Here is a 109,956-nt window from a genome sequence, read left to right as displayed (position 1 = left end):
TATTCTCTCGCTAATTAATTGTATGTATTTACACAATTTTAAAAGTAATTTTTCATTTTTGGTTGCAAATAGATTATGAAATTTTATAACATTAGGTCTAGTATGAAATATTAGTCATTTAGAATATAAAATAGAAATGAACACTAACTAAATAGTTTATCTTTAATAAATCATTTTATTTTTTATTTTCTCCACATGGAGATTCATTAACATATGAATTATTATAAATACATGGACAAAGAATGGGGAATACAACGAATTATACATGGTGGGGTGAAGAGAATAAAGATATTTTTCATGGACATATTAAACAACAACATATTACAGACGTACAGGTGTAATTACATTACAATACATTTGATACACTTTATAAAGCGAAAGGTCGTAATTAGGCAATGTCAAGGTCATATGTCTCGCATCGAGGAGAATTAAATACAAATAACACCGAGACAGCCCAGATAATTCGACAGGCAGAGAAATATGAAATATCAATTACAGCTTCCCACCAAATGTGACGATATATAGCCTGATATTGAGCAGTCGCCCGGTGGTATATCTAGGAGGATCAGTAATCTGCTATAATATTCTTTAGTCAGTTTGTTTTCTTCCTTTCTTTAATTTTTTATGTCAGGATATGGGGCTCACGGCGGGTGTGACCGGTCAACAGGGGATGCTTACTCCTCCTAGGCACCTGATCCCACCTCTGGTGTTTCCAGGGGTCCGTGTTTGCCCAACTATCTATTTTGTATTGCTTGTAGGAGTTATGAGATTGATCACTGTTCGTTATCTTCACCTTGCATGTCGACATATTGCTGGGATCAATTTTGACTTTGTTTTAGGTATATTGCTCTTTACTTGCATGCCCTCAAGGGCCCCAAATTAGTTTTACTAAATCTATTTTATAACCGTCTCAGCCTCTCAGGGCAAGTAGTGGGCATGTGCGCGAAGACATTCGTCATCTCGTCATCCGTCTCGCACATAATGAGCAGGTTTTCAGTGGTATATCCAGTAAGGTTCATTATTTGACGATAAACTTGTTCAGAATCTCAAACATTATTGCATGGCATATTCCAGATCAACGTTAGCGATTCTCCGGCAGACACGATGTTAAATCGAGCAAAGTCGGGATCAGCACGCATGTGCTTTCATCTGGAATCAAGCTCCGGGGACAAAAGTCTTATCCGAACTCACCTTTTTATAAAGAACGTATAGTGAAAAAAAGTGAGACGTAGATGAAACGTGAGCTTGTTTAAGTGTTATAGCCGCGAGACATGAAAGTTAAGTCACTAACGACAGAACAAGGAGTTTACACATCTTTCCCACTATTGTGATTTTGAAGGGACGTTACTGCGTTTGAGGTAACAAGTTAAAGCAAGATACAAGTATTATTTTGTCTATATAGATACGATGTCCTAGATAAATTCACGATCGTTGACATCAGGATTGCAGAACATGTTCTCGAGTGTGGGATTGGTAGAGAAACCATATGCTGATGATCATGTAAAAAAATGGCCTATCAATGGAAATGATGCATGTCAGACAGTGTACATGTGTTGGGGGAATTACGTATACGACTAAAAATGATGTTTACCGTCAATAAAGTTCAAAAGCAAGTAAACTAATATTTTATACTAGACTCGCAGACTGAATTTTGGATGAGCAATCATTATATAACCATAGACAATTTAATGTCCACGCAGAAATCTTGAAAATACCATCGGTAATCAATCGACAATTTAATAAATAGTTCATTTCTGTGGAAAGACCCCCATCCCTCATCCTGTTTAGAAACCTAACATTTCCAAATATGCGTAATAACTGACACCGTGAAAACATGTATAGTATGTGTTTATAAAGTTATCGCACTTTGTAATTCATTAAAAGTGTATATTATGTGTAAATAAAGTTATCGCACTTTGTAATCCATTACCCATTATCACTTCAACTTCAATACCCACTCATTAAACAACGTACACTGATTTACTGCAAAACAGAAACCAAAAGGACCATGGGCAACAATGCTCACATGAATTACTTTGATTCTGGTGTTTTTCAGGGGTTTTTTGTTGTTGTAAATCTGATTAATTTTCCTAATTTCTATGTCAACAGAAATGTTGACCCCACTCTAGGCTTATAGGCCATGGCTTAGCCCAGCCTGACACACGGTGAGGATGCTTGAATATCAATATTACTAACATGGACTCCCTGTTCTGAAGAAAATTTTCCCTATATTCGGGTATTTTTGTAAATTTTCACCCAGATTCTCGCTTCACGATAACTCCATGGTCTAGCATTTGAAGATCCACACAATTTGTAACTTTTTGTACATTTTTTGATTGTAAAGGGTTTTGGATGGTTTCGGAATCTAGTATAGGTACTGTAACTGGTATCTGTTCCTCCCATAGACCAGATATTAAATGTGTTAAAAATTGAAACATGATTTTGAATTTCTAATGGGAAATTGGAATACCAAAAGTGCAATTAAAATCACGTTCGGTTCAAATAGATTTGTAATAAGGAACTGTACAAACATAGACAATGTTGTTACAACGAAACACGTTACAATGTTGTCAGTTGGAACCAATACATATTTCTTATATAACCTATCTAATTCTTTCATCACTTAAGGTTTAGAAAACACAGAAGAATAATTATATGATATTAATTATTGTTTTGATATCCCACCTCTGGTGTGTCCAGGGGCCCGTGTTTGCCCAACTATCTATTTTGTATTGCTTATAGGAGTTATGAGATTGATCACTGTTCGTTATCTTCCACTTTCATCTGCTACAATATTTGAAAATTCATCTGATAATGTATCCATTTTGACAAATTAGCCCATTGTCTGGCATATTCTTTGACATAATTCATAATAGAGGTGATGCCAATTGAACGATCGGGGCTTTCTGAATTTCCGAAGTGAATTTTGTTTATCAGTTTCATCCATATCGACATCACCAGTAATGACATGTCCAGCTTGACTAAAGTTGAAAGAGAGCGAACAAGGACAAGCGGAAGGATTTTACATGTATATAAGAGGGACTGAATTCAGGAACTGTTTGTAATTAAAAAGTTTGGCTGCAAAAGTAAAAGTACTACACGAAGTACTAGAAGCAGAGGTGAACTTGAAATATGATGGAAAACAAGACACGTTTTATGACTAACAATGTTATTTTTATTGACTTCCGCTGAGTCTGAGTGTCCAATATTAGACGAAATTGTTATTTGAACTTTCATATCAATTCTAACACAGTATTTGACATTTCATACAATTTTCGCAACACGGGGAACATTTTGTTGTCAATATTACTACGGTGAATCGTTTGTTATAGTACATGTGATAATGTATTGACTGGAACATTCTTCTATGTTTTTATTCATTGTACAGTGACATAATACGTTTTGTTGATAAATGCTTTAACTTAGAAATATGATCAACAGTACCCTAACCTCTTTCAACATCTGCTTCTTTGTCTCAAAGTAGTCCAGGAATCTTCCAATCTATTAAATATATTGCAAAATATATACAAATGGTACCCTATAACATTTCAAAATAATAATTCTTTGCATTTTTTAACATCAGCAAGTGAAACCTTATTTCCAAACAAACACTGGATATAGAACTCCAAGCGTGCGGTATGATGTTGCTGTCTAAAACAATATTCAACAAACACTGGTATCTAAACTATGCATGTTGTACTGTACTGTAAACATGTTGTTTTGAAGTCGTGCAATATATATATACTTTCCGTCTACTCGTGAATATATATAACACCACATGCATTTCTACTGGGTCTTCCTGAAAGGTGAAGATAACGAACAGTGATCAATCTCATAACTCCTATAAAGGTGAAGATAACGAGCAGTGATCAATCTCATAACTCCTATAAAGGTGAAGATAGCAAACAGTGATCAATCTCATAACTCCTATAAAGGTGAAGATAGCGAGCAGTGATCAATCTCATAACTCCTATAAAGGTAAAGATAACGAACAGTGATCAATCTCATAACTCATATAAAGGTGAAGATAACGAACAGTGATCAATCTCATAACTCCTATAAAGGTGAAGATAACGAACAGTGATCAATCTCATAATTCCTATAAAGGTGAAGATAACGAATAGTGATCAATCTCATAACTCCTATAAAGGTGAAGATAACGAACAGTGATCAATCTCATAATTCCTATAAAGGTGAAGATAACGAACAGTGATCAATCTCATAACTCCCATAAAGGTGAAGATAACGAATAGTGATCTATCTCATAACTCCTATAAAGGTGAAGATAGCGAACAGTGATCAATCTCATAACTCCTATAAAGGTGAAGATAACGAACAGTGATCAATCTCATAACTCCTATAAAGGTGAAGATAGCGAACAGTGATCAATCTCATAACTCCTATAAAGGTGAAGATAGCGAACAGTGATCAATCTCATAACTCCTATAAAGGTGAAGATAGCGAACAGTGATCAATCTCATAACTCCTATAAAGGTGAATATAGCGAACAGTGATCAATCTCATAACTCCTATAAAAGTGAAGATAACGAACAGTGAACAATCTCATAACTCCTAAAAGCAATACAAAATAGATAGTTGGGCAAACACGGACCCCTGGGTACACCAGAGGTGGGATCAGGTGCGTAGGAGGAGTAAGTATCCCCTGTTGACCGGTCACACCCGCCGTGAGCCCTCTATCCTGTTCAGGTAAACAGACTTATCCGTAGTCAAAATCAGTGTACCAAGAACGGTCTAAGAGTCATTTAAAATATTCGATTGATCAATCAAGATTATATACAAGGCCATCAAGTTACAATGCTGTTGCTCGTTATTTCATTTGATGAGAGATGTACATTTGAGTGGTAAAATTTCAAGAACAAAAATGTTAAATTCTATGTGTATGATTTTAACTATAGTTATAGTGAATGATTGCGGAGGAATTCCTGTGTATCATGTGTATCCGTGCGCCCAAACATTGAAATACAAGGGTTTGAAATGGTGTAACAATTGTGACCTTTTTAAACAATATTTGGAACGTATCGGAAATAGTAACGCACGCTCAATCCCGTGGGGATCCGGGTTAGAATAGGTCCTCATTACCTTTTGCTTGTCGTAAGAGGGGACTATATTGGGCAGTCCGTCGGATGAGACCGCAAAACCGAGGTTCATTGTCACAGCAGGTGTGGTACGATAAAGACCCCTTCCTGATCAAAGGCAGTAAACGCAGTGGTGACGTCTCCATATGAGTGAAAGATTCTCGAGAGGGGTGTTAAATAATATTTAATCAATCAATCAATCTCAATCTTGTTCTTTCTCTTAACGAAAATGGTTTCTGTTAAGAATATATATTCTATACACTAAGATCGATGACTTCCAACTTAAGAAATTAGTTTTGCTATGAAAAGATGAAGACAACAAACAAGTGATCAATGAAAGTTGAAGATAACGAACAGTGATCAATCTCATAACTCCTACAAACACAAAATTGATAGTTGGGGAAACACGGACCCCTGGACACACCAAAGGTGGGATAAGGTGCCTAGAAGGAGTAAGCATCCCCTGTCGACCGGTCACACCCGCCGTGAGCCCTATATCCAGATCAGGTAAACGGACTTATCAATCTCATAAATCCAACAAAGAACACAATATCAAAGAATGGTAAAACGGCTCATTTGAAACAGTATAGATGCCAGCAGGTGCCTAGGAGTAGCAAGCAGCCATATTGACCAGTCGTTCATCCTTCGTGTAGAGCGTGGATGTTGAAATGATAATGAGAACGACCTATAACGTGTGATAACTTCATCAACACATACACTGGCGTTTGACCTCATTTTGAAATATCAATTTTCACAATGGAATGAAGAGCGTAGGATTTCGTAGGAAGCATCAATTAAATATTACCAGCCCTTACGTTCTACTATAACCTTATTAATATTACCAGCCCTTACGTTCTACTATAATCTTATTCAGTTCAGGATATTAGATGTTTGTGAAGTTTCATAAATGTCTAATTTGTAAATAAGTAACGGTGAACATCACTGTTATTTATTGTACGTCAACAGGTACAATGGAAATTTTCAAAATCTGGATATTAAGCAATCAAACATGTTCCTAAACCGTGCGTATCTGTATATCTAGGAAATGAGAGAGGAAATGTATTTTCTTCTCGCTTAAATCCAATATTTGACATAAAAAATTAGAACACTTCATTCAACTTCAAACACAAGATTTGTCATTTACACAAATTATGCAACAAATTTTAAAATCATCTTACCATTAATATTTTTACATATTAGTGACGTTTGCCATAGTGCCACTGTGAACGGAATCAAAAGCATTTCTTAAGTGTATGCAGGCAATTTTGTATTGTGGATAAATATAAATGAAGTGGTATTTCATATATAGAATGTGATCAAAATCATCATACCCTATATCAAAACCTGCAGGTTCTTCAGAGTATTTCAGGATTTCCCAAATAGCTAAATATTCTATTTCTCTTAATAGTGTCTCATAACAGCTCATACCTCTGGATCAATTTTATCTTGAAAGATTGGTCATATGAATCCTTTGGCTAAAATATCTAGCATATGTAACTTTCAGATACAATGTTAAACATTTTAACAAATACCGGAATGAGTTTGTAAACATGGTTTACAGAGTGTCAAATATTTTTGGGCAATGCTTGGATACTGCATCACAATACCAGCGCAGATATTTTTAAAAGCTATCTGTCCTGTTTCATACCAATTGTTAGACCGTTCTACGTACACTGATTTTGACTACGGATAACTCCGTTTACCTGATCAGGATATAGAGATCACGGTGGGTGTGACTGGTTGACAGGGGATGCTCACTCCTCATAGGCACCTGATCACACCTCTGGTGTATCCAGGGGTACATGTTTGCCCAACTCACATCTTTGTATTCCTTACATGTATATGACCTGTGAGATTGATCACTGTTCGTTATCTTCACCTTTCATGTAGATGGTTCACTGCAAATGTGATCAATCATCAGGGTAAGATAATTGCTTAGGCACCTGCTCACACCTCTGGTGTTTCCAACTTTTGGTGTTTGTTCTGATTACTCCTCCTAGACACCTGATTCTACATTTAATGTGTCCAAGGATCAAATATTTTATTTTTACAAGATCTATGAAATTGATAACTTCCTTTATATTCCCCTTTAAATCCATATAACTGTCATCAGAGCATATGTTTTCAAATTACTTTCTTTTTCTGTATTCTATAGACCCTTTATAACAGTGACTGTTGTAATATTTCTTGCCAATGAATTTTAGAGGTTTTTTTTTTACTAAGTCTAAGTTTATTATTTCTTGAGCAGAAATTAAACCTGCTTCATCGGCTATCGCTGTTGTCTCAACACTACAACAATCTTTTGCAAGACTGTTTACCAATTTACTGTTAGTGCAATGAGTTTCAGAAATTCATGTGGACCCGAGCTCCACAACACTCCCTTTCTCTTCAAATGTAAAAAAAATCATTTGATTGCCGTATAATCGTGAAAATGTAACTGTGACATGGCTGATTGACTGATTATATATTTTTCAACGTACCTCTCGAGAACTTTTTTACTCATATGGGCTTCAAATCTAGGCGGCGGTTGTGTTACTGTAACATTGTTTTGCGGTAATACATTAAATTCACCACTGTAATTATGTTTAAGAAATGAAATTAATGTTGCACAAGTTCTTGATATCGGCGTCGCGTTTATCTCAGTACGTTTATCATAAGTCTAGATTCCCATGTTTTCAAGATGATACTTAAAAATGAGGTAAGTGGAGGGTATAGTGTAAGTGTAGGGTATGATGTAAGTGTAGGGTATGGTGTAAGTGGAGGATATGATATAAGTGTAGGGTATGATGTAAGTGGAGGGTATGAGGTAAGTGGATAGTATGATGTAAGTGTAGGGTATGGTGTAAGTGGAGGGTATGATGTAAGTGGATGGTATGATGTAAGTGGAGGATATGAGGTAAGTGTAGGGTATGATGTAAGTGCAGGGTATGATGTAAGTGTAGGGTATGGTGTAAGTGGAGGGTATGATGTAAGTGGAGGGTATGGTGTAAGTGTAGGGTATGGTGTAAATAGAGGGTATGATGTAAGTGTAGGGTATGATGTAAGTGGAGTGTATGATGTAAGTGGAGGGTATGATGTAAGTGGAGTGTATGATGTAAGTGGAGGGTATGATGTAAGTGTAGGGTATGGTGTAAATAGAGGGTATGCTATAAGTGGAGGGTATGATATTAGTGGATAGTATGATGTAAGTGTAGGGTATGATGTAAGTGGAGTGTATGATGTAAGTGGAGGGTATGATGTAAGTGTAGGGTATGATGTAAGTGGAGGGTATGAGGTAAGTGGAGTGTATGATGTAAGTGTAGGGTATGATGTAAGTGTAGGGTATGATGTAAGTGGAGTGTATGATGTAAGTGGAGGGTATGATGTAAGTGGAGGGTATGATGTAAGTGTAGGGTATGATGTAAGTGTAGGGTATGAGGTAAGTGTAGTGTATGATGTAAGTGTAGTGTATGATGTAAGTGGAGGGTATGATGTAAGTGGAGGGTATGATGTAAGTGGAGGGTATGATGTAAGTGGAGGATATGATGTAAGTGGAGGATATGATGTAAGTGGAGGGTATGATGTAAGTGTAGGGTATGATGTAAGTGGAGGGTATGATGTAAGTGGAGGGTATGATGTAAGTGGAGGGTATGAGGTAAGTGGATAGTATGATGTAAGTGTAGTGTATGGTGTAAGTGGAGGGTATGATGTAAGTGGAGGGTATGATGTAAGTGTAGGGTATGATGTAAGTGGAGGGTATGATGTAAGTGTAGTGTATGATGTAAGTGTAGGGTATGAGGTAAGTGTAGTGTATGATGTAAGTGGAGGGTATGGTGTAAGTGTAGGGTATGAGGTAAGTGGATAGTATGATGTAAGTGTAGGGTATGATGTAAGTGGAGTGTATGATGTAAGTGAAGGGTATGGTGTAAGTGTAGGGTATGATGTAAGTGTAGGGTATGATGTAAATAGAGGATATGATATAAGTGGAGGGTATGATGTAAGTGGAGGATATGATATAAGTGTAGGGTATGATGTAAGTGGAGGATATGATGTAAGTGGAGGGTATGATGTAAGTGTAGGGTATGATGTAAGTGGAGGATATGATATAAGTGTAGGGTATGATGTAAATAGAGGATATTATGTAAGTGTAGGGTATGATGTAAGTGTAGGGTATGGTGTAAATAGAGGGTATGCTGTAAGTGGAGGATATGATGTAAGTGTAGGGTATGATGTAAGTGAAGGATATGGTGTAAGTGGAGGGTATGATGTAAGTGGAGGATATGATATAAGTGTAGGGTATGATGTAAGTGGAGGATATGATGTAAGTGGAGGGTATGATGTAAGTGTAGGGTATGATGTAAGTGTAGGGTATGGTGTAAATAGAGGGTATGCTGTAAGTGGAGGATATGATGTAAGTGTAGGGTATGATGTAAGTGAAGGATATGGTGTAAGTGGAGGGTATGATGTAAGTGGAGGATATGGTGTAAGTGGAGGGTATGATGTAAGTGGAGGATATGATGTAAGTGGAGGGTATGATGTAAGTGGAGGGTATGATGTAAGTGGAGTGTATGATGTAAGTGGAGGGTATGATGTAAATAGAGGATATGATATAAGTGGAGGGTATGATGTAAGTGGAGGGTATGGTGTAAGTGTAGGGTATGGTGTAAATAGAGGGTATGATGTAAGTGTAGGGTATGATGTAAGTGGAGGGTATGATGTAAGTGGAGTGTATGATGTAAGTGGAGGGTATGATGTAAGTGGAGGGTATGATGTAAATAGAGGATATGATATAAGTGGAGGGTATGATGTAAGTGGAGGGTATGATGTAAGTGGAGGGTATGATGTAAGTGGAGGGTATGATGTAAGTGGAGGGTATGATGTAAGTGGAGGATATGATGTAAGTGGAGGATATGATGTAAGTGGAGGGTATGATGTAAGTGTAGGGTATGATGTAAGTGGAGGGTATGATGTAAGTGTAGTGTATGATGTAAGTGTAGGGTATGATGTAAGTGGAGGGTATGATGTAAGTGTAGGGTATGAGGTAAGTGGATAGTATGATGTAAGTGTAGGGTATGATGTAAGTGGAGTGTATGATGTAAGTGAAGGGTATGGTGTAAGTGTAGGGTATGATGTAAGTGTAGGGTATGATGTAAATAGAGGATATGATATAAGTGGAGGGTATGATGTAAGTGGAGGATATGATATAAGTGTAGGGTATGATGTAAGTGGAGGATATGATGTAAGTGGAGGGTATGATGTAAGTGTAGGGTATGATGTAAGTGGAGTGTATGATGTAAGTGTAGGGTATGATGTAAGTGTAGGGTATGATGTAAGTGGAGGATATGATGTAAGTGTAGGGTATGAGGTAAGTGTAGGGTATGATGTAAGTGTAGGGTATGGTGTAAATAGAGGGTATGATGTAAGTGGAGGATATGATGTAAGTGTAGGGTATGATGTAAGTGAAGGATATGGTGTAAGTGGAGGGTATGATGTAAGTGGAGGATATGATATAAGTGTAGGGTATGATGTAAGTGGAGGATATGATGTAAGTGGAGGGTATGATGTAAGTGTAGGGTATGATGTAAGTGGAGTGTATGATGTAAGTGGAGGGTATGATGTAAGTGGAGTGTATGATGTAAGTGGAGGGTATGATGTAAGTGGAGGGTATGATGTAAGTGTAGGGTATGATGTAAGTGAAGGATATGGTGTAAGTGGAGTGTATGATGTAAGTGGAGGGTATGATGTAAGTGGAGGGTATGATGTAAATAGAGGATATGATATAAGTGGAGGGTATGATGTAAGTGGAGGGTATAGTGTAAGTGTAGGGTATGGTGTAAATAGAGGGTATGATGTAAGTGTAGGGTATGATGTAAGTGGAGGGTATGATGTAAGTGGAGTGTATGATGTAAGTGGAGGGTATGATGTAAGTGGAGGGTATGATGTAAATAGAGGATATGATATAAGTGGAGGGTATGATGTAAGTGGAGGGTATGATGTAAGTGGAGGGTATGATGTAAGTGGAGGGTATGATGTAAGTGTAGGGTATGATGTAAGTGGAGGGTATGATGTAAGTGGAGGGTATGGTGTAAGTGGAGGGTATGATGTAAGTGGAGGGTATGATGTAAGTGGAGGGTATGATGTAAGTGGAGGGTATGATGTAAGTGGAGGGTATGATGTAAGTGGAGGGTATGATGTAAGTGGAGGGTATGATGTAAGTGGAGGGTATGATGTAAGTGGAGGGTATGATGTAAGTGGAGGGTATGATGTAAGTGGAGGGTATGATGTAAGTGGAGGATATGATGTAAGTGGAGGGTATGGTGTAAGTGGAGGGTATGATGTAAGTGGAGGGTATGATGTAAGTGGAGGGTATGATGTAAGTGGAGGGTATGATGTAAGTGGAGGGTATGATGTAAGTGGAGGGTATGATGTAAGTGGAGGGTATGATGTAAGTGGAGGATATTATGTAAGTGCAGGGTATGATGTAAGTGTAGGGTATGATGTAAGTGGAGGGTATGATGTAAGTGGAGTGTATGATGTAAGTGGAGGGTATGATGTAAGTGGAGGATATTATGTAAGTGGAGGGTATGATGTAAGTGTAGGGTATGATGTAAGTGGAGGGTATGATGTAAGTGGAGGGTATGAGGTAAGTGGATAGTATGATGTAAGTGGAGGGTATGATGTAAGTGGAGGGTATGATGTAAGTGGAGGGTATGATGTAAGTGGAGTGTATGATGTAAGTGGATGGTATGATGTAAATAGAGGATATGATATAAGTGGAGGGTATGATGTAAGTGGAGGGTATGGTGTAAGTGTAGGGTATGGTGTAAATAGAGGGTATGATGTAAGTGTAGGGTATGATGTAAGTGGAGGGTATGATGTAAGTGGAGGGTATGATGTAAGTGGAGGGTATGGTGTAAGTAGAGGGTATGATGTAAGTGGAGGGTATGATGTAAGTGGAGGGTATGATGTAAGTGTAGGGTATGATGTAAGTGGAGGGTATGATGTAAGTGGAGGGTATGAGGTAAGTGAAGGGTATGATGTAAGTGGAGGGTATGATGTAAGTGTAGGGTATGATGTAAGTGGAGGGTATGATGTAAGTGGAGGGTATGAGGTAAGTGAAGGGTATGATGTAAGTGGATGGTATGATGTAAGTGTAGGGTATGATGTAAGTGGAGGGTATGATGTAAGTGGAGGGTATGTTGTAAGTGGAGGGTATGATGTAAGTGTAGTGTATGATGTAAGTGGAGGGTATGATATAAGTGGAGGGTATGATGTAAGTGGGGGGTATGATGTAAGTGGAGGGTATGAGGTAAGTGGAGGGTATGATGTAAGTGGAGGGTATGATGTAAGTGTAGTGTATGATGTAAGTGGAGGGTATGATATAAGTGGAGGGTATGATGTAAGTGGAGGGTATGATGTAAGTGGAGGGTATGATGTAAGTGGAGGGTATGATGTAAGTGGAGGGTATGATATAAGTGTAGTGTATGATGTAAGTGGAGGGTATGATATAAGTGGAGGGTATGATGTAAGTGGAGGGTATGATGTAAGTGGAGGGTATGATGTAAGTGGAGGGTATGATGTAAGTGGGGGGTATGATGTAAGTGGAGGGTATGAGGTAAGTGGATAGTATGATGTAAGTGGAGGGTATGATGTAAGTGGAGGGTATGATGTAAGTGGAGGGTATGGTGTAAGTGGAGAGTATGATGTAAGTGGAGGGTATGGTACACAGATCGTGAACAAACACAGTGACGCAATTTATATTTTAAACTTATAAAAATGAGAGGATTGTTGGCACAAAAAATATCCAGTCTCTTCTTTTGTATTATACGTCGATGATTTTCTCATGGCGTTGTATCATATACTAGCGTAAAAAAGAAACTGTGCATTATTTAAAATATGGGGAAAAAATAAAATAAATAACAATGAACAAATTTTATTTTTTGTAATACTGTTAACAAATGTATTCGTTACAACATTTCATAATCCATTAATGTTAGCGTCGAATAACGTCAATTTCAGTACACTCGAAAGACACTGGTATTCGAACTTGAATTAACAAAGTTAATAACGCGTGTGACCACCATTTGCATTCATGCATGCTTGACAACGGCGCCTCATTAATGCCACTAAAGTGTTCAGAAATGCTTGAGGGATGTTGTTCCAGATGTTGGTTAAAGCCTGGCCTAAATCAGCCAATGTCACCGGCTGATTTGGTAAACTGGGTAGACGTCGTTCCATTTTATCCCAGAGTCCCAGACGTGCTCGATCGGCGATAAATCGGGGGGAACAGCTGACCAAGGCAAGACATCGACTTTCTGTTGAACAAAAAAGTATCTGACTACACGTGCAACATGTGGCCTTGCGTTGTCTTGCTGCAGAGTGATGTGATTTTGCCGTCTCTGTATGAAGGATATGACATGGCGCTGAATAATTTCGTCTCGATAGCGTCCGCCGGTGAGATTTCCATTGAGAATTTGTGAAGGGGTCCTTCCACGTGCTATTATTCCACCCCCACACCATAACGCTACCTCCACCGAATTGTCGACGTTGCACAACGCAAGCGTCCTGGTACCGCTCCCCAACGCGACGATGCACTCTACAACGGCCGTCACTGCTATCCAAATGAAATCTGGATTCATCAGGGAACAGAATATAGGCCCAGTCGCAGATGTCGTCTGCACCACGCTAGTCTAGCGATACGATGACGTTGAAGCAGTATTGGACTCACCGCTGGCCGTCTTGGTCTGATGTTGTGCTTGCGCAGACGATTACTCACATTTCTTGGATTGATTGGTCGAAGTCCAGGAATGCTACGAGCAGTCAAACTTGCTGTCTGGAAACGATTTCTCAGGTGCACAAGTCTAATGTGGTTGTCCTGTCGACGCGACGTCACACGAGGACGCCCAGAACTTGGTCGATCCCGAGTGTTACCAGATTGTTGGAAACATCTCCATAATGACTGGATGGTGTTCCGATGAACGATATTTTGTGCCATGTCAGCTTAAAGCATCCCAACATCACGATTACGTTGATTTTCGCTGAGTCGTGGCATGACAGAAGGGTAAATTGTGTGAAAACTAAAGTGCTTTCTTAACGAATAGTGTCCAAACAAACCTTTTACACTTCTTACTCCAAACAGTATTAGCCATTAAAATCCACCTATGACGTCATTCTTTTGTTCGAACACTCCATTATTTTTCAAGAATGGAGTGTTCGGAAAGTAGGTCAAAATTTATAAAAGTAAATATAAATGCATGCAACAAAAGAATGAAAAACGTAAGACGTGATTAAAATGCACAAAGTTTAGCTTTTATTAAGGTGGATTTTAAGTGGGTCAATGTACTCGTATCACTCCATTCCTTAAAAGCAATGGACCTCGGCCCCTTCGGGGCCTCGGTCCATTACTTTTAAGGAATGGAGCGATACTCGTACATTACCCCTTACGTAAAACTCGTGTGTACGAACACTTCAATAAAATACATGTGTTCACTAACCATGAAAAAGTCCGTGCATCTGAGTCGGGTACTATCCGATATTGTTAAAAAACACATCACCTTTATCGATTGTTTAGATTTTATAAATATAAACAATAAATATAGAAAAATTATACTAAATTTTATAATGCACAGTTTCTTTTTTCCGCTAGTATATTTTAATTCAAGGATAGAAAGGAAATATTGAAAATATTAATGTAGGAAAGTGTTATATAGTCGTCACCATTCCACCAAAGGATACGAGTATCATCCCAACAGTGTTTTCGCACCATCGCCATTGTATTTAATATCGTAAATTCGATCCATAGCGTAATATTACTTCAAATTTCATTCTGATGATAAAGCTTGGGAATCAACTTTCCTTGGCAATGTTTTTCCCCCTTTTTTTATTTACTAGCAGCTAACCATTGACCTTTTTTAACCTTAGGAGATACAGACGGTTGTACATGTATAAAAATACAGAAAAAAGCGGCTTCAAGGATCATTATGATTCTCGAATTCAAGAATAAAATGCGAAAGAAAACCTGTTAATTTAAGTTTTATTGCATGTCTCTCACAATGAATTCTGAATTAAAGATGATTATTCAACACAGTCATAACAGCATCATAATAATAGTTCTTATCACAGAAAAATATACATTGCTGTATTTCTTTAACAAAATAACAAACATACACCAATTACAAATTCTAACAAAGTGCACACTCATCGATCTTTACATATCTCTACCGACACTTGTGTTTCTGGGTCTCGAGAACATTCATTGTTACTGTTTTCATCTACAGCAGGTTTGTATTCGAACACGCTACAATCAAAATCCCACAGTACGGCCTGACCTTCGTCTGCTGCCTCGTTCTGAAATATGCAGCCATTCTCCAGAGTTTCACCGCCAAATATTTCTTCCAGGAGTTCGTCGTTGATTCCGTCTGAATTCAGATACGTCAACTGATCTGTCAAAAAAAAATGAATAAAAAAGATTAAGGGTGGAATAAAAATATGAAGCTATAACCGTTTCTTTTTCTGTAAATATATATTTAAGAAAAATATTGCTCAATAGTGGAGAAACAAAGAAAAACACTATGGTTTAGAAATATCAACCTGTTTCCAAGTTTTTGATTTATTGAACAATCAAGAAAATTCTCTAATTACCTTTGTTCGAATAATGACTGAACGACTGACTTTCCTCCACGTTGGATTGTAGCTCGGTCTTCAACACTTGAAATAGAGCCTCGATATCGCTAGAGTCGCTCGTTCGCCGCAGTATCCCCTCCAACTCCGCCATGATGGCCTCATCAGTCTCAATGTCCTGATTCGTTAGTTGTATATCTGCACTGTTGTTCATCATGTTTAAGAGAATATATGGAGCTCAATTCTACACGGTATCTTTTACATATAAAGTCTAGCGCACCCTCTGTAAACTTAAATATGTTATTCTTTTAAATGTCACAGATGACGTAGGAACACAATATTAATGCAGAACCAATCAGAGTTCCCTGGTATTAACGTCACTAGTTTAGGTGTGATGTTGCACCTGTAGCTGTGAATCGAATCTCTTTACTTTATTCTTCCAGGAACGTTCATGTTATCTTACTCAATGGCTTCTGTGATTTAATGTTAATGATACTTGCTGTTATAAAATTTAGAAATTCATTTCAAAATTAAGGATTATCTCCCTCATGCATAGCTCTTATCCTTGGACGAATTTGGCTCCACTTTTTCGGCACGCTGTTTTTGGCTCTATTTAGCTCTAAAACTTCATAGTTATTTCGGATTTCAAACATTTCGGTTGATCATCACTGAAGAGACATTATTTGTCGAAATGCGCATCTGGTGCATCAAAATTGGTACCGTATAAGTTTTACGCAACTGTATTTTGACTGTTTAATTATGGATTTAAAAAACAGCAACAACAACAACAACAACAAAACCAAAACAAAAAACAAAAAAAACAAAAAAACAACAACAAAAAAACCCCGCCGTTTTGATGATATATAATCAATATGATTGGAAACAAATTCCTACAATCTTTCTTCCAATATAACAAATAATTGTCTAGCAAAGACATCATTACAAAAAGTAATATTGGAGACCTGTTGTGCTGGAGATAATTCTGATATAAAATGTCTGAATATACATGATCTTTATGAATTTTTATACAGCAGCAAAAATGTTTAATGTATAAATCTCAATGCCCCAATGAAAAAGTCATGAATGAAAAAATGAAGATAACGAACACCAATCGATCTGATAAGCCTTGTGAAGAATATAAAACCGAGAGTGTGACACGTACGGAGCCCTGGAAATACCAGTATTGGGATCAGGTGCTCAGGAGGAGTACATCCCCTACTGACCTGTCACATCCGCCGTAATCCATATATCTTAATCAGGTCAACGGAGTAATCCGTAGTCAAAATCAGTATGTAAAGAACGGCCTAAGAATTGGTATGAAATACACCAGACAACAGTCGACCTAATAACAGGTTTAAATAGCAGCTCGTTAATCCATAATGTTTGAATGAAGTCTATAGATAGACGGTTGACAAGATATTCGAGCATTGGAGTACTTTTCATATACAACAAAGGAATGATATGCATCTTTATGTATTCCGCAAAAATAAATAGGATTGTAAGTAACATTCCTTCTTACATCATAATCAGGACCTCCATCAGGAATGAATTTTATTGATAAAAAAGGGAAGGTAAGGAAATGTGATCAAACGCATTAATCCTATAAAGAAGATAACACCGAGAGTAGAGCAAGCACGGCCTCTGGAAACTAGCGTTTTCCAAATGCAAAATTAGATGTTGGTTTTAAAAAATGAAATTACGAACAGATATAATTCTCATAATCCAAAGAAAAATACACAATTTAAAAATAAGACAAACACGAACTGCTGAAAGCATCGGGGTGTTATCAGGTGCCTGGGAGGGGTAAACATCCCCTATCGACCTGTCACACCCGACGTAAGCCCTATATCTTGAACAGGTCAATGGAGTAATCTGTGATGACAATCATTATGGATAGAACTGCCCAAACCAAGAATCGGTATGAAACACGTCAGACAGCATTCGATCTACTATCGCTACCACTACAGGGTGCATTGGTGGATCCTTTTATTTCTAGGTTGAATAAATTCCGTTATATGACCTACATGTGTCTGTTTATCTTTCTTACGAACATTCGAGTTAGAAATGCATTATCACTTCATCTGAATTAATTCTTTCTGTTATCTAATACTGATTTTCCCCTCATTTTACAAAAATACATCATCTAAACATACATACATACATACATATTTGTAGATACATACATACATACACACTCACATATGTGACCTGTGGGGATCCGGGTTATTATAGGTCACCAGCATCCTTTGCTTGTAAGAGGCGACTAAATGAGGCCGCAAAAACCGAAGCCCCGTGTCATAGCAGGTGTGGCGCGATAAAGATCCCTCCTTGCTCAAAGGCTGTAAAAGCCGATCAAAGTCCTATACTTTGCCGCCCTTGAGTTACTATAAACATGAGTCATTAGCTATCATACAAATGTACTTCTCTATACAACAGAAAACAAATATCACGTTGCTGACCATTATATCTGCCAGTAGTACAAATCTACACACTTTACGAGCAGAAATGTGATTTGAAATAGATCTGGCATCATTTGCATAATGGAAACTTCGAAAAGGATCCGGATTAGAATAGATCCTCAGTAACCCTTGCTTGTCATAAGATGTGACTAGTACAGGAGATGAGACCACAGAAACCGAGGTCCAGTGTCACAGCAGGTGTGGCACGATAAAGAACCATCACTACTCGAAGGCCGTAAGCGCCGAGCATAGGCTTAAATTTTGCAGCCCCTCACCGACAATGGTGACGTCTCCATATGAGTGAAATATTCTCGAGTGGGACGTTAAACAATATTCAATCAATCAATCGAAAAGGAAATACAATTAACTCAAAATGATTACTGATAAGTAATGTACATGATTATAATAGCAGATGGAAAAGTCTATACTCACTTTAAATCTGCAATCCAAAGCCGAGTCTGGAGTCCACCGTGCTTTATATACTGAATCCTCTTTATCATAAAGATAGTGGGAACGATCCCCATAAAACACACACTGTTCGCTAGTATCATGATGTATCTCAGATTCATTCTATTAGGAACAGGATAAAGATATTTTAAGATTTATATCTGGAGTATTTTTTGTCTTCTATCAGTTTAGCCAAATACTACACTCGCGAACTTTCCAGTTCAAAATCAAAGTCTTCATGGGGAGGATCTAGGAATTTTTTAAGGGGAGGGGTTCTACCGTTAATTTTGGTTTACAAAGGGGGAAATCCACCCTCAAAATGAGTTATTTTTATCTGTTTAAGCAACATTTCCTTACAAAAGTGGGGAGATCCGACCCTCGGAACCCCCTCCCCCCTTCCCCTCTCAGGATCCGCCACTGGTCCAGAATAAGACTTTGTGTAACTATACAGATATGTCTCTCTGAGGTTGCATTCTTAAATGCTGGTTCTTTTGTCATAAAACCTCCTTGAATAACAATGTCCCCAAATTCCCAATTATTTATACATTGACTTCAAGGATTGAAGAAATGAACTCGCCCCAAGACGTGGAACAACTTACCCCCACCCCCACCCCTCCCCTCAAGACAACTTGTCCCTCATTAAATAGGCAACCTCATTGCAAAGTTTAATATTATTGGTGTAGATCTTGATTTTGTTAAGGTTGATCGATCCTCATGTGATGCCATAGGTTTTTGCAAAAATCTTAATATATTTAAACTTTGCACATGATAGAAATATATCTTTCTAAGGAATGTTATTCACTGGATATAATAAAATATCTGGTAAACTAATAATACTGAAAAAGTTTATATTTTCCATAGATAATCAATTATTTATGATTTAAAAAATGTTGTCAAGGGCAATATCTCCTATGCTGAAATTTCCTCTTCTGGATGTCTACTATACATTGGTTTCCCTAATATCCACAATTAATCTGTACATATTTATAACTTAGCAGTTTTTTAAAACTGTTGATATTTAAATTTTGTCATTTCAACAAGTTTTTATCTATTTTTATTATTCTGTTTAAGGAAAATGTGTGATTTTCTGATGTTGATGTATACTTCTGTTTTTGTTTGTCCGACATCTTTAAAAAGGTGGTGACATATAAATTTTCTTTGGTTATTAATTGAATTAAACAACACTGAGTGGAAATTAATAAAGTTTTTTCCACTTTTAACCATTAATATTGATAAGTCACATGAGGATGGAGCTACCTTAAATGGCGTTTCCAGTAAACAAATAAGTTATCACTGTAAATAACAGACTTCTAAATAGGGGTAAGCAGAGAGTTTACTTTCAATACGTCACGGAACATCCTGTTTTGAAAGATATATTCCGTTTGCATGTAGGAGAGTGCTTATAACATAGACTAAATAATTATCTGATTCAGTGATAATTTCTATCATTGACCATTCATTTTTCGTTGATCCTATCAATGAATTTCACAAACAAGAACGCCTCCGGCCTGATGGCAGAAACCTATCCCCACGCCCTGTTTTTCTTTTTGTTTGTAACTTTTCTATAATGTATCTTGTGAATAAATAATTAACATTTATTTATGATTTCATTCCCAAATTCTTTTAAAATATTATCATTGCTTTTTAGTCCAAGAACCTATCCTCTTTTGAAAAGCTGTAATTTCAAACCCACAAACATAGAGCGAGATCGAAACCTTAACCTCCTGGGAAAGGGGGGGGGGGGGGTTTACAGATTGATTCATTCTCGCAAAAGTGTTTTGTTTTTTAATGTACCAGGCATATGTCCATCATTTGAACATGTGCCAAACATGTAGTTCATGAACATTTCAAGAAATTCTGACTATTTGTATGAGCCTATACCACATAGATAAATCGGAAATGGGGCGATACATGGAAAGCCCCCCCCCCCCCCCCCCCCCCCCCCCAATCAAACAAAACCAGCTAACCAAAAACAAAAACAAACAGATGACCAATACCATAACCCCAATCGCCGATTTCTGTGGGGGTGGTGGTGGTGGTGGTGGTGGTGGTAGTGGTGGTGGTAGTGGTGGTGGTGGTGGTGGTGGTGGTGGTGGTGGTAGTGTTTGTGGTAAGTAGCTATTGCGACCCCCCCCCCCAACGAGGATATCATAAGTTTAATTTCTAAGTAAGGATCTAGTTGGAGGCTTGGTAGGATATATTTATGACAGTGCAGATAATAAATCGCAATTATTAATAGCAAAATCATAACACTCTGATTCTCATTACCTTTTTTATTGAATACCTTATAACTTATAACAAATTTAAATTCCGCACCACACCACACCTCTAAACACTGGCAGATTTTGGGAGTAGGGGGTGGGGGATGTGGGGGTGCACCCCTTCTCCTTCCAAATTTTCAAAGATAAGTCACACCACAATCATGTTTGGTTCAGTCCTTAATTGAATTAATTGTACATTTTCACAGGGAATTATGACTAATCTTAGTGTCTGCTTTCATATTTATGAATGCAACGTGTGTCTTGTACTTTCATTTTAAGGAGGGAGCACGCACCCTTTCGACATATTACATGTATCTTACTAACTCAAGCAAATTCAATACATGGGATATATTAGTTTAACCATTTTTATCGTCAGTGCACAGAGGTACCAAACTAAGGTCTCATTCTATGCTATAATTGCAAGACCGTGGAAGTTTCGCACCCTGGGCCGCTCCAACAGTCTTGGACTCACTGGAGCCTAAATGATCGAGACTCTCAGACCCTTTGCCTCTGAAGATTGGCCCCGGCCCCCTTAAACAGACCTGTATCCGCCCCTGACCTGTTTCACACTTTTATTTCAGTTCATGATGCAAAAACAATAACATACATGTATCGAGAAGATATCATTCAATATTACGTAACATCGAGTGAGGATTATAAGACTCTCTTATGAGTCGTATGAAATATAAGGTGATTCCACCCGAGGGTTGCAAAAAAGCAGTGAAACCCGAGGCTTTGCCGAGGGTTTTACCGCTTTTTTGCAACCCCGAGGGTGGAATCACCTTAATATTTCATGACAACCCATAAGAGAGTATTTTTCTCTCATATTTCTAGAGTTTTCCGTTTTCCTTGTGCCAAACGACGTCATTTTGAGAATTTTCCAATTAGTTAATTTTTCGCTGTACATTAAAAATAACACCAGAATCGAATTCTACGACCTTCTTTTAGGCAACTACGTTGCCGACAAAAAATCGGCCGACTAGTGTATAAGTGAATTGTATTAGAGTTATTTTTCTTTGAATAAATCAATAATCAGGGTGATGCGTGACGTAACTCGACAGTCCATCAGCGCGAAACATTTTGACAGGCCTAATCAGAATATGAATCCACAACTGCACGGGTTTTTTTTCCTTAGAGGAGCATTGATATTGATATTAATTGAGCAGTTATTTAATGACGAATGTGTGAAGAGAGATTCCAAGTGGTTTTTGTTGGTGAATATGGGCATGGCTAGACTTTCGTTTTCCACACGCGCAAGGAATGGAGTCTCGTGGACATTGAAGGCACTTATTTCACCTGAGACACGGACAGTAGACGTTGACAGAGTGAATGTGGAGGTAGGCCTAGAAGTAATAGACCGTGTGGACTGGGTTTCTGTGAACTGACATAATGCACCGGATGACATAGGTGTATACATGAGGAATTTGTGACTGTTGTTGAGTGTGCAGTAATTGTTCAAGGAATGTGTATTTTTGTGTCCGGTCACATACACCTGGAAATAATCAGGGACATTACAATCTGTCATTTTTTGTAAAAGAGCTTTGCAGACGCTAGTGTTCGTCAATCGAGGCGAGGTAAGTTGCAAGCTAGTTGTGTATTAATTATGACGTCACGAGATATGTAAGATAAACGTCACGTGATATGAAAGATAGAAATATCTTACATACCTTTCTTTCATAGAATATCTGTATCTTACATACGTAGATATGAGAGAAATCGTTTTTCTCTACATGGCGTCAAACTCCGTCTATTTGTTATGACGTCACAATGAAATGAAAAATAATCGGAGTGGATAAAATTGTGACGTCACCACCGATATTCAGATATATAGTGAACGTCATAGTATCCTTTGCATCACAATTACTTTAAAAATCTGTGGCATGGAGATATAGTTTGTTTATGAAAATGCCATTCGGGAGTCGGCTAACAAGGTGGGTTAGTCGACCATTCCAGGACTGTTTTGGATCGTCGAGAGAAAAAAGTGTTGACATTGTGAAATACGCCGATCTTGTAAGTCCATTATTGCCATTTTATCTTTCTGAGCCAGCGATTTAGGCTACTAGGTGAAAGTATGGATGTATATGTAATAGAATGCGACGTGGTCTGTTTCTTAAAGTAAAGGAAAAACGTTCCTTGGTAATATTTCCGGACCCCTTTTAAATAATTATAGCATGTTAAAAATAAGTCCGCAAGCTAAGGTTTAAGGTTTGCCCCCCCCCCCCCCCCCCCCCCCCCCCCCCCCCCTTGGCCATTCCTCACTGAGTTTCAACATCTACTTGTCGAATGTAAGCCCTGAACTTGTTTTTCTCACTACACGCGCCTGTTTTGCTTCAAACGCGTGGAAGTTTATAGATCCACCACTCCATGTCAAATATCGCCCCGCATGGCATGCGGAAGGACGCTTGGCATTTGGTGTGAATGTCATGGGTCCTCGGAGATAACTTTATAAACGGATGTCGCAGTTGGTGTGGCACGCTAAAGAACCCTCACTGCTCAAAGGCCGTAAGCGCCGAACAAAGGCCTAAATTTGAAGCCCGTCACCGGTCTTGGTAACGTCTCCATATGAGTGAAAAATTCTCGAGAGAGACGTTAAGAAAGATACAATCAATCAATCAAATATTTAGTAATGATATATCACATGATTAAATACTTTCCACGATCCTTCGTATATCACTTCACGAGACAGAATTCGGGTCACGGGGAAAATATTCCGGTAGTTAGAACGATTTATTGAAGAATCTAGACAATCAGCTTCAAGATTAAAATAAAGGTTTTGTATTTATCATTCCGTCAACAACGGCTAAAATATAGTGTTGTTTATGAGTCTTACTTCGATGTGAAAACTATCTTAGTATCAACAGCCTTTTATTGAGAAAATTAAAAAAAAAAATCAAACTATTTTTTATAAGACACCCTTATACAGACCATTTTCGATTTAACACATCACAGTGCCTATGATACTCCACCCATTAAATCAAATCGCTATCCAGAAGACTACATGTACATATCTTTTGCTCCACACAGTGCTAAATTAAAACCCAATGTTTTTTCTCTTTTTTTCTCATTCCTTCTTTGATCACCCAGTCGCCGGAAGTCGTGGTGGGAAGAGGTGTGCCGGTTGGGTCTAAGACCCAGGGGGCGCTACGTTAGCTGGGTTGCTCAGCTTACTACAGATAGACTGTACCTAGGTCAGGTCAATGCACACTTGTAATTTCATCTTGCTGCATCTCTATCTGCTAAAGTCACTATACCATGTAGACAGTCTTAACGTTATTCCATGTACACAGTCTTAACGTTGATTTCTATTTTATTCATACTTTTACGTATCCAACATGTTGCCCCTTTGTATAGAGGCCCACACTATAAATGTATAGAGGCCCACACTATAAATGTATAGAGGTCCACACTTTCACTTTTGGTTTAAATCACTTTCTTTCCATTATGGTTGTACTTTAATACCAAACTTTCTAAAATCTTTTTTTTTTTAACCTTTTAATTCAGGTTATAGTCATCTAAGCTTTATAATTGCAGGAAGATCTTTAAAATGGTACTCCTGGAATTTTACTTAATATTCCTTTTTTGATACACCAGTACATCCATATTCACGTTTGTTTTGGTGTTGTTGGTTTGTTGTTTGTTTTTTGTTTTTTTTGGGGGGGGGGGGGTAATAAAACGGCACTCCAAGAAGTGGAGGAATCTCTCATCAACTAACCAACCCAATCGGAACTCCTCGAATGTCTCGCGCACTCGACATAGATCTCGGATGTAATACGGTGGCATCCATGAGTGAATTTGATGCATTGCCAATTGGCAATGCATCAAATTCACTCATGGATGCCACCGTATTACATCCGGGATCTATGTCGAGTGCGCGAGACATTCGAGGAGTTCCGATTGCTAACCAACCATGCACGTGAAGTCGAACTTCTCCATTTAGTTCATTTTGTAAAATTATTCTGCTTTTCACTGATGTAATTGCTTTTTTACGTGGGCTTTTCTGTTTTCTAAAAACAAAATAAAGGAAACGAACGACCGAAACCAATTTACACGAAATTTTGTTAACTATGTTGAAGTATTATAGCCAGTGATAAGGGGTTTGACGGGGTGTTATATATATCATTTAAACCGGAATGCATTGTGTCACCAGATAGGCTATATAGTTTTAAAGAATCATATGTTTATAGAAAAATTTGAGCCACTTTCTTACCCCTTCTCACGGACATCTCCACTGTTCACAGTAAACTGCCCTAGGGGTTGGGTAGTCTGCGTTAAAAGCTCGATTATATTCTGCGTATGAATTGTTGTATCCAAATTACGTTTGGCTACAGTGAAACCCCATCAGAGTATCATTCAAGACGATTTAGACACTGTGCACAATCAAGAACTCTGTATGCTCTTCTTAAAAAGCTACTTTTCGCCCAAGACTATCCACCGTCCCTCTTAGCTACAGCCGTTTTGCTGGACCATGTAGACTTTCATCTAAATTTCTTCAGCAACTGACTGTGTCTTAGTTTCGTATTTGCTGAGAATCGTGGTGGCACCTATATGTTGAATGTAATTTTGTTTTCTTTAAGCAGTCGGATACACTTGAAATACATTCTAAAAGTATTTTACACATGTAATATCACTTCAAATATGGAGTGTTTTTACTTTTAAGAAAGTTGACCGGGGCCTAAAGTGCGAAACTATCCCTTGCTATATTGGGGAGCTAGGGAACCAGGTTATAGCCGTCCGAGGTACTAAATATGTTTCGTCTCGACGAATTCTGCGAAATGCATTTCTTAAGTGCCGAATTTCTTTAGCGCACAATCGTTATATGTTAATTATTTGACACATATTTTATATAATTATATTTCATATTTATATTTTACAAATGTGTGCAGACAACTTTTCAAACCACACATTCTAATAATGCTAAACAAATAGGCGAAACACAATGCAACTGAAAATCCTTTAATTCGATTTAATGTGATGGAATTGAATGATAACAATTCATTAGAAAATACTCACAGAAGTCATGTAAAAAGATATGTAAAATAATCAAATGACACCAGTTTATAAAAGTTTTAATAATGTACACGGACTATAGAACTGTTATGCGTACAGGGATCCCGGGGAAAGTTTCCACATATCATGTGATTCACAAATTTCGATTCCATATGGCTTGTAAAACACTCTGATTTAAGGAAAATTATTTTAGCATTAAAAGCCCTGTTGTAAGACATTGCCTCCTAAATTCGTACTCTAACGTTCAACTTTTAAAATCTGAAGGTGAAAAAAATGTCTCAATGACTGTGAATTAGATCGTCTTAATGGATGACATTTTTTGCTGCACTGGTCTACGCTGGTTTATGCAGTGCTGGGTTAGTGTAGGGAGTGGTGAACGGGGATTTCATACACACACATACACACCCTTTCGTTGAAACAAATTTAAACGATGACAACTGTATGCGTGCGTGCGGCTTTGTGTTTGCATGTATATACAGTCATGTGTAAGATTTACACTGTAAGAAACCGAGTAGCTTGTCAATGATGCTATCATGTTTGTAATGAATGCCATACATTTATGATCTTAAAATATTTTTCAGAGAAACAATGATATGTTATTGCCAGTTGAGAACGGACACGGTAGAAAAGGCGTACTTATTTTCAGACAAAAAATCAATAGCGGCGGAACTAGTTTCATCTATGCTGGTGTTACATGTATCTCAAACATTCGATACCCAGTAGCTTTCAAGGTCGTCAAGGAGAAACATCGCGATCTGCTACTAAAAGAATACATGATAATGCGTTCTGTTTGGCACGAAAATATCCTTCGAGTTTGGGGAATATATTTCAGCGTCAGAGGAAGTGTCGTCATCATGCGGATGAATCTTGCGTATCACCGTGATTTGTACTCGTATATAAGCACTATGGAGGGTTATGCGACAGAATATCTGTTAGACAAATGGATGAGAGAACTTGTTTCTGCAATTAGTCACGTGCATATCAGTGGGTATATTCATGGTAATCTTAATTACGAAAACGTTTTGCTGACCAAAGATTTGTCAATCAAAGTCGCCGATTTCGGATCTGCTGATAAAAAAGATACGTTCAGACTAACCCGATATGATCCAACGTTTGTTCCTCCGGAACTCAAATTCCGGTTATCAGAATCCATTCCACACGACTACAATCCCTGCCTCATTGATATTTGGGGTGTTGGGGTCGTGTTGTTTTTCGCTCTGACCAAACATCTCCCATTCACGGAAGTTGTATCTATGTCCGCCACTGACGTTCACGGAAATTGCCCTGGAGATACTTTGCTTTATCAAAACGACCGGAAACAATGCAGCGCCTCCTACGTCAAAGTTGTGAGTAAACTTATGGATTATAACGCTGGACGACGCCCACAGCTTTTTTTGGTCATTTGCCAGAATTATTTTGATGAACCACAAAACGAGGAGGAACCGCTTGATCTTGAGCAGTTTTCGTAGAAGAAATGCGTACACGACTACCTCATATTTGCTATTTAGAGTCAGTTTCTCCTATCCTGTCATTACACAGATGTAATTAATATTCAAGGATATCCCTTTAGCCAATAAATTTCATATTTATTCCTAATTCGTCTTTTTTATGATTTTTTTTTCGTAATCTTGTTCCTATTGTACAGAATTGGTAGAAACCAAAATGGACGACGCACTGTTTCTTCCTAACTTGACAATACCCAAATGCTTCAGATTTTGATTGCACAGTCCAATATAATGGACGTATGATTATCTGAGTTCAACAAATTAAATGCTTCCTGAGAGAAAGTATGAAAAATGTGTGTGGATGAATTGCAAAAATGTTGTAAATCAAATTTGATAACACGATATGCGTAAAATTTAAAATAAAAAACTCAAAATAACCATCAGTAGCCATATTGTTTATACATGTATCACTTGAGAAAAAATGTGGTTGAAGAAATAGTGAAAATTTTCTCCATTATTTTTTATAGAAGGCATTTTACAACGATGTATAGATACAAACCTCATCAATGATTTGATTTGACAAAATATTTTATAAAAAAGGATAAAAACTGTTGAAATATATGACTACATTCTGCATGTTAAACATCGTACAACCACGACAGCCTTAATCATATATAAAATACACTGAGTCCTTGATATTAAAACAACCTGAAATGCATATTCTCAATAAAACATGATATAAAAAAGGAACCTCTGGTCATAAAGACTACATGAAGCCCCCACCCCCCACCCCCCTTCCTCTTACCCCCAGCAAACCACGAAAGTTTATCTCACAAAAAAGATAAAAATGACTCAAAACTAAAATTGTGTCACTTTTTCAACAAGGCACTGGTAAATTACGATGCAAAAGCATTGAGTAACTGCAACAGCAATCTTACAATTCGCATAGTAGTTATCGATCACTCTCATAAAATGATAATAAATGTAAATGTAGGCATACACAACACAATCACATATCTAAATCATTTTGTTAAGGGTTTCACAATGCAATGTAAAGGTTTCTTCTCAACTACATATAGAACCCTTCTGTTAAACTTTATGTATATAAATAATTACACTTTCTACACAACATGGCCACACACCGGCTGATACCACACAAATATAGTCTCACAGCCGTCACATACTATTTCTACATAACATGGCCACACAACACCGGCTGATACCACACAGATATAGTCTCACAGCCGTCACATACTATTTCTACACAACATGGCCACACAACACCGGCTGATACCACACAGATACAGTCTCACAGCCGTCACATACTATTTCAATGATACGTGCATGTTAAAACAAATACAATAAAACTTAAAATTATCAACATAAATTCACCGTAGATAAGATTCTTTGATACAAAATGAAAGACCACATTTTATTTGAGTGTATTCAAGCTGTATATTCCACCCATGTGTATTTCAATATTTCATCATATAGATTTGATGACGTTTTGCACATCCTCGCAAAATGGATCTCCACTCTGCTCGCTGTCTTCAAGCCTGAAATACACGTTTTCGAATATAGCAAGATATACGCTTTTGGGACATGAATTACCAATCACTAAATTAAATGAAACTATTGGAAATTTATTTTCCTTGTTCAAGCGTTCAACCATATGTATAGTTTCCTCTGTACATGTATACTGAAATACCAATACACGTAACATACACTGTGCTGAAGTTACATTATATATATATATATATATATATATATATATATATATATATATATATAATTTTAGAGTAATAAAAGCTTTTGGAAAGAATAATTGCATGCTTCTTCTTGGGCATACCATCTATTTCTTTGAATGTCCAATTTTTCAGTACCTACCACTTTCTACAGGCAATGATCAGCCATCGCGTTGCATCTCGCATGCCATATTGATCCAATACTTTGATCAATTTCTTTAGGAAATCTTTCTTCAGAGTCGCCTTTTCACGCGCCATGATGAACATCTTTAAAAGTGAACAAAAATTATCTAACTATTTCATAACTAAAACCTGATTTTAAAAAAATCAGAGAAGCAAAATCTAAAGATCTGAAATGAAGAAAGTGTCACGATTACGAAGTGTATCTAACTCTGTGCACCCTGGGCTTTATATATATACACATGTACTGTGCCAGTTTAGGAAAAGAGACCCAAATAAAATTTAAAAGCGTTGACTTAGTGCAACTTTACGTGAGATTACCCTGAGAAATGAACCGAAACCTCGCATGGTTGCTTCATGTCCTAAATAAATATACTGAAATCCGAGATCAAACGTGAGCTCATCACAGTGGTATGGCTCGATACATGATCTCCTAGCCACTTCTACAATCCAACTCGAACACTTGTACAAGTACAAGAAACCCAATGCTAACCTTTAACATCTTCTCGTCCTCCGATTTGTATCTTTTGCTTGCCATTACTTTTTCTATCTCTTTCTGTGTCAGACCTAGTGGCTCTAAAATTTCTATCTGACATCTGGTCATGTCCACAAGTAACACCAGAAACTGGTCGGAGAGTGGGGGTGGATAGTCTAAAGAGAAGGAAAACCCACATTAGTATGTACCAGTAATTAATGTCCTAGTGATTACTTGTATTACGTTTCCTTTCTTTTACGTCATTTCCGGATTTCTGCCATGACATGGCTGTTTTTTCTATTGCATTCATTGTCATTTTCTCTGTCTTTCCAAAAATATTTTATAGATATGTGCCATGCATCCTATGATATACCATTGTAACGTGTGTGTCGTAAGATACAAATCTTGAGCAGTAAAATAATGTGGAATCATTAGAATTCGTGGTGACTCAATTTTTGTGTAATTCGTGGATACCCCTCACACACGAATTTACATCCTCAACAAATATATATATATACATGTATATATATATATATATATATATATATATATATATATATATACAATATATATATATATATTACAAATATATAAATCAACGAAATTACGTCCCCAAGAACCCGTAAATATTCAGCAATCCACGAAAATTGGCCCCCACGAATTTATATGATTCTACAGTATATATCAGTCTTTACATAGAAGACGTACATGTACACATGCGCATTTATGAAAAACTACATTAAATGCTAGGGGACTCTTCACATAATTATGAAAGTTATATCTAAATTCCCGTGCTTTAATGTCGAAACATTTCTAGCTTGTCGCTCAAAAAGCGATATTTTATTTTGTCTTTCAAACACGTTTGACCTTTTACACAAGAAAATGACCAATCTTCGTTTTATTCAGAAAATTTAACAAATTAGTGAGATAAATAAATGCGTTTGATTGTACCTCCGGGATTCATCAAATCGGAGTTATTAAATGCCTTGATCACCCATCGGTAAAATTTTGACTTCTGGTTGTCTTCAACTTTTGCCCTGAAAAGCAAAAAGTAAAAACGTTCCAGTCAGATTGAAAAAAAAAATATGTGATACAGACAGCCACAAAACGCACCAAAATTACTAATATCAGTACTCATTTTATTCAATGTATTCTAATATGTAGTTATAAAATACCAATTTCAATTGTATATATTCCAAAATCAGGAAATATTTATCTTATATCGACATTTACCAATCTCGGAGATCAAGTGTGATTATGGTACATAGATCTTTTCTCCCTCCCTTAGAAAGCGCCGTGACCAGAACAGGCAACCCAAGATCGTCTTTTGTCTTACACATGCTTCTCCAGGATAATAAAAACTGAAAAATATTACAAACCTAACCCGTCAGTAACATAGTGAACATGAGATATGTTACGTGATATGTTATATAATAGTGTATATGAAAAGATGACGATAACGGAGAGTGATCAATATCAAAACTTCCATAAAGAATACAAAATTAAGAGTACAATCTAATTAAAATCAGACTTCTTAGATCCGCGCCGTATACTCTGCGTAAGTAGATCTGACATAACCCGATTAGGGGTCATGTTCAGATGAACTTTATGTCAGCCAATCAGCGCGTTGGCTTTGAAATCGTCGGTGTTCTCAATTCAAGTGAAATGGCTGCGATTGTTTGATTTGAAAAAACCCCACATCGCAGCTAAATGCGACGTCACAATGCACCGTTTACGTTGACTGGCGTTATATTCCTGGCGTTAATTAAGTAAACCATCTTGAAAACTATTCAAATCGTACCCATCCCTATTCATACATAAATCGGAATTCACAATTAGTTTAATTTGAGTGTATTTCATAACGTACGTTTTGTTGTTTGTATGAACGGAATAGATTAGACATTATTGCGAAAGTTTAAAATTCGTTATGCAAGACTATACAGTCTTAGAGTGTAGAATAAACTTCGTGGGGGGAAGATTACAGCAATTTGTTTACGAATTTACAGGGACCGCCTAAATAGCCATCATTGTCTGTATGGCGCAATCTCACTGGCTGATAGTTCTCATGAATATTCCAAACTAAAGGTCATGCGGACATGACCCCTATGGGGTTACGTCAGATCCTATTGTAGCGATGGTGAGCGTATTCTAGGATCTGATTTTAATTAGATTGATTAAGAGTAGCGCAGCAAACACAGACTCCCAGACAAACCAGAGGTGGGAACAGGTGCCTAGGAGGAGTTTATTGGTCGCGAAAGCCTAGTGAGGGAAGGGGGGGGGGGTCCGGGTTTGAAGTCACGTCAAACCTTAGACAGTGACTGTTTCTTCGCCAAGCTTCCGGTATTAGAGGTGAAAGTAAAGGATTTTTCGAATATGACGGGGTCCCCATGTAACGGTAGTTGTTAACACGATAAAGATATCTCACTATGCCTCGGTTTTTGCGGTCTCATCCGAAGGACTGTCCCATTTAGTCGCCTCTTATACGACAAGCAAGGGGTACTGAGGACCTATTCTAACCCGGATCCCCACGGTACACACTCAAATAGAAAATCAGACGAATGCAGAAATATCAAAATTCATTGAGAGGCATGTTCCTCAATAGCCATATATTGGCAAGCTACCTTTCATCATATTCGAAAGCAGAATGTTTTATCGTGGCTTTAACGTGGCTTTAACGTACATGCCAAATGAGTTCCTGTTGTGAAGGGTTGTTCTCCGTGACCATTCTCTCAATGTCGGCGTAGTTCCACCCCATGAGAACCGCCACCTTATACCATTCTTCATCCATTTCCTTGCATATACCCTGAAGGAATTTATCATCCGTGAAACCTGTTGAAAATGGGAAGAAAAATATCATACATACTGCACATGATTTCATGAAAAGTCTCTAGCTCTTTATAGCATGCATGATGAACAAATTTTTCTTTTCACAAATCGGGACATTTCTTTCAACATCAATTTTATGTTTTCGTAAAATGTCCTTACTTTGGCGATATGCTATTGAAATTCTAAAAACAAAACCAATTGGACTAAACACCATCGTTTACATCCACTGCCACTACAAGGCTAAATGATTTGAACATATGTAACATCACAAGGAAGCTTGAACAGATCAAAATGAAATAATCACGAAACCTTTGAAAGAAGGATCCCCCTTTTCACTCAAAGTAAAATCAAAGCTCTTTTCCTTCAAGACAGCGATTGAGGTTCGACTTGTGGGTTCACTCGGACCTTCGTTTGATGACAACAGGTTCCTACTAGGAGTAATAGGCTTAGCAGCCGGCGGTTTTACGAGTTTTGGGGCTTCCACGATCGGAGGAGCCACGGTTTCGATTTCTTTTTCTTCCTCCTCCTCTTCTTCTTCATCTTTGTCCGGTTCCTTAGAAAGTGTAATGAGTATATTGGTGATGCTTTTGGTTTTTCGTTTTGTTTCACTATTCTGGTCTTCGTCAGTGTTAGGAAGAATCTTCATCACTTGGACCTGACCCGACACTTTTTTGACCTGTTGTGAAGTTTCCACGGTAAAACACTGAAAATTTCGCCTTCTTGGGTGGAATTGGAACTTAATGTCTTCCGAATCTCCTAACAATTTCAAATTTTTCACAAATAATACAAACTGTTCCTTTGACTTCACAATGTAAGATTGTGATTTCTTAGGCCGTTGATCTTTAAATCCTTCCTTTACCCAGAATTCTTTGCAGGTATCCACTCTATCTAGTGGAGCACATTCAATAGCCACCTGGAAGGAATCCGATTCGTCTAGTCGTCTGGACATTGCAAGAAACGAAACAGAGTGATCCCTCTTCCGGGCCCTTTGGAAAAGTGAGTGGACTTGAGGGCGAAGTTTTTCAAATGAGACATCTTTTTTTGTTTCAACGGCAACTTTTCTGGAACGCATTAATCTAATTATTAGAATCATAATGACTGATAAAATATTATTTGCTGTTTGAGCATTAAATACAATTGTGACAATCTTTGAGGTAGATTTAGAAAAGAACAACATCAGTTAGTGACGTAATGTTTAAGAATTTTGTGAAATATTTGCTGAACTTTAATCACTACAAGACGCAGGTAATCATTACGTTTAAGAAATTATATCATGTGAGAGTAAAGCACGTCAAAACCTGACACTTCTTTACTAAAAAATGTCAGCACAGAGAATACAAATCATTTTGAACACGCATCTTCACAATTTTTTATTTGACTACCGTATAAAAAAAATTAGAGTCCACACCTGCTAAGGACACGCGATGTTTCTCGAATATACGTATACTGTATGCAAGGTGAAGATAACGAACAGTGATCAAACTCATAACTCCTATAAGCAATACAAGATAGTTGGGCAAACACGGGCCCCTGGACACACCAGGGGTGGGATCAAGTGCCTAGAGGAGGAAGCATCCCCTGTTGACCGGTCACACCCGCCGTGAGCCCTATATCCTGATCAGGTGAACGGAGTTATCCGCAGTCAAAATCAGTGTGCCAGTGTATATGATTTATCGTTATCTTCAAGGTACAACCAATTTGCATCCTATCTATTTTGGCGTATATTACCAAGTCTGTTTTAGAGTTAGCATACACGTAGTTTGATAGGTCTTGGAATTTGCAAGTAAAACTCGCATATTACTGAGGATTATATAATTATATGAGCATTAATAAGTTATTGTAGCAATGACCAGGAGAAAATTCAATGAATCAATTAAAAATCTAACCACGGGCGCTTGCATTATTTGTTCAGAGATCTCGAACTACTAAGCTTATCAGACCTGTATACAAAGTATAGTAATATTACTACAATATAATATTTAAGCATATGAAGGGAACTATACAAAGAGAAAGTAGTTATAGAAAAAAATACAGAAATATCATGTGTGACCTTAGCATCGCATACGTAGTACACGTGAGGAGAAGTTTTATCTTGTATAATATTTCCACGTATTCATAACCCTTCGAAACAAATAATAAACTTACAACGAAAATGACCTGGCATCGAAAGAAATCACATTTTTGGACACAGTACATCTTGTATCCAAGAGAGTCCAGCTGTTTTCACTGATGTCATCTATTTCATACACATTTGAAGTGAACACCTTAATAGATCCGCCAACGCCATATTCTTCCGGAAGAGGGAGCTGAATGTGAGTTTCCTGCTTCGGACCGACATGATTTTCTGTTTGCACAGTCACGAATGGTGTAAGGGAGTAAACGTCTTTCATTTCTGCTGACTCCAATATATCGGGATTGGGTGGATCTGTCACCTTTATAGCAATACAAAACACAAATTCAACAATCACGGGTAGGTAATTTTTAATCCATATTTGCCCTACTCTAAATTGATTTTTGAGATTGTTCACTGTTCATTATCTTTACCCTATAGTTGTTCAACGTCAAGTACAAAAGAATTTTTAACTATATATGTATGGAAATGCAAAGATAACGAACAATGATCAATCCAATAACTCCTACAAATAATACAAAAATAGAGAGCTGGGCAAACACGGACCCCTGGACACACCAGAGGCGGGATCAGACAAACACGGACCCCTGGACACACCAGAGGCAGGATCAGGTATCAACAACTGACCTGAAGCAGTAGTGTAGTGGGCTCCTCAAATGTCCCTTTTGGTAGAATCAATTTGACGTTATCATTGACCTCTGACGTAATTGTGGTGCTGTCTGAGGATACAGTGAAAGACTCCTGCTTCGTGCGGGTTACAAACACGAAGGCGTTCAGTTCGGGTAAATTTGCTGATACGTCACAGTAATATACCTACAAATATATGAAAAAAATTAAATTTATAGTGAAACATACGTAATTTCTTCATCATTTTTTGTCAAATCCAAGATATCTATTCGATAAAATCAGCATATGAAAGATGCAAATCTCGACTTTCTCGTCAAACACTTGCTTGATTATAGAATAGACAATCTACTCAGCCAACATGTATCAGTATTTAGATACTGTACCTGGTGGCTGATTAACAAAAACAAAAAACTACACATATACTATGGTCCATACCTTATCTTTCTCGAACACTTTGGAAACTACTATATTATGCCCTTGGTTAGATTTCATGACCACCTCCTCTGTCTTTAGGGGTTGTCCATAAATCGGTACTGTGAACATACACAGCGTTTTGCGTCCCTTCCGTTGAACACGATAAGTGATTACGTCACTAATAACTTCTTCTGACGCAGTAAATTGGAAGTTAATATCACAAAAATCAATCGGCTGTCGTCTGCACATCATGGAGAATTTGTCCCCGACAGCTCCGGAGGCAAAGTCGATGTGAACATCCAGTCTGTCACAATACGTTTTGGCTCCTCCAATTATTTCCACGGTCTGAAGCATCATCTCTCTATTCAAAGTATTACCGAATACTGCAGTTTATTTCCTCTTAGCATACTCATATACTATAAAATTTACATTAGCAATGGTTTTTGTCTTTGATGTACCTACAAATTGTACTGATAACCATTTCCTCGTGAATACATTGCGGTTGTAAACAATGCGCGTATGAATACACATAAATATAGCACGTCTATATGAACGGCTATGAATTCCGACAGAAATGATGGAATATTTTAGTTCTAAATTATCCCATATTAGAAACCAAGCAACAATTTTCAATTCTAGAAAGAGATTAAATTTGACACTTAATTCATGACGTCATTTCTAAACGGCAATAACTCTTTCAATATGAATGCATTTCATTTCTGTGTGTCTGTCTGTCTGTCTGTACAATATTTCACCGGCCATATATAACTTGTACATAAATTGGTGTAATTGTAGCGAGTCGTTTATGAAATATACCAAAATCATGGATTTTTTTTTTACACCTTACTTACCCCATTGAGAAATTGAGTGCAGCAGAACTATTCATAGCAAGCAAACTCCTCATCTCTTTGGACTTGCAGAACATATGGGGTGCCTTTCCCAACTATATATGAAAAATTGCATAGAGATGATAAGACCTCTCTATCTGACCTTAATTGTATCAAAAGATGGTGGCCTTTATTTCCTATTCTCGGTTTAGAAATATAAGAGGGCTATTTATTCAAAATTTGAATTCTTTCCTAAAACCTTAAATAAAATTTATCTGTAACGTATTTACAAAGGCAATGTGTACATGTCATTCGCAAGGTAACGATAAACGTGACTTTACTTAAATATCATTTAGTAGACCCACACCAGCGAAACAATAAAGTGGTTTTATCCTTTATTTTCATCTAAAGAAATTATTTTGTTTAACGAACCAGACTTGAGGTTTAATGCCGTAAACTATTATACTTTTTCTCTGTTTTGAGGATTGCATTGTACGGTATAATGGGGTTAAAATAAATCAATGCACTTGTATTTTCACAATTTACTATCACACTCAATCAGTATCGTGTCCTCCTTTACTTTCTTATGACCTTCATTCATATGCATGGAGAAAGAAAATGACAGTTATCTATGTAAAATATCTTTTTCTTTCTTTCTTTAACAATAAATTTATCTATTTTTGAAGCCTGGCAAAAACCAATAAAGATTAGTTGATGGCTAAAAGACCAATAATCACCTTGTCTTTGATAGTTGTGTCTGCGCCGCTAAAAATCAGAATTTGGACACTTGAGAGAAAGTTTTTTGAAACTGCGTAGTGAAGGGCTGTCTGGCCAGATTTCTGTCAAATCAATAAAGGAAACATATGCATTACCATGTTGTTAAAAACCCAACTAATTCCATGATATTATCACCAGTCACGTGACTTACAGAATCCGGGAAATCCAGCAAAGCACCATTGACCGCTAACATTTCTATTACTTCTACGGCGTCTTTCTTCGCTGCGATGTGTAAGGGGGTGTTACCATTCTAAAGGAATGAAAAATGAAGATAAAAACATACGTGTTCATTCCGAGAGAATTTCTTTTATTACTTATAGACGTAATATCATCCATACTCGTGACTCCATAAGGCTGTTCTGTAGCGAATATTTAAAAAGAAGTAAATAAATTTCTACATTTTATTTCACATCTACCCAAACTACATGTATCAATAATCAATCGTTGTCAATGGAAATGAATCATATTAACTGATGTAATATACATGTATACTAATACATGTGTATTACATGTAGTACTTTTTACTACAGTGTAAAGTCGTGCTCGAGATTTCTGATGCTTTAATTGACTGTATATTGTACTATCAAGATCAAACGAACAATTCAATATGGTCACACGTTTCTATTTTTATTCATTGTATCTAATATTTGCATTAAACAAGAAGGAATGCAAATTCCGAACTTATGCACCGTCCATTGCTTATTTACGGTGTCTTTTGCATTAACATGCAATGCTTACTCATTTCTCATTCCAGTCTCTTGGTGCGCATGAATGAGATTAAACATGCTGTATTTTGTATGTACAATGTGTTCAATTTGATTTATTTGTTGCAATTTTTTTTTTTTACACATGTATTATCAACATTTGAAATGGACCACAGTCGTACTTTTTATATTTTAAATATTTCTGGGGAGAACTGTGTCATTTTTAGAACATGTGTTTGAGATAGTTTCGCATGAAATGCAATTATTTCCGAACTGGCTGAGGACTTCATACCTTGTCCACCATGTTGGGCTGTGCCCCCCGGGATAGCAGCGTGTCAGCATTGTTTGCGTCTCCATTGTTTGCGCAGTAGTGCAGGGCGGTTTTTCCGTTCTGCAAGAAAACAAAATTACACTTTTATACCAACTTTTACAAGCTTCGGTGGTATATCTGTCATCCCAGTAACGTCCCTTTTTTTGTATTCTAACAGTGTTAATGTTAAAGCATAAAATATATGTAAATTTATGAAGCAATAATTCATTTTGAGGAGTATTCTTACTTCATCCACAGCTGTTAAATCCGCGTTTGGGAATTCTGTTAAAAGTCGGGTTAGGGATTCTGAATCGTTTTTCTTTGCAGCTTGTAAAATCTTCAAATATAAAATATACGTAGGACTGATATACATTGTACAAACACAAGACTCATTAGGGGCCATCGAAAACACATTTAGATATACATATACTTGGTTGTATGGAGTTTCGTAATTGGCATTGTTAATTTTTATGACGTATTAAGCATTCTTCCAGGTGGTCTAAGCGACACCTACATGTATGTTAATGTGACATTTGTCTGTAGAATTTTATAGAAATTATATAAAATACCACTGTGAACGCACGCAACAATACAAAGCATCAAATTTTTAAATTACATATTGTAGCCTTAAAAGATTATAAATTAATCAGACATATTGCATGTTAAATTTGCACATTCAAAAGGCACGGAATATGAAATAAAACTAAATTAAATATTAAAAAATAGTAACACTGATGTTAAATGTAACGACCAGTCTTTGTTATATGAGGAACCATCGTATTAAATGTTACCGCCAAAGATAGCAATCAGCTGCAAAGCACCATTACACAATACACAAAAACCGCTTTAGATTACCAATTTAGGAGACAATGCAAGGCGGGTAGATTCTCTCTTTGTTTCATTCTAAATGAACACAAAAATTCTATAATTCAATCCTGTGCGAATTAAACGTTACTGGTCAATGTTCAGCGTATAACCAGTGGTTATTTATTGTACAATCACTACATTGTGTCTCTTAACATCAAGTTCATATTCATTTCTTAGTGACTGCAATTTTTCAGCATTTGCAAACAAACTGAAAAAAACCAACAACAACCAAAACACAACAACGCTTTCCGGCAATATAGTAACACATCGTTACCAGTTTTACTACTACATGTATCTAAGTTCCGGGAGAAATTTTCTTGCTATTTCTTATAGCATTTATCACCTTCAATGATATGTGATTTTACAATCTAACTTTTATAAGAAACGTTCAAACTCCTTGTCTACAGTGTAATCGAAATAACGAATTTACCTTCTTTTTTATCTCCGAGTTGTTTGCGGGAGGGGGATCTGGAGATTTGACAGGGGTTCCCCGGGCAGATTCCAGATCGAGGTTAAAACTGGACTGCATGGATAACTGAGATCCTTTGGCAATTGTGGGTATCCGGGAAAGTCCTCCCACTGAAGACCCGGAAATGGACGAATCTCGACGAGGACCCATCTTACCATTTTGTTTCAAACTTTAATGTATATAAATACATGTATTAAAGTCAAATCATATCTTTTCATAGCAATTTTTTCATATTATTCAACGTAATTTCAATAAATTAACATTTACTCTAATATATACTGCATATAAGATTACCTCGCCATAATTACATTCAGTCCAACAGTTTTCTCGAAATTAACGCTAACTCTCATTGCATTCACAGAGGCACATAAATCTGTGTTCTTTCAAGCACACAGGCATAGCAGATAAAAACATAAACCCTTTTATATCAGATCATGACCCTATTCATAACACTGTCAACATTTCTGTTATTTTTTTTTTCATTACATATTGTTCCAAAAGCATAATCTAAATACGCCGTGAAATAGAGTAATGTTTATACAGAGCGTTCGGATTGCATTGTTCTCGTGTTAAATGCTTGTACAAGGAATAACCCGATTCGGACGAAGGTACATGTAAATAAACTCCTCTTCCCTCTGGAATGATTATAATTTGTAAAGTGGAATTATTAATGATACATCTACAATGAAATACACCACAACTATAGACTGTGTGTTTGTCACTGGGACTGTTCCTTGTCCATTTTAGTCACTTTCCATGACCCATATACATGTACATCTATTATAAACAAACTCGTACGACGGTTGTCCAAAAGGCACGTAGACATATTACAGTAGGTTTGCCCCCATCAAAGAGGTATTTATGTACTGTGTATCAAGTCATATTATCTTGCATATCAATCTTGAACATTGAACGAATTCATCCGACATGTATCTAGTGAACTAGTGTGTATTATGAAAAATTCCGATACATGCAGTCCGTATTTTTCAGATATTACGATTTAACGTAGGATTTCATCTTAACTTTGATAATATGTGCTTGACTTTTTTTAGATTTATTTACAAAACGATTTAGAGCAATCGGTGTTAAATGTCCCCAACCAAGAGTGTTCATTGTTTGTGTTGTTTTCTGTAGATAAATATTACAGAGAGTTTGTCCTCAAGCTGATAAGTTACTTTCCCACAATTCAATTTCTTTATTCTCCTTACCAATAGTACAAAGGTATTGAGAAAATACATATGATATACATGTACATGTTACTGAGAGAGAGAGAGAAAGAGAGAGAGAGAGAGAAGGAAGAGAGAGAGAGAAAGAGAGAGAAGGAAGAGAGAGAGAGAAAGGGAGAAGAGAGAGAGAGACACACACACACACACACAGAGACAGAGACAGACAGAGAGAGAGAGAGAGAGGGGGGGGGGGAGATATTCATCTTTGGGTAGGTACTAAGGGAAACGGGGTAGGATTAAAGAGGAAAATTAGATGCCAAACGCCATCAGTCGTGTTTTCTTACATTTACTTTAATATTGAAACATCTATTTTCATCCTTAGAATTGCAATTGCAAACGATACAATATGTATATTACACATGTACATGGTACATGTACTATAAATAAATGTCAAGTTAATCAAAAATACAATCTGATTAAAATCAGATCTTTGATCCGCTCCAGCGACATAACAATATTGGAGCGGATCAAAGATCTGAATTTAATCAGATTGGCATACAGTATTACATAGTGATTTTTTTAAAAGGAAATATTGATCAACATCGTTCGTCCTCTATCTATGTAAAAGAAGTGTGGGTGAGTTTGTAAAATCCATTCCCTACCTGTTGGGACTCGGGCTGGATCGAGGACTAGGGGTTGGAATATCAGTCGGGCTCGGTGACGTCTTCAGAGATGATGCCGTGGAATCTTGAGATATTTCACTAACTGACCGCTTCCTGAAATAGTCACCATAATCTGTATCCTCCGCTGGTAGACGCGAGTCTTGAATTGAATGTTCCCTCTTTTTAAACCTAGTATTGGCTTTATCCGCTTGTAAATACATATTTTTTTCTTTCACTAATCCTTTCGGTTTTAAGAATCATTACAAGGTTGGTGTTTTCTGGAGAGGATAATGAATTAAGTGCTAGTGATCCGTTTCGGCGGTGGTTTGCAACTTATGCACATTTTATAACACGGGTTAAGTTAGAGAAAATATGGACACCATGGTTTGACTTGTGGGTTTGTTTAAAATCTTCTACTGACAGTATTTAAACTTCCACTGTGACGTCACAATGTTATTTTGCAAATTTATATAAATATATATAGCAGTGAACCAAGGAAAAAGTTATGCCTAACTTGATTTACGGGAACCTCTGTGCAAACATTTCTGAAGGACATTTAAAACTCCCATTACACGGCAGACTGGTAGGTCTGTTAAGTGTAAATGTATATTGATTTTTACAAATCGTGAATACAATGGTACATGAGGTTCGGTCATATTAACAAACAAACAAATTATATATCATTGATATATAGGTCAAAGGTAAAATCTGCATTAAAAATTCACAAAATGGGTAAATTTAGACATGAAATAAATTCTTAAGAATAAACATAAACACGAAGGACGTATGCAGACAGGTATAAATAAGCATAATCCATCACTACCGAATCCCTCCCCTAGTCATTCTTCTTTTCAACAATAGAAATTTGTCTTGATGAGATTAGTTAAAGGGAGGCGACTAAGACCGTAAATAAATTAAATGTCAGTAAAATCACAGAGTTCAATATAAGCCTAGCTGGGGTGCTCTTTCATGTGCAGCTGATCAATATGCTAAAAATTCCATGTTAATTATTTTACTATTTAAGAAATGCCTTTTCGAAAAATTAGAGTGCTTTACATTTTGTTAATACCATAATTTTTTTTTTTTTTTACAACGTATGAACGCAGGCCACCCTATCATATAATATATTGGATCCAAATTCCTTAATGCTTTGCAAGGTGGCATGAGCATAGCAATTCTTTCTGATGTGCTGTTAATTTCCTTAAAGAAACTCATGCAAATTAACTATGTACAGTCTGTTTTAAACCATTGTATCAGCTTTACGTGTTCTATTTCTTAATACCACTCTAATTAAAATAAATCATCAACAAATAAATAGGCATTAATTTCTTTCATGGTATTAAGTATACGTAACACGAGTTTACATGAACTACATTACACAAATCACTTTGTTGAATGACGGTGAATATTTTTACCTAAGACGATTAAAATTTGTAATTTTTGTGAAATAACAAACCTACGTCAGAGAAAGGTTTAACAGGTAAGATTTCATTCTTTTTGTTCCACTCGGTCACATTTAAAACAAAACTAGAGACACGAGGTCATTTAACAGTTACACCTGTGTGTTAAGTCGCTATCAGCTAGATTAACAAAGACATCACCCGTATCATTTCCTGTCATTCACAATTTATATGCAATGTATGTAAACGGCGTCAATTGATAGCTTTTAGATAATGAAATCATCTAATAGAAAGGAAATTTAGTGTAGATGTTCATGTGACTTCATTATTTTTCAAAACTCCTAAGGTGGCTCAGTACAGTTAAGTTTTTTTTTTTTTTTATTTAATGGCTCGTTTCAGCACTGCGCATGCAGGGTGATTTTTACTATCGAAAGAGTTATACAAGCTTTCAAATATTTTATATGATTTTTCCGTGATGTTTTTCGGAATGATAAAAAGGTGTTTTGTTACTTCCATTTGTTATAAAAATCTAACAAAACAAGCAGAGAAGACTCATAAAAATGTATTAATTTTTAGATAAGAAAATATTTATAAAAATTACAACGGATTTTTTATCACACATTTAGGCCTAATTCTACAACTGAAACCTTCCAAAAACGAAATGAAATGACCAAATTTCAGAAATATCGCTATTTAACCAAACCGTAGAAAAAAGAACCGATCCCGATCAAGATTAAGTGAAATAACTTAAATGACATTGTTGCTAATTTTATGCTCTTTTGATCGGAAAATTAGTTTCCTATGTAAGTTAATTTAAATTCTACAGCATTTAATGCATTTCTCTTTATTACAATGGTTTTTTATGATTCCTTTATAATTCTGATCGGGCTTGGTTGAAATTTGAAACATCGCATTATTTCTGAAATTTGGCCATATACAGTAAGACCATATACATATAGATATCGAGTAGCTAGCTTCACCCTAGTCCGTAAATGTCCTCTTTACTGCTTATTTCAATACATGACAGAATTCACTATACAAGGTGATGTTAACTGGGTACATAATCAACTCAAAACGATATACAGATACTAATTAAAGTACCTATTAATCAAATGGACGCTGATATTGCAAGTTTAAACATTTGGAACAATAAATTACCCCAAAAGTTTTGTAATCTATTTCTGAAGAATCTTTCATGCAAATAAATTTCAGATCTGTTGATTTGATTTCAAACAATCACGGTGTGTAAGTATCTTATAATCTTTTATAACCAAGTTAAATCTCTCAATAACTAAGTATTTCAAATCACGAGTGTAACACTCGTCAGGCAGGGTGATTACTATGCATAGATCAATAATCAATACCGTATTTACCAATTATATAAAAATCGATGCTAGTCTGCAATTCAAAATTTTATTCGTCTGGAAAGGAAATTCAATCCTATATCCTGCAACAATTTATGAGAGTAAATATGATAAATGAAAATCAATTATTTTGTTCAACATCTAGGCCTTATACATGTATTCTAGCATAATTTGACATCGTGACCGAAATGGGTGGATGTTCGAGTTCCGTTTGTGCTTAAGCCGCGTCAAACTTACGGCATAAAAATAGGCAGTGACCACCCCTTCGCCAAATTATCGGCATTTAGAAGTGAGAGTCGCAGGCTTTTTGAATGAAATAAAAGAAATGTTTGAAATCTAAAATCTTGATTTCTATATTTCAAACATTTCCCCATCTTGGAGGATATTTTGCAACATCAATTAAATCACAGGGACTAAGCTCGTTTTGGACCCGAACTTTATCAAAGAATGAGGAAGTAAATAGCGTATATTTGATGTGAAATTTTAATTGACAGGTCCAAAATCTTTCACACTAGTCTGAATTTCGCTGCTGTCAAAGGCGAGGATCCACCCCGTGACCTGGACCGGTAAATGTCCTAGTAAAAATAAACAGGTGAAATTGAGAGAACGAGGACGTATATCTGTTATTTTAAGAACCTGTGACTTGAAATTTGGCATGCAAGTAGTTAAAACATTATTTCATTCAAGGAGACCGGCAAATTACGCATATCTCACCTGGTTTTTATTTTTTTTTTTTTTTTTGTTTGTTTGTTTTGTTTGGCATTTGAAGCGAGTGGGCAGTTTTTTTTTGTTTTTATCTGGGTCAGAGTTAGACCCCTTTCTATATTTATGGTATCACAAAGTTCGGGCCCAAAATAGGCTTAACCCCTGTGAACTAAATCAAGAACATTTCTTATAACTAGATAACCACCGTATTCACAGCTGGGGTTTTACCTCTGATCTTCAGACTTTGGAGATGTATTCCCATCGCCGCCATTTTGCATTATCGCCTCTGAGCTAGCCTTGGAGTACCCTCGTTTCATAGCCATGTCTGTTTAACATTACAAAAAAAAAAAAAAAAAAAAAAAAAAAGTTAATAATAATTAAAAAAACAGTGACTATATTCATATGGAAAAATAGTATATTTGGCAGTACACATATGCTGATAATATTGTGTCATTTAAATAATAAAGTGCTTTCTTTGTTGTTTGATCGGGTGAGGAAAGTAGCGAGCATAGCAAGGAAAAACAATCAAAACTCGCGTAAACTTATGCCTTTTTTCTCTCTTGCAATGATAACTACCTTCATCACCCAATGAAACAACAAAGAAAGATATTTTATTTTCTATGTTTTTATGCATTTTCTAAAATTATAAACTAGATACCATTGACCCATTCGTATGTTTAACGGAACAGCCAATGCAACCTTTGACCTCGATGACGCTCCATATTTGGTAATGATTACGTAGACAGGTGGTACTAAAAAGCAGGATCGAACTAGTTTGCAATAAACATGCATTCATTGTCTATAATGAAAGCAATGTCATTTTCAAAAGAAATATAAGAGAAAACATTCAGTGAATGTAAATATACATGTATAACGAATAACGACATACACTAGGCAACCCAGGTATTGTTTTTCGGGGGAAAGGGGGGAGGGCAGATAGATGAAAGGTGAAGATAACGAATAGAAGGAATACAAAACAGAGTTGGGTAAACACGGAGCCCTGGATATATCAGAAGTGGGATCATTTGCCCAGGAGGAGTAAGCATCCCCTGTCGACCGGTCACACCGGCCGTGGGAACTATATTTTGATCAGGTAAACGGAGTAATCCGTAGTCAAAGTCAGTGTGCCAAGAACGGCCTAATATTCAGTATGAAACACTGATACATTACAAAATGCCAACCCCGGTCCTACATGCCTGTAATATATAACCATAATATACAAATGTACATGTAAATAAAAGGATTGTCCGTTTTAATGATTGAAACTAACCGTGGCCAGTGAAAATATGAAACCAAGGTGGGAACGTACCGGTAAATAAAAATAGAAATGTTCATTCATCCCTGATATTGTCATATCAAGCAAATGTATACAACACTTGGTAGCCCGTTGAAAATGTAATTTTTGATTGATTGATGTTTTCCGTCACACTCAACAATTTTTCAGTTATCTGGTGGCGCCCAGTTTGGTGGAAGAGAGAACCCAGATACATTGTACTTGGGAAGAGACCACCGACTTCCGAAAGTAAACCGAAAAACTTTCTCATTTACCGGCGCGAGCGGGATTCGAACCCGCGTCGACAGAGGTGAGAGACCGTGTGATTTTGAGCGCGATGCTCTAACCAATCGGCGACGGAGGCCATTACTGTAAGCATATGTGTTCAATATACAAAAGGATAGTATCAATGATAATTTTATGAATATTTTCACATAGATTATTGGACTCTTTGTAATGTTTAAAAACACGACCATTTCCTTTCTCTGCATTTGTGATCGATTTTCCATTAAGCTATTATAAAATGTTTTCGTCTCTTCATTTTTCATTTCCATTAGGAAAATCGGCGACCAATACTACTTCCGCCTATGCACTATCTAATAGTATTCATATAATAAATAAGTTGCACTTTTCAGTGAGCATGGTTTTATAATCTGCTAGCCTATCCAACGATACACGTCATCATGGAAAATATGCAAGCAAATAAGCACTTGAAGTTCATAGCGCCATGTTCACTGAAAACGTTAACTTTTTTTTTAAATGCTTACATGTATATTTAAATTTTAGTTTTCCATTGAGCACCCCCCTCCCCCCTCCCCCCCCTCCCCCCAGATTGCATTCACGACATTGAATACACAATATCTCTCAAATTGAATTATGGATCATTCGTTCCCACGAGTCAGTTTTACACACACGCACAAAAAACCCCTCCTAAAAAGAAACAAACAAACCATTAAAAAACACATTGTGTGTGTGTGCGTATGTGTGGGTAGGTGTGGATGTTATGTGAATATGACTCTTATTATGTGGGAACAAATTTCATGTCTTTAAATCTTCCACCCATCCTACACCAGTCACAATATGTATCAGTGAGTAACCTTACATGTACACACGTCATCAGGACTATTTCACTGGGTAAGTAATAGTACATGTACATGTGTCATCAGGACTTTTTCACAGGGCACATGTACAGAGGATTTAAAACTAGTCTGAGCTCAGCGATGAGAACAATTGTCCTGTGACGATGGTTGGTGACATCATATGGTGGCCCTAACCCACATTTTGTTGACATTTATCACATAAGTCTACGTCTGCATTATCTTTTTCGTTAGAATGTCTGATTTGCAAGATATTTGATATCAGAATGTGGATATAGGTCTGCACTTTATCCCTCAGACTCGCAGAATGTGGGAATGGGAGGACCCCCCCCCCCCCCCCCCCCCCCCACACACACACACATACATTTTTCTTTAATAATCACTATCTGTCATTTTCATATACAGATGACAGTGAATGAAAAGTTTTATGCATTGAACCCATGTAGTGAAGTACGAGTGATATCCCATCCACAATTTAAGAAATCGAAGCCTTCTCTCTCTCTCTCTGCCCTGCCCCCCCACCCCCCCCCCCTCTCCAAAATTGGAAAAACCATTATGTAATTCTATTATCTTTTTATTGTTGGTTTTGTTTGACACGAATTTTAGACAAGTCATTTTCCAATCCCAGCCCCCCCCCCTCCCCCTTTTTTATAGTATACAATAAGGTAGATGCATATTTACAAATTCTCTTACAAAGCGATGATTTCACAATTTTATCAAATCGACACAGTCACGTAAACATCTGTGCTGGAACATGGCGATCATTTTTATATATAAATGAGAGAGAGGGGGGGGGGGGGGGACAGGGGGCGAGATGTAAGTCCACTGGTCTATCCCGCCGCTCTCTGTGGTAGTTACATGTAATTACATGCAGCCACGAGACGACGACGCGGAGCACATAATGGAAATGTCGAGAGAGCAGGGCGGGAATGAATTTACGTGTAATATCACGAATGATATAACATGAGGCTTAATCGAAACTGGATCTCTTTTGGAAACTACTACTAAAGGAAGTTCTCACGAAAATTGATCGGTATATATTGAGTAAAGCAGTAGACTATTTTTATGCGAGAACTAGATAACTTTGGAATCTCACGGAGCCAAGAATTACAACACACTTTAAATAATGAAAATTACAAAAAAAATATCCAAATTTGCATTATTGTCTTTTTCTGATCAAAACTAGATGTCAATGTCTACGATTGATATCAATGTCAAAGTTTGCGATTGACTATAACTGGCAAATTCCGAACAAAAATGGTTTACATGTGAGAGAAACTCGGGGGGGGGGGGGGGGGGGGGGGAACTACACCGTTAAAACTTTCGATGTTGACAAATTATTATAACTCGATACCCCCTCAACCCGATCTAACCAGTTTATGGTTTAAAGGTATTATCGTTTAAGATGAGATTTGGCATTAGGGCAGAGTAATGTTGCGCATCAATGACTGGGATATATCAAAGTCCGCACTCAAGTGTCAGACATTGGTACATAATGAAAAGAAATAATGTGTTAGATAGAACCATTAGGTCCAACTGTATCTTGTGTTCAATCATTGTGTTGACCTACAAGGATTGCTTGCCAAGGATGTCCAAGACACCGAGTCTCTGAAATCCTTACAGTCAGAATAATGACACACACACCTTAAAGAGAAACTAGAATGATGATACACACACACCTTAAAGAGAAGCTGATATTTAAAATTCTATACGAAAATGTACATATTTTCGGAACACGTTGCCGGGAACTCATGCATAATTCATACACTGCACCATTCGATCGATGGAATATAATTTCATCCGGCGAATAATAAACGACATGGTTTCACATTTCTTTAAAAACCCTGTTGCGTAGGGTTCCACTAAATCATACTTCAACCAAAGACAAAATTTATAATCATTAGTATCATAATATAAGTGTCATTTTGTATATATATTATTATCCTGTTGTAAGTTCATTTTGTCTTGATTTTTGAGTTTGATGGAAAACGAAACATTGTAAAAGTGCTCTCCTCATACGTTTTTTTTTAATTTCAATCAAACACGCAATATTTTAGATTTTAACCTAAATTTGATTTCTGTACAATATCAACTCGATACTGAACTATCTAGATTTTCCTACATGGTTAGTTGCATGTAATCAAGATGTTCGTTATCGTTTAAATGTGTGAAGATAAAGATAAAGCATTATATATGATTTTCTTAAAGACTCCCCCTATTTCTAGCTGTTTTAAACGTGCCAATCTCATCACTGACTCAATTATGTCACATGACACAAAATACGTCAAATGTAAAAATGCATAAAGTGGTTCGCTTGATTTTTCATGTTCGAAAATATTGCTATAATCATGCTAAAAATCTATACATAAGAATATTGTGCAAATTTATTTCTATAATATTGTCGCTAAAATCATGCATTTTGTTTTTCATATATAGTAGAATATCATACATATAGATTTTGGCGATTTTTCATGTGATAATCGAGCAGTATTGACATGAAATCACTATAATATTTATACTACATATAACTGCGAAGAAACAGCAACTTTACACAGCATAATATTGGAAATTTCCATGTTTTGAATAAATAAAACTGATAAATGACATCATAAATTATATATATCACTTTCTAATAATTTTATTTACTACATGTATTTCAATCCTACTCGAAATAACACTTTCTACATGTATCTTGGACTACCTCCAGCAGTGAAACCAATATACAATTGATGTTCACGGTACGAGATCGATCATGTCCAAATGACTTGAATACAAATTATTTTTCATGTTAATCATGTGAATATTTCGTGGAAATATCATGCATCTTCAGTGGCGTAGCTTCCATTGAAGCAACCGAGGCAGCTGCCTCGGTAAAAAACCCCACACCTTTTACGTTGTTAAAATGTCGATAGCTTCTGGGGGGCTGCGCCCTCCAGACCCCCTGCCTCGGTAATATTCGAACCCAAGCTACGCGTATGATCTTACATTTCATCTCAATCTTCTTCGAAATATACGAATTTCATACAAATAGCATTTCATATATACAATTTAGACTAGGCCCATAAGTCACTCAATGTATTCACGAGTACAGACAGAACTAACTTTCTTACATTGATATTCAGTGTGTTTAATAACAAGAAGCTTGATAACAAGAATAGTGAAAGTCAGAGAATGCAAAAGTCGCAAAAAGCCATGATTTAAAACTATTTGTAGATACTTTTCCTGTTCACTCGATATACTTCTCATTGTGTAATAATGTTGTATCTTGAATATACTAGCCAAAATAGCAGTCAGGGTTTTGACGAATAGCGCGCGACCCGAAGAGTGCGCTCCATTCAATATGCTGGTGTGAAGAGGATGAGGTACATATATAAATATATCATTTTACATTCCTTCAAAAACTGAGACATTTTATATATTTACATTTTAATCATATTAATTATATATTTTGTAGGCGGTGATTAGCATGCATGTAGATTAGGTCGAGTGAATTCTTACTCAGTGATTTGCCTATTTCAAAATTTGTATTAACCTTCACAGAACGTTAGGGGGGAAATGGAGAGAATGTCACTACATGCATATCATTGTTTATATCTAGCACATATTGAATTTGTCTCAGAAAAAAAATTGTAATTAATAGTGTATTCAAAATAAGTATCGAATTTGAGACTTATACAAAGTATTGGTTTACCACGTTCGCGTTCTTAGTTAGATAATTATTACAAGGCTTTAACAAAAGTACCTGCTTTAACGATGCTGAAATACAGTTCTAAGGTGTCTCCATCACCGAAAATGGCACTGTAACCGTGAAATGAGGCACCCAGATATAGGGGTCCTGATTTCTCGCACTCCTCTGCATGACTAGAGCAAAAATGTCCGTTAGCTTCAGCTTGAATGAACTCTTTACAAAGGACCCATGTGCTGTGAAACCAACACGGAGTATCTGCTGTTAATTTAAATGATATGAAATGGGATATGTATCGGGGTTTTTAAAACAATAACATGAGTCTTATCAGATATCCAGCATTGGAAATATCCGCGACCTCTTATAAAAGGTCAAACCAAGCATGCAATTAAAGCGTCCGTTGGTTAGTTATAAGTTTGACACCGTCCGAACTGTTTACTATGCACATTTTCAGTGAAGATTTTTTTTACAGTGTAAGAATTGTCTACATGGAGTTTGTATAGTAGTTTATATTTTTCCATTTTCATTATTATTTTCTCATAAATGATATAGTTTAATAGTCCCTATTGTAAAGATGTCTGGCGTTATATCAAATATTTTATCGATTCCATCGTTGTTAAAACACTGAAAAGGTGTTGTTTGCCGTGTGAACCATCTTAAATGGAATCGGTTCAAACCAGAAATTACCAATAAGATCGTGTTAAAGCAACGGAGATAGCTGTGTGCTGTATCATGCATGCATACAATGGTTAATTGATGAAATACAGGGCTTGCAAGCACCTATATCAATAGGTTACAATTTTATCAATTTATTACATTATATTAAAACAAAAAATACAAAAAAAGTTAGTTTAACAATCAAAGCACTTATTTGAAGCGAATAGCAGTGTCACCTAAGTGCATTTTAATTTCTAGAAGTGACCCAAGCTGAAAGTAAATTTCAAGACATAAATTATGAAGGACTGCTCCGAGATTCGGTGAAGGCGTCAATCAAAATATTCTGCCGAACCGAATCTCAACCGAGATTAGTAACAATAAATCCGGTAGAAGGCCAATCTCTGATATAAATCTTACAAAAAGTGGGGAAATCAAACGATTATACATAAAGCGAAATAGGGATGGTCAGACAGGGAATCCACATATTCTGGAGAAATTATCGCCGCAAAATAATAATAATAATCAGAATGGAGGGGGGGAGGGGGGGGGTGTTAGTACTATGCATACATCTTGCAGATGCCTGTGGATTTCAAGACCCCATGTCTTCAGATACTGAAGTATAACTATCATTTTTTTTTAAAAAGGTTAGAAGTCGTATGAACTTGTGTACATTTATGAATCATCGTAATAAAAATAGTATAAAATCTGTAATGACAATCCCATTTTCCTTTTTATAAGATTGATTGATTGATTGATTGATTGAATATTGTTTGACGCCCCTCTCGAGAATATTTCACAGACTGCCGGTGAAGGGCTATAAATAAATAAATTTATAAATAATAAAATTTACAATAGGGACTATTAAACTATATCATCCATGATTTATAAATTCTTTTTTTATAAGGGCTATAAGACCTGTGCTCGGCGCTTATGGCCATTGAGCAGGGAGGGGGGGGGGGGTCTTTTTCGTGCCACACCCGCTGTAACACGGCTTTTGCGGTCTCATCCGGAGGACCGCCTCTTTCCACAAGCAAATGGTACTGCTCAAGGACCTATTCTAACCCGAATCCCCACGGGATACGAATAACCACAATATTGAAATAGCGTTAAAATGTTCTTGTAAGTGTAGAGTACCCTAAATATGACAAATGTATCATGGATGTCATCTGATGTACTGGCGCACGGTTCTTCATAATCAGCTAGTGTTTCCTCGTGAGTCCAAATTTAAGTATAAAATTCACAAGTCGTTGTTTTAATGGAGGGAGGGGGGGGGGGGGAGGTGCTTCTATATTTTTCAATCGTAAGTTATATATAAAAATTACTTGCATTTAATTCTATAGCAGATATTTACTTTCTCACTTTACATTCCCGCTGTTCAAATATTTAATATTTTAATGAAAAAAAAAATTTTTTTGCTATTAGTAAATTATAATTTCTGAATGATACTTCATGATTTTTTTGAATTTCAGAATTAAAGGTTTATTTACAAGTTTAATCCAACTGAATTTTAGAATTAATGATAAGAAAATAAAAATTACACACTTTTGGGATACTAGTGTATGTATATTACACGTATAGGCCTAGGCCTAATAAACATGAAACTATACGAATATCGTTGACTGATAGAGTTTGTATTGTAGATAAGATATGAAAATAGAATATAATTTTGAGTAGATTTATTCATTGATAAAATGTTTTTATTTTTAAATTTTTAATTTTTTGTGATTACAATGATAACCAACCTTTGTGTAATTTAGCTATACATACTTCCAGTGTCTTCGCTTTAACTAAGCGGTTGACTTTAATTTATATGTTGATTTGTCTCAGTCTTTGGAAAATAAAAATTGATGTACTGAAGTGCAGTGTTCATGGCACAAATCCATCGCGTCGGAGATTTTGTATACCCATATTTTTTTTCCTTATAAATCTGGTATCCCTTGGGAAGAGGTACATATGCACCCTCCTCTACGATCTAACACATGTACTACAATTAAATGCAGCTCATTGTGGCATTTTTCAAAGCTATGCAGTTAATACCTAGTTATACCATGTTATAAGGCCTAGTTGTTTACATCACAGTGGGTCTTTTTGACGTCATCAGCAAGGGAGATCAGCCGCGATCATCAAAAATCATTTTCGTGATCGAGTACATTTGATCAGTTGTTACGACGTTATAATGCATTGAATAAAAAAATCAAAAATTTAATGAATTACTGCTTAATAAGCCTTGATCAATGAATTCCCATGCATAACTCAATTTCTTCAGGATATCATTTCATATGACCTTTAACGTAAGCAGAAAATAAGTAATCAAGACATTTTTGACATTTATGTAGGGCCTTATGTCGGTTTGAAGTGTTGCAGTTCATACCCTCATGTATTTTTGACAATGAAATTTCCTTCTTATTCGGTTTCTTCTAATTTCCAGACATTAAGAGAGACGTAGTATAATTTCTCAAGATTCACATGCGCATTGTTAACAACAGCAACGCATTCATGAGGCTAAATGGCTAGATCATTCCAATTTCTAAAGATACAGTTTCAAAGGCAAAAGAAATGGAAACATGAATATTTTCAAATGTTTTGTTATAATTTAGTAAGTCACAGATTCAGATTCAGATCATTATGTAAACATTTATTTTGATTTACCACATTGTACGAAAGACAATGATGAACACCCTCTGTAATAAAATGGCGCACCCTCTGTACCAAAATGATTTCGAGTATTGTGTGAATAAAACAGCGCTAACATCAGAGACACATTTGCCAATACATTTCATAATCTCCCTGAGGAATACGGAAAGAAGATAATGATAAAACTAAATCGAAAATAGCATCAGCTGACGTCATAATCGTGATGACATCATTGTGTATTTTGTCTTGTGTATTGTTACCATGCAAGTAACTGATTTAGTTTTAGCTAAAGTTTATACAGATGTGTTTATATATCTCTTATTACACCAGCTTTATGTTGGTTTAATTTGCCTTAGCCTGGAGAGCTACAGTACCAACTCTGCAGTTTTTTTGTATGCGGTTCAAGTCTCAATATATACTAGGCGAATTGCCAATATGAAGCTAAACTGACCAGGGTTAAAATGTAAATATGTTAAAAGAGTATTTTATAGAATTTTAAAAATAGTCTCATTGTTGTTGATATCTGTATTAATGTAGGGAGGTGACCATTCTATATTGATCTGGTGTCTTTTTATGGGATTCGAAACTGTGACTGTGAGATGTATGAGGGTTTGACTTCTAGGTGGGAAATTCTACTTTTACTTTACACGGTAAGTTGAAAATAGCATGCTGCATCTTTGATGTAAAATATCTCGAAAAGGAATCAAGGACCCTATTGCAAATTTGGCCTTGTTGGAAAGGTTAGGATTTTTGCTGAAAGTTGAAATCTGTCATTATACTGGTAATTTTGTTTAATCACGAGGGGTTGAAAATGGGTATATTTTGCTCATTTTTGTTGATTTTTTACTTCCAGGATGGCAGGTGCCTGAGTGTATCTCAACCCATTTCCAGGCTAGCAGCAGATGGCATGATAGACCTTTAAAATCTTTCACATGTGTACTTTTAAGAACCATATACATTATTTTTGAAAATTGGTTGCCATGGTAATAAATTCTGACAGCCTCCTGAAGGTGAATTTTCCTCCATTTCCTGGTAGTTTGACACCTAAGATTGCCGCTCCTCTGGGGTTTTTTCCTGGTAGTTTGACACCTAAGATTGCCGCTCCTCCGGGGTTTCTTCCTGGTAGTTTGACACCTAAGATTGCCGCTCCTCCGGGGTTTCTTCCTGGTAGTTTGACACCTAAGATTGCCGCTCCTCTGGGGTTTCTTCCTGGTAGTTTGACACCTAACACTGCCGCTCCTCTGGGGTTTCTTCCTGGTTGTTTGACACCTAAGATTGCCGCTCCTCTGGGGTTTCTTCCTGGTAGTTTGATACCTAAGATTGCCGCTCCTCTGGGGTTTCTTCCTGGTAGTTTGACACCTAACACTGCCGCTCCTCTGGGGTTTCTTCCTGGTTGTTTGACACCTAAGATTGCCGCTCCTCTGGGGTTTCTTCCTGGTAGTTTGATACCTAAGATTGCCGCTCCTCTGGGGTTTCTTCCTGGTAGTTTGACACCTAAGATTGCCGCTCCTCCGGGGTTTCTTCCTGGTAGTTTGACACCTAAGATTGCCGCTCCTCTGGGGTTTCTTCGGAATCGGTCATTTCTGGAACTAATCTAAAGCAGATGTTTCATATCGTCAATATTTGCCAATAAATTTCAACAGCACAACTTTTGTATTTAATAATGTCATCCTGTACATCTTATCTGTTAAATGTGTTTCCTTTTAACTTTCGTAGGTGTAAGGATTTATGTTGAAGTGAACTTTAGAATGTTCTTATAATGTGTGTTACACGTAGTCATCACTGAGCCTAATTAATTTTTTTCACGATAGCTAGGAGAATGATCGAGCAAAAACATCATTCAAAACACCGGTCATAAATTCTGACAAATTTTGCAACATCTGATTCATGTCCAAATTTTACAGTAACTGAATTTTCTCCTGTTATGACGGCGATCCGATCTCACAAAATCACAGATTCCACAAAATTAAGCGCAATTTTTGAAACAGCACGCCACTATGACAGAAGCATTGTTACATCTCCTTGTCATGACGAATAACTCCAATAAAGCTTTATCAGTAACGGTGTTGAATCTTGTTATATTAAGAGAAAGCCTCTCAGTATGGCATTCGCTCTGATTAGATTAACCGGTACTTGATAGGTCATACATATATGATCAGCGCCTAAAGCGGTGGATAGGATTCTGATAATCTATCAGATATATTTGTTTAACCAATGCATCATCTGATAAAGAGATAAAAAAAAAAAAAGAAGCGCGGTATGGAGGGTGACCGTATTCTTAACAGAAACAAATGGGGAGAATTGTTTTCGTGAAAATGTTATATTTGACAGAAAATGAAGAAAATACAAGTTTTCTTGCTTCTTTATCTGTGTATTTGTTATAGCTACGGATCACTAACGTGTAACATAGAGAAACCTTGTTATCAATCACAGGTAAGTGATTCAGTTTTATGAGCGACATATAATTTTATCAAGTGCGGGAACATTCTTACATGCATAACTCTTTAATCTATCACGTAATCTTTCGAGGTACAAAACTTTTGAACCAAGTCTACGTAATCATATTTATACTTTTACCGCCAATGTCTCCCACAACTTTGATTTATCACCCCGGCACATTCAGTTTTACTAAAATATTATGAAACACCTGGGGTTATTCTGAATGGCTTTTTTTTCAGTCGTCGAAATTTTCCCTCATGTACATGCATGTTTTCAGTTCGACAGATTATCAAACGCATTGTAAATAGGGTAACCGTTGATACAGATGGGAAAAAACCCAAACAAAAGCAGCTAGGATGGAACTGTCATTCAGTTGACTAGAAGTTCACTGAATAGTCCAAAACGGTCATCATATACCTTGTACTCGTTAGTGACCAGTTTTCTCAAATTCTCGTTCCTTAAATTCATTAAATTCTCAAACATTTCTTCAATTAAAAAGAATTAAAACTCAAGTTTGAGAAGAAAAAAAAAACAAAAACAAAAAAACACCGGTTAATAATGAGGGAAAGTTGGGAAAAAGAAAACCCATTCGTCTGATTAAACGCTTCCCGCCGGCACGCTTAATGAAGCGCTTTATAACCTGCTTTCGCTTCACACAGGCATGCTTAATGAAGCGCGTTAATTATAACCTGCTTTCGCTTCACACAGGCATGCTTAATGAAGCGCGTTATAACCTGCTTTCGCTTCACACAGGCATGCTTAATGAAGCGCGTTATAACCTGCTTTCGCTTCACACAGGCATGCTTAATGAAGCGCGTTATAACCTGCTTTCGCTTCACACATGATTAATGAAGTGCGTTATATCCTGCTTTCATTTCTGCCTGAATTCCTAGCCTTAATGTAGATGTACTTTACCTACATGCATCAAGATTCATACACGCATTGTTCATAACAATGCATTCAGGAGGAAATGGTTATGCTTCAAATTTGTAGAGATGCGAAAGGCAAAAACATTGAAAATTAAATTTATATATTTTACAGGAGATTGAATGTGAACTAACAGAGCGACCATTCTCCCTCACAGGTACCTCTCTCTCTCTCTCTCTCTCTCTCTCTCTCTCTCTCTCTCTCTCTCTCTGAGAATCTTCGCATTGACCAAAGGAATTAAAGAAGTAAGTAAACATGATGACAAAGGACTTCTCAGTACATTGGTAACATTCTGTCCCACTTCACACCTTCTCAGTACATTGGTAACATTCTGTCCCACTTCACACCTTCTCAGTACATTGGATAACATTCTGTCCCACTTCACACCTTCTCAGTACATTGGTAACATTCTGTCCCACTTCACACCTTCTCAGTACATTGGTAACATTCTGTCCCACTTCACACCTTCTCAGTACATTGGATAACATTCTGTCCCACTTCACACCTTCTCAGTACATTGGATAACATTCTGTCCCACTTCACACCTTCTCAGTACATTGGTAACATTCTGTCCCACTTCACACCTTCTCAGTACATTGGATAACATTCTGTCCCACTTCACACCTTCTCAGTACATTGGTAACATTCTGTCCCACTTCACACCTTCTCAGTACATTGGATAACATTCTGTCCCACTTCACACCTTCTCAGTACATTGGTAACATTCTGTCCCACTTCACACCTTCTCAGTACATTGGATAACATTCTGTCCCACTTCACACCTTCTCAGTACATTGGATAACATTCTGTCCCACTTCACACCTTCTCAGTACATTGGTAACATTCTGTCCCACTTCACACCTTCTCAGTACATTGGATAACATTCTGTCCCACTTCACACCTTCTCAGTACATTGGTAATATTCTGTGCCACTTCACACCTTCTCAGTACATTGGTAACATTCTGTCCCACTTCACACCTTCTCAGTACATTTGTAACATTCTGTCCCACTTCACACCTTAATTACGTTTTCAAAATGAGTATCTATTACTTTTATAAGCGTTTAAGACAAACAGGTAAATTTTAAAATATGACACCAAACTCCCGCCGTATATCCTGAAGATGGGGTGTCCCAGATTCAGACAGGATTCTTGTTGTAGTATATTGTTGAACATATGTAGAATAACTGGTACTTTAGAAGGGTTTTTTTTTGGTCATTCGTCGAGGGAGCTTAGAGGAGGGCTCAGTCGAAGTCTACCCGTTGAACGGCTGGTTTGATGAATTTTCACTGGGACACAGACGTGTGTTATTGTAGTGCAGAACTATAGCTCTTTGAACAAATATTGGGACAAATCAGAGAGATTCAGATCCACCCCCTATAAAATTCTTCGATTTACAGCGCACAAAAATTGCTCACGGTTGAGGCCTTATATCATTGTATTCTTGAATTGTCGCCTCATAAATTTGATATAAAAAATTCCTAACATATTTTCCTAATATACTTGTGTCCAAACATACATTCAAATAGTCATTAGAGCGCCACACGACCGTAAACTCACAACTTTTATGATTTCTTTCGTTGATTTTTCTCATAAATTCTATATAGATTACAAATTTAAGAGTAGGAAAAACATGGATCACTGAAAACACCAGGGATGAGAGCAGGTGCCTAGGAGGAGTGAGCATCCCCTGTTGACCGGTCACACCCGCCATGAACCCTATATCCGGATCAGGTTATCCGTAGTCAAAATCAGTGCGCCAAGAACGGCCTAACAATCGGTATGAAACACGTCAGACAGCATTTGACCTAATGACAGGCTATGTTTGTAACGAACATAGAATTTTCGAAATGTTGACTTTGAAACCTCTGTTTAAAAATTGATCATACCCAGAACAAGTGGGATATATAAACACGATATGCAGGCGATAATGGAATATCGCACAAATATGGAAAGTTGACGATGGGAAGCTAAAGCTATCCCCTTTGTCTTAAAGTTAAGTTGCTAGTTTGCTGTTAATTAACATCTATATTCAGTAAAATATCCAAGTATGAAGTAGATGTGAAAGATTCAAATATCCACATACTAAAGGCATTGCAATGTGTGAAAAACAACTTACTGCATTTGTTTGGCTTAAAGGCATATGGATTAGGTTTTCGTAAAGATTAAAACCAAATCCGGCCCCGTATATTTTTCTTCGTTTGTTCCTTTAACTCTCGGGTATCTTTACAAGATGTATGCAATACGCTCACCTTATGCACACGTGGTCAGAATGAAAACAACATTATGGCAAGTTTTGACATCGAGTTCTAGGAATAAGGACCTACCAGACTAAATTTATAACGCCAGATTATGTGTTTAACACTGAAGATTAGTTACATATGAACAGATAAAAAACAAAATACCGGGAAATAGCACGTGGGTTGATAATAAGGCAACCACGTGGTTTGCCCTCAGCTCTTTTTGGAAAGAAAGTGTATATATTATTTTCATTTATATCTCTGCAACAGTATTTTTTGTATGCATTTTCAATATATAGAGTTTTTCGTTTGTGTTTCATTTTATTTACAGAATACAGTATTTATTGATCTACGTGTATATCTTTCTTAATTTCTAGAATAAGAATTGAGCATTTGTATCATGAATTCATTAGCAGCAAGATCATTAGAAAAAGTAATTAGATGTCTTTCAGATCATAGCGCTGGAACAATAGTGGCAGACCCCAGGTGTCAAAAGGTCCATGTAACCTCCCTGTCAAACCAGCAAACACACATCACAATAGAATGGAACGCACCCCGTAAGTAACCCCCCCCCCCCCCCCTGTCAAACCAGCAAACACACATCTCAATAGAATGGAACGCACCCCGTAAGAACGTTAGATCGACTCATTCAACTGGCCTTTTCTTCAACATGAGAGTCAAACTCACGATTGTAATAGCTAATTTGTATATGATCAACCGCTGACCCGTTAGAATTACTCATGAAAGCCAAGCATTTTTTGAACTACATGTATATGGCAATACGTATGCGTGATAGGTTTTGTCTATAGTACTTCGGATGTTGAACAAAATGCGGACGTCTTCCTTACACTTTGGTCAAATGTATTGTACATCTTAGTTCTGTGTGTGTTTAATGAGTGAATCGAAATTTAATGCCGATTTTCTGGACTCTTTTTTAAAGTTCACCATCACTCTCTGTGAAAGTTTTCAATAGCCATTCCTTTAAGGTCACCTATGAAATTTCTGTCATTTTTTTTAAAAGAAGCTATTTTTCATCTCTTCGACATGATAAGTTGTTGTATGATTTCCGAAACAGGTTTAACTTTTATAAAGTAGGTATTATAGTGCGTGTTGGTTTTTCAGCGGTCACCGATCTAGCAAATGCGTGGGTCACGGGTTCGATCTCCGATTGATTTAAAGATTCTTATCCCCATAACATCAACAACAACACTCTACCTATGGATCCAGCTGATATCACAATAAGCTACCTCTAAAACAGATCTGCTGATATACACCGTTATTTGTTTATTTTGTAGAAACAAGATATTAGTAGTATACAAGTGAATTGTGCCTGAAATGTTGCATAAAATTATTGATTACGTGCATTGAGAAATGTACCGTATATCCTTACAGGAACACCTGCTGAGCAGACGAGGAGCTCTGCAAAAACATGTTATTGAGTGGTTTATTAACACCTTGTTAGAGGTTAAATTGACGGTTGTTATCACACTGACTTTTGTTAAAGGTTGATCTCTCTCTCTCTCTCTCTCTCTCTCTCTCTCTCTCTCTCTCTCAGTGTATGGACCATAACTGATACGTACAATCAAAGGACGTGTTCTCTTTAGAGAAGTCGGGAGGCATAGCCCTCTTCCATTCTCTTCGCAAGCATTCATATTTTGATTCTTGAAAATGTGCAAATGCCTCTCGACTTCTCTGAAGAGAATATCAAAGGACCCTGAGAACTGAGTTTTAACCAGTTCACGAGAAAAGTGATAACTGCGCGAAAACAATACTGTATTGAGCATACTCTGGCATACCATTACCGAATCATTTGAGAGACATATACACCAAATGCATGTGATAATGGAATATTGCTACACAAGTATGGTGTTGTGAAGTCGATGATGGAGAGGCTTACGTCATCCTTATTGTCAAACATTTGTGTTGTTAGTTTGCCGTTGACGCTTATGATCAATGAAAGTTCCAAATACGAAGATATTGAAGACTCTGTGGTGTCTTTTATATCCTGTTCACTGGTATGTCGACTTAACATATGAATGAATGGAATCTGGCCGCTCGTGAAGGGAGTTGTTACATGTACATGTAGCTACCATTCACGAACACATTTCTTCTTAACAACTGCGGTGATATGATATACAGACAAAGATATTCTCCATCAAATCACCATTTTTCCAATATGATTTATATATACACTGTACACGTAACATTGATGTGATCAGATACACGTCATAAGCAATAAAGATATGTTGTTAAAATGACAATTGGGTTTCTATCGGCAAATTGCAAAAAAATTTGTTATTAGTAAAGGATGAACTGCAAAAGAAATTTTCAGAAAGTGTCAAATGAAAAATGTTGCGATTAGAAATCTGGTTCACGGTTTCGTGTTTCTCTAGGTTCTCTTTATCTCCGCGGATTCCTGATCCAGATTGGCGACAGATTGGAAACTTTAACATTTCGAAGATATTATATGGTATTTCCAGAACTTTCATCAGACAAATGCCTCATTAGCAAAATACAGGTAAACGAATAGGATGGATAGGCCACATGTAACATTTGATATATGTTTTGCTGACAACATGCATGTACACCCTAAATTGCGCATTTGATATTTGATTTCCGTTGGAAAAGAATTTTTGTGACATGTTTTGAGTGGTGAGGTGTTGATGACTAATAAATTGTTTTCTTACATTTAGAATGTAACTTTTGAACTCCATTGCGAATACACTGGGCATTCCACCAGGCTTGACGTCATTCTCAATAGCATGCCCATATATGGCGAAAATGTTGCATCCTTAGATAAGTTTATTACAATCGACATTTCAAGAAAAGGTAAAGTGGTGCTTTTGCGCGTGTTAAAACATGCAGCTAACATACGGTACAAATATATGTTTTATAAGAATATCTTACTACTTGCATATTGTAAATTAGTAATATATTACTGTATATGTTTAAACAAATCTCAATGAGAATGATCATTCAGTGTCTATTCCCCCACTCTATGGTTTAGGCAAGCCTCGGCAAGAGTCGTATTATCTCAACAGCTCCTGGCAATCTGATTACGAAAAGGCTATTATGTTTAAACCTGAATATGAAAAGGAATGTCAAACAGAAACTCAGGAGAAGACTGGACCCCAGCTCTTGTATACTATCGTACTGATCTGTTCCGCCTTCATTATCGTCATCATCATAACAGCCGCCATTTTACTTCGAAATACACAAGGTAAACATTTCTTATATTCTAGAGCGTTTAATTAATGCCCCATGATACCCACACCCTTGGTGTATGTAAGTTAATTAATTAGGATTTTATTGCTTTTCATATGCCGTGTTATTTACACCCCACCCCCCAATCCGTGATAGACTGTTTACGTCAATCCGTATGTATACAGGGGTGTTCTCAAAACTTCATCTACAATATTTTGTTAGAATTTGCTCGTACTCCAGTGCAGCATTGCAGCTCTGTTTGTTTCCATGTAAATCCCAACAGAAAAACATGTTAGGTGTAAGAGATTGTCATATATTAAAAATGACGGAAAATGTGAGTCCTGAAAATACAGAACGGAATATCTTGACTAGAAATGCAATATATAAAAGCAATACACAACAGCGTTCTCCCAGCCACAATATTGTTACAAAAAAACAAAGGCGAGAAAATACAATATCATGAATCTTTACTGGAAACAAAAGTGGAAAATATTTTGTGTAATTCTACGCTCGTAATCCTGCTTGCAATCAAACACGAACCGAAATATATTTATTCATAGCATTATTTATGATACATGTACATGTATATTTCGTTATTTTTAAAGAATTAAACTTTTCATAAATAGTCATGAACTATATTGCATTACATCCAAATGTATGTTATGCAAGGATGAATGCTTGAATATAAGTAGAGTCCTGTGCAGAGTGAATAAGGTTTAACGTTTCTATGAAATATTCACCAGAATTTCAATTCAAATGAGCAGTTAAATTATGCACTCCCCTTCACTTTCTAATGTAATAGATAAATTTAAAAACAATGAATAAAAAACAACCTCTGATTGCGTTGCATTTAATTTTAGGAGGGACTATATTTTCTTACTGAGAATCCAATTCTCAAACGAAATCCGATAGCAGCCTGCACATTGAAGCCGTGGTTTCTTTATGATTTTGTAATTTATCAAAGATTTATTATATATTTAGCAATAACTGCAGGTTTTTTTTTTTTTTTTTTTTTTTTTTTTTTTTTTTACATGTGCGATAAAGCTAACTTCACAACAGCCGCATCAACCCCCGAGGGCTGACACTGATTTTGCAGGGCTGACACTGATTCTGCAGGGCCGATAACCTGTATCAGCGCCGCAAAGAATGCGTTAGCACCGAAATCATTTATTTGTCAAAAACTACATTTTTAATGGGATAGTCTAAGAATTAGTTGTATTTGAATAACGTGTGTAACTTATTGTAGCTTGATAAAACATTTATTTATTCTTACGACAATATCAAATCTATAGCTTTAGTAAGGATGTACATGGGTGGAATATGGTCAATTAATGCTTTTATATAATGTGATTCTCGTTGTCAGGAGGGGGAGGGGGGATATTTTGTTAAGAAATCATTTTTTTTTTAAAACCATCAAAAAGTTGATATAAATGTTAAATCCACATGCATTCAAACTTCTCTAGGCGATTGTAACCGTTAAGTGACAGTAGACACTTGGTTTAGAATTCAGAGATGATATGTTGCTTCGTTTGAAATCGTACGCAGCATTGAGTAATGTACACTAAGGAAGAAATAAAAACAGATTCTTGTATTCAAATAAGTGTAAAACCAGGTGATCAACAAAAGGAAGTCATCTTACATAGAAACAGGTTGTTCATCAATGCTCTATTGCTCTATATGTGCATCTACATATGTTGAACGAACCAAGTGACTTTGTGTTTAATGAAGAGGCACAAGCTTGACTTTCGGGCTTCCTATTATAGTTGACGATAGGTAACACATTGTCATGTATACACTGCACACACACACACATATACATCTATATGCTCTAAAGAATTTTAGCTTGTTTGTTTTTGGCTGGTTGGAAAAGTTTGGAGACTCATTATTTTTGCTGGGTTCTTTTTTCTCTCGCCTTAAATGTCCGCAAGCGGTTCTCTGTAAATCGTTGATGAAAGTATTAGATACTCAAGGATATGATAGGACAATGCATCTAGCGGTGCAGAAATATTTTTCTTTTCAGGTTGAAGTGGGGGGGGGGGGGGGGGGGGGGGGTGAGGGGCGTGTTAGGGTACACTTTGGAATGATTAAATGGGAGTTGAGTCTAACATAGATAGAACTCTATCGGGAAAATTGATTCCAAAATTCAGCAGATATAACTTGACAAATATGATAGAGTCTCCGGGTCTTCGGAAATGAGAATAACAGGACCTACAAACTAGTGTCAAGTTCAAGGGATTACAGTGACCTTGAACTCTGATAATGAACACAAAACTGGTATAACTTTAGAATGTGATAGCGACATTGGATCATCAGAAATGATAAGACGATGATAGGACCTACAAACCAGTATCAAGGTCAAGTGACCATGCCCTCTGACCTTGAACATAAAACTGATAGTACTTTAAAAACCAGATCTGATAGAGACATAGAGACATGGGCTTTTCAGAAATGATAAAAGGATGATGGGACCTACAAATTTTGATAGAGACATTGGGTCTTCAGAAATGATAAGGCGACACAAACTAACATCAAGGTCAAATGACTCATGTGACCTTTACCTTTGACCTTGATAATAAAATATTCGTATTACTTAGAACCGGGAACATTAGAGACATAGAATCTTCAGAAATGATAAAAGAATGTTGTGACCTACAAAATTAGTATCTCCAGTGACCTTGACCTCTCACTTTGAACAACGATTGACGAGCATGTTTTACACTTTATTTTACTGTCTCCAGTTGACATGTATTTTATGCAAGAGAGTTATTAATGTGGGAGAAAACAGTAGTATTCAGAAAAATCCCACTTAGTTTAGGAGTATTTGTAATCAACAGGTTATAATCATATCTTGTTTTCTTTTGAAAATAAAGATTGTGTGTGTTTGCCTTGCTCGCAATTTTGTATTCTTCATAGGATAAATTTATGAGATAAATGACTGTTCGTTATCTTCAATTCTTTAATGTTTGGATCTAGGACAAGGACCACTAGAATGAAAGATTAAGTACAAGAATGAGAGAGGTTAAGATAACCAACAGTACACTGTATAACGTCACCGTGAAAAATGGAAACAATCATAAATCGGAATTTGCAATTTATATACATTTCTGTTTCATTGATGACATTGATTATCAGCTACATGTAATAGAATATAAAACACAATGACGTTATCATGTGCCGACAAGAGGTTTGAACATTTTTACTTTCCTGTTACAGGTGACAATGAGTGCACCTTTCTCAGGGGAGGAAAGGAGAACGATGGGGGACAGTGTGCTGTAAATGTAGACCAAGGTTAGTCTATCGTTTTAGGTCACCACAGTGGCTCTATTCACAAAATATCTTACGACCAAGATCAAACTTTTCAAACTCTGTTAATTTCTTATTTTTCATTTCTTGTAAATTTTCTTGATAATATGTAGAGTACATCCATGTTTTATAGAACCTTAAAGCATACCTATGTCCTTGTGGTATTTCATTATGAGACAGATCTTTCCCAGCTTAGTCGTAAGATATTTTGTGAATAAGGACCCCGAGTCACTCAGGTGACCTATATTGCTATTGACCAGCGTCCGTCGTCGATTGTCATGCGTTAAAACCATTCAACATATTCAGCTATTTCTTGATAATTACTATCCTAATTCTTTTCAAATTTGGTATGCAGCTTCTATTGGACATAATTAATTTTAAATTTTTAGGACTCATGCATCCTCCGGTTACTTATGGCAACAACAAAAAAAAAAATCAATTTTCATTTTTTTCTTTTTTTACTACCCCAAATTTATCTGATTAAAATAAGATCTTTGATCCGCTTCGTTATTGTTATATCGCTTTGTGTAGCGATATAGCAATAACGGAGCGGATCGAAGATCTTATTCTAATCAGTTTGGACCCCAAATATGCAAGGAAAACTAAATAGTCATGTAGAGCAGAAAGGCCTCTATCACAGTTGTAAATTTCATGATTCCCGGGATAAAGACTCTGAGTCCAGGCAAGTGCTAATATTTATGTGTAAAACATTTGAGTAACATCGATACTAAATTGAATCTAAATAGATATATAGATGGAGTAGGTAGCCCTTTACCAATATTTGAGATTTCGTGATCCTAGGGGTGGGGGTGGGGGTTACCAGGGTGGGGCCGAAATTTTCGTAGTGCTTATCGTCTTTGATAGTATTTGAGAGACATCGTCTTTAATCTTGTTGATACTGTATAGAAATATTAGAAAATCAGAAAAGAATGTACCAGAATTGTGAATTTCGCAGCCCCGAAGTTTCTAGGTGGGACCAAAATAGTCCTATAGTGTGGTGTTGATATAACATATTATATAGTCGTTTATCAGTATGGACACTTTCATGGGTATTTGTATTTTTAGAACACATCTTGTTTTGTACTCCTGCTGAATATTAGAATTTAGCTTGGATATTCAGAGCAGGAAAATTGCTCTAGATTTCACAGCCCATGTGACTAGTGATACTTATAGCATATACTCACGTGTCCGATAAGGCATGTGGGTCTTTTGTTCTACATGTAAAATGGTATATAGAGGTATTAGCTTTTGTAAAAAGAAATATACTATTTTTCGAGGACAAGATAATATACATGTATTGAATTGAGACCGAAAACAAAAGGCACTGCCACGGCGCAAATGCTTCAGTTCATCTGAAAGCTTATTTACATCAAATGTCTGTATACTATTTACTACAAATAAACAACTACTTTGAGTACGGTCTTACAATTTCATTGTTGACGGCCGGTCTAACAACACCATTTCTAATTGTTGGCATTACGGCTGATCGTAAGAGCAAACCCTGCACTTTCATTTTCTACTTTTCGTTTAACTCGGGAAGCCCTGGCCAGTAAAACACATTAGTATTTCTTTTAAGTTATTTACATGGATTTTTAGGTCACCTGAGTCACTCAGGTGGCCTACTACTATAGGTCTACGTCCGTCATCGTGCGTCAACAATTGAAATTTTTTAACCTCTTCTTGATACGAGCCATTTCATTTCTTTTCAAATTTGTTATGATTTATTTTTGGGACAAGGGAAACATCAGTTGTAGTGTGAGGAATCACGCACATCCGGGTCTTTAGGTATGAGACAAACACTGCCAAAATTTGACCAATTTAAGAAAAATCGTCTTCTCTACAGCCGCACATCTGTAGCAAAAACTAAATGCATAGCCATGTAGAACTGGCAAGCCTCTACTGAAAACGTACATTTCATGCGCGATCTCTGAGGTAGAGGTTCCGACTTCAGGACAGGGGCAAACAGTGTTTGAATGCGTAAGACATCTTTATGACTATTTTTAATGCTATTGATACTACATTGATGCTACATTTGTAAGTACATTGTAGATATTTAGAAGGAATATGTAGCTCTTTGCCAAAATTGTAGATTTCATAATCACATGGGTTTGGGTTTAGGTATCAGGGTGGGGCTTAATTTTTTTTTTTTTTTTACCATAATTGTAAATTTCATGATAAATCTAAGATTCGAACTTGTGACCTTTATATGTACCGAGATACCTGGCCATCGCTGTGTTTGAGACGGTATGGCAGTGACACACATTAGTTCAGAAATTCACCTTTCTGGGTTGAAGTTAAGAGTCGAGCCAGATATACCGGTTCTGGTTCCACATGAATGATTTACAAGACGAGTTATCGTTCTATATTGACACTAATGAAATCGAAAATATTATCAGCGAAAAATTGAAACTATCATAACCGAGAAATCGGAAATATTATGACCGAGAAGATGCTTACACCCACATAACAACTCTATGTGTAAACAATCTTATTGATAGTGATAATATATGTGATGTTTTCACGAGCTGATCCAGTATTCCATATTAGGAAAGAGGCATCAAAATATTTGAGAAGAATGGGGTCTGGGGCTGCCTTTAGGCCTGAAGTGGATCGAGACCGAAACTCCCTGATGGTAATTTGATAACGAAATCTGGCGTAAAACTAGTAGTATTTTAGTACACATAAGTGTAAATACTCAGCTCGTTGAAAAAGCCTAGTCCCTATACTAGTACCGCTAACAAGCAATCATACTATGTACTGTTACTGAATAATTGTTTTCAACCACCTACGTTCTCTCAATATCTTGTTCAATTCAATTTATTCTCACAAGTCAAAACACCATGACATAGAGAAATACATAAATAATCACAATAAAATTTATGTAGAGATGCATGTTGAGGTATGCAATAGTAAATATTGTCAGATTAACTCGGAGCTAGGTTGACCACCTCTCATGCAATGAACAGACACACACAATATTATAATTGTTCAAAACATTAATATTTTTCTTCTTCTTTTAACTTCCTTGATGTTCATGTCCAGGACTTCGAAATTGAGGCTCAACAGCTGTTTGTCGTCTGCTGCATTTCCAATTTTACACGCCTAAACCGGCATGAAAACGGGTTCTGATTGGAAGAAATAACGTTTTTGATGATATTATCTTTTTAAAATGATATTCTAATTATTTGGTATACATTATTTATGTAATTCATACCTATCTACTCCATTGAAATTGTGAATTAGATTTTATTCTGATAAAGTACAGATCGGCACGTTTCTGCATCAAACTTTCAAAATTTTGGGACGGGTGTATCCCCTCCACCCCCGCTCCCTGTTTTTTTTATTACGTCAGTGCCTTTACTTGTGATGATAGGGCTCTACAATAATATCGATATTTCGGTGTATTACGGTTTGTTGACAAAAATATCGGCTTTTTTATTTTTTGAGTACCGATACACTAAGAAAATGCTCAGGCTCGGAATTCGTACCCTCAAGTAAGACCCAGGGTGACCCCATTTCAGTATAACCCCAGGTTATCCTATTTTCTACACAGTTTAGGACGCTATAAGAATAGTCCACATAAAAGTGAAATTATTCTATAAAATAGTTTATGGATGAACACCCCAATATTTACGAGACTCTCCCACCTCATAATTCTTACCCCCTAAGCAATCAGGACCCTCTCAAGTTTAATGTTCCATTAGCTAAATCTGCCTCATATATAAATAGCTTTATTCATTCAACTATAAAACTATGGAATGACTTATCTCTTGAAATTAGAAGTCTTCCAACATTATCAGCATTTAAGACAGCATTAAAAAAACCTTTATTGCCAAAAACCTAGGATATATTATATTTAAGGGAATCTAAAAGCAAATATACTTCACTGTCAACTGCTAAATATTGCTAGCAATTTACATGCTGATCTATCTAATCATTTCTGAGGGGAAATCAAATATGTGATCTGTGTGGAAATATTCCTGAAACTGTATTTCACTTCATGAATTGTACACAATATAATTTACCAGGACGGAAACTATTCCAAAGTCTGAGTAATTTGCAATATTGTCGTTACAGTCACCCATTGAACTGATTTTGAATGGAGATAACAATTTTACATTAAACCAAAATATTGCAGTATTTAAAATTGTGCATGAATTTATTCAGTCTACAAAGAGATTTGTGTAACCAATTTCATTTTATTGCCAGACAACCAATATTCAATTGATATATTGATATGAACCTAGCTTATGATAAATACAATGCAGTGAAACTGAACTTGGAATATCATTCTTTTGTTTATCTATTTGCAATTTATTTACTGATAATTATAAGATAATGCTGCACCTTGGGGGGGGGGGGGGGGGGGGGGGGGGGGGGGTGACCCCTGGTCACCTTTCTGATTTCAGAAATAACAATCATGTTACTATGGATTATATTATGCTACAGCAGTGTTGAGGTGAAATGTTTAGCTCACCTGATTTGTTTCATTATTTGTCTATCCTTTTGTAATTTTTTATCTACTAGACATATTTTCACTCACCCTTAAGTACAGGTTGTCCAAATTCATGTTAAGCTGGTCCGTGGATACTGTGTCTAAATCCTGCTATGGTTTGACAGTATGTAATTGTTCACTGGAATTGTTGTAAATAGAAAATATATCATATATACACATAAGGTGTGTCTGTAAGACTGTATAAGAGATAACGGGAAGTATGAATTTCAGACATAGCAGGAAATTGGTCATGTGGTCACTCTACCCGTTACTTGGCTATGGATAGAAATGTAAACAAGGGTGACATTAGGTCATTCATACACTGAGATGTCGCTTACCTCAGGACACCTTTCTGTGATGTGAAATTATACAATATATACAATAAGGTATACCAAAGGTAACTGTTTTATAACTAGTGTATCTATGGGTGACCAACGTTTCCTTAAAATTAGTATTATATCGATTGGTGACCAGTGGTAACCCGTATATGACCTATATATCAATGGGTGACCAGTGTTAACCCTTATATGACATTTACATCAATGGGTGACTAGTGGTAACCCTTATATGACATTTACATCAATGGGTGACTAGTGGTAACCCTTATATGACATTTACATCAATGGGTGACTAGTGGTAACCCTTATATGACATTTACATCAATGGGTGACTAGTGGTAACCCTTATATGACATTTACATCAATGGGTGACTAGTGGTAACCCTTATATGACATTTACATCAATGGGTGACTAGTGGTAACCCTTATATGACATTTACATCAATGGGTGACTAGTGGTAACCCTTATATGACATTTACATCAATGGGTGACCAGAGGTAACCCTTATATGACATTTACATTAAAGGGTGACCAGTGGTAACCCTTATATGACATTTACATCAATGGGTGACTAGTGGTAACCCTTATATGACATTTACATCAATGGGTGACTAGTGGTAACCCTTATATGACATTTACATCAATGGGTGACTAGTGGTAACCCTTATATGACATTTACATCAATGGGTGACTAGTGGTAACCCTTATATGACATTTACATCAATGGGTGACCAGAGGTAACCCTTATATGACATTTACATCAATGGGTGACTAGTGGTAACCCTTATATGACATTTACATCAATGGGTGACTAGTGGTAACCCTTATATGACATTTACATCAATGGGTGACTAGTGGTAACCCTTATATGACATTTACATCAATGGGTGACTAGTGGTAACCCTTATATGACATTTACATCAATGGGTGACCAGTGGTAACCCTTATATGACATTTACATCAATGGGTGACCAGTGGTAACCCGTATATGACATTTACATCAATGGGTGATTAGTGGTAACCCTTATATGATCATTGCAAATTATAATGGTGACCACAGGTAACTTTTGTAGAACCATTAATCAACTGGTTGGGAACAATTCCCCATTAACGAAATAGACCCACTAAAGCATGTTTTTAAGTTCTATATAATGATAAAATTTATTCATCTGTAAGTATTGAAATAAAAAATCCCTCCGTCAGGAATGAAATATAGACTGGTAACAATAGTAATTAATATCCATAACAAAATAAGATTCATTCATTCATACTTTATTTCCTCCCTCAGGAGATTATAAAGAAAATACATTTACATCAATATAATTACAAATACATGTACATACAAAGAAAGAAAGAAAGGGGAAAACATATTATGTACACAATATAACCAAAAATAGAAAAGAAAAGGATATTCCTAATTGTACGCCTCAACAGATGAGGACATATTATATAGCAGCTGTTCCTTCTAATACTAAGACCTTTAATATAGATATAGTAATGATTATTGCGGTGAAGCATCTGTAGTATAGGGCTGAATGCATGTGAATGACGCAGGTGTTTACCAATATTATATTTTTTCTGTGATGACCAGATAATTGGGGGTGGGGAGTTCAACACTTCATTTTTTCATGCATGTAAGTTTTTATCGGGCAATTATTTTACGGTTCAAGCCCAGTATTCCGACGGTCCGATAGTCCGACGGTCCGATAGTCCGACAGTTCAATATTCCGACGGTCCGATAGTCCGACATGTTGACCATCACCAAAAATTTTAATTAATAGAGTTAAAATTTATTCATGTCAGACATTATTTTATGGAAATTATCAGAAACCGCCAAAATCGACACGGCCTGATTATAAATCAGACAATCAATTTCTGACCAAAATCATTCAAGTGTGAACCTACGGCGGCGTAGAAAGGCCATATATAAATATATTATTCGTTCGGACGAATTAGCAATTTGTTCGGACGAATTAGCTATTTGTTCGGACAAATTAGCTATTTGTTCGGACGAATTAGCTATTTGTTCTGACGAATTAGCTATTTGTTCGGACATATTAGTAATTCATTCGGACGAATTACCGATTTGTTCGGACGAAATAGACATTCGTTCGGACAAATTAGCAATTTGCTCGGACAAATTAGTAATTCGTTCGGACGAATTTGTTATTAGCTATAAGGCAACGCCAATGCCGTAGTCAAACATCGTGAAGTGTTGGTAGGGGAGCACAAAACTTAGATTGGGGCACATGCTAAAATGGGATTCAATTCCAAAATTTTCCATATAAACGTCATGAAAATGGCGACGGTAACCTACATAATCACCCCCAACCCCTGAAATAACAAGCTAAAAATGGTAGGAATCCCTACACCCTGTTCAGTCTTAAAAGTTTGAAGTAGGTCTCAAGTCCCCCCCCCCATCCCGGGAAAAAGTTTATTAAATGAAAATTTTCTGTATAACGGGGCATAATACAATCAATAAGGAAATCAATTTTTGTATGGGACGACAATAATGCAATTATGCGCCAATCAGAGCCTATCTAAGTTTTTCAACGCAAATCTGGATATCCGAATTTTATACCAATTTTATGGTATAACCTTTCTTTATAGCAAATAACAATTTTTGAACAGAAATTTCTTGCACTAGAATTAAGGGGAGGATGTTATCAAACAACATTTATTATAAAGATGAGGATCTCGTTTGGGGTTCCAGAAGTGTAAGGAGGGGGCACATACAGTCTCAAATACACTGTACATACTCTTGTCCCCACCCCTACCTTTGAAAGTGTTAAGGGGCACGAGCAGGCGTGTGGCCTCGTTTTTGAAAGGGGGAATGGGGGCCAGCCAAAAAGGATTGGTGGGGGGGGGGGGGGGGCAGCCGGACCAAAAAGAGTTTTAACATGTAAAAAAAAAAGAAGAAAGGGAATTTTTTTTAAAAAGTGGGGAGGGCAAGCTGCCCCTCCCCCCCCCCCCCCACCCCCCCCCCCCCCCCCCCCCTCTGTTGCTACGTCCCTGACGAGTATCCGCTGTCAGCCCTCCCTACAAGCCCATAGATATCTGTATATATATGTATACCTACATGTATCTACATATCTCTCTATAAAGACACGATGAAAATGTTCCTTAAGTTCAGCATACATACATACATACAGACACACAGCGAGTAGGAATGAATGAACCCACGGGTGATGGAGAAAGGAACGAAGCGTAATTAACCGTGGGTTTCCGACGATGCCGAAATATATACATGTAGATGTAGGTGGGTACCTGTAAAGTGCGAAACGAAACGAAATCTACCAAAACGAAACAAAACAGATTGTATAACCGAACTCTTTTATTAGAAATGGTATCTTAGGCCCCTGTGAAAATTACCACATATAAATAAAATTCGCCTCCCCTTTGATGTAGGCTTTCAGCTTGACTGATACACAGTTTTAAAAGCTGGGAAGGGGGGGGGGGGGGGGGGGGGGGGGGGGGGGAGTGAGTAAGCAAAATGTACATATCCGAAGTTGATTAAATACCATGTGCAATTAATTTCAGATCCATAAATTTCAGAACGGGGAGTTACAGTCTCAGAGGTCTGGCGAAACACACTAAACAAGGGGTGGGGTCGCTGGCGTTGGATCCGCCTTTGGGCATAGATACATTATTTGAAGAAACTGGTGTCTGAGAAATTTGAAAGCAGGAAGAGCTCTTAACCTTTTATTTTATTTCTAACTGCTGAGGTGCGAGTACTTTCAATAATGGAAAAAGTTACATAGTATACCATATTATATGAATGCAATTAGGTAAGATATATCTATTAAAAATTATTATTGATATGTAGTGAGTCTAAATATAACTCTATACATTTGTGGTGTTGTTAAGACGGGGAATTGAAAACGGGACGGAAAACAGAATTTTTTATGCAATAATATCAGGAGGAGGTCAGCATTTTGTAAACTCAAAAGGCTTATGAACAAGGGAAGCAGAAATTACAAAGAGAACGGGAAGACATACTCAGAATCCACCGTTCGATATACTACATACAAATACACAATATCCACATGTATACACAGATTTGTCTTTAGAGCAAAAAATACTGAAACGTGTATTTATGCCGAATTGTAACCCTCTGTTCTAAAATTTATGGATCCGAAACTAATTGCACATGGTATTCAATCAACTTCGGATATGAGCTTTGTGCTTACTCACCCCCTTCCAACTTTTAAAACTTCGTATCTGTCAAGCCGAAAGCTTACATCAATGGAGAGGCGAATTTTATTTATATGTGGTAACTTTAACAGGGGCTTAAGATACCATTTTTAATTATTATAATTAATAGAGTTCGGTTATACACCATTATTAATTATTATAATTAATAGAGTTCGGTTATACAATCTGTTTCGTCTCGTTTCGGTGGGTTACGTTTCGGTAGATTTCGTTTCGTTTCGTTTCGCACTTTACAGGTACCCGATGTAGGTCGAACCCGTTCAAAGTTTTCCCACAGTGCGATGTTTTGCTATTGTGACGTAAAAAATCGCTCTGGCACACGGCACTTAATCCTGTTTTCTGCTGCCTATTACATAGCGATCTCTTATATGTGTCCACAAATTAACGGACTATCGGAGTGTCGGACTATCGGACCGTCGGACTATCGAACCGTCGGAATACTGGGCGATCACCTTATTTTACAGTTAAAAATCTTTGAAAAACGAAGTTAAATGTCTGAATGCGTACAAGTAAACATTTCTTAAACTTCCAATTATCTTTTCCATAGTAAGATATATTGGTGATTTATCGGAGACTTTAGGGTGTGTGAAGATTGCTCTGATTTCGTATTTCAAATACTTTCTACTTTCACTTTCAGAACCGTTAAATAACGAAGTCTATGCACATAGAGACTGCTTTTCCCACGTCCACAATTCACGAGGACATGCTCTGCTTGATGGCTCATCAATGAAAGAATCTCTTGGTAGTAGTCTCCTCAACCTGTCCAGTTCCCAGTGTTCAATTGCAACACAGGAAATCGAGCGGTGCATGCTCGAGATAAACTTTGGGAGTCCATATAATAACCTCAATAAATGATGTTGCTGATCAGACTTCGTTTGTACACGTCGTAGTTTGTAGTTATATTACAATGAAAATGAAGATATTGTCCACAATGCAATAGCAGATGGTAATGTGACTATAAAAGTTCAGTATACATTATAAGTACTAACGTATTTTATCACAGAGTCTATAATCCTTCTTAACTGTACATCAGAATGAAAAAGCTAAAGATAACAAAACATGAGCGATGTCATAATCCCACGAAGAATACAGAATTTGAGATCAGACAAACAGACCCATGGACACACCAGAGGTGGGATCAGACAAACACACACCCATGGACACACCAGAGGTGGGATCAGACAAACACAGACCCATGGACACACCAGAGGTGGGATCAGACAAACACACACCCATGGACGCACCAGAGGTGGGATCAGACAGACACAGACTCATGGACACACCAGAGGTGGGATCAGACAAACACACACCCATGGACACACCAGAGGTGGGATCAGACAAACACACACCCATGGACACACCAGAGGTGGGATCAGACAAACACAGACACATGGACACACCAGAGGTGGGATCAGACAAACACACACCCATGGACACACCAGAGGTGGGATCAGACAAACACAGACACATGGACACACCAGAGGTGGAATCAGATGTCTAGTCCTGAGGAGTAATCATCTCCTGTTGACCGGGTACACCTGTCGTGAACCCTCTTTCTTGATCACGTAAAAGGAATAATCCGTAATCCTTCGTCAAAATAATTTAATAATGACTTAAAGTAACTCCACCCTCCTGTGATGTCATCAGATTTTGCAAAATCAATGATTTATGTATGATACGAACATAAATTTTGTTGGAGTCTTTTCCTATAGTTATTGTAAAAAAATCTTGTTAAAAATAAAATATTTCAAAAGTCTAAGTTATAGATGAATAATCAATGATACGTTTCAAAATATTGAATCCAAGGGCAATCACTCAGTTTCTATTGATTTCTTTATCAAGTCTATTATGCGACGATTTTCTGTATTTTTTACAGACATTTTGTACATTTTTGTGAAGATACAGTTTCATGAAATTGTTATGAATGCTATTATATCGCCATAACCAGTTTGTATGGAATTTTGATAACACTGTTTAAGGAAAATTGCAATTTTCTGACGGTGATATAGTATTCTGTTTATGTACGTCTTACATCTTAAAAAGTGTGATGACCTATGTATTTTATTTGATAATTTGTTAGTTTTAACTTTAATGAATGGAAATAAATACACATTTTAAACTTGTATCAGATAAAACTGCGAGTATGGAGTTACCTTAAACACGATGCTGATTGAATGAAAAATTTGGAGTGATTTCTTAATTCAAAAAATGTTATTTGGCAGTTCATTTGCACTAAGCACCCGGAACTACTTTTCTCTTGAATGCGTCTTCCCCGTTTTAATTTTAGCGCTAGCCTATTGATAGAACTGTACCTTCAATTTGGCATCTGATCCATTTAGGGTAGCTCATTACACTAAAATTTTATTTAATGATTCGTTAAAACACCTCTTATGAAGGATGATTTCAGCACCGAAAGAGTGACACAAGCTCTCAAATGTTTTATATCATTTTTTGTGATTTATTTCGGAATGATGATAAAGGTACTTTGTTTGCAAATAAAATACTCTAGAGTCGAATTTCGCTTTTATTTAATGTATAATATGAACATCTAACAAAACATGTCTGAACGACTCAGCTAGACATTCTATTTTTTTAAATAAAAAAATTTATGAAAATTGATAACGTTTTTTGCTAATATTTTTTAAATTTACGGATAAAATCTTCAAACATGTCAATCAGAAAAATGATTTATCAGAGAAATATATTTTAAACAGAAATTGAAATGAAATGGTCAAAATTCAGAAATATTACGATTTTTCAAAGAACCAAGCCCGATCGGAATTATGAAAAAGTAGTCATTGAGAACATTGTAATCAGAAAACTAAATTACCTGGATGCAAAATGGTTTACAAATTCAATGAATTTATAAAGGACACTAATTTTTTGATGAAAAGTGCATACAATTAACAACAATATTATTTTAGTAATTTCTATCAATTTTGATCAGGATCGATACTTTTTTCTCTCATTTGAATATAGTGATATTTGATGAAATTTGGTCATTTCGTTTCAATCTTTTAAAGATATATTTCTTCAATATATCTCTTTTCTAACAGACATGTTTTTTGAAGATTTTATCCGTAGATGTAAAATATATCAACAAATAATGTTTTCTATTTTCCTAAATAATTTTTTCTAAAAAGTTAGAACGTTTATATTTGAGTCTTTTAGATATGTTTTATTAGATATTCATACCATGCACCAAATCACAGCGAAATTTGGACCAGATAGAATCTTTTATTTGCAAACAAAACACCTTTTTTATCATTCGGGGAAAAATAAAAATAATTCATACTAAATAATTGAGAACTTGTATATCGCCCTTTCAATGGTGAAACCATACTTCATAAGATGTGTTTTAACGAGCCATTAAATAAAATTTAGGTGTAATAAGCTACATTAATTCTGGGGCCAGTTTCATAAAACTAACTTACGACTAAGATCTAACTTAAGACATAAATTTTTCCTAAGTTCATTCCTTATCCGTTTCACAAAAAGTGTCGTATCTTAGGATTTTCATAAGTTCTTTCGTAACTTTACGAAAGGTAAGTAGGTGTCTTAAGTCCAAACTAATATGGCGGCGGCCTTTATTTTGCTGTGTCGTCATCAACTTAGACGAGAAAGGCAGTTCAGAGGTGGAAGCAATCCTTTAGATTATATGAACGACATGGAGATTGTTTCAAAATTTAAACTACTACTTCATTTGATCATCGACTTATGCCAAATGATGGAAAACGATTTGAAAAGGCCCACTCGTAGGTCCCAATCATTGCCAACATCGTTACAAGTCATGGCTGCCCTCAGGTTTTATGCCACGGGGAATTTCCAATTGGTGACTGCTGATCTCCACGGCATCAGTAAGTCCAACGTTTCCAGGATAGTTAGAGACGTTTCTTCTTTACTTTCAAACATGAGCCCTAACTACATCAAGATGCCTGAAGGAGATGCAGAGGGCTTAGTGGAACTTGAAGGTTCCTTGTTGAGAGTATCAACCCCATTCGAAATCCCAGAAACGCACGTGTTTCCAATTATAGCTTGGATTTTGTCCTCTATTGGAGTGATTTCTACTTCTCTGTAGTTTTTCGCTGTTCTCGTCTGTTTAACGCTATCTTCCTTTTGGTATCACTCGTTAAGCAGCTCCATTTCTTTTTTAGCTTATCAACTGTCCTTTCATGGGAGGTATTAACTGCATTTACCTTTCCTGTAATTCTTGACATTGTCTTTTTTTAGCTGAATTTGTAACGCTGGAGTTCTGTTTGGAAATAACACTTTTCTTTTTTCTACCTCCTCAATTAAATCTATTTCTGTCGTTGAGATATCAGGATTTCTTTTTGACTGTGTCATGTTTACATTTCGAGCACGGCATGGATTGTGTGGCTAGATTTATTCGTTGAATTGGATAGTGAGTTGAACAATAACATCATTGAAACATGACAGACCGTCAATTATTGGAAATATGTTGAATTTCTACATGTAGTTGCAATATCGGACTGAAACAGGTGACAGCCCCCCCCCCCCCTTCTCTCTCTCTGAAACTATGTACCAATGTCTTCATTGCTTGTAGTGTGTATCTAATAAGGTTTTCTATCAATTATCTTTTTCAATGATTAATTTACACAAGCCATTCATTCACTACCAGTATTTAAACTGTAAATGCAAAATCTGAAAACACTGATTACCTGTTTTGATATACACATATTTAAGATATATCTTAGGAAAGTTTTATGAAACTGGGCCCAGTTTCATAAAACTTTCCTAAGATACATCTTAAGATATGTCGTAAGATATTCTTAAGTTTTAACTTACGAATTTCCTAAGAATATCCACAACTGTTTCACGAAACGTTCATAAGAAATCTCTTTCCCTAAGATATATCTTAAATCAGTGTTTTCAGATTTTGCATTTACAGTTTAAATACCGGTAGTGAATGAACGGCTTGTGTAAATTAATCATTGAAAAAGATATATAATTGATAGAAAACCTTATTAGATACACACTACAAGCAATTAAGTGTGACATTGGTTCATAGTTTCACAGAGGGGGGAGAACTATCACTTGTTTCAGCCCGATTTTGCAACTACATGTAGAAATTCAACACATTTCCAATAACTGACGGTCTGTCATGTTTCAATGATTTTATTGTTCAACTCACTATCCAATTCAACGAATAAATCGAGCCACACAACCCATGCCGTGCTCGAAATGTAAACATGACGCAGTCAAAAAGAAATCCTAATACCTCAACGGCAGAAATAGATTTAACTGAGGAGGTAGAAAAAAGAAAAGAAGTGTTATTTCCAAACAGAACTCCAGCGTTACAAATTCAGCTAAAAAAATACAATGGGAAGAAATGATAGCAAAGGTAAACGCAGTTAATACCTCCCATGAAAGGACAGTTGATAAGCTAAAAGAGAATGTAGTTTTCCCGCGTTTCGAAGAATAGCGGGAAAACGTTGTATGATAGGAACGTGTTCGAATGCCTATGCGTAGTAATACAAGGCGTGACCATAGGAAGGCCTATATAAAGTGTCGATATCATGAGTAAGGTCATTCTAAGCCAGTCTCACCACAATTTTTTATTATCATATTTAATTATGGATAAGGTCCGATATTCACTCTTAGACGTTACATAACACTTGCTTTCGGACACAGGTTTCCATAGTTTTTTCAAATATTTTATCTATGGTTTTTCCTGGGCGGTTTTTAACGTCAATGATGGGGGTTTCTTGACATTTTGTTATTTGATTCAGTACTTGCATAACACTTGTTCACGTCAGTTAACATGTATGTAGTAAATTTGCTGTAAAGTTATTAAACGTCGGCTGACCGACAAGCTTGCCTGGCTTACACCAAAGTTGTGTTTGGTTGTCTTGTATGCAAAAGGATTGTATTCACAGAAGTGTATATTATACATGGAGCTGCTTAACGAGTGATACGAAAAGGGATATAGCGTTAAATAGACGAGAACAACGAAAACCTGGCGATGAACCCCTGCCCAGAGAAGTAGAAATCACTCCAATAGGAGACAAAATCCAAGCTATAATTGGAAACACGTGCGTTTCTGGGATTTCGGGTGGGGTTGATACTCTCGATAAGGAACCTTCAAGTTCCACTAAGCCCTCTGCATCTCCTTCTGTCATCTTGATGTAGTTAGGGATCATGTTTGAAAGTAAAGAAGAAACGTCTCTAACTATTCTGGAAACGTTGGACTTACTGATGCCGTGAAGATCAGCAGTCACCAAATGAAAATTCCCCGTGGCATAAACCTGAGGGCAGCCATGACTTGTAACGATGTTGTCAATGATTGGGACCTACGAGTGGGTCTTTTTTAAATCGTTTTCCATCATTTGGCATAAGTCGATGATCAAATGAAGTGGTAGTTTAAATTTTGAAACAATCTCCATGTCGTTCATATAATCTAAAGGATTGTTTCCATCTCTGAACTGCCTTTCTCGTTTAAATTGACGACGACACAGCAAAATAAAGGCCGCCGCCATATTTAGTTTGAACTTAAGACACCTACTTACCTTTCGTAAAGTTACGAAAGAACTTATGAAAATCCTAAGATACGACACTTTTTGTGAAACGGATAAGGAATGAACTTAGGAAAAATTTATGTCTTAAGTTAAATCTTAGTCGTAAGTTAGTTTTGTGAAACTGGCCCCTGGGCCCTGCTCAGTAACTCTACCTGACCTGAACGCGCAGCCATTTTGAATTTTAGTGTTGTTGTTTTCATTGTTACACTGTGCATACATGTACATGTGCATGTATTCCTACGTACCATTTCAAAAACGTCAATTAAAGCTTTTTGATGAGAGAAAATATTTGTTTTACTATCTAAAAGCATAATTAAATGATAAGAAATGAATCTTACGATTCTTGTCTTGATGGCGGTATCATTGAGAAAATCGGAGGGAAAACTTCATCAATGTGCATAGGACGAAAAACTTTTCTCAACCGCATTGCTGATGAAGTTTTCCGTTCAATTTTTCCTTATAATACCGCCATCAAAAAAAAAAAAAAAAAAAAAAAAAGAATGATAGTATTCATTTTTTAAATCAATATAAAATGAAGGACCTAATAATCGGTATGAAACACGACAAACAGATTGCCACATAACGACAAGTTGTGTTTGCAAATAAAATAATATGATTTGTAATATTCGGACTTTATACTTCTATTTAATTATTTTAAAATATTTAAAATGAAATTATTAAATTTAGATAAACTAATTTAATTGTAATATATTTTGAGATTGTTGAAATCCCTGTAACATCTGCCTATTTGTTACAGTAGCCTGCCTCGGTTTAAAAAAAAATGATCATCTGCGTAATATTCTCTAAAATATCGAATCAATTGGGCGGACATAATCACAATATGCAGGTAATGGTGGAAGATTGATACAGAAATATGGTTGACGATGGAGAAGTCCTTCCGTTTGTCATAAAGTTGAGTTGTTAGTTTACCGTTAACGTCTATATTCCGTAAATCATCTAAGTGGAAGAATCGGTTGTCCTTCACGTTTTTCAATTTTCTGTTTTCATCCTTTTAAATGCGCAAAAAGAGAGCAGAAAATGGATATTTCCTAAATGAAGTCTTATACTTTTTGACTTTCGCAATTCAGATTAGGAACAAAAAGCCAATTAACACTCCGATTCAAGTGCTTTGAAGGACACATCTCGTGTTTTCAAAGTATACAGAATTATATGCATTTTGTCTTCCTTATGCTTATAGAAATTAATTGTAATAGTTCGTTCGCTGAAGTATTGCGATAATTAGCCACAATACGGACTTAAATCTAAACCCCGATTTCAAAAAGCCTAGTTAATTAGATAGGTAGTCACGTGGTACAGTGACGTCATATGCGACCTTCGTCGATCAACTTGTTGTAAAAGTAGTGTTAGATATTTTTAAAAGCTCGGGTTTTATAGGGGCCTATAATTATTTACCATGGATAACATTTATTTCGATGTTGACAAATTTCCCGAGTCTTATATCTTTTAGCCACCAGTGCATACAAATAGCGACCCAAAATGTAGCGAGAAAAGCGAGTATGAAATCTGCATAAATTTGCGAGTAAATAATGTTTACATGGGATCACTGTCTAAACACAATTTGGTAATGCCATTTCTGTAAACAACTGTAATTAGCGTTGTTGCTTTTCTAAAATAAACAGTGCAATTATTATTAAATTTATTTTTGGAGAAGTTAGATAGGCCTAAATTATGATACGAAATATGTATCATTGACAACTAGGCCTACTGTCACGGGTGAATTTCGAAAAATAAATAAATAATAATGATCAAACTCATTGTGAAAATCACGATACTTTTAAATTATTTTATTAAAGCAATTTTATTAGGCCTAATCATTATTTTTTGTTATCAACACGTTGTTACTTAGGAAGTGGGAGCGAGGCGTGCCGTCATCGTGCCATCGGTATCGCGTTATCGCATCATCGTCATCGTACCATCGCGTCATCGTAGTATCGCTCCATCGCACTATCGCACTATCGTTATAGCATTATCGCGCCATCTTACCATCGTCATCGCGCTATCGCACCATCGCGTCATCGTCATCGCACTATCGCGCCATCGTCATCGCATTATCGCGCCATCGCACCATCGACCCAAACCTCGATGGTGCGATGGTGCGATAGTGAACTACGTGGCCCTATCCGGATTCCATACAAAACACCCTAATGCAGTGTTATTTACAAGCTGTTAATGTGATAATTGTTTGTTTGTCAATTAAATCTAATCTGTTTATGAAATGGCTATCAACTGTTTTCAAATCTTCTCGCTCGAGGTCGCATATGACGTCACAGATAATGGCGCGTAAACTATCGAAGAAAATATGCATATCGCAAGATCTGAATTTCATCGCTTTCAAACTCGAAAACTACGCAAACTGTTTCATTTAAAACACATGTAAAGTAGTTTTAGGCATGAAATGAATTAATTTTGCTGAAAAAATTAAAAAGTTTAAAAACATGCGATGTGTCCTTTAAGGACTTACATATTGCTTCTCAATAAGTATGGCCTTAAAGACGTCAGACCATACCAGCGTAGAGACAAGATGGGTTTTTTTTTCGTATGGGAGAAAGGACAACAACACGTTTGCTATTTTAACCAAAGCCAGGATAACAAAATCTTGTATCAGGAAACAATTGGAATTTTATCGCTGTCACGTACTACGCGGAAGTAAGCGGCACGTTCCACGTGATTCTAGTGTGAAATGACACGTTTCTTCCTTATTTTCGGGACGGAATCAAGACTTATGATATAGTTCCTATTCTATAATGTAGATCCTATCACATTTCTGACACACCAGTATATTAAGCTTATAAATGGTAAGTTTTAATTTCGTTTAAGTACCGTAACTTTTTAAGTAATCGCTACAAGTATGAAAGAAATGAATATAGCAGTATGGTTAAATTACTTATGTATCTTAAATTTTTAATTGGTTTTATATCCTCTCATTTCTGTACGGATGGGATAATAGTAGAGTGATGAATGCTCTTAGTTTTGATCTTCTGTATAACCTTTTCGAGCACTATAGTGCTGTGTTTTAATAGGATATATATTTTAACCATCCTATATAAAGACTCAAGAACTACGTATGTATAGGCAAGGCTTCAGTCTGAGTATTTTGTGGTTTCTAATTTCCCTATAAAATTGCATCCTTGAATGCGCCTGACTCTCGCTTTCATATTCATTAATCAAAACTATTCTTTTCAGTGCTAGATGACAAACAATTTACAGTAAGTATACAAGTAATTCATTTGTTAAATTTGGAATGGAAAGAAAATTTCTTAAATTTAGATTACATCATACTTATAATAAACATCATGTTACGTCAAAAGTTGTGAATATTCCTTTATCTCGAACATACCTAGAAATAAATTGCAATGGAAGACGTAGGTTCTAATTTAGACCTAATTAGTGTATTGTTACTTACGAATCTTATAAGAATCTTAGTATCTTTTACAATATACAATGTAATATGGAATCATGTCAAGAAAAATAAATCTTTATATTCCTTTGCTGACATTTCCAACATCGACAAAGTAGTTCCATGGAAATAAAAGGAAGATGAAACTTCAGGAGCAATTATGATTTTTATTGTACAAAGTCCTTTGCTAGTAAAATGGGTAGGAATGGGAGAAAATACATTGTGGACATATAAACGTACACTGTACTTAAATTGACTTTTGTGAATTTTCTATTTTTTATGACCAGTCTTCAATAAATGATAACGTTCCTGTTGTTGTACTAGGTAACCAAAAAATCCCACATCTACAAGAAACGGTTGTGGTAACCAAGTGGTTGCGTGCTCGTTCGAACTGCTGAATCTCGGGTTCGATTACAAATCCCGGCGTTATATCAAACGTAGGAAGATTTAACATAGACAGTGCCTATTTCTCCACCAAACATCCGGTATTAGTGGTAACAGTCACTGGACTTTCGAGTATGACCTTAAAATGGAGGCCTCGTTTCACGGTAGGCGTTGGAATGACAAAGAACCCTCATCAACTGTGCTATGGTTATAAACGTCATACATAGGTCAGCTTTGTTGCAACTCAACAACAATCGGTGACATCTAGGTGTGAGTGAAAAACCAACAGATGGGACGTAAATCAACACTGAATTTTTATAAAGAAAAACATTATGAAAGGTTTGTACTTTCAAGACCCTGTTATATTTTGAAGGTATAAGTATTTCCAACATGGCTGCACAGTTTATAATAACATGTGGACACTGTGACAATCCAACAGAATGTTTTTGTAATCCTTGTCAAACAAGACTGTGTACAAAATGCGTTACCATCCATCTCCAACAACAGACAGAAGAGGGACACGAAATTGTCTGCAGCGCAAAGAAAAAGAACAAGTATACGTCACAGAAATGCAAGACCCATGCAGACGTTGAATGTCACGTGTTCTGCAGAACTTGTGACCTTCCAATTTGCTCGAAATGTGTCACTGGAAAGCACAAACCTCATGCCATGACAGATCTCGAGGAGAAAATTGAAAAATTGTCGCATACTTTGGATCAAGAGCAATGGGAATTAAGATATACAATCAGACCGTTATATAAGAAAATCATCGAACAGATCCGATTCCGCATCTTCACTGTAAGGAAACATTATAGGTCCCTTTCTGATGTTGTGGGGCACTGTGGAGTGAAATGGCATCAAATAGTGGATGAAATAATCACTGATCTGAAAAATGAACTGATGCAGATGGAAATTGATCAATTGAAATTACTTGAGAGAGAAGAACTCATGTTTGAAGAAATCGTTGGCCAAATAGATACTACAATCAGTGGTAATTCTGATCTAAGTGCGTCGAAGAATCGAGCAAAGTTGTTGCAATACAGGTCCGAGATAAAAAGCTACAGGATAGTTCCTCCTCTCACGGATTTTCTGCCTTCAGAATATGAAGTCAAAATGCCCGCAAAAGAAAAGTTAAGAGTTCATATGGGGGATTTGAAACGATATGAAGCCTTTGACTTGCCCGGGTACAGAATTTCGATGGAGCCACCTCAGAAGATATCCAAATGTTTCATCAAACAACCAATGTTGATTTCGCAGATCCAGACACATTTCCCAGCAGACGATCAAGGAAACAGGATATATGATATTGTGTCTGCAAGTCATGGACGACTCTGGGCTACGGGGTTCTGCAGGACTATGAAATTCTTCAACACCGGTGGGCGTTGCATTGACTCCTTCACAGTGGGTCACAAAAGTTCGTACATAGCTCTGATACCGGATGGGGTACTTGCTTACAGCGACCAGTCGGATAACACGATCAAAAAGATAGCGTCTGATGGTACTGTGCAAACTCTGATCGAGTTAAAGGATTGGGTCCCAAAGGGATTGGCAAGCTCCGAATGGGAAGACGGGCAACAAATATTGGTGTGTCTCCACCACAAGGAGAACCATAAGGTTTTAAGACTCAATTCCAAGGGAAACCCGGAACAGGAGTTTCTTTATCCCAACGAGCACCATCCACTATACATTGCCGTGAATAGAAACCGAGACATATGCACGACAGACCATCGACAAAACTCGGTTGCTGTTATCGATAAAAATGGATATCCTCGATTTATCTATAAAGGCAATCCGGAATCCGGAAAATGCAAGTCATTTCAACCGATCTCCATTGCAACGGACTCGTTATGTAACATTCTTGTTACTGACTGGGCAAATCACTTCATTCACGTGCTTAGTGGTGACGGTGTGTTTCTTCGATATATCACGCTGCTGCAGCGTGTCAAAGAACCACGTGGACTCTGTGTCATGGGTGACGGTTTACTCTGTATCGGAGAATGCGCATCTGGAATCATCAAGATATTCAGATACCTGAAAATCTAAATCGGTTTGACACAAAGAAAGACAACTCTTGTATGTAGTTATCCTGTATAAAATGAATTGTTTATGAAATATGTGATATCAGGGGTACACTGATTTAATACACAAAGAAACATTATTTTATTACATAGTCTCATAAATTTTGACCAGGTTCATAGCTTGGCCTATAAAGGTAAGGGGTTAGTTCTAAAAGAAATTTAATACAGGTAATTAATTCAAATGTTGTTCATAGGTCTAAATTCAGAAACTTTATCCAGAAGATATTGCAACAGGTCAGTAAGAATATTCTGGTTACGCAGACTAGTTAAATTTCGCAATTCAAACTTGTAAATTGGTGTGTGACGAAAATGCGTGTAATTTTCCTTTAAAGTCAGATGAGCATCACCATGGTTTGTACAACAGACAAACACACAACGGTCTCTGCAATACTGAAGGTGTCGCAAAATGTTGACTGTCACTTGAACATCCATTTGTAATTCTTCGTCTTCTCCCGTCGGTGTCATGCGCACACTAGGAATGATTATGAATGCATCATTTGAATGAATCAAGGCATCGTAGTCATCATTGTTTAAATAAGAATATTCTGGGTTCTGTGAATTCACAACTGTCAATCTGCACCGGTCCTCTAGCTGTCTTTTAAAACTTGCAGTAAATGAGGTACATGTAGTTAATGGTTGGACCTCGGTACTTGGGTGTCCTGAATTTTCTGAGAGGTCCAGTACAAGGACTTTGAGATCTGTAAATAGGGATATCACTTATTCCCAATCTGATTAACATTTATTCCATTATTATAACGCCGTCAATCTATATACCCCCCCCTCTCTCTCTCTCTCTCTCTCTCTCTCTCTCTCTCTCTCTCTCTCTCTCTCTCCTGTACTATTTTCATTATAAATCAGGGACGGATCCAAACATTTTTGAAAGAGGAGGGATCTTTCATTACTTTCGGTTTTCAATGGTTTTCAAAGGGGGGGGGGTGTTTTTACCCTTTTTACTTGTAAGCAAATTTATCTGACGAAAGAGGGGAGGGGAGGGGGGGTTCCTACCCCCGGTACCCCCCCCCCCTCTGGATCCGCCAATGCAAATGTATTACGGAAAATGTATAATGTGATGATTGAAACTCTTTTGCATGTATATGTGAATATACGGTATAATGTATGGTGCATTAATTTAGTATGCTGGTGGAAGTGGAATTAAAAATCAGATAACTTACCTGTATTTACATGTAATCTCTGGTATTTCAATTTTCTATGCAATAAGAAGATGACCCCTAAGGCTACAGGACTTAACAACATACAGATGATGATGATAAACCACCACAATGGGGTTTCAGGTGGTGTCGGAATTATAACTGTTGTTAATGTGTCAGGTTTCGGATTTTCAACTGTTGTTGATGTGTCAGGTTTCAGAAAACATCGCTCTTCTGTGAAAAAAAAAAATGAAACTTTTACTATCAGTTTTGATAACAAACATGATTTAAAAAACTTCAAAATTTTCAAAACTTAAGTTCTTTTTTCCCATAATTGGTTTATATTACATAACACGTCTTGAAATCATCCAAGACGTACGATACCGTGTTCGCTTAATGTTACTGGCTGATAATTTTCCAAGCATCAGAATAAGATATTTTTGAAGCTGAGAAGTTAATTTCAGAAAACATGCGTCGGTATATCTAGTAAGACTTGTGTCGCACTTGTGAGTTGATTAGTGATTTTCTAAACGAAAGTTGAATTTCACTAGTTATTGCCACTCGATAGTACAAAGATATTGTTTGTTTGTTTTATCTGTTGTGTAAATGTCCTATTCAAAATAGTTGTTTTTTACTCCTAGGGGGATACCACAAATTTTAGACGAAAAGAAAATTTTGAAAAAAAGTTTATAAAAGGGAAAAGAGAAGCATGAAATAAAGAAAATGATGAATACTTACTACGTTGCACAATCGTACATCCATAATACGTCCTGTTCGGCTTCAAGGTGATTCCAAACTCCTAATTCATCAAACAGTATGTTACAATATCAAACAGTATGTAAAGCACCTTATGTGAAAACTATCATTAACTTTGGCAAAATAAAGTCGTATGATCTCTCATAAATATATCGTTACCCGTCTATTTCGCATTCACAGAATTGCCGATTGTTAATCATCATTTCATGTCGTTAAACGTTACCTGTACCCCATTTCTTATCGGATGCACCAGCTGTATCTCTTTGAAACATTTTCCGGAGTCCTTCTACAAAATACCAAACATGTACAATTCATGCATACTGTATGGTCAATCAATCTGGTCAGATTTGAACAATGATGTCATACTCCTGATCTACCAATTAAAACTAATACAGAATTTGTTTACAGCCATTTTTCCTATATGTATTTGTCCTTTTGCCACAATGTACATGTGATTTGTTTCTTAATATTATAAAGTGCATTTACATCAAGTTGTCAACAGGAAATCTCGCGAGATCTACTGAAATGAAATCTGCATTTGCCAAAAATGTTGACGACGTCGACGTACTTTTATATAATTTTGTGAAGAGTATACAACACAGGATGCTTATGGGGAGCTATCATTCAGAATTATTGCAATTTATGGATGATTCATATTCATATTCATATTCTCACACATATACTATCATTTAAAGTTCATGAATTAATAAAGAGTTCAAGAGCAGTGTTTTGCCCATTCCCGCACGTGACTCAGTAGACGAGCGATATGTTGCGAGACAACTTTGTATACATGTAAGTACTGGAAGTTAATGGATTTTTGAGTAAACAGTGATATGACTTTAGAAAGGCAAACTTCGACCTGTTCCGCAGCATTATGGAAATTGTTGGAAAACCGGGGTTTTTTCTGGTGTTTATATTTAAAACATACATTTTATTTGGAATACCTTTATCATAAGATGGTTAATTTTATGAGTTAAGAGTTTATCCTTTTTGGAATATATCCCTTTACCATCATTACCAAATATGGAGATAAGTCAAGATCTCTAAAGGTTTCCTCAAAGAGGAATCCACTACGCGGTTGATGTTACTGTCAACAACAGGTTGCCAAAACTGATTTCATAGAAATCGTTTCTGGGATCATTTCTAATTAACTAATCAATTTGAAAATGCTTAATATGGCGTTGCTGAGCACAAAGAAAAAGAAAAATAATTAGAAATATGAGAGAAAAATACTCTCTTATAAATATGAGTAGCAATGAAATATTATGATCTAATTCCACTCTCGGGGTTGCAAAAAACCGGTAAAAATCTTCCTAAAGCCTCGGGTGGAATTGCCTTATATTTCATGACTACTCATAATAAAATCTTATAATCTTTCATTGATCAGTGACGGTTCTTCATTTATTTGAAATAAAATTCTTTAATTGGACAATAAATGGAAGAATAATTAAAAAATCCGTGAACAGACGACTGGGTCTTCATTTGTGTGCATAGCATACCAAGAGAGAAGGACCATAAATTACATATCATTGTGTACAAAAACATTTTCTATATCATGTATCTACAATTTACGTGCGATTTTGGAGTCATGAGAAACTATAAAATGAAACGAAAAGTTCTAATAAAACCAATACAAAGTACACATATATATAATATATCTAAATAATTATTATTTACTAGAATTCTAATTTCATCACTTCCGGTAATTTCTATTGGACAAGACAAAACCGTTAGATTTATTTTCCATACCGGAAAGCAATTGAAGTTCCATGCTGGATTGGGGATAGACCCATTATCGACTTCAAACAGTGCTTCGGTGTAATGTGTATTCTTCATGGCTTCCCAGAATCCGGACGGCAGCCGTATTGTAATGTTAATGGTACCAGTGCAATTAGAGTTCCAGGAAGCCTCCAGGCGGGCGGTATAGCCACAAAGGACATCTACGTAAAACGTAAAATTCCTTTTTGTTGTACAATATCAAACAAACAATCAATGACGTGTACTAAGTTTGAAGCAATCTTAGAAAAATCATCTCTTAAAACTGTACTAATTTATACTGACATTGTACTTTTGATAATGTTACTGTCATATTAAAATAACTTCCTTTCAAAACGACAATATGGCAACAACAAGTGAATTTTATTTCTGTAATTTTTTCCTCTCTTTGAAATTTAAAAAAAAAAAAAATTAAATTTCATTTGAAGTGTCATTCGTTTCATAGAATTATAGAAGAGGAAACTGCAACAACATTCCTTAATTGGGTTTCCCATTATTTCTATTATCACTTTCAATACTGCATATACAAATTCGCTTTTCAACTAAACCACGAGTATGCATGTAAATCCGAAAATAGAAATAAGGACATTAAATTAAAGAGAATATATATATCATAATTTTAAACGCATTTTATTGAGAAACTCAACAGGATTAGGCAACAGGCATAGTCTGTGTAGGCCCTGTTAGGTCCTCTTCCTCTCCCAGAATATATATAAATATTATATCTTATATCCTATGCTGGACACTATGATTTTTAATATATACCGAGGAGAAAAAAACTTAAGAGAATTTAATAAAAACTAAGTGATACAATAAAAGAAATGCTTTACGGTCAGAAACTATCACCGTTATGGTAACCATACACATCTGATAAAAACTATCATCGTTATGGTAACCACACACATCTGATAAACTTAAAACAGGTATACGACTTACTCCCAATTTCTTCTCTGTTACTGAAACTCTGAAGCTCTGAAGGAAAAGGTCCCAGTATACACAAGTATGCAGATACAAATTTCCATACCATTTTCAGTCTCTTGTTGATAGCAAACTAAATTTTTATAAGAGTGGAATTCAATATGGCGTTTTGATTTAGCCAAGGTAAAATAAAAAGATTTAAATCCTGTGGTTAGACCTACAATCTTTTATTAATTCAAACCATCTCCAAAATCGGCCTTTTTTGTTAACATTACGGTGTGACAAGGGGTCAGATAACCCGCTCTTTATACTCCAGTTAACGATGACTGGGCTTCTGACTGATAACTGTTTTGTCACGTGTCAAGGTATTGTTGCAATTTTTACCCATTCATACTGAAACAATAAACATCTTTAAATAGGTAAACGTCATCCAAAGACTTCAAATCAATATTGCACCGTAGCTACCATTCCAGTGTCTCTAATATGTGTTACAAATTTATGATTTACTATTTAACGATAGGATAAAAATAAGGTTTATAAACGTTTGCTTGTGTTATTATGAGACCCAATTAGATGTTCCGAATGAAGAAAAATTACATCATTCAAGTTGTCCTTCCGTAAAAAAAAAAATCATTCTATATAGTGCTACAAATGTATATATTTAATAAAACCGAAATCTTTATTTTCATAAAATCTTAAACTTAGTTTCAATTTTCTGGCTGCCGCAACTTAATTTATATACATGTATGTGGCGGCCGCCACTAATGTTAACCTGCGGTCACCACTTATTATTTGGCGGTCACCAGTTAATTTATGTGGCGGTCACCAGTTAATTTATGTGGCGGCCGCCACATAAATGAACTGGCGGCGGCCACTTAATTGAATTGAATTGAAGGACGAACTCCAAGTTAGGAGTATGACGTTTGTGCAAAAGAGACATTTTAGGTTCCTTTTCTGTTTGTCAACAATCGTAGAGGACAATTTCTCCTCCGACTGTCCCTACACTTTGAAAAACCACCCTACGTGTTTGTGTACTATTCTAAATCGTTCCAAAATAATCACTATTGGCAATGTGAATTAAATTGTGTGTTTTTTTGAATTGGTAGCAGCTATGTATAGATAAAATCAGTGACGGCCGTCAGTTAATTTATATGGCGGCCACCAGATAAAAAGTGGCGGTCACCAGTTAAACTTAGTGGCAGTCGCCATATAAATCAAGTGGCGACCGCTAGTTAAATGAATTCTATACCCTGGCACCTATCGGCTTCCGCAATTTTCAGATTTAGAGCTAATATTGCTTTAAATCTGAAGTATTGCAACTCTAGATGAATGTTTAGATTTCGTAAATTAATAGCAGATACTATCATAAAGGAATAAGTACCATTTATCTGTTATGTCATTTGAATAGCTGAAACAGTATAAGTCTTTCAGTTTTTATGGACAAAGAGAGACAACTTTGTATTGTAATTTTGTAATGTTATTAACTCCATGAGTACATGGCATACACAAAGAATTTCATCTGAAGGAAAATAACTTATTCTATAGCAAGAACAAACATTCATGGAAATAACGAATAGTTATCAATTTCTTAAAAAAAATAAGGCTATAACAAACACGGACCCCTGGACACACTAGAGGCGGGATCAGGTGGGATCAGGTGCCTAGGGGTGTAAATATCCCCTGTCTACCGGTCACACCCGCCGTGAGCATCTGTAAGTTCTGAATTGTCATCAAAGGAAATAAAAGTACTGAAAGTACTAGAAAGCGGTTAACACACCTCCAGGTGACCTCGACTGAGATTCGGCTCGGCTGGATATTTGGAATGACGCTTTCACCGAATGTCTGAAAATTCACATTCAATTTTGGCCGGTTCAAGTAATTCATGTGTACTTATATGACACGACTGTGCGCTTTATATAAGTGATCTGACAGTTAAACTCCCTATCACTAATGATACTGCATTGCTTACCGTCTAAGTATGAAAATCCCAAAATAAAAACAGTCACTCCGTTCAAAACGCAGGGGCTAACCCCGTTTTTGGGCCCGAACTCTGTGATACCATAAAAAAAAGAAAGGAGTCTAACTGTGACCCAGATAAAAAAAAAACTATCCACTCGCTTTAAGGTAGAGATTGATAGGTTGATGCTAAAAAAATTAACCATTGAATTTTTTTTAATTTTGATATATGTTTATGATGAAGCTTCGATATAAAACATAATAAAAAATCAATGTAGGTAATCGACCTTGTTTTTGAGAAATATGGCGATTTTAACAACACCTTCTTTAGTCCTTGTAAAGCGTAAAAAGTGAAGAAAAATAAGTAGAGAGCAATATACAAATAGAGCTATAACATTTTTATTGTAAAAAGGATCATAACTTGTCATATATGGTTCCAAACAACCTTTCACATAATTGTATATTACACATCAATTTCAAGTTCAGCAATCATTATTAACATGCAACAACATTACTTCAACAGAGCTACATTGGCCAATTACCTTAAAACAGTGCACAATATTTGCACACAGGGTCGTACCTTTGCTTAAGCTGCAAAAAAATTACCCATCAAATTTCTTATTTTATTTCATTAAGTGGTCAGTCTATTAGTAAGTAATATATATGAAAAAAATTATACACCATAATGGGGTTCAATATGCAACTAGCAAAAAATTCCTAACCCCACCCCCTTTTAACAAATTACACATTTTCGTAAGAAAAAGGGTTATTAAAAGATGTTGTAAACAATCCATCAAAAACTGCTTGCTGAAATTCGAAGATTCTTTGTAATACCTTTTTTAAATTAATAAATATAATACAGAAAGTATGTATTTCAAATTTTAGCTTATATTTTGTTGTAGTTCTCGTTGTTGACCTTTGTGCACTTACACTCAGAATATAGATTTATCATACGTCATCATATTTGATGATTAATATTAAGAGTTTTCTCAAATAAAAATAATTTTCTCTGTAACCTGTGAAGTTGTGGGGTCCAGGGGATATGACATCATCAATGTAAATGAAGTACCTGTTATAAAAAATATATTCTGTATATTCAAATATTGAAAAAAAGATGAATATCTAATATACTAAGAATTGTCTTTATAAATGTCTGGTGTTAAAATGAAAAATTCTACCTTACTAAGATAGAAAATATTGTACCTTTCTTGCTGATTTTCATGGCAAATTGCTGTTGAAGTTGTTGACTGGAAGCCCATTTCAACTTGCACTGGTCCTTAGGATGATGCTTAGAAAAAAAATCATCATAATTAATATTTGCACAGTCAGTATTAATCATTAATTATACTGTGTCAGACAATGTCAATTTTAAAATCGTGTGTCTCAATGCATGTTTAGTGAACTTTAAAATGCTGATATATTGAAAATTACACACATAACATGTATTTTATTATGTTAATTTTTAAAATCTTGTCTGAAATCAGTATTACATATGTAACACTACATGTATGTTAAATGTGTGCAGTGCAGCAATGTGAACTCTTGCAGTAGTAGTACATCTGCATGATTGCTATTTATTTCATATTGTTATAGTTACCTTCTATTTAAACTGTACATACCCTCCCACCCCCGGGTCCTTAATGAGGTGAATAAACATCATAATTATCATATTACAATATGAGATGACAGATATGTTTTCATAAACTGCCAGTTCATTCTAATAATATCAAAACAAGTCAACTCTAGATTTATCAGACCTGTCTCCTTTACGGAGTGTGGGTCAAGAGAAGGACATCCATATCTTATTTTCATACAATACATTTATTTGCCTATGAGGGGGGCTTGTGATTTTACAAATATTTTAAATAAAGTTTTGTAGACCTACATGCTTGCATGAAACATGAAACCCCAGATTTGAAATATCTCTTAGGTCAATGAAATTTCAAGATACTATAAGTACTATCATTTATACCAAATAGAATTTTAGTGCAACACCCCCCCCCCCCCAAACTTGTGAGAGCCCTATTTTTTTTCAAATCTGGCATATACATGACATCCATTTACAATTACATGCACATGTAGGAGTTATATTTTGGGCACATATGGAATACATAAATGCACAAAAAATGAAACAGCTCCAAATTGTGCGTTTATAGATGTTATTATAAAATCGCGTTGTGAAATAGCAGAGGAAAAGTGGGTTGAATACAAATTCAATTTGCCATTTTTTTCACTTACCAAACGAAATTATGATTTCGTTGTCCACGTTGAATGCATCCATCGAATTCCTCTTCTCAGAAGAAACTTTGTTTAAACTCTCAATGACTACATAAACAGTATTGAAACTCGCAGCACTCGGACACCACGATCACGCTACATCAACAACTTTGTTTACGTAGCGCAGCTATGCATGGTGGTGAATTTCGTGAGGTAAAAAGTGCCATTCTGCACGGACGAAACATTTAGTCCACTATTATTACATTGACGTATTCCTAATCTAAACTATGGCCAAATTTCTATATCTTTCGTCGAGACGACCCTCTCAATCATCGATTCAGTCACAGCAACTTGTACTTTCGGAACCCCTTTTTGTTTTTCAACTACTCTATGGCGATGTACGGAATTCCGAAAAATAATTTCACGTGAAAATACACGATTTTTACTGATCACGTGGTTGCTATCGGTCTCTACCTTAAATGCCTAAAAAACTGAAACTAGGTGCCGTATGCGCAATCTGCAGTTTTCCTGGGTTGTAATGTTGTAACTACTTTCATGCCAAATTTCAAGCCACAGGTTCTGAAGATGACAGAGATATACGCAATCGTTCTCTCGATTTCACTTATTTGTTTTTACTAGGACATTTACCGGTCCAGGTCACGGAGTCGTTTGTCGTCTATGACAGCAGCGACATACATACTTGTGTGGAAGATTTCGGACCTGTCAATTAAAATTTCACATCAGTTATATGCTACTTCTACTTCCTCACACTTTATTAATGTTCTTCGTGTAAACGTTACACAACTTATTTTTTCCTCAGCAGCATTAATTGTTGACAAGATCTGCCATTTTTATAAAGCACTAAATACCCGATATACTTAAAATCTCAAATACCTTAAAAATTGATCAAAACATTTTTGTGATATTGCACCTAGATTAGGAAATTGAACATAATTTTTTGGCTTTTTAATTTTGTTTTTGTTTTTATTTGTTTTGTCTCATTTAGATTATTTTTACCCATTTTCTTCTTCTTCAAAGTTTTAGATATTTCAGGTCTTTAGTGCGTTTCTCAAAATGGCAGTTAGAGTCAGGGGTTGGTGGTTTGTAAAGTTAGCGACCCAGATACGGCAAACATAGAAAACTTAAACTTTATGAGGAGAACAATCCGTAAGTAGCGTATAATTGATGTGAAATTTTTGATTTCTATATGATGCTATATATTCAACAGAACCAAAATCTTTATTTTGATAAAATCGTAATTTTGATTTTATCAATGAATATGGTTATCAAAGTTACAAGCAAAACTATCATAATGGCACATTTTCTATTAAAAAATAAAATTTTCAGATTGAGAGCGATAATTATAACTTTAAACTGAATTGTTGCTATATCTAAAAGAATTGATGCGCACATTGACTCCTTCTACAAATTCTGTAAATAATTAAAGATATCTTCAATGAAATTAAAGAAAGCTTCAAATTATTTATACCGAGCTCTAAATCATTTTTGCGAGCAATAATTCGATCGCACATCAATTCATGAGATGAAAGCAATAAATGGTTTCATGTGAAATTGTCAGCCTCTGAGTCAAACGTTTTGTAGATGCCTGCCTCATTTACATGACTGTCAACTCGCCCAAAGAATCCACACTACGACAAAAATACCCATCAACTCTAGGGAAGTAGGAGGACAACTGAAAAAGTGCACGGAGATACACATAAACAATTAGAGGAAACCTATTCATTTTATTTATGTCGCTCAACTGATTCAATACGCAAGAGCATGTTCTGCGTATGATCAGTTTCAATCGAAACAGTCTATTGAAAAATAAGTTGATGTCACAGGGGCTTCAACAGTCTCGTTTAAAGCCAGTATAATTTGTATTTTGCAAATTCTATGGTCATTATAACAATCTAATTTGAAAATACAACCTGTTATTAGGTTGATTTCTGTCTGACGTGTTTCATACCAATTGTTATCCCGTTCTTTACATTCTAATTTTGATTACGTATTACTCCGTTTATATGAACAAGGTATAGGACCCATCGCGTGCGTGACTGATCAGTAAGGAATGCTTACTCTTCCTAAACACCGAAATCCACCTCTAGTATGTTCGGGAGTCCGTGTTTACCCTACTCTTAATTTTGTATTCTCTATAAGAATTATGAGATTAATTACTGTTCGCTATCATCACATTTTCCTACCAACTGCATGGCCACATCCTAAAGAATGTCTATGGCGGGACATAAAAGACTTTGGGGTATATATGAGCCAGGTCCTATCATGGCGTGATTGTATCAACCAAACCATAATCACAACACATTCAATCTATTAGATTCCACTGACGGAACTGTCCACAGGACATTGAAGCGACAGCGCAGGCCAACACAACTCTCGTCCGGCCAGTACTTGAATATGATTCTGCAGTATGGGACCCTTACAGTAAGGAAATCATTGTAATAATTTATGATTATCAGGCTGTATTCGTTGAATATTGGTAATTTTAAGATGGCTAAATCTAACTCTTTTAAATTACTTGTATAATGAATATTCATACAATAAGTATTAATTAATATTAACCAATCTTTATGATATTAAATCCTCAAAATTTAATACGTTTTTTTTATTTTGGTCATACTCTAAGTGGACGCCTCCAGGGTTTGAGCAGACGACATTTACATGTAGTTCATTTCGAATCTTATTTTATCTGTTCCCCTACTCCTCTATACAAGCATAAAAACGGCAGTGATAAAAATAGAAAAATAATCCTAACTGCACCTGTTCTATAATTAGAGGTCGCGTCATCCAACTGTAGCACGTGACCTGTGTGTACCCAATGAACTGCGCCCGTTTGATGTACTCGCACTATACATACATGTACGGTATAAGCTAATTCCTGGTTTGACATCCGGGTGATTGATGTGTTCATGTAAATATAGCCGGGGTCACATCATCCACGACACGACCATGTACAAACCATCTCCTTCACCGCACTAATCTAAAATAAACTTTCTCCACAATACTATATAAAATTCCTGCTTAGCATTTTTATCATGATTTAATATTGTATTTTTTATATCGCAACCTTAGATTTTGATTTGCTGTTGTGGCATTCATACTCTAAACGCCTTCATCATATCATGTAAGATTGTCTGTGATGTTGAGGGACATTGTCTATGACGACTACAAGTATATTTAGAACTAGATGATTTAAAACTGATAATTAATGCATTCACATTTGGAATTTCAACACATAGAAAACACAACATAATATTTTAACTTTTGAATTACTTGATCTTGAGGTATAAAACATGTTTGGATTTTACAAAATGTATATCTTTAAAAATAGATTATCTAACAAGGAAAAAAATCATTGTTTCAATCTAGACTTATTGTTAGATTTCATCTAAACTGAATTTCATTGTTTAGACTCTGACTGATGTGATTTGATTATGATATGGTGCAGCTTTTTATATTATTTTTTAACGTTGACTTTCTCTGAAGTGTCGTATTTCTAATTCAGTCATTCCCGGTTCTATCTTTGTCCTTCTTCCTTGTTCCTGTTTATCAAAATCCGGTTTATTAAAATCTGATATTTCATGAACGTTTTGGTGATTATATTATGCTCTTGCTTTCAACCTATCATTTTAGGAATCATTATGAGTATATTGTTTGTATTTCAGAAGGTCCCGGTGTAGCGGTGATCGCTGTCGCTAGTGCTCAGGGTCGCTCTAAATATAGCGGTAGCCCTGCTGTTCGACGCTCGCATAATTCGACCCATAGGTAAATGTAAACATTTTATATGGTTGTAATCAGCAATTCTTGTGAAGTATGGTGATGAAAAAAACCCAAAAGACAATAAAACAATTTGTATTATTGAATTATTTTGTTTTAAAAAAACAGAAAATGCTTGGTTTTTAATTCTACATCTGAAATTGTGATCGGCATATGAACTTCATTTATGTACATATTTTAATGAGAAGACGTGCATTTTAACTAATATATTAAATTATATAACTAGTGCAGCTCCTTTAGAAAAAATATCAACAGAAACTTACTAATAATTATTCATTTTACATGCAAGAATCATCGAGATCGGCATCCCACCAATGTCGTCCTGTACTCGAGTCTCGACTGATTTATTTCATTATGATTATGATTATGATAACAATACCTTGAAAGTAAGATAGTGGTTTAAAAAGAAAAAGTAAATATTATTGTTTTTATTGTCGATGATTTAATTGCTAGTATGAATAAATGCGAATCATGATCACACTCTATCAGTCTAATTCAAAACAAAGTTGTGACTCGAATTTCCTCTATTGTGTTTTTTAATATCGAAAAGCAATCAGCTATGTCAATGAAGTATTTTTATATAGGTGTTGAAATGCTTAGGTATTTAGTTTTAATTTTTTGCGCAATTAGTTATGAATTTAAAGCAGATTTTCGACATAGTTTGTGGTCAGAATAATCCATGCCGCATGGCTAATTTTCATTTGTAATTAAATGAGCACAAAGCACAACTAGCCAATCCAATAAACTTATCATGGTTATGTAACACTAACCTGACTGTAATAGAGTGAATTTTACATGTTTTTAATACTTTATTCCAGGGATTTTATTTATTGAAAATAAATTGCTTTAATTCAATTTCTTTACAGAGTTTTGAAATTTGATATGAGAATAAAGTTTTATCTAATTGAAATCATTATTATAACTATGACTTGTGTTTGTCTTGTTATTTCATTACTTATTAAATTTTACTGCTTACTATGCAGAACAGGTTTTTCTTTAGGATAATTGTTACTATTTATAGATCACTCTAGCTTGGTCACATGGTTTTTAGGAGGGAAATTTCTTTTGAGGACAGATATTCTTGTTTTCATGCTTAAGTGGCACAGAAGGGTTGTTCGATAAAAGTTTCATATAGTAGTTTGTTCTTTACTAGTGGATTGATTTGTTGCATTTTAATGCATTTCTTGTTCTTTCTTCCCTTCATTTGTAGTCACCACATCTTTTATATGTTTGGGTGTGGTAAAACAAAAAAGAAGACCCCCCCCCCCAATGAAATATGACGTGGTGTCAGGATATTTTTCTGAATTAAAGTAATAGAAAAGCAGTGTTCGAAATTGGTTTAAAACTTAGTACAGACTGGGTTTATGCCAAAACAAGATGACATAGACCTCATCGAATTGGCATAGACCGCAAGATTGAAAAAAAATAACACAAATTTAAAACATTTTTATTTACTTCTATTGTACTTATAAAGCATATTTTCTTTCCATTTCCAAAATAGTGTTCTCTTTTCCTCATAACGTTTATCAGACGTCGACTTGTGGGATAACTTAATTGCTTTAAACTAAGAAAATTAACATACACGGTTTGTTATATCCCAATTACAATTGTTATAGACCAGTGTCATTTGACATAGACTCGGTCTATGGTTAATTTCAAACACCAAGAAACGTCCGAAAGGTCAGTTATAAAACAGCATCACACATAATTGTAATATATCAACAAGTAATTTTGAAACAGTGCACTTTCTAATGTTGACTGTCTGGTATCACCCTCATCTTACTGGAGTTTGATAGGCTATATATCAAAATAGCAAAACCGGCTGAAAGCTCAAGTGAACTTTTCTGATCACCTGTTGTCCGTTGTCTGTCCGTCTGTCTAAACTTTTTACATTTTCGACTTCTTCTCCAGAACCACTAAGCCAATTTCAACCAAACTTGGCCAAAAGCATCCTTGGGTAAAGGGCTTTCAAGTTTGTTCAAATGAAGGGTCATGACCCTTTCAAAGGGGAGATAATCATAAAAATGCAAAAATAGGGTGGGGTTCATTTAAAAATCTTCTTCTCAAGAACCACTGGGCCAAAAAAAAGCTAAAATTTACATGGAAGCTTCCTGACATAGTGCAGACTCAAGTGTGTTCAAATCATAGCCCCCGGGGGTTGAATGGGACCACAGTAGGGGGTCAAAGTTTTACATACAAATATATAGAATAAATCTTTAAGAATCTTCCTCTCAAGAACCACTGAGCTAGAAAAGCAGAGATTTACATGAAAGCTTCCTGACATAGTTGCAGATTCAAGTTTGTTCAAATCATGACCCCCGGGTGTTGAATGGGGCACAATAGGGGATCAAAGTTTTACATACAAATATATAGGAATACATAGGAAGAAACTGTAAAAATCTTTTTCTCAAGAACAGCAAAGTCATGATTATTCATAATTATATGTAAGCATCTTCAAGTAGTGAAGCAGTTTGCTCAAATCTTAACCCCCCAGGGGTAAGCGAGGAACACAATTGGCAATGGGCAATTTAGTTTTAGATAGGAAAATGAAGAAATTTGTTTACAAACAGTGATCAGTCTTATTAATATGGAATCATTCTCAGGTATTGTAGATTCAAGCTTTTTCAAATCATGACCTCTGATTTCCTTAATTAAATCATTGCCTAAACCATAATATTGTCAATCCCCAAAAAAGTAGACCAGGGGTCATAATGTGAAAATGCGTTCTTTTTAAACTAGATACAGATATATATTTACAATACGAGGATGTCTGCTAATGTCACTTCTTTTAATAAGACTAAGAAAGAAGGTAATTTTGTGACATCATTGCCCAGCTCATACCACGTGGAGGTATCCTCATATGAGCCATAATTTTGAATAAAAATTTAAACCCAAATGAAAAATAAAGTCCTGAAATTTTCTTAGTAAGTAAAAACAAAATATTAACAATTAGAATGAAGCTTTAAAAAATTTCAGTGCTTGATTTAAAAAGTATGATCTAATTTGGAATGAATAAAAATAAATGTTATAGAAAGCCAAAATGAAGAGGCGAAATAAAATAATATGTGTGGTTTCAGTTACAATCCCTTGAAAAATAGGGTTGGTATGTAGGAATTATATTTAATTTCTTTTTTATTATAGACTTTAGATGGAAACAGTTTCCTTTTATCGTCACTTCCTTGCATATACCATTTACATATACCTATCAAAATTGGTAGGGATCACCCTAGTTTTTACAATTCTAAGACTTATATATATATTCTAAAAAAAATAAAAATGCAGAACAAAATCAGTGCATTTGCCAAAATCATGTTGTCATATTTCAACCAGGTTACAGTTTTCAAACCCTTCCAAGTTTTTAAATCTATCCAACTTTTTCAAAAATAAGTAGGGTGATTGCTCAGTATATTCAGACAACCTGAATTTTGCACTATTGTTTATTTAAGCATTTTTTAGTTCTATGTCACTCTTTGTCTAACGTTAGATGGCCTGTTGTAAGTGTTTACAGCTTAGCATTTTAGCGGTATCTATATATTGGCTATGCAAGAACTTTAAGCTTCACCTGAAGGAAAACGGGTCAAAAACCTATATTGTATAGTGGTAAATAAAGTTAACCCCTTCTCATAAAAGAAAATCTTGAAAAAGGTGTGTATTGTATTTGTATACGGTAACGAATTTTGGAAATATTAAAAACAAAAAACAAAAAAGTTGAGGGTCGGGGGTAAAAATTAGGGACTGTCGGGTAACCGTAACCGCACATGTTTTTATTTGGCCTGAACAATAATGAAGAAAAGGTCAGTGCTCAAAAGGTGAAAACAAAAGTTTTAAACCAAAGTTTTCAAGAATGTCTTGCCAATCAGAATTTCATGCTGTACTGAAATTTTTTATTATTATGGATCCATTGAAAATAATATCAAGTTGTTATTTTGCTGTTTTCAAATGAATGAACTATTATCTTGTTAAAATTCCTGTCTTTAAAGCATTCAAAAAAATTTTTCTCTGAACCCTACAGTTTTGAATTTACATGGAAAAAGTTTGAAGATGCAAATATATCATACTATGTATTGATTTGCATCTAAAACCAACATTGAAAGAATCCTTAAACTCCAGAAATTATTCTGCATGCAACACCTGATGAGCTTTCAAAACCCTTGTATGAAAAATAAGGATGGTTAAATGTACTTGAATTAATTACATTACATAAATGTATGTTATTGATAAAAAAATAGTATGGTATGAGCTCCACATATGTACGGGGTATTTTTGTTTTTCAAACTCATGAATCATACTCCCTGATTTCCGAATTAAAATATAATCTTCGTTTACCAAATCATCGAACTATCTTATTCAAAAACGCTCTTAAATACTCCGGTGAATATGTATGGAGTGAGCTACCACTGAACATAAAATTATTACCATGTCTACCTGTAGTTAGAAGAAATGGTGAAAAATTCATAATTAGTTCCCGTTAATATTAAATACATGTTCTTATATATACATGTGTATGTATGTGAATATATATGTGTATATCTTTTCATACCCGCCCCTTTTCCCTTCTGTACTACCTATATCTTCCACACCATGAATATTGACCCCCATAATTGTTTTAACTACCACTTTCTTATACATTTTCTAAATAAAGCATTATTATTAGTATTAAATAAATTCAAATTGTGTAATTCTCTTAATGCATTACATGTAATTCAAGTAATTTTTTTCGGATTGTGTGAAGTAAAAAGGTTAATAATAACATGAGAGCCAAAATTTGAATGATTGATATTAAATGGGTTTATGAAAAAGATAAGTTTTTATTAGAACCTTTAATAATTACATAACAGAGAGTCAGCATACAACATTGAGAGTAGTAATAAAATAAGTGTATATTATTTACAATATCTCAAGAACAATAAAACTGCTATTTACAACAACTGCATATATATACATTTTTCGCACTGATGTACTCGAGGTTCATAAAAATCAGGTGGACTCGCCGATCAATGCATCTGTTTCCAGGTTCAATTGATACTGATTTATTATTTACCTGTACATACCTTATAGGTCCACAGACCTCATAATTGGCCTCAATGTCTCAGAAATGTGGGTAGATTATTTTACAGAATGAAAGCTTCTGCAATCTACATTAAGTCCATTTAGTATCAAGGTTCATAAAAATCAGGTGGACTCGTCGATCAATGCATGTTTCCAGGTTCAATTGATACTGATTTATTATTTACCTGTCATGAGTTTCTGTTGCAGAATTAGGTCCACAAACCTCTTAATTGTCCACAGGATTTCGGAAATGCTGTAAATCACGGACGTCAAGGTAGGATTCAAGCCAACCAGTGTATGCCTGCACTTGCTCTTGGGTCATGAGAACAAGGTTTCCAATTCGCCTCATTGGGGTAGTGCTTTTGGTGTGCCAAGTGAACAAGTAATCTGAAATCAAAAGATTTTGAGATCTTTTAGATTTTCTCCATTGATTAAACACCTGAAAAACAACATCATTCATGAGTAGGAATGATCTTGACTGGTCACACTGCACATGAATGTCAACCTTAGATAAAATAAAAGCAAATGTGTTAGTAAGGTCGTTAAGGAAAACTGGAATTGTGCTGGCATCTGGTTCCATCGGATAAGAGGAATGGTCATCAAAGACACGTGTTGTCACTGTGGCATCATCCAAAAGTCTGGATCTATGAAAGGATGGAGGGAAAGGAGGGTAAACTTTTGAAATTGAAAATATGAATTGACCAGCTTGAAGACGTGATATGTTGATGCTTCCTAGCCTGGACTGTATGCATGATTTTTCCAGGTTGTCTCGCAGATGGGGAACCATCAAATTCCATCTACAACAAACTAAAGAAATTAAATTCATGTCAGCATCACACTTGGCAGCATAGTTCAAAATGATGAGAAGAACATTGTCTGGAAGGGAAGAAAAGAAATCTTTATTTGGATGTGTGTTCTGTCCCTTCTGTCTGCGGCGGCTTGGAAGCTTCATGCTCGTTTCCCAGCTGTTTGAACCGCTTTGCTGGGGGGTCTTTTCGGAGGTGGTAGAACCTAGAACTACAAGGATTAAAATTATGAATATTACTCCCAGCAGTGTTTTGGTTCTGGTCGAGAGAGCTGGTATCTTGAGCTGGTGCCTCTTCTGATTGGTAATTAGTGGCAACCATGATGTCAGCAAGGAGGTGAAGGTTGTCCTCAGCAGACGACATAATGCCTTAACTGTCAATGGAAAAACATCAATTTGTTGGTTAGACAGCATACCCCTATGACAGCCGAATTCCCTAAAGTGCCTGCATCAAGAAAGAGAATTTGGGAAGTAAATTGTCACTGCTTTACCACCATTAGCATCCCTTGCATGTGATAAGTATTTTCCCCATTTTTTCTCTCCCGAATTCTGAAACTACACTTAAATTATCTAGTTCAAATCAAACCGCCACCTATTTGCACCTTTTACAACTTTTACAGACCATGCCCTAGTCAGTTCTGACAAAATATGAAACGGTCATTCTGAAGTGCGACTCCAGTCACCGACGCTCATAATTAATTCAAAATAAGTATTTTCCCCATTTTTTCTCTCCCGAATTCTGAAACTACACTTAAATTATCTAGTTCAAATCAATTTCTTATGTAGATAAAATAAAAATAAGCTTGATGATCATTTGGTTTAGTATACTACATATTACATGTAATGATTGTCAAAACAAAATCTGATGGCAGAATTATGGTTGGCTTCCTTTCACTCCAGATTATTGTCAAAACAAGAAGTAAGTGAACTATCATATAATAATTGCTATATAAACAAGTTAATGATTTCTCCTTTCTTATTATCTAATAATGAACATCTAATAATGAACTGAAAGTGCTAAATGTGGCAAAACAAACATCAATAATGATGACATGTATTCCCTTCTACCTCCTATCCACTGTAAGAAATGTCTGGTGTCTGAACAACAGCTTTAGTGAGCATTTGGGTACCACCTGTTATTATTATCTTAAAAGTATATATGGGGTCTCATTTGCTAAGTAATTTTTGTGACTTTTCCTACATATTTTGTGACTTTCTGTCCAGTGACGTTTATCCTGTGACTTTTTGTCCGTATACCAAACATGAGTCCTATTTTGACTAATTTCGTGAAACTGAAACGTGTCCTTTGTAAGCAATTATAGTTGGGGCATAAGCGAACAGATATACGTTGACCTTGAAAATAAATAAATAGATATTAGGTGAATAAAGAAGAAGAAAAAGCCGCCAGACGTTAGTTTTGTTGTCTTATGGTTTTTATTGGGAATAAGAAGGATGGCACGATCCCTCATGCCTGCTGGTTTCTACACACGACCCTGCTATATGTACATGTATATAGAGTCTAGTTGGTTAAATTTTAACACAAAAAGAATTATCTCGTAATAGGAAAGTCTTCCACTTTTGTACAAAAACACCCAAAGTAAACCTCCAAGTTGTATACAGTAGATGTGTGGTTGTTCGCATATCGGAGATAATTTGAATTCAGATAATCAGAAAATATATTTGAAATAAAAGAGGGTGAGAGAAGAAACATACTATGCAAAATAAATAAATGAATAATAAAACAATGTTGAATATGTGCCCACGTATTGTTCGTAAATTGGGCGAGTGGTACTTGTACTAATACGATTACGAAGGTTGGTCACGGTAGAATAACCTGATGTTATTTTATTTACAGGTAATTGTTTACACCTGCACTTTAATCCAAGTTTAAGGCGTCTAGCTGGGCCTTGTTCACACCTGTTATCATGTGATTAAAAAATAAAAGATGACTTAGGAATTGTTATGGAGATAACACTATTGTAAATATGCTTTGAATAAAAAGCCATTGTTTTCAAGTTGTTTATTCGTTATTAGATATCTTAGACATAATTCAGAAATCTTATGCATTAAAATATCAATTTTGGAGTTGGATAATACAAGTTAATTTGTATCTTTCAAGTTATGATGTGCATACGAAACAGAAAACTGAGAAGGGGGTTTATTATTACTATGGATTTAAAACCAATGGAGCACCGCTTCGAGTTAAATACCACGCATGCGCAGAAGCCGGTGATCCGAGTCGTTCTTTTCCCTATATATTCTATTAAGAGCGACCCTGGTCACCAGCGACAGCCACCACGGTTACACCGGGAAGAATAATGACCAGGTACTAATAGGGCTACCCTCTCTAAATAAAGGATTACTATAATTATTAGTATTATATATCATGATGTTGTTTTATCTCTTCTTTGTACTTCTGTAATTTTCTGTTCTTTATTTTTATTATTTTTTTTTTGTATCGCGTTTCCATTTTCTACGAAAGCCGGATAGGCTCAATTTTGAAAAGTAAAAAAAAAAATCCAACTCATTATAACGAGTTGGTATCTCGTTATAACGAGTTAGTATCTCGTTATAACGAGTTAGTATCTCGTTATAACAAGTTAGTTATCTCGTTATAACGACTTAATTATCTCTTTATAACGAGTTAGTATCTCGTTATAACGACTTAAACATCTAGTTATAACGAGTTAGTGCCTCGTTATAACGAGTTAATCATCTCGTTATAACGAGATACTAATTCGTTACAACGAGATACTAACTAGTTATAACGAGATAATTAACTCGTTATAACGAGATAATTAACTCGTTATAACGAGATATTAAATCGTTATTACGAGATACTAACTCGTTATAACAAGTTAAATTTTTTTTTTACTTTTTCAAATATGAGACTATCCGGCTTTCGTAATTTTCTGTGGTCAAAGTTTCAACAATTTACATGATGAAGATGTAGTTTAAGACGGAAGAAACCTAAATGTTGTTTCAAAATACATGCCTGGTACATATCGGTGTAATAATATTTACCAATATACAATGTATCAAAGTATATAGGTTAAGTCCGCAATAGTCAAAGCATGGCAATTATTATCTTCAGAAAACGGACACAAGTCTCGGATTTTTATGGTTCTTTTGACAGGGGACGATGGGATGATTTTGTTTGTTAAAATTCCACTCAAGAATGTTTCATTCATATAGAGACTCCACCAGCAGGATGTGAAGTACCACAATTTAGACCTATGTGACGCTCATGCCCGTATCACGAAGGAGCACTGCCTGCCCGGATTTATAATACGCTCGACTTTCACCTCTAACGCTGTTAAATGTTTACAGGGACAGCAAAGGTCATTTAGTTCAAATTTGAAAGAATTAGAATTAGTACAAACGACTAATACAAGTTATTTTCTGTAAAAATAACTATTTTGTGTATTTATTTGCATTTATTTCCAAATTCAAAACGATTATAACCTTAATTAATATTATGTCTGCACATGAGCTGTTGATAGAAAAGGGTCTATACTCAAACATAGCAAGGTCTCAAAGAAAATGTCAGAAAAGTGATTTAAACGAAATTGAAGACGAATACCATATTGTTCTGTCATGTCCCTATTATTCCGATTTACGAAAAACATACATCAAACGATAGTATTTTACTC

General features: G+C 36.0%; 7 protein-coding genes and 3 long non-coding RNA genes across 13 annotated transcripts; 5 read left to right on the top strand and 5 right to left on the bottom strand.

Moving 5' to 3' along the window:
• Positions 1-15,092: 15,092 nt before the first annotated feature.
• Positions 15,093-17,203, bottom strand: LOC125671418 (uncharacterized). The gene is made up of 2 exons (XM_048907151.2): positions 15,717-17,203; positions 15,093-15,517 (listed from the first exon to the last, which is right to left on the bottom strand). Exons 1-2 carry the CDS (start codon positions 15,910-15,912, stop codon positions 15,273-15,275), a joined length of 441 nt encoding a protein of 146 aa, XP_048763108.2. The 5' UTR covers positions 15,913-17,203; the 3' UTR covers positions 15,093-15,272.
• Positions 17,204-22,713: 5,510 nt separating this feature from the next.
• LOC125670993 (serine/threonine-protein kinase NIM1-like) lies at positions 22,714-27,462 on the top strand. The gene is made up of 2 exons (XM_056143444.1): positions 22,714-22,872; positions 26,451-27,462. The coding sequence occupies exons 1-2, from the start codon at positions 22,762-22,764 to the stop codon at positions 27,336-27,338; spliced, it is 999 nt and encodes a 332-aa protein (XP_055999419.1). The 5' UTR covers positions 22,714-22,761; the 3' UTR covers positions 27,339-27,462.
• Positions 27,463-27,756: 294 nt separating this feature from the next.
• On the bottom strand, positions 27,757-51,199 carry LOC125670992 (uncharacterized). 2 transcript variants are annotated; one of them, XM_048906461.2, is made up of 20 exons: positions 51,076-51,199; positions 45,192-45,288; positions 41,495-41,608; positions 39,628-39,835; positions 39,186-39,233; positions 38,578-38,667; positions 38,313-38,411; positions 37,468-37,566; positions 37,277-37,378; positions 36,564-36,655; positions 35,734-36,073; positions 35,299-35,484; positions 34,686-34,972; positions 32,850-33,601; positions 32,395-32,543; positions 30,948-31,075; positions 30,666-30,751; positions 29,733-29,890; positions 29,202-29,326; positions 27,757-28,870 (listed from the first exon to the last, which is right to left on the bottom strand). In XM_048906461.2, the coding sequence occupies exons 2-20, from the start codon at positions 45,284-45,286 to the stop codon at positions 28,801-28,803; spliced, it is 3,228 nt and encodes a 1,075-aa protein (XP_048762418.2). In that variant the 5' UTR covers positions 45,287-45,288; positions 51,076-51,199; the 3' UTR covers positions 27,757-28,800. The 2 variants fall into 2 exon arrangements, with proteins under 2 accessions (XP_048762418.2, XP_048762419.2); XM_048906462.2 differs by lacking the exon at positions 39,186-39,233.
• Positions 51,200-55,289: 4,090 nt separating this feature from the next.
• LOC125668874 (adhesive plaque matrix protein-like) lies at positions 55,290-55,907 on the top strand. The gene has a single exon (XM_048903309.2). The coding sequence runs from the start codon at positions 55,290-55,292 to the stop codon at positions 55,905-55,907; it is 618 nt and encodes a 205-aa protein (XP_048759266.2).
• Positions 55,908-56,471: 564 nt separating this feature from the next.
• LOC125671395 (uncharacterized) lies at positions 56,472-76,334 on the top strand. The gene is made up of 8 exons (XM_048907123.2): positions 56,472-56,742; positions 57,790-57,832; positions 60,367-60,471; positions 62,308-62,432; positions 62,608-62,743; positions 62,922-63,134; positions 66,332-66,406; positions 76,105-76,334. The coding sequence occupies exons 1-8, from the start codon at positions 56,644-56,646 to the stop codon at positions 76,320-76,322; spliced, it is 1,014 nt and encodes a 337-aa protein (XP_048763080.2). The 5' UTR covers positions 56,472-56,643; the 3' UTR covers positions 76,323-76,334.
• On the bottom strand, positions 69,224-71,123 carry LOC130047838 (uncharacterized). Its single transcript, XR_008796667.1, has 2 exons — positions 70,965-71,123; positions 69,224-69,546 (listed from the first exon to the last, which is right to left on the bottom strand). It is a non-coding gene; the product is annotated as an uncharacterized LOC130047838 (long non-coding RNA).
• Positions 76,335-84,738: 8,404 nt separating the features above from the next.
• LOC125670812 (E3 ubiquitin-protein ligase TRIM71-like) lies at positions 84,739-89,060 on the top strand. 2 transcript variants are annotated; one of them, XM_048906198.2, is made up of 3 exons: positions 84,739-84,819; positions 85,208-85,230; positions 85,746-89,060. In XM_048906198.2, the coding sequence occupies exon 3, from the start codon at positions 86,196-86,198 to the stop codon at positions 87,846-87,848; it is 1,653 nt and encodes a 550-aa protein (XP_048762155.2). In that variant the 5' UTR covers positions 84,739-84,819; positions 85,208-85,230; positions 85,746-86,195; the 3' UTR covers positions 87,849-89,060. The 2 variants fall into 2 exon arrangements, with proteins under 2 accessions (XP_048762155.2, XP_048762156.2); XM_048906199.2 differs by lacking the exons at positions 84,739-84,819; positions 85,208-85,230 and adding an exon at positions 85,283-85,620.
• Positions 87,927-93,107, bottom strand: LOC125670813 (uncharacterized). 2 transcript variants are annotated; one of them, XM_048906200.2, is made up of 6 exons: positions 92,500-93,107; positions 91,537-91,727; positions 90,011-90,073; positions 89,770-89,830; positions 89,056-89,265; positions 87,927-88,581 (listed from the first exon to the last, which is right to left on the bottom strand). In XM_048906200.2, exons 1-6 carry the CDS (start codon positions 92,588-92,590, stop codon positions 88,061-88,063), a joined length of 1,137 nt encoding a protein of 378 aa, XP_048762157.2. In that variant the 5' UTR covers positions 92,591-93,107; the 3' UTR covers positions 87,927-88,060. The 2 variants fall into 2 exon arrangements, with proteins under 2 accessions (XP_048762157.2, XP_048762158.2); XM_048906201.2 differs by having other exon boundaries at positions 90,017-90,073.
• LOC125670814 (uncharacterized) lies at positions 91,615-101,498 on the top strand. The gene is made up of 3 exons (XR_007368404.2): positions 91,615-91,738; positions 98,990-99,096; positions 100,338-101,498. It is a non-coding gene; the product is annotated as an uncharacterized LOC125670814 (long non-coding RNA).
• On the bottom strand, positions 95,439-97,128 carry LOC130047837 (uncharacterized). The gene is made up of 3 exons (XR_008796666.1): positions 96,676-97,128; positions 95,641-95,725; positions 95,439-95,506 (listed from the first exon to the last, which is right to left on the bottom strand). It is a non-coding gene; the product is annotated as an uncharacterized LOC130047837 (long non-coding RNA).
• Positions 101,499-109,956: the final 8,458 nt, after the last annotated feature.

This window comes from Ostrea edulis, chromosome 7, assembly GCF_947568905.1.
Source record: "Ostrea edulis chromosome 7, xbOstEdul1.1, whole genome shotgun sequence".
Classification (NCBI taxonomy): Eukaryota; Metazoa; Mollusca; class Bivalvia; order Ostreida; family Ostreidae; genus Ostrea; species Ostrea edulis.
The sequence above is the reverse complement of the archived record's forward strand: the minus strand, read 5'-3'. Positions and strand labels throughout refer to the sequence as shown.

Excerpts from the sequence above, each read along its gene's own strand:
- LOC125671418 (XM_048907151.2), bottom strand. The coding sequence starts at position 15,912 with ATGATGAACAACAGTGCAGATATACAACTAACGAATCAGGACATTGAG. Across the intron at positions 15,518-15,716 it reads CAGTCATTATTCGAACAAAG|ATCAGTTGACGTATCTGAAT; the intron begins GTAATTAGAGAA and ends TTTTTTTGACAG.
- LOC125670993 (XM_056143444.1), top strand. The coding sequence starts at position 22,762 with ATGAAAATGCCATTCGGGAGTCGGCTAACAAGGTGGGTTAGTCGACCA. Across the intron at positions 22,873-26,450 it reads TTGTGAAATACGCCGATCTT|AGAAACAATGATATGTTATT; the intron begins GTAAGTCCATTA and ends AATATTTTTCAG.
- LOC125670992 (XM_048906461.2), bottom strand. The coding sequence starts at position 45,286 with ATGGCTATGAAACGAGGGTACTCCAAGGCTAGCTCAGAGGCGATAATG. Across the intron at positions 38,412-38,577 it reads ATTTAACAGCTGTGGATGAA|AACGGAAAAACCGCCCTGCA; the intron begins GTAAGAATACTC and ends GTTTTCTTGCAG. Across the intron at positions 33,602-34,685 it reads GATGCCAGGTCATTTTCGTT|AAAAGTTGCCGTTGAAACAA; the intron begins GTAAGTTTATTA and ends AATGCGTTCCAG.
- LOC125668874 (XM_048903309.2), top strand. The coding sequence starts at position 55,290 with ATGGTAATAAATTCTGACAGCCTCCTGAAGGTGAATTTTCCTCCATTT.
- LOC125671395 (XM_048907123.2), top strand. The coding sequence starts at position 56,644 with ATGAAGAAAATACAAGTTTTCTTGCTTCTTTATCTGTGTATTTGTTAT. Across the intron at positions 56,743-57,789 it reads AACCTTGTTATCAATCACAG|GAGATTGAATGTGAACTAAC; the intron begins GTAAGTGATTCA and ends TATATTTTACAG. Across the intron at positions 60,472-62,307 it reads AATAGAATGGAACGCACCCC|GTTCTCTTTATCTCCGCGGA; the intron begins GTAAGTAACCCC and ends GTGTTTCTCTAG.
- LOC125670812 (XM_048906198.2), top strand. The coding sequence starts at position 86,196 with ATGGCTGCACAGTTTATAATAACATGTGGACACTGTGACAATCCAACA.
- LOC125670813 (XM_048906200.2), bottom strand. The coding sequence starts at position 92,590 with ATGGTATGGAAATTTGTATCTGCATACTTGTGTATACTGGGACCTTTT. Across the intron at positions 91,728-92,499 it reads TAACAGAGAAGAAATTGGGA|ATGTCCTTTGTGGCTATACC; the intron begins GTAAGTCGTATA and ends CGTTTTACGTAG. Across the intron at positions 88,582-89,055 it reads GAGATTACATGTAAATACAG|ATCTCAAAGTCCTTGTACTG; the intron begins GTAAGTTATCTG and ends CCCTATTTACAG.